At 36.2% G+C, this 121896-nt stretch overlaps 14 protein-coding genes across 18 annotated transcripts in view; 7 read left to right on the plus strand and 7 right to left on the minus strand.

The window, feature by feature from the left end:
* The window catches only part of LOC140037531 (uncharacterized), a 2834-nt gene extending 501 nt beyond the window's left edge, over window positions 1-2333 (minus strand). Inside the window, exons 1-2 of the mRNA XM_072081878.1 lie at window positions 698-2333; window positions 1-321 (exon numbers count right to left, since the gene is read on the minus strand). The exon at window positions 1-321 is cut by the window's left edge and continues 501 nt beyond it. Coding sequence (XP_071937979.1) covers window positions 1-321; window positions 698-2155 — 1779 coding nt within the window. The 5' untranslated portion in view covers window positions 2156-2333. The remainder of the gene's footprint in view (window positions 322-697) is intronic.
* Window positions 2334-11588: 9255 nt separating this feature from the next.
* On the plus strand, window positions 11589-13915 carry LOC140038170 (uncharacterized). Its single transcript, XM_072083267.1, has 2 exons — window positions 11589-11805; window positions 11979-13915. The coding sequence occupies exons 1-2, from the start codon at window positions 11589-11591 to the stop codon at window positions 13796-13798; spliced, it is 2037 nt and encodes a 678-aa protein (XP_071939368.1). The 3' UTR covers window positions 13799-13915.
* A 3214-nt stretch (window positions 13916-17129) lies between these two features.
* LOC113734338 (calmodulin-like protein 11) lies at window positions 17130-19248 on the minus strand. Its single transcript, XM_027260844.2, has 4 exons — window positions 19011-19248; window positions 18616-18773; window positions 18400-18480; window positions 17130-17484 (listed from the first exon to the last, which is right to left on the minus strand). The coding sequence occupies exons 1-4, from the start codon at window positions 19084-19086 to the stop codon at window positions 17347-17349; spliced, it is 453 nt and encodes a 150-aa protein (XP_027116645.2). The 5' UTR covers window positions 19087-19248; the 3' UTR covers window positions 17130-17346.
* Window positions 19249-22800: 3552 nt separating this feature from the next.
* LOC140003802 (2-methyl-6-phytyl-1,4-hydroquinone methyltransferase, chloroplastic-like) lies at window positions 22801-26582 on the minus strand. Its single transcript, XM_072081879.1, has 3 exons — window positions 25790-26582; window positions 24929-25235; window positions 22801-23260 (listed from the first exon to the last, which is right to left on the minus strand). The coding sequence occupies exons 1-3, from the start codon at window positions 26323-26325 to the stop codon at window positions 23105-23107; spliced, it is 999 nt and encodes a 332-aa protein (XP_071937980.1). The 5' UTR covers window positions 26326-26582; the 3' UTR covers window positions 22801-23104.
* Window positions 26583-27647: 1065 nt separating this feature from the next.
* Window positions 27648-31887, minus strand: LOC140037532 (protein LIKE EARLY STARVATION, chloroplastic-like). Its single transcript, XM_072081880.1, has 4 exons — window positions 31243-31887; window positions 29300-29949; window positions 28745-28935; window positions 27648-28263 (listed from the first exon to the last, which is right to left on the minus strand). Exons 1-4 carry the CDS (start codon window positions 31781-31783, stop codon window positions 27888-27890), a joined length of 1758 nt encoding a protein of 585 aa, XP_071937981.1. The 5' UTR covers window positions 31784-31887; the 3' UTR covers window positions 27648-27887.
* Window positions 31888-33099: 1212 nt separating this feature from the next.
* On the minus strand, window positions 33100-34879 carry LOC140037533 (major allergen Pru ar 1-like). The gene is made up of 2 exons (XM_072081881.1): window positions 33773-34879; window positions 33100-33648 (listed from the first exon to the last, which is right to left on the minus strand). The coding sequence occupies exons 1-2, from the start codon at window positions 33954-33956 to the stop codon at window positions 33350-33352; spliced, it is 483 nt and encodes a 160-aa protein (XP_071937982.1). The 5' UTR covers window positions 33957-34879; the 3' UTR covers window positions 33100-33349.
* A 3318-nt stretch (window positions 34880-38197) lies between these two features.
* LOC113734191 (guanine nucleotide-binding protein subunit gamma 2) lies at window positions 38198-41937 on the plus strand. The gene is made up of 4 exons (XM_027260580.2): window positions 38198-38996; window positions 41278-41330; window positions 41431-41475; window positions 41567-41937. Exons 1-4 carry the CDS (start codon window positions 38889-38891, stop codon window positions 41649-41651), a joined length of 291 nt encoding a protein of 96 aa, XP_027116381.2. The 5' UTR covers window positions 38198-38888; the 3' UTR covers window positions 41652-41937.
* A 655-nt stretch (window positions 41938-42592) lies between these two features.
* On the minus strand, window positions 42593-44677 carry LOC113734192 (uncharacterized). Of its 2 annotated transcripts, none has more exons than XM_027260582.2 (3): window positions 44542-44677; window positions 44167-44365; window positions 42593-43179 (listed from the first exon to the last, which is right to left on the minus strand). In XM_027260582.2, the coding sequence occupies exons 2-3, from the start codon at window positions 44356-44358 to the stop codon at window positions 42811-42813; spliced, it is 561 nt and encodes a 186-aa protein (XP_027116383.2). In that variant the 5' UTR covers window positions 44359-44365; window positions 44542-44677; the 3' UTR covers window positions 42593-42810. The 2 variants fall into 2 exon arrangements, with proteins under 2 accessions (XP_027116383.2, XP_027116382.2); XM_027260581.2 differs by having other exon boundaries at window positions 44510-44647.
* A 1666-nt stretch (window positions 44678-46343) lies between these two features.
* LOC113734193 (pyruvate kinase isozyme A, chloroplastic) lies at window positions 46344-53580 on the plus strand. Its single transcript, XM_027260583.2, has 6 exons — window positions 46344-47384; window positions 49043-49133; window positions 49271-49464; window positions 50720-50841; window positions 51210-51688; window positions 52967-53580. Exons 1-6 carry the CDS (start codon window positions 46773-46775, stop codon window positions 53266-53268), a joined length of 1800 nt encoding a protein of 599 aa, XP_027116384.2. The 5' UTR covers window positions 46344-46772; the 3' UTR covers window positions 53269-53580.
* Window positions 53581-69181: 15601 nt separating this feature from the next.
* Window positions 69182-71978, plus strand: LOC140037534 (uncharacterized). The gene is made up of 3 exons (XM_072081882.1): window positions 69182-70129; window positions 70240-70429; window positions 70941-71978. The coding sequence occupies exons 1-3, from the start codon at window positions 69683-69685 to the stop codon at window positions 71651-71653; spliced, it is 1350 nt and encodes a 449-aa protein (XP_071937983.1). The 5' UTR covers window positions 69182-69682; the 3' UTR covers window positions 71654-71978.
* Window positions 71979-83725: 11747 nt separating this feature from the next.
* On the minus strand, window positions 83726-87651 carry LOC113734195 (GDP-mannose 3,5-epimerase). Of its 3 annotated transcripts, none has more exons than XM_072081888.1 (7): window positions 87419-87650; window positions 86076-86486; window positions 85475-85568; window positions 85257-85386; window positions 85028-85160; window positions 84240-84447; window positions 83726-84147 (listed from the first exon to the last, which is right to left on the minus strand). In XM_072081888.1, exons 2-7 carry the CDS (start codon window positions 86483-86485, stop codon window positions 83992-83994), a joined length of 1131 nt encoding a protein of 376 aa, XP_071937989.1. In that variant the 5' UTR covers window position 86486; window positions 87419-87650; the 3' UTR covers window positions 83726-83991. The 3 variants fall into 3 exon arrangements, with proteins under 3 accessions (XP_071937989.1, XP_027116387.2, XP_027116389.2); XM_027260586.2 differs by having other exon boundaries at window positions 87462-87649; XM_027260588.2 differs by having other exon boundaries at window positions 83990-84165; window positions 87462-87651.
* Window positions 87652-91816: 4165 nt separating this feature from the next.
* LOC140037537 (armadillo repeat-containing protein LFR-like) lies at window positions 91817-94894 on the plus strand. Of its 2 annotated transcripts, none has more exons than XM_072081887.1 (8): window positions 91817-92103; window positions 92871-93014; window positions 93121-93253; window positions 93354-93610; window positions 93765-93870; window positions 93946-94084; window positions 94168-94295; window positions 94404-94894. In XM_072081887.1, the coding sequence occupies exons 1-8, from the start codon at window positions 91911-91913 to the stop codon at window positions 94657-94659; spliced, it is 1356 nt and encodes a 451-aa protein (XP_071937988.1). In that variant the 5' UTR covers window positions 91817-91910; the 3' UTR covers window positions 94660-94894. The 2 variants fall into 2 exon arrangements, with proteins under 2 accessions (XP_071937988.1, XP_071937987.1); XM_072081886.1 differs by having other exon boundaries at window positions 91825-92103; window positions 92871-93040; window positions 93117-93253.
* A 1106-nt stretch (window positions 94895-96000) lies between these two features.
* Window positions 96001-98080, plus strand: LOC140037536 (3-ketoacyl-CoA synthase 20-like). The gene is made up of 2 exons (XM_072081885.1): window positions 96001-96920; window positions 97024-98080. Exons 1-2 carry the CDS (start codon window positions 96156-96158, stop codon window positions 97774-97776), a joined length of 1518 nt encoding a protein of 505 aa, XP_071937986.1. The 5' UTR covers window positions 96001-96155; the 3' UTR covers window positions 97777-98080.
* A 6205-nt stretch (window positions 98081-104285) lies between these two features.
* On the plus strand, window positions 104286-106380 carry LOC140037535 (3-ketoacyl-CoA synthase 20-like). Its single transcript, XM_072081884.1, has 2 exons — window positions 104286-105181; window positions 105520-106380. Exons 1-2 carry the CDS (start codon window positions 104405-104407, stop codon window positions 106303-106305), a joined length of 1563 nt encoding a protein of 520 aa, XP_071937985.1. The 5' UTR covers window positions 104286-104404; the 3' UTR covers window positions 106306-106380.
* Window positions 106381-121896: the final 15516 nt, after the last annotated feature.

Below are 121896 nucleotides of genomic sequence, written 5' to 3' on the forward strand. Positions count from 1 at the left end.
TCCAATGATTGATACTGCCATGTCAAGATTAAAGGAATGAGGATTGTAGGTGAGAATTGGTGGCATTTGTTTCCCTTTCTCCACTCCATCCACAGGATCTATGCCTATTAATGCTGAAAACTTCAGTGAAGTCACCGCTTTTCCTAGAGCTACCCCAAAAGCTACTTTTCCTCCGCGGCTATGCCCTGCAAGTGCTAGCTTACTCAAGTTTGCCTGAACCTTGGGTGGTAGCAATTTCTGTAGTCCCTCTGATAACCAATTGGCTATTTCAGCTGTGGCATTAATTTCTTCTGTTGTATCTGGTCCTGCCATGCTGTATAACTGATGTAACGCAATTGGAATATATTTGTGAGCCAAGGGATGAAAGATCAACTTTCAATTGTTATAGACAAATGCAGTTTTTTCAATTGTTCTATAAAATGTTTTCCAAAATTTTACCTGAAAGAAACTTAAAGATGGAACCAGCAGTAGCCTATACCAAGCTCAGATGATAATCACATTCCAATTGTAACAATAAAGCTATTGTTGTCCATTCTCATATGTAGGTCAGAGATGTATGAATGTGATCAGTTGTTATTTTGTGTGTTGGGGAGGGGTGGGGGGGGGGTTGGAGGAGGAGGTGACAACTGACAAGTGAGATGCATTAGTTTGTGGTATCAACTATAGCACCAAAAATTTCAGAGTAAAAGATGTAGACCTGTGGAGCAATGACGATAAAGCCATGAGAAGCTATATGTTGCACAAGCTGAGAATAGAAAGAGTTGTAGAGAAGATAGCCATGAATGAACAACAGCACTGGGAAAACTCCAGCTTCTGATGGTATGCCAATTAAGAGTGGCTTTGGAGGACGAGCAATGCCAAGTAAAGCATTACCGATGCTAGTCTGCTGTTCAACTTTTAGCAGCTTAGATATGTACTTTCCAACGCCAAAAACATTCCTGGAGATGGAGGAAGCAACGGCCGAGGATGCAGTGAAGACCATGGCAAGTTCTTTGAGCTTCTTCTTTCTTCTCTCGAGATTATAGTTTCTTTTTGTCTGGATTAAGTTCAGAACAAAAGCTACGACTGCAGCTCCTGAACCAACTTCACCTATTGATGATATTAGCCTGCTGATTTGAGATTTCAAAGGCGTATGCTCAATTGACTCACTGCTCATTGAACTTAGCATCTTTCCTCGAGTTGTATTCATCCCAACAGATGTAACAAGCATTCGAGCGCATCCGACTGTCACCTTGGTGCCAGAAAACAGGAACGGATTCTGGTCATGATGCTTAATTTCATGATCATGAAAACTTCCAGTCGTAGTCATGCTGGATTCATCAACACGTAAAGCTGGCCCTTCAATGAGCAGTCCATCAGCAGGTACTTGGTCCCCAATCTTCAAGCATATAACATCTCCAACAGCAACTTCTGATGTTGAAATATGCTTTAGCTTGCCATTTCTCATGACTTCAACAGGACTACTGTCACTAACCATGAAGTTCTCGCTGTAGTTTCTGTTTTTCCTGAAATCAGTACTGGCCACGATGGATAGGACAACAAGAACAGCAGAAAATATGCTTCCACCACCATACAGCCCTTCCATTAGTCCATTGCTCTTAATGTCAAAACTAAGAGCCATCATAGCAAAACCTAGGAGAATATTGAGTTTCGAATCATCAAAAGCTTCCCAAACAAGATGGAACAAATTCTTTCCAGCAGCCTCGCTGTATGTGTTAGTACCAAAGGCTTCATGCCTACGTGAAATACCTGCATTGTCATCGCTATCTATTCCACGATGCACATCACTATTAAGAGAATTAGCTATCCCATGAACGCCTCCAAATTTATGGAGCTGATCAAGGCTTCTCATCTCAACAATGTGCATCAGGCTTGACTGATCAATAGTGAAGCAGGGCAGATCCTGAACAATGTCCATAACGACTCTATCATCAGTTGCAACTGCTGAATTTTCTTTCCAATTTTTGGCTGTTGATTGAGACGGAATGAGACAAGTTATGCTCTTAATGCTGGTATGAACTCCTTTGAAGCCCCTTGAGAAGTGGACTGATACAAGACAAGAATCCCGTATCTTTATATTGTATCCACCAAGATTGGGTGGAAGGTGTACAGAAAAGATTCTGCAGCCCAACTTCGCTCGAGTCATTGCTGACATTTTGTCAAATCCCAGGAAGATGAAGCATAATATTTCACGATTACCAACTAAATTGACCGTCACTTGACAAACAAAATGGACTCTGAATACACAGAAGAGAAATTCATCCAAAGAATGGAACAAAAGCAATAACAGCTGAGAGGATCATAGTAAGGTAAAGGACAAGAATAGATTTCAAAATGTCAGCTGTTAAATTTCTCGAATTCATTAAAATTCCTCTTGATGCTTCGAAAAGAACAAAAAAAAAAATCTAGGAGAAAAGTATTTGCAGTTGGAGTTATGAAATGGAATGACTTTGGTTTTGAATTGAATCGGCATGACTGATATGTCAATATATAGTGCTCCCTCCCCTGCCACCTCTCCTCTGGCTGGCACTTAGATATTATCCATGCACTTTCTTGGGCTGAGCTGTACTTGGTGGTGGAACCCAATTTTTATTCATATGTGGAAGAATCAAGATTCCGTGGAAGAGCTGAGAATCAGAGACTCGATTAATACTGATAGGTTCCGGGATTTTGAACCAGGAATCAAATCAGTCAAAGGTCGAAAGTGGAGAACACAACCATCTCCAATTAACACAATTTGATCATGCCACACATTTTAGCTAAAAGCTTTACAATGGAGAATCGAATGCTTATGTGCATGAAATTATTACCATTTTATGCTTTTAGTCTTCAAATTTATGCTACCGGGCTATATGCTGCACAGCCCTCGTCCAAAATATACCACCATCTTTAATGGTGTTTGACTTTTTAACGCACACTTCCGTCAACCCTTACCAAAAAAATACCTCAGAAATTTGTTCCTGTTAATTTATCACCGTATTGGTGGACTTGGTCTATTGTCTATACCGGGTCACATAATTGTTTTGTTTCGCAGGCTGTGTTTGAGTAAACATGCCTGGACCCTATGACTATCCTCCGAGACACTTTGATGGGAAACATTCAGTGGACTGACCAGATCATTTAGGATATGGATTTACGCTGTAACATCATATTTAATGAAGTACTAGTTGTCTCAAAGATAGCTTGCTTCCTTGAATTGGTAATTCTCTTCTCATCCAAAAAGGAGAACTTTTCTTTCTTTCTTTCTTTTTTAAGAATAAGAGAGGTGGGATTTAAGAAGTAGGAAGAAAAAAAAAAAAAAGAAGTCGAATAGAGGATCTTAAATTCCTGGGTATCAACTCTAACTAGGGGTGGGCAAAAAAACCCACCGATCCGAAAACCTGATGAACCCGATCCGATCCGATCCGAAAAATAGGATACCCGATCCAATTTTTCTTAGCGGGGTAGATGAGGGTCGGGTACCCGAAAAATCGGGTACGGATACGGATCAGAAAAATAAAAACCCGCGGGTACCCGACCCGCAGGGTATATTTTATAAATATTAAAAAAGTAGAGATCATTTTATAATTTTGTAATTTTTAATTCTAAGTGCAAGTGAAGTGGCTCGCAGCCTCATATTCTAATCCTATATGATCTACTCTTCTCATTTTTTTTTTTTGAAGAAAGCGAATATTCTCGGTGAAACATGAACAAAATGAAAAAAAAAATTTGTGAAACTCTGTTATAAAAATTGTTCATCCCTTTCATCTTTTTTATTTTTATTCTACCTCCATCGATCTTTCCTGCAAATCTTGCATCAATTCAATCAAAGATTTTTGTTTGGAGTTTCAATTTTCTGTTAGCTAGATAATTAAAATATTTGTGTCATTCATTTGCAATTATATCTCTTTAATTTGTCTCTTTTATTTAGTGTAAGAAATTTATTTTTCTTTTTCATCACCTTAATACCATAAGGTCTATTCCAAAGATGTAAAGAAGTTGGGGAAGATTTTTAACATTATTTTGGTTATATTTTTTTCAAAAATAATTAGTTCTATTCAATTCTTTTCCGAACTTGATTTCACAATTGACTTATTTGAGATGCGGTCTTGTACCATAATATCCTTGGGAAAGTTACCAAATACTTATTATCCTTGTGTTTGTTGTGTTGTAGAAGTATGAAATGTGTGAAAATGGTGATGTACTCAAAATTATTATGAAACTTCGTTTTGTCTATTAGATATTCTAATATGTACTAAATGTATGAGATCGATTTGATTATTGGATGAAATGTATGAGAATGGTGATGTATGGACTTTAATTACAATATCTCTACCAATATTAATTGGAAAAGCATGTTTTTTTTTATTGAAAAACATGTTGATATTAAGTAGAAAATAAATTTTTTTTATTGAAAAATAGTTTTTTTTAGGGGCGGGTACCCTATGACCCGCCCCTTTTTTTCGGGTACCCGCTATTCGGGTACCCGAAAATATTAGGAGCGGGTTAGGGTCGTAAAATGACTGATCCGATATATTAGGGTCGGGTCAACCAAATCATGTTAGGGGCGGGTACCCGACCCGTGCCCACCCTTAACTCTAACCACTAGATCAAGATCTCTTCGATTCAAAAAAAAAAAATTTTTTTTTTGAGCGAGAGAACTTGCGGAGTTTCTATTATGTTATTAGTACTAGCTTTCACCCCAACTGGATGGATAATCACAGGGGGGCCATAAGCTGATGTATCCACGAAGTTGAAGAAAATGTTCAAGAAAACTCAGCAACAAAAGTAGATTACATTTTTTGTTCTTCAAATTTCTTCTTGAAGCTCAGTTTTCTGCAAGTACTGGTGCTAGTGTTCAATCCAAATTGGAACTTGTAAATTATTAGGGTCTTGACCCAAAGAGAACGGCATGCGTATTCATCAGCTGAAAACCATTCTTAATGGCGTAACGACTTTTATCAAGGTAATGGGTCGGAACAAGTTGAAAGATGACCAATGACCAGCGAGCTAAATTTGGGTAGGAAAATATTTAGTCTTTCTTTTTTGCCCCTCAAGAAGAAGACTCATAAAATACGACCAAGCTAGTCCAACAGCACAAAGCTTAAGTATGGATCATATTATAAAATCAATAGCGTTCTACTGCAAAATTTTTTTTTTCTTTTTTCTGAAATCAAAATCCTAATAAGTTTAATGGTTTGGTGCTATACATTTTATTAAACTTACGTTTTCCCCGTTTTGGAAACACAAATATCAGGAAGTCATTCATTTTCAAAACGTTGAATTTGATGTTTGACATCTTCGACTTACTTCACGAGCTCTATACTGAAACTCTTTCTGTCTCATTTTGACAGTTTTGATTTTTTTTCACATTATTTCAAAAAATTAGTTAACTTTATTAAAAAAATAGATGTGACGTACTATTATTCTAAAATACTCGTATGTTAAAACTGGTGTATGACTAATTATTATAACTTTACATTATTAACAACAATAATATTGATGGAAAGTTCAAAATAATTATTGATGAAAAATTTAATCGTATTAAATAAGGTGGGTTATGCTCCCTGGCAACAAAATACATTAAATAAGGATATTTTAAAGAAGTTATAATTTCTCGATTGAAAAGTCAACTATAATTTAGAACATATGGAAAAAAAAATTAGACTATTAAAGCGGGACGAGGAAATACTAGTACTTCGTTCTCCACTATCGAAATATCATGCAGTACGTATGGTTGATCAAAGATAGTCCCGATACAGATAGACATCATTATTGTTCTTTTAATTATTTTTATCTGATATGCGAGATATGATTATAGCTAATCTAATCTAGTGGAAAAACTGACCAATAATAGCAGTTGGAAGACATTAAACACGGGGCAAAATGTACTTTGAGACGAGTTCAATTCAATGTTACGAAATGCACTTTTATGCCAGAGTCAATTAAATTGTTTGAACACCAAAATTTCAACAATTGCACTCATGTTACCCCACTTCAATTTTTTCTCTTCAAAAAGTGCAGCCCCATTTCATTTTAATGCGTTTGTACAGCTATGAAAACGATAATGGGTTTTATTTATATTGCCTGAGGCTTTGAATTCTCATCTATTCTGTCCATAGTAATGATGCCATTATCAAACAAACAGGACTCTGGATCAACTGTATTACAAATTAACATGAGAAATGGTTGATGAGTCCTTGGTATGGTGAATAAAACTGAGAACTCAGGATTTAGATGTTGTAAGTTCAAATCCCTCATTTTGTCTCTCTCAACTTTTTAAATTCCACCCTTTTCTCCATTAAAAAAAAAAAGTTAAAAAAGAAAACCATGAGAAATGAAGCACGGATATGAGTCAAATTAAAGGGAAAAAAGTGCCTTCAAACTGGTGTCTTTTCCATTACAAATGGAAATGGATAGAATAGAGCAGTCATGTTAAAAGGAAAAAAAAGTGCACTGAAACTAGGCGTCATGGAAATTATATTAACAAGACAGTCTACGTGACAAGCAATATCTAGAATCTGTCCCATCTTTTGGAATTGCATGGCTTCTTGTTTTCTTAGTGATTTCTTTCAGTCTTCACCCCACTTACGACGGTTATGGATCGTCCAAGATTACGGCTCCATCCAGCCGATGAATGAAAATTTTGGGAGACAAGGAAGGAAAGGGGGGTAATGGTTGGGTAGTTAAGTTTCCAGATTTGCCTAAAAAATTGTCGATTTTTGAGGTTAAATTTAGAATTAGCTTTAATTAATCGATTTCTTACGTTTATAAGAAAAGGAAAAAGGAAGGAAGGGGGGGTCAGGTTTCTCAAAGGAAACTCGAGGGATCAGAGTCAAGTCACATGCACAGTGCAAATTCTTTCTTCTTCTTCTTCCTTTTTTTTTTTTTTGGTTTGCAGTATTTCTTGGTCCAACAATTAATGTTATTGGTGGTTGCATAATGGCTATATATACTAGCATACAAACATGACTTACATTGGCACCATGCTGCATTTTTTTTGTTTTTTTTTTTTGTTTTTATGGGTAGAAGAGTGGAAGAAAATAAATGTGAAGAAAAAAAAAGAATTCAGTCAATAGTATTGAAAGTGCTTTGGAAAGTATGTAGTAATCAAAGACCATTTCCATTGAGAGCACAAAAGTATAGAATGTGCTTTTGACCCATAATGGTGTTGCATGTAACACATTTTGACTTAGAAGGTCCATTTTCCTATTCTTCTCTAATTTTTTTTTTTTTTACATAAATTTTTCCATGTCTCCAACTGCATTATTTTCCAAGTACACGTTATTGAGGATGCATGTTGGACGTTGGGCGATGGCATTAAATTGGTAGTGAAAGAGATGTAGGGTACCCTTGTGTTCATTTGTCCAATTTTCCTTCTTCTTTCTTCTGTACTTTTTTTTCTATTTTCTCACGACGAAACACTTTCTTGGTCAAAATGGTGTGGTTACGATAAAGACTGAAGAGGAGGGTAGAAGGGAATGTGGTTGTTTGTGATTTATTTCTCCAATTTGTTCTCCCTTCTTCCCCACGAATTAAAGTGGTAATTGTTATGGCAATTACCTAATTTTTTTCAAAAAAAAAAATTAAGTGATAATTGTTCTGACATTTACCAGTTCACTGGTTGATGGGTCCAGTAGATTAAGTGTATAGGCCGCTTCAACAAAACGATACATTGGTAATCTAAGGGATGTGGAGAAGCTCAGTAGCCCAATTAATTGTTGGAAGCTTGGGCCCAACAAAATGGTCAGCCATGAGAGGGACTTTTGGTTTTTTTTTTGGGGGGGGGGGGGGGGGGGGGGGGGAGGAAATTAGTCAATAGTATGTAGCAAGACCAGTCTCCGTTACCGTGCTTGGCAGAAAAAAAAAAAAAGTAGTAAGACCAGCCCCGCGAGTAGTCCGACTGGTTGCCTTGCTGTGTATCTTGAGGTAAGGCTCTATACATAGGGATGGCAATGGGGCGGGGGTTCCTTCCCCCATCCTCCGCCCCATTGTCAAATAACTCCCCCGTCCCCCGCCCCCGTCCCATTTTCCCCGCGGTTCCCCGCGATTTCCCGTGAGAAAAGAAATCAGCTTATCATAAAATGTTCATTTACAATAATTCACTGAATTTTTTATTAGGTTGCACTTGATTGCCCCCTCTATGTATATCTGATTTTTCAGTTACCAGCCCATCTCCTGACCAAAATATATCATTTGGAGTTATTTCAGAATTATACATATATCCATGACTATCTTTTTTTTTATAATACTAAAATCTTAAACCATTTAATTGCCGTAAAACGAGTATTAGTACATAAGATGCCAGAGATTCATATCCAAAGCCACAGCATAGCTTTACAACAACATAGAGTTTTTCTTATTAAGTAATAGCATTCACAGGTCTCCTTAACTAATTAGCTAAAGATGACCCCCACCATAATAAGTTATATCCATGGCTATCTAAAAGGATTGAACAACTCAGAAATAAAACTACAAATGTCATTTAATTTTGCTCAATTTATGTGTCCTTGAAGAAAATTGATCACAGAAATTCACCAGCTCAAACTACATTTAGTCTTAGAAAACTTGAAGAATTCATGTCTACACGCACTCATTCTTGGAATTTGGTAATTGTAAGTCATGAGTGCACAAGATCCTAAGCTGTGAAGCATCGTGGATCCACTTATTTAGTAGTAAAATCGAATCAATTATCCCAGCCTGAAGTATCCTTTCATATCCTAGTGTACTGAGGCTCCTAAAAGAGGAGAGGACTAGTTATTGTGAGCAACTACTGCCACGACTTGAAGCTGCAAAAACTGGACGTAGTTGTTACTTTTGTGTATTTATATATATATATATATATATATATATTTTATGCGGGGGGCGAGGCGGGGGATGGGGCAGGTGTATGTTGCCCCATCCCCCGCCCCGTTTTAAGGCGGGGGTAAATATTTTGCCCTCGCCCCGCCCCATCCCTCGCCCCATTTGTACTTCAGCGCAGGCACTCGCCCCCATTGCCATCCCTATCTATACATTTTTGGGAAGTTAGTCTGACCTAAAGATTGGAATACCTCTTAGTTAAAAAAAAAGTAACAAGACTAATTTCTCTTGTCACAAGAAAACTTTTTTTTTGGGGGTACTACTTGTTGAGCATACACCAGAACTAGGGGATTATATTATTGGGCACCCGTTAAGAGTGTTTATTTTTTGCGAGAGGGTAGTCAATTTGGGAAACTATCTAAATATAAAGATGGAATAGATGTGAATTTAGGTGTAATTTAGATGTGTTGACGGGTGTTTATTAGTCATTCCTTAAAAAAAAAAATTTGTACATTGTTTGAAGTGTTGGTTAATGAGTGCTCAATGAGCGCTCTTAATGAGAGGTTTCAAGTGTTAATTTTTTAGAGAAAAAATTAAAATTAATTTGAGAAAATATTGAAATACAAATGGGCCAGTAAATGTAAGTATGTGTATTCCCATTATAAATTAAGGGTAATTTAGATATAGTACAAGTAACCAGAGGTCAAGATACCCAACTGGAAAAATCTTTAATTAAATTCAAGGACGTCAATATATTCGAGTGCTTCAAGCAATATTTTCTCATCATATCCACTATCACCAAATAATAATAATAATAATAAGGTTCTGATCTGTGTCAAGTAGAAAGAAAAGCTTTAACAAACTTCTCCAAAATCAAGATGAATGGGATTTGCTATGATGATTTATAATAAAGCATGGTAGAGTGGATTTTTTTTTCTTTTTTTTTTCTGACGGAGTGGGTGTCCGAGTCAATCCTTATAAGGTCCGACTAATCCCATTCCAGCCCGGGAGGAGAGGCCCCATCTCCCCGAATACGATAACCACAGGACTCGGACCCTTGTGGACACTGGACACCAGCTCCTAAGGAAGCTTGCTGAGACCAACCAAGTTGCCCATGAGAGGCAGACAATTTGGTGACCTCCCACTCTACCAGGAGAGGTGGTTGGTAGAGTGGATTCTTGCCAACAACTTTACTACAGCTCTAATTGATCAAAAGAATTAAGAGGGTCCATCTATTTAACTTTCAAGTTTAGAATGTGCATAAAGAAAGAGGGCTCTGATTAATGAAAATGCAAAGCTAATGATGAGATTAGCAGTGAGAGTATAGGCATTAGTAGCAATCTTAATTGCAGTTAGCCTTTAACACCAAGAGATGCAAAAATTGAGACCCACCATATCACAATCCCTCTATTGGAATCATAATTCCCCATTCACGAGGCAGGGCCATGGATCAATACCAAATATATTTTGTGAGACCAAATAGTTCTCGAGCCAAATTCCACCCTTGCATGATTTCTGGTCCAATCATGTATTAATTCAAGTCATAGTATGTGAGTTACACATGTGAATAAAGGGCATCAAGCTTCCTATTTCTTTTCCTTGATGGAGTTTGAAGTCCTGGAAAGTTTGCATAAAATAAGAAAAATATGTGCATTGTAGAGTAAATTAGTTCTACAAGAAAGGTAGAAGTGGATCTAAGACGTTCCTTTTACAGTTTTTCTTTCTTTGTGCTCGCAAGCTAAGATATGTTCCTAAAAAACACAACAGCAAGCCGCATAATGCACCTTTTGCTAGGTTTCTTGTTTTAAATAGCACCAAGCTACTAAACTATCAGTATGTTGGCCTGGAAAAAGTGGTGCCATTCTGGCAATGGATATTCTTCCCAACCAAGAGATTTAGGCTTATCAATAAACTATGTAAAGGCAGAAGAATATAAAGGCTAAAGAAAAAAACCTGTCCAACAGCAAAGTGATCTTTAGTTAAACTACAATTTTCTCATCAAGCCACGAACAAGAAAACAGGAACAGCAATGCAGGTTGTACTAGGCCCTTTTTTGTGGTTCATCTGATTCCTGATTAATCAAAGAAACAAGACTTGAGCTTAAAGTAATGCAAGTGAAGTGGCCGTGCCAATTTAGTATTCACACATTGGACGTCTCAGTAAGAGTTCAAAAATGTGTTGTTCTCCAAAGCTTCTAGCGATTAGCATGTGCAGTTCATCATGATCATCATCATAATGATGGTATGGTTTTATTCAACTTTGTGATTTGGAATCGTTATGATTAATGAACCGGCGTTGGAAAGACTTGCTACCAAAATGCATAATTGGCTATCAAGTACCTATTTGAGAGTACTGTTCTATTGCAGGAATCAAGCAGTTGAACATGAAAAGAGAGATGGGGAACCAAAATGCATCAGGAATAAAAGGCATGTTTGTATCAGATGCTCAAGTCTTTAGTTTCTTATGTTTGAACTTATATGTGTAGTTGATGACCATGTCTAATTTATATCCATCTGCTGTAGAAGAGGAGAAAGCAACAGTTAAAGTTCCGCAAGAACCCCAGGAAGCAGCTCGCGAAGACGAAATGAAAGGAGAGAACCACATAATTCCTGAAGTTGAGACTAAGGATTTCCAGGAGAAAACAGAATCTTGTGATGATTTCTCGGTTACTACAGATTCTAATGCTGAACAGCATGAGTCAGATGAAAAAGGTTAATACTTCCTCTTATTACTCTAAACATATAATTTTTATCTAGTACTTAAGCTTCCCGGATTCAACTACAGTAAGTTAAAAACATGTAGTTTTCATGTCAGAGCAAGGAAACAAAAAGTCTGATCAGCCTCCTCCTCCATATCCTGAAGCTGCAAAAGAATCAGATCATTTAGTCAGTCAGGAGAATTATGTCGATGAAGCTGATTCAGCCTATGAGGCAAACCATGAGAAACCACTAGAGTCAAACCTGGGCGAGATTATGCCCATAACTGGCAAGATTGAGAGTCATGAAAACGGCATCATTCCAAGAGGTCAGTTCCTAATACTTCTCTTATAAGAAGGCACATCATTTATGAAGTTAGATTACAATCTCATCAAGATCATCTTGTGTAGTATTATTAACAGCTTAATATACAAATATAGAAGAGTTTCAGAGAGACGAGATGTTTTCCATCTTAAAATTTATTCTTCATTTGCATGCCAGAAACCGATGCACAGAAGGTTGAGATCACTAACTCAAATTCCAACATAGAGAACACTTTTCAAGATTCAAAAACTGTTAATGATACCACCACACCGCTAGAAGAGCATCAGAGTTCGTCATCCCAAGAGATTGAGGAAGTCATAAAACTGAGTGTCACATGTCACGTAGAGGAGAAAAAACATGATTGTAGTGAGATCCATGGGGAAGGAAATAGGGACGATTTGATGCTAGAGGAGTCTCGTGATATAGAAGATAAATCATTGGAAATGAACATTTGCATAGAAGAAAGTGTCAGCAAGGCTATAGAGGAAAAGGTTCAGCATGGTCATAGAAATAATGGTGATATTCAATTACCCCTGAAAGATAATTTGAACGACGTTTTAAGCTCACCGACTGAAACAGTTCCAGAAGTCAGTCGAATAGGTCCTTCATCTGAAACTCCTGATCCAAAAAAGAAGCACATTGTCCTTGCTGAAGAGATCAATTTGACCAGTGATGGATCAGAAAATCCAGAGAAAGAGCCTGACTCTGGTCGTGCTCATTTTTCCGATCAGATGGCCTTCATGGATGATGCCACTCCAGGAATGATTGAGCAAGAAGCTTGTAGCAAGGAGAATGGAGAGGAAAATACAGTTAAAATGGGTTCTAGCCCTGATTTGGATATGGTTAATCAGAATAAGGAGACCAAAGTGATTTACACTGCTGCAGAACAAGAACCAGAAGAATGCAGGGATAAAAAGGTGGTCGTTGTGGTGCCTAAAACGATTTCAGTGTCAAATGGGTTGAGGTCTGCGGATAAGTATGATGAAGGAGAGAAGGTAACAGAGAATCTGTTAGTTGAAGAAACAGAAAAAAGAAACGATGACTCGACTTCAACAGGAAATGGCAGACATAATGCAGGGAAAGCAGAGGAGTCTTTGTCCAGCTTCGAGTCATCTGAAGGGGAAAACATTCAAGTTTCTCTAACGTCGCCATTCAACTTGGAAAATGGTCTGCCTGCAGATTCTCCCACTTCATCATTTAATCAACAATGGGACAATGGATTATGCTCCAAGGCTGCAGAAGATTGGAACAAATGCACTGTCAACTTGAAACAATGCAGCAGCTTTGATGTCTTTATTGCTGAAGTATCTACTTCCAATGCACAAAAAGCATCCATCCAAGCTCTTAATCCCCGCAGTGCACTAGAAAAGGTAAACCATGTCCAAGAACTTGAACAGAATGTTCAAGCAAACTCAGTGACAGAAGGAGATTACAAGCAACACTTGATAAGCGAAACATCTTCACTGCCAAGTTCAAAACCACAAGAAAATGATGCAAGGGTAAGCATTGAATCAAATCCAGATCATCCAGTTACCCGAGTTAAGCAGAGAAAGTCCCCCAGCTTTGAATTTGGCATCCCAATTGATGCAAGATCCGAAGAATCTGATCAAACTCCTCTACTGGTTCGCGACAAGTCTCTAGCCAGAAGCTTCTCAGGCCATGCTAACGTAAGATTCCAAAATTCAATGGTCCCAACTGATTATGGTCGAAAGTCATTAGACTATGAGCCAGTAGCAGTGGAAGAAAAGACCATTAGAATGGAAAGAAACGATTCAGACATCTCGAGAGATTCATTCACCAGCTTATTGAGGAAGGACGGAAAGCCAACTGTTGAGCTTGCACCAGAGAAAAAAGAGAGCCATATTGCTGATGACAAGGCATTGGAATCGCCATCATCTGAGGAACTTGCATTGACTTCAATCAAAACAAGTGGAAAACGCAGGCCAAGATCTTCCCTTTTGAGTGCCTGCATATGCTGTACAGCAGCTAACAACTGAGGGCCAAGAAGAAACATGCATTCCCCTGCTACCTTTCTATTTTTTCATCGTTGTTTTCTTGTTTAATCTTATCATTTTTCCTTTTTTCATTTAATTTTTTTGCAAAACACTGTGACATTGATTCTATAGATTGTTTTGTACCATTTAAAAGATGATTTTGAGAGATTGAAAGAAGTGAGAAAGGAATATGCCTTTGAGGAAGAAAGAGCGAAATTGTGGGAAAAAAGAAAATTTGAAAGAAGTTCTTAGCGCTATGGCTATCAATCTTCGTTTTGTTCTTTTTTTTTTTTTTATATATAGCTTTTGAATCAGTTTATTATTCGTGTTGATTGTATTTCTGGATTCCAATTTCACATGTAAACTTCAAGAATCTGAGGATAAGAGTACTATTATTGTTTGGATTTGTTGCCATTGCTTTTTCAGATCGTGAATTCTATTTGCTCCTTTGGAGATAATCGCATTTTTCGTGTCAAAAGCCTCAACCTCCAAATGTAAACTGTTCACGCCTTTGAAGAACTGGCTAGTGTTGGATTTTGGAGAAGGTGGTGCAGCAGCCCCTAAATTATGAAAAAAATATATCATGTCTATTTTAGATCCTTTAGAAACTGCAGAAAATTATTACTTCCTCATGTGCAACTCACCCCCACACCCAAAAAAAAAAAAAAAATCATTTTTAGTATTAGAAACTATACCTTGTACAATCAACGATTGGCCTATAATTTTTGTTTTTCGCCCTAACTTTAGGACTTTTTCTCGGTTGATTATTTTAACTGATTATAGATTTTGATTTTCGATAATTAGATTTGTGATATTCTCAGTTACTTTTATATTCTGATTATAGATTTGTTAATGATAAAAAATAAAATCTATGATCAATTTCTATAATCAGATTTTTCGACTCCTGTAACTCATCCACGATGATCAGTATGCTTACGTAAAACCCACGCCAGAGTCGGTGATCACCTACCTTGTGATTTGTGGACTGATTCAGCATTTTGAATATCTTTTGCCCCTCAAATGCAATATATAATTTATGACCTTGAAATATTGACAAGGAAATTCGGGTTCCCCCAGGTCATCGCTTAACTGTACCTGATGAAGACTCCTTAATTTAGCTATTTAATCCTTTTAAAAATACAATATTCTAGAAGCATGATCAAATTAAAGTCTAGGTAATTGTAATTGACCAAATTTAAGGCACAGAGTGGTTTTTTTTTTTGTTTGTTTTTTCATTTTCTTGTCTTTGTTTTAACTGCTACTGTAATATATGGTACGTGGGAATTGAATTATTAAAATTCTTTTTCTCTACTGACGCCCTTAATGGCTTGAGTTGATGCTTTGACCTCTCAGTTAAGAACCTATAGACTATGTTTGGTAATTGAAATTATTGCTGCCACATTTTGCACTTCTCAAATAGAGATGTCTCCTTTGGACTTTTGGGTACTAATATTTTTTTCCCTTTCTTCCCTGGCCATCAATGAAATACCTTACAATCTTTGGCCATGACACACTTACTAACTTAGAGCTAATTTAGGGAGTTATATCCATTATTGATTCCATTGTTTTTTGAAAACTTAGATAGCCAATAGCCAATCATAAAATCTTCAGACGTCTAGATAAATCTTATCATCCAACTACTTTGATCATTTCTTTTAGAATTAATCTTTCTTACACCGACAATCTATACACTATCACTGTTGAATTCATGACAGTGAAATTTAATTTTTACACATATGTCATGAATTCAACAGTAATAGTATATATACTGTCAGTGTATATAAGATTTGCTTTTTTTTTATAAATAAAAAAATATGGATGAATTCAACACCGATCACCATTTATAGCGAGGGCATTACTTTGATCATAGCTTTGCTTGTTCTCTAGTAAGTGAGGCGACAAAATTTCATTTGCATTTTAATCTGGAAAAGACCTTCGAGTAGAAGGTCCAACCCATATTAGGCTTCACTTGAGAAGTTAAATAAACTATAAACTACTAAGAAATGAGGCAGTTACATATGCAGCTTTTGGATAGGGAAGAATAGGGGTTAGATTCTCAGTCAATGCCTCCAGAAGAGGTCAACTGAAATTTCAAAGCAACAAACCTTCAACAACCAGTATTTGGTGATGAAAATAACAGGTATGACTAAAGCAAAAAATTATAGGTCAATAAGCACGCAAAGAATACGTATCATTTTTTCAAAGAGTTTGCGGTGTAAGAGAAATTTTTATTCTTCAGCTCTAATTATTACACAATGATATAGTTTATGAAACAAAAGTATTCCCTCCCTCGCATTGTTAATGTTATATTTGCACTTTATTGATATTTCAAAATAAGAGTCACCATTTCAAATTTAACACATACTTTTTAATCTTGCCATTTGAAAAAAACAACTTTTTAAAATCTCAATGCACATTAAACAAGAATATATTTTGAATCTAAAGGATATATATATATATATATATGTAAATTCATCAGTATCACCTCATCTAAACATAATGATTACTATATTTTCATAAAAAGTTGTTAGATTCCTAAAAAAAAACGACTCTAATATTGGGATGGAGTGGAAGGAGTATATATACTAATCATGAATGATAAAACAAAAAAGGCTATTCTTGTTTTTATAGTTAAATTAGTGATTTATGCTCCTTTATTTCCCTGTCAATATTGGGTAGTATCATCCAAGTCTTCAACGACCAAGAACAAAAACGCGTATGACTGTACTACTACACATCGGTCCATGAACTGCAAAATGTTCGGGAGTCGAGGGAGAAAACCAACAATTAATACAGTGATACTTTTCTTCTTAATAGTTAAGGAGCCTAAATCTACCACAAAATAGTCAACTTTGTTGGGGGTTAGTAGTGAACCATACAAGAAATTGCAATATGAATTAACGACAATGGTAGTGGTTCCAAAAATAAGAGATGACTTGTTATATTTTCCATTTCATTTTTTATATATAGCAGAAAGCTTTAATTCATCAAGAAAATAGTAGTCAATAAAATCGATGTTTTGTCTGTAATTCAAATGACTTACTACTAATTCAGAAACAAGTTATGGTGTAATGGAACCATTAGGGTCCGTCCACTGATCAAACAAGGGTTCTTAGAGTTCTTTCCACTATCAGATTTAGGGTTTGAGTGCTAGTTGAAGGTTGAAAGAGCTTGAAAAGGAGTGGGAGAATAAAAAATATTATGATGTAATGGAACGAAATGTGTCTTTTTTTTTTTCAAGTTTTGACTGTGATATAAAGACTGCCTGGAATAGAGTAGTATTTGAACATTGGAGCCTGAATTGGAAGGAGAAAAGTACTCGTGAAGAATTGGCTTGGATCACAAATGAAAGAATACAATAAATACTTTTTTGTTTCCTTCAAGAAGATGAAAGAATCCAATACATAGTTAATTAAATTGGATTACAATCACCCTATACTACTAAGTTAACAATTGACCAAACCATTGAAAGAAATAGATTTTAAGAATACAAATTAGTAAAAGAGATTAATCTGAATGGATCACAATGAATGAAAATCGAGTCCTAGCAATTATCCAATGGTCGTCATCATCTTGACAAATTCATCATAATTGACTTGACCATCACCATCCAAATCAGCCTCTCTGATCATCTGCTCCACCTCTTCATCAGTCAGTTTCTCCCCTAGATTGATCATCACGTGCCTCAGCTGCATGGGATCAAAGGGTTTTCTTTCAGACTCCACAATAATCACTAAACTATTGGGCATGAAAAAGAAAGTCAAAAAGGTGTATTCCTTCTTGGGTGAAGTTCATTGCATAAGACATTTCTTGGTATATATTATAACTGAGATGCCCCAGTAAGCTAGATGAAACAACTGTAAAAACACGCTAATTTATTAACTAATTTGAAACTTTGACAGATCAATTTCCATGTGAACTACTCGCTGTACCATTGTAGCGCTCGCATGGAACCACATTCGTTTTATACACAGCAAGAATGATTCGGAAGTTTCAAAAAAAAAAAAAAAGAATGATTCAAAAAGGGAACATTTCCCAACAAATTTTTACGTTTTTGGTTGGTGAGTATATGATTCTATCAATTTTTTATCTCGTATACATTGAATTGAATTGTTGCAGTAATTTTTTTCTATAGAAACTTCAAAAACTAATAAATGTCCAAACGGGTTCTTTAAGGCAGTATGCCAGACTTTTCTATCTTTTGGAAAGTCACCGTATTTTGATTTACTTGACCATTCATACTAGCCACGACTTATTTACTTTGTCTTTTCAACATTTGAAGTGAAACAGTTATCATGGCCTGCAACACTCCTAAAAGTATTCCTGCCTTATCAAGAACAGAGCAAAGTACCAAAACTCATTAATATGTATTATATTCATGGATGTGTAAATTCCTCCCCCCCCCCCCCCCCCCCCAAAAACAAACCACCAAAAAAACCCAAAAAAAAAGAACTTGATAATAAAAGAATGCACCAAATAAGGGTTTACATGTCAGTTCGATTCAAAAGGAGTATGAAACAACGTTTTTTTTTTATTTATTTATGTTACTTTCTGCAATTTCAAGACAAAAGCAATTGGTGTGGGGACTATCGGCCAGCTCTTACCTCACTGGCTGAAATGTAACCATTTTGGTCTTTGTCAAACACTTTAAAAGCCTCTTTAAGCTCCTCCTCTGCATCGGTTTCCTGTTTCAGCACCCAGAAAAAAAAAATGATAAGAATACCATCGTGAGTGATCATACTGATCATTGTTATTAGTATATATACTATTGTGACCATGTTATGTGTGTATATAGTATATACGGACATCAACTTTTGTACCTGAATCTTTTTGGCCATGAGGTTCAAGAATTCCGCAAACTCAATGGTTCCATTTCCATCAGCATCAACTTCACTAATCATGTCATGCAGTTCTTCCTCACTTGGATTTTGATCCAGTGACCTTATTACAGTGGCCAATTCTTCAATGGTGATGCAACCTGTTGTGATATTAGTCATCAAAATCAGATCGTCAGTACAAAATGATCAATTCCTTTTGTCATTCATTTGCTATACAAAAATGTTCCCGACCAGACGTGCCCTCGTGCAGATACCCATATAGTATGTGTTTTTTGCAGAAGAGTAGTGTTATAATGAGATTGAGCAAAAGAAGAAATGAGAAAGATGAAGATATATATATATTGTTGTATTTAAAGAAAGAATGGAGTAAAACGAACCATCTCCATCCTTATCAAACAGACTAAAGGCTTCCTTGAACTCGACAATCTGTTCTTGATTGAGCACTTCTCCCATGGTTCTCCTCCTATTGTTTGAGTTTGGAACTTGAAAAAGCGTGTGAAGGAGAAGAGGTCAGGTCTACCAAACGAAAAAAAGCGAGAAAGAGAGGGGGCAAAGACTAAAGAGACAAATTGTGTGTGAAACGAGAGAGAGGGAGAGAGGGAGCGAGATGAGTATAGCTCAAGCTTAGCTGGGCTGGGGTTTATGTAGGAAGAATTCTAATGTGACAACACACCACTACAATATCCTTGCATTGAAATTTGCCAGAAAATTCAAAAGTGAAATAGTAGTAGTATATTAAACAAGTAGTAGTAGTGATAATTAGTCAAATATCACAGTAATTAGACAAATGTAAACTAGCTTTTCCCTGAGTATTGTGTTTGGATTGCTAAATTATCTCAAATGTTATTTTACTTACATCATAAACACATTTTTTAATTTATTTTTTTATATTTTTAATTACTTTTTATTTCATATACCTCATCTCATAAAAAGTGCTATAGTAATTATTTCAAATAATACTCTGTTAAAACACGCTTGTTTGTCATGGACGGGTAATGTATGCGAGTAGAGGAAGAGCTAGGACTCGATGAAAAAGACTTTCGATAGCTGGAAAGTAAATGATGATATCAATCAATTCAAAAAGTTCTTTGCACACCAAAGAACAGACTACGGTTCAAAATGAGAATATGACTTTGAATAATTTGGTGCCATATTCCTGGATGAGATTTTGTCTCGGAAACCCATTTGACAAATAAGGTTTTTTTTTTTTTATGTTTATCTAAAATTTTAGTATAATTTATTATAAAATTTGTAAAAACAATTTTTTGAGACGAGTAAAAACTTTTCTTCAAGAAAAAAAAACTTACCTTTTTTCCTTTTTTTCTTTCTTTTTCTTTTTCCCTTTCTTTCCTCTTCTCGTCTTCTCCCCTGCCCCACTACTCTCCTTCTCCCTCCCTCCCCATTGGCCAACCATCGTCACCAACACCTCCACAGGCAATCAGCGCCCGCGATCCTTTTTTCTGTTTCTCTCTCTCCCCAAATCTGATCGTGACGGCGGAGATGGTGGAGGATTGAGGAGGAGGGAAGGAATAAGAATAAAGGAAGGAAGATAATTTGTTTGTGTGTTTTTTAGTATTTTAAAGTGTATATTTTAAAATTTTTAAGAAATTTTTTTAGATTACTACAGTTAAGTTGTTAAAAATTTGTAGAAAAAAATTTGATAAAAAAAATTCCCTTGCCAAACCGGCCTACAAATACACAAACAAAAAAAAAAAGAAAAAATCTGGTTATGAAAAAAATTATTAAAAGAACTTTTCTTGAACATTTTCTAACAAATTTTTTTATTATTTTAATTCATATATATACATCACGTCACAAAATTATTACAGTAAACTAGTTATATACATATATATATATATATATATATATATATATTCCAAACTACATGTAACAAAAATAGTTAATCAGCTCGACTGACCCTGGTTGACCCTTCAAATCTTAGTCGATTTGGTTCGATGTAATGTATCTGTTCACATTGTGTACTAATTCCATGTATGGATAAAATTCGTATCTTAGGTTAATCTTGTGAGAAATGGGAATTTTGCATAAGATAATTTTGGCCAGCTGTTTTGGTTCAATACTGAGGGGACAAAGAGCATTCAAAGAGCAGACCAGTGGGAGTATGGCCGCATTGGGAAGTGTGTACTCTGCACTGTGCTAAGCATTGAAAAATTTTCACCCACAGGTCGAGCTGCATTACTTTCACCAGGCTTACACTACTGATTCAACTCCCTCTTGAGCTTAAGGTGAGGTTCAAACTTCACCTGTAGCGAAAAAAATTTAAGAATTGTGTCATAATATTTTCTTAATTTAGTTGGATCTGTATATTCACTAGCTCCTACCACAGCCTCTTTAGACTCCCCCTCCCCTCTAGATTAGAATAAAGTAAGTTATACAAATGTATATTCACTAATGATATTGTTTAAAATCACTATATATATTATTGTTTGGTAGATGATTACGATATTTAATAGGAATAAAAGTGTAGATCATGTAATATATCATTTTTCGTTTATGAGTTGGGTTTTAAATTGATCTAAGTTTTTAATAGAATGAAATCCACACCACTTCCAAACCAAATATGTGGGACCTTTTTTGTTTGAGGCTGCGGTGGCTTATCAAAAACCACTTAATTAATAGCGTTTTTTGATCAAAGTACTTCTTCGTAAGTGGTTAATCACATTGTTTGTATACATACTTGTACACGTACTTCTTCTATTTGACCATGTGTAATTTTGAATTCTAATGCATATTTATCCCTCCATTCAATTCAAACACTTATAATACAATTATTAAAGTTATTTTTATTTTTTAGAATAGAAAAGTTGTTTTGAAAGTATCAAATTTGAACTTATACTAAAAGAACTTTACTGGGCAAAAACTTTACTACCCATTTCAAGAAATGATGTTCACCAATCGCGTTAAAAATACACTTATTTTATAAAAGCACCTTTTTTAAAGTAAAAGCACAGCAATTTTAAATAGGACCTAAGAAAGTTATTTGGTGCTTACCATTAATTTATGGATTAAGCTTTCTTACACTGTCAGCGTTGGATGAATAACAACTAAACAAAATTTGAATTTGAAATTCAACTTTTACACACATGTCATGAATCCAACGGTGACAGTATATACACCGTCAATATATATAAGATTTACTCTTAATTTATTAGTAATTGTGTACAACTTCGAGCGCTGCGCTCTAACCACTTATGTTACTATTACCAATTAAACCTTTAGGATTTGTAACATAAATCGATGAATAATTTAATCGGATGACATAAATGTTGCATGGCTGGCAACGCGGTTTTACTTGCCATTGGCTCACCCGCCGAGGTGCATTTCCTTTTCCAATCATTATTTCCAGAAATATTTATTTTCAATAAACCCCCTGATTTAACGTAATTTCAGAAAAAGACCAGTCACACAATCCAGTCCTAGATAAAAAAAATAATAATAAATAAATAGATTAACGCGTTCAAAATACAAAAATATTTCATGTATCTATCTACTTGCAAATGTATAAACAGATATGCATCAAAGAATAACATGGCATGGTACAGTACGAACTACTTTTTTTTGTCAAAAGACGAAGACAAATGAACTGCTGAATTCGAAAATCTGCAATGTTGAAGGGGTGAATAGAATTATTCAACCAAGAAAATGACAATGCCTTGGGATTAAGGCTCTTGAGGAGGCTACAGTTGGGTAGAAAGAACTGGAAAAAAGAAAAGTGCCTGGTGATGGTCTAACTATTGGACTCACTCTGTCCATTTGAAGGAGTCAGAGAACTAGATGTTATTGACTGGTTTGATCCCTTCTTGCAGCAAATTTCAACTCCAAGATTGTTCTTCTAAGTTCTCAATGGCATCCCTATATTGCTACATTAATTGTGGCTTCATGAATTAGGGTCAAATTTTATGCCAAACTTCAGACTCTCACTATTAGACTCGTATCAGTGCCATTGAAATTTTTTCCAGAATGATTTTTCATGTTCCCCGAGATCAATCCACATTATCAGGGATTCCAAAACCAAAACAATATTTTAAAATACGATAACAAAACAGCCCACTAGAATTCCCAAGTATAGAATTCTTTCGCTCTATACAGGGCTTAAATTTTAATCGTTGCAGCAGCAAAATGTAGAGAAAATTAGAACATGAGGCAGACCATCAGAAACTTCAAACATTTCTACTAAAGATACAGAATTGTGACACCAGTAGCTCACAAAATTCATAGCAGGGTTTCGCAGTTCCACTAACAAGGTACTTTCCCCACCCCCAAGGGGCAAAAAAAAAATCTTAAACTACTTGTTAAAGCCTAGGCAACACAAAATGTCTTCCAGTAAGTCATCTTATTTAACATGTACTTAAAAATGCTATTTCTGCATAGTCGTGATACTGCTGCTGCTATCCCGCAAAAACGTCTAAGCATCTAGTTTGTTTCTCCGTCTCTCTCTTCTTCTATACCCTCAAATAGGCATACCTTTGGGTACAATTTTATCCTTAATCCACATGTATATTGGAACAAGCACATAATAAGTTGCTGCCAATGCTCCAAGAATGAAACGTGTGAGAAACACAAATGGATTCACAGGCTTCTTCACATCCTCCACCTTAGGACCAAGCTGCAGCAGGGAATTATTCTCAAGAAACCAGAAAGAAACCGCGAAAGATGAAAATGTGCTGAATCTAAAGCTGATCACAGGCAATATATTCTCTAAAGCTAAACATTTGCCGAATTTACAGTGCTCAGCATAGCAACATCTCAAACAATCTAACTGTGTTAGACCATCCTCGTGCCTCTCTAATGTGACGTGAAGAAATTTAGAGCTCAATTTTCTAAATTCTGAAAGATATCATATGAGAAATTAATTTCGTAGAATTTTGCTTCACAACTTCTGCAACAAGAAAGGCATGCCGGAATGGCCAGAAGTACAAGAGAGAAGTCCCTCAGATTTGGTAACTTTTTAATAGCTGTTACAATCTAACTGAAAATTGTCTTGTCCCATGCCCAAAGAACATCTGATGCCAAAAACTAGTTATGCAAGATACTGACAACATTAAGTTACAACCTTACTTGCACAGGGAGAATAAAACCTATCAAAGTATACATCAGAAGACCAAAAGTGAAGTGAATCATTCAAATGTCCAATATGTTGCATACAAATCAGCTAATCACGAAGCAGGACTCTTGAAATATTACTTAAAAAGGCAAATGATTATAGGCTAAGTTTATCATTAAAATGGTTATAACTGATTAGAATAGATAATTGGTGGAGAAATATAATAACTTTATATCAAAAGTCTATAGGATGTTAATTTTTCAAATACTTGTACAGGGACTCTTTAAAGCATAGGATGTTCTGCTCTATAGCATGTCCACACTGCTGTTTATTAAAGAAACTCGCATACAGTTATAAGTTAACATCCGAAACTCATATGCTGAGCCTGCTAGTTGATGTTCAAAAGCATCAAGCCATTCTACACTAAATCATGGGAACAAGAGATTCAAATGCAAAACTCCATCCCAACCATAATATGTTGAGATAGAGGGTTGTCATACAAAACTCTATCTTTTTCACATTAAGGACCCGAAGAATATTGTGGTCGTTCACAAGTTTTCTACACTCAGGTAGCCTAGTACGTAGTGTTCTCAAGTCAAAAGCTATTACACGTTGAGCATAATTAGGATTATATAAGTACTCAAAGTGAATTTACAATGAAATTTGACGTCCGTGGTTTAGACTATTGAAAGTAGCTCATAAATATCTTCTACATTCAGTAGTTCAAATGAGTAAGAGATATGCATATAAAGATGTGACAACTCGGATAACCTCAAGAAAATAGCAATTTAAACTCCTCCATATCTGTAATCTTTTTTGTATTCAACTAGTTCTCCTTTAAATCTTTTAGTTAAACCTACCATCTTTTGTTAAAAACTAAGCAAGTTCACAAGCACATCCTGGAAAAGAGGCTACAGTAACTGCTCAAGGCACAGATGCAGCATAAACAAACCTACTTAATTCTTTTCTTGTCCAGACCCAGGTTTTTTCAAGCGGCGTTTCTTTCAGATTGTTAATCCTCTATATTCCTCTCCATACATTCAGAGGTCTAACAAATTCAATTACTCTTTCTGATTAATGCTCCACTTAAACCAAAAACATCCTTCCTCCCATAAAAAACAACAAATGTCTCTTATGGTTTTCATTTTAGGACATGAGATGTGCAAGGAAACAAATGCAAAGAAGCAAAAAGAAAGATAACATTTTTAATGAAAAAAAAAAAATTGCTACCTGCAGTGGAGAATCTCCGGACATAGGTTTAACACCAGTAACAGAGCAACCCATGATCAAGCCATGACGGCGGACACCACGATACCATTTTGGACCAATTCTCTTTAACTTGACGTCTTTGAAACCAGCCTTTTGAAACCACTCAATGTACTCTTCTTCCTTGGGAAATAGCATCCACACATCCGCAAAAAATCGAGACAGCCAAAATGTTGGATAGACAGGTCCTATTATGCAGGCTTTGCCTCCTATCTTGAGTACCCTATATGCTTCCCTAATACCATGCTGTGGATCTGGCCAATACTCGATACTGGGCGAGAAGATAAAATATTGAATCAGATACATCATAATTAGAAGGCTAATATGGTTTTGTGTGTGACTGCATTCACATACAAGATGCTTCGGTCCAAAAGAAGAAAAATCGAGAATGAGTGTAACATTTGAAGGTAGACTTCAACATTTGATGCACTCATAGAAATCAACAAAGACAAACTCATAAAAGTATCATTGATAACATGGTATCCTAATTTTGCAATGGCAAAAGCTCAGTATGACAGGATCCCCAAGCTTAGCAGCCCCTACAGCCACATCACTAACATCTTTCAGCAGATTATTCATTTTACTCTTTTAGCTATCGAAGAACTATATATTTCTGATAAAAAGCATTACCATCACACTGTTATGGCCCAAAACAGAGTTACTGCAAAAGCTGTAAGTATACAAGAAGCACAAATTTTGTTCCAAAATAAGCTTTCAAGGAAATAGGGAATTTCAGGAAAATCGACCAGAACTGATGAGTAAACAATATAAACCTTATCTAACCCAAATTAAGTGGAAATCGCAACCGAAAAGAATAGAAAATACCTTCCAGCAGAGATGTATCTATCAGCATAATCAGTAGGAAAAGGGAGATCTTCAGCATCACCTTCAATAATCTTGCAGTCTTTCAAAGGTTCCTTCTCCTTAGCCTTAGCAAGTTGATGCGGTGACTGATCAAGAATGGTCACATTTTTAGCATCAACATGTTTAACAATCCCAAGAGTAGTAAACCCTGTACCGCCCCCAACATCAACCACAGTCAAATGTCTACTAAACAAATCAGCAGGCTCAAGTGCTTCGTCCCTCATGTCCTCAGTCCAATGCCCTGGATTTATAATATGATCGTAAACAATTGACAAGAATCTATAGAACCAAAAAGCCTCTTGCTTGTGTTGAATAAACCTGGGTTGAGAAACTGGCCTTGATGAAGATAAACTGCATTTTGGTGCCAAAGTTGAAATATACCATCTTTTTGGATAATAAGCAAGACCCTTTTTGGGCAACGGCCTAAACTGGAGTTCCGACCCAAAACCTGTAACAAGTTTGCATTCAGCTCCACTCAGCAGTGAAGAAGCCATCATATGAGAAACCAAGGAAAACCCACCAGGAAAAACTGGCTCTTCCACGATGTAAGCTATCGAAGATCTTGAAAATTATCAGCTATATAGTGGTTCACGTGGGACGTTTTTGAAACGATTATATTAGATAGGGACGAACCCATATAAGTAATGAGAGAAAGTTCATTAAGAAATTTGAGTAAATATATGAAGGAGATTACGAAAAAAAAATTCCCAATAAAATTGAAGAGGTTGGAGTGGCAGAAACTCAACCACAAGTTAGGATTTCCAAAGAGATTAGGGACGCTCTCTGAAAGGGACAGGAGGCGCAAGGATTGAAGCTATGTCGTTTTGTGCATGCTGCTAATTGATTCTAAACTGCGTCGTTTTGGGCTTCTCTTGAAACCAGGAACTTTATAAATACACTATTAGAGGATTTTTTTTTTTTTTTGGCTACATTTTATATGTACTATCGATGTCCATTGTTCATTATTATAGTTAGATGGATGATACATGAGTAAATTTTAAATTTCAAATTCAAATTTTACATATGTATAATATATCTAATAATGGAGTAATAGTATACATAAGATTAATTCTTTTTTTATTTGAAATTTTGGTTTCCTTTAATAGTAGTAGGTGTCTTTTCGTCTTCTTTGTAACTAAAACAAGGTCACTACTTCAGATTTCATGTAATAACCTAGTAAATATGTTTGATTAGCCTTTCTTGCTTAATTAATGTTTACCCATCGATAATGTATATTAGTATATAGTAGTGGAAATAACCGTTTGATCTACATGCAAATTTTCAATGGAGGTACAAGTTAGCTTTTGGCTATGTAAATGAAGCATGAAGTAGACAGTTTTTTGTGACGAATTAATGGCAAATTTTTTATTATCCTTTAAATACGTTTTTTAACCATCTTTTCTGTCGCATAGTTTATATCATAGGAAGTGTTATAATTTATAATACAAAAAAATAAATTTGTAAATAGGATTTAATCCAAACACACATCTGCATTAATATATGTACAACTCATTGAAGTATGAATTTTGTGTATTTAAAATTTTTTATTGGACTAAGCTTCTTAAAACATTGATTATTATTAAAGTGATGCAATATGTCTTAATTTGTTTGCGAAATCAGATAAAAACACTGGTATGATTATTGGACTAAGCTTCTTAAAACACTGGTAGAGTTAAAAGTAAAATCAGACGGAATGACCTTAAATTTACATATTTGACAGTACAGTGGATAAAAACATACTATTAATAGTTAAGCGATTGAATCTTAACTGTTTAAAAAATTCAGTGACTACCCGAATAATTTGCTCAACAGATAAATATAAAGGAATGCACTCAGTTTCTTTTATTTCTGTTGCTGTATCAGAGGTTTACAAGGGTTACGTAAAATGTTGTGAAAATCCATGCAAGTTCAATCTATTAACAAAGGTATATGTGGTTCGCAGCTAAAAATTGTTGAATACGTGTAGTGGCCCGCATAGCTAAATAGATCAAACAGTTGTTTAACAGAAACTGCGGATGCAGGTCGTTCAGCAGTGAATGTTGACCCAAATCCTTTTCCTTCATGACCATTCAGATGGTTTCTTAACGTCACGGAGCTGGACTGAGTTCTCAAAACAATGGTAGAAACCATAATGTGGGAATCTCTCGTACCAGGTGTCTTGCTGTACATGAGTGTCCCAATGCTCCCCGCTGCTGCTTTTGCCATACTTGTGCACCCAGCCAGAATTGTTATGATGCTCACCCCAAGTGCGATTCCAACGGTCTCCATGTTTGCCTTGCCACCATGTCTCCCCTTGTTTTACACCATTCCCATTTAGATCAAAGTTCTCATCCCATTTATCGCCCCATTTATCCCAGCCACCACCCTGGAAACACTCAGCCCACTTGTCTGTGTACTTGGCACTCCCACCTTGCCCATCATACGTCTCACCCCACCTGCCAAGAAATGAATAGCATTGCTTTACCATTATCTTTGGAAGCAGCACCCACTATTCACAGTTTTTTATATAGAAGGAAATGCTTAATCAACTAATGTCATTTGTTTGTGAAAACCATAAGAGTAAGAAATAAAGGAGGCGAAGGTGTGTAACATGAGATAAAACAATAGCCCCCTCTCCTGTTAAACATCTGATTCTACAATTTCAGCTTGCTCAATTCTCATTCCAGCGTCATTGTTTAAATTTGAACTTCTGCTGTCTTAAAAATGGTAAACCCGTTTATTAACATCCAAAAAGAATTTGAGAAAAGAAAAGAAACTCCTAAAGGTACGGGAGGTTCAACAGTTGAAGAAAGGAACATAGTTTGAACTAACTCCATTTTGCAATGAGAAAAGTGCTGAAAAGACTACACACTTGAGATCACACCTCAAATGGTAGTGTGAGCACAAAAAGCACTGCAAAGAACAAATTTAGAGTACCTTTCATGCCAAACATGAGCATGACCAGCTTCTAGAGGTGTGTTGGGATCAATGCTGCACCACTTATGAGCCCACTTTTCTGCTTTGCCAGAGGCACCATAATGTTCCCACCATTGTTCCTGCCACTCATCGCCTTTCCCATTCTTTCCCCATTTATCTGCAGTTTTTTCTAGTTGGACAAGCCCACCATTCTGCACAGAAACACAGTCAGGACATGTTACAGTGAGTACACGGAGATCTTGGTTTTAGTTTTTAACTCAAAGAACTTGTGCCCTCTATAATGCATCAAATTTCTTATGCTCCTTTTGTGCCCTCTATAATGGTGGCATAAATACTTTTCTTAGCTTCTAATCATGAAGCATGTATATTAAAGGAAAGATCTCAGAATCCAATTTTGTCTCCCATACATAACTCCAAGTAAAGAAAAATATATGCTAAATCATCATCTGCTTTTGTAGAACCAATTGATTAAATTATTATTATTAACTGCAAGGAACTGATTTTAACTTAATGAAACATTCATGTGAGATAAAATTCACATGCCCCGTGCCTGACCTGACTCATGGATTCTCTCCAATATTCATGCCAAACATTTCCTGTAGCATCACGTCCTGATTTCTCTGAACCAAGTTCCTTGTAGCCAAACTCATCAGCCGCCTCCCAATATTTCTCTTCCCACTCTACAACTTTGTCAGAACTCACACCCCTGGTTAGAGTCCACTTGCAAACCACTCCATCAGGCCGTCTTTCCAGTCCTGTATCCTTCCACCATCTAGATCCATCTGGATAAAAGCCCTGGGATGATACTTCTTTTGCCTCATAAAGAGCCTGCACAGCTTCAGCTGCATTAGCTGAAAAGGCAATACCAAGTTCATGTTCCTCCTCCAGGTGAGGTGTTTCTTCAGCAGAGCTTGAAACTCCCAGTTCCTCAACTTCCACAAGTGATTGCAAAGGAGGAAGTGGAGCTTTACTTGGGAAACTTTTACTCTCAAATGGAAGTAAGAGAAAGTCTGCAGATTGTTCTTTCTCCATCACAGGGCTGATATTGGTAGGATCTAAAAAAGCCTTCATGTCCAACTTTGCCTTTATCCCATCTATAGCGTCATCAGTTTCTGAGGGAGGCGTCCACGACCAAAAATTTGGACCTGGTGTTCCAGTGCTAGTGCCTCCAGTTAGAGACAGCAAAGAGTTGCCATTTTGTTCTCCTGGTCAATTTTGAAACTAATGAATTTGCACCAAGGTAATTAATTGAGAAAAATGCCGTGACATTTGAATGGTGAAAATTTGCTATCGCAGACATTGCACAGAGAGGCAAAGCACTCAAAGTTAAAGATAACCAACACCACTGAAGTACAGGAAAAATGGAATAAGCAAAATGACTTGCATCGAAGTTCCAAATCACCGCTGTTAAAAATAAAATCTATGAATCAGAAAGGGTTTATCATCTTATCCTGGAGGTATATCAACAAACAAGTACCAGTCGGCAACGCACATATGAGATTTGAAGTTTCCCTGAACCAAAAAAATCACTAAGGACCTTGATTGAGGTTTGAGGTAAAGTTGCAAAACTAAGAATGCTCAAAGATCTACCCAGGTTCATGTTGTGTGCATACCAGAATAACAAGTGGACTGCTTTTAGTCTACTAAAGACTGTCTCCGAAGAAAGAAGAGAACGGAAACATCCAGTCAAGGAGCAATATAGTGATAAAACATTTGCTGCACAAGAATGTTGACAACGTCCTTTCACATTGACGGAAGCAAATATGAGTATCTCATGCGCTTGGGTTTAAGCTACTAAGCCTTGTTAATGTTTGACAGGATTCTTCACAAACTTGAATAAAACACTCGTGTAATCAACCTCTTCTGAAATACATAAAAAAAAAAAAAAAAGGCAAAGGTTACAGGAACTTACACAAAAATAAATTAATTAATTAAAAAAAAACTTATTGAACAGGAGAAATTTAAAATTTATTAACGATTCATCCTAGACGAATTTCAACCACTAGGATTCCCATTTTAAGCATCACTCTAATCTTCATTCTAGAATCTTAGTTGAGATCAAGAGGAAGAAGCCTTCTACGTAATTTGACAAACATCAAACTAGACAGTTCCGCATGACAATTTTTTGCTCATATACAACTAGAAATTGACACAGAAAGGGACAAATTTAATGCACTATTTATGCTTCAGTTGGTCAATAGTCTGATGACGTCAAGCAAACAAGTTCGTCTTCCCAAAATCTCATCTATAAACAAGAATGCACTTCCAAAATAATCTGCAGGTACTGCGTGAATGGCTTCCTAATCTCAAGTTCCCAAATTATGCAACTAAAACTAGCCCAAAAAGCATATACATTTCCACTTCATCAAGTCCATTAAAATTGTTAAGTTGACATCCCATAAATGTATAGCAGCATAATACCTCTCAACCATTGACAACAACCATGAAACAGAAACAAAAAGAACAATTTTTTCCTTCCAAAATAAGAGTCAAATTACCTCTGTGATCATCCTCCACATCTTCACCAGCCTCAACCTTCACTTCACTGGATTCCTGCATCTTTGGCGGCTTATTCTCCTTAAGAAGTGCTCTTGCTGCAGCGATTGCGGCCGCAGCCCGATCAACAACCTGCATTCTCTGGATTCTGTCTCTTTCTTCAGTAGAAACATCAAGAATCTTCTGAAACTCGCTGCTTTTTCTCTCCAACTCTTCTTGACTAACTTTTTCTTCTTCCTCTGCCTCTCCAACATCATCATCACTGTCTCTAGCCAAGTTTTCCGCAATCCTCTCAAATTCTTTGGACTTCCTGTCACTATCCACAGCCTTCTTCCACATGTCCAAGTACGAGTCTCCGCCACTTGAGACATGGATTCTTGTACTTCTTAGAATTCTGGGCTTGTTTTTTTTAGTCAGTTTGATGAGGTCTGGAGGTTCTTTGATGAGAATAAAATGTGGGTTTTGGAGTTTGGGGATGCGGGGTTCTGAGAGGGCGGCGCGTGTGCTTGCGCGTAGGCAGTTATAGCTAAATTGGCTAGCCATATTTTAGTTAGTGTTCTGGGAGTGTTCTGGGAGAGAAAACAAGGGAGAGAGGATTTCGGTGGATTTGATTACGCGAAGGGTGTGCTTATTGGAGTAGTTTATTCATTTATTTTAACTTTATATATATGTGGGCAAAGATTAAAGATTTTCTTGAAATTGAAGGAAGGTTGTGATGCTGTCTGCTTCTAGAGTTTTGCATTGGAGAGGAAACCAGGGAAGGCGCCAGGTTTAACGGATTTAGCTGTTTCTGTACCTTTTTAAGCTTTATTGAAAAGGGTAAATTATATTTTATCCCCTGTAATTTTCACAAAAACCACATAACCCTCTCATGATTCTAAAAGCTATACATAAACCCCTTGTGATTTAGGTTAGAATGCCAAACAAATGAAAAGCATCCATCGTGACGATTTGTAGGCCAAATGTCCAAATTATCCTAATATAAATACAAAAAAAGGGAGCAAATGAAGTCAGATTTTCCTTTACTCTAGTCTTTGTCGTGAGAAAAAAAGAGAAAAAGAAGGAGAGAAAATTTTAACCCACAAAATTAAAACTCTAGATCTACCATTGAAGATAAAAAAGTAGCTGTGAAAGAGTATCATGAAAGTTATTGCTATGTCTGGTAAGTTTTTCGACATCAGTTTAGCATATAGGATGCTTTTCGTCTGTTTGACACTTTAACCCAAATCACAAGGGGTTTATGTATAGTTTTTAGAATCATTGGAGGTTATGTGATTTTTGCGAAAATCAAAGAAAATAAAATGTAATTTGCCCTATTGAAAATGATTGGCAATTGGGAGGGATTGGGATTTGACACCTGGCAGGCTTAAAATGTAAGGCTAGCAAATTTTTGAGTAGGGAATCCTTATTTATAACCATTTTCTTCAGGGCAAAGTTCTGCTTTTGATCATCTGTATTTGCTTTATCTTGAAACTTGTTGATTGAAGATGTTTTCTTCTTGAGGCAACCATGCAAGCTCTGACCTTTAAATCCACCATGGAATTTGCTGTAAAGGTTCTTTGTTATATTTTGCGTTCTATAATTATCTGAATTGATGAGATTTCACTAATATAGTATTATATTGTACAACTTCTCAATCGCGGAGAGATATTGGTAAAACTAAAATTGTCACTCCTAAGTTGTTCAAGATAATTCACAGCTTTTGAATCTCCAATTTGCACCCCTCTTAGAATAATGGTGACATCCTCAAGAGGTTACTGCTTTGTGAGGTTTGGACACGCAGCGAAGTTGTATTGGTCTGACTGATGTCCATCAAAACTCCATATCAAAGTCACGAATCAGGATTTTGGAGAAAGGAATGAAATCTGAACTCAAGCGTGAGATTTTATAGAAATCACTAGTTAATCCCATGAGGCAAACAACAAACACAAATTTTAGAGCAGAAGATCCATAATCAACCCACAACAGTAAAAGTAAGTAAGATCATTATTGATTAGCCAGGCGAGCGACTATGCCGATTATAGGTGGCAAAAGCCAGACAGAAGACAGTAAGAGCACCAAGACTTCTGAGCATGATCAGGAAGAGCATATAATTTGGGAGATGCTCATTTACGCATAGGCCTCAGGATTCTGGAGGAGATAGGCCTCAACTGCTTTGTACATGCCCAAGACCTTTTCTTTGCCGGCCTTGACTTCATCCTCATCCAGCTTGAAATCCCCCTGAGTGTAGTATTTGCTCGTCACCTTAGAAATGGAACCACCATCAGGTCCCTTCTCAAACTTGATCTCATATGTTATTTTCTCAAGCTTGTCAATCAATGCATCCCCTTCGACCAATGTGTAGCTGTATGTTAAGGCATCTTCATTCAGTTCATCGATGCGATACTTGATAGATTTGAAGTTGCTACCTGCACAGGAAGAACTATTAGCCTATTCTTTCCTTCTTCATGATTCAACATGTTTTCTCTTTTTGAACATTTGGTTGAATGAATCTAAACTGTTGATGTCTTTGCAAAAAGTTGATGACCTTACCTTCTGCAAAAGCGATTTGCTTTATGCTCCCAGCACCTCCATCACCCTCAATGATATCCATGCTTTTGATTACTTGTGGTAGGAGCTTTGGAATCAAGGTATGGGAGTCAACAATTGAAGCCCTGAAAATTCTTGATGGGGCAACAGGCGAAGTGTGTTCATCGGTGTAAGATGTCACCCCCATGATATTTGCCTAGGGATATCAGAAAATATTAAGGCCAAAGATTGGCCAAGAGGAAAGTTCAGTATTGCAAGACTATGGCAAAGGAATGATATTTAATAATTTATAGGTAGGAGCAATTGGGAACTTTGTAATCATCTAATCGCTAACACTTGCTTTTGTACGTCTGAGACGGCCATGTTCCACTATTTGTCCAATTTTGCCTGTTTTCGATGTTTTCAATCTAAATTCCAACTCCAAATAGTTATCCAGGCATTGCAAAAGGATAAACTAGGTTCCCTGAGTTTGTGGGACTGCTCCAAGGAGAATCACTCTATTTTATTCTTCCCCTTGTCACCAAATTCTTGAGTGAAAGAGGCAGACTGCCGTGTGACGAGTACTTCAACAAATAGACCGAAATGCAAGAGTTAAAAAAGTGCAAATCATCGAGCAGGAACCAGAATTATGCCTTTCGGAAGAAAACAAAAAAAAGACTCTACTTTGAGGAATTCAAGTACTACTTGCTAAGAAATAATCCTTAATAGCCCACGTATGCTCCATAACACTCTTGTGGTATTGACGGCCCAGGGCACATTGGTGGTGGACCAGCCGGCTCTTCCGGTGGTACTGCAGCAAAAATCAGGGACATTGGGCCTCCGTGGCACCTCTGGTGGGATACCCGGCTTGTGAAATGGTGGCGCTGTTGGGACCTCCGGTGGAGATTTTGCCGGTAGATCATCTGGGCCGGTGAAACTCAAATTTAGCTGAAGCATGCACAAAATTTTGGTTGTCACGGGCCCGATCAACTTTCTGGAGTGATGATACAGAGTTGGAAGCTTGCAACAGCGATGAAGGTCTTATACTCCCCGTTGTTGAGGATAATGCACGAAGGAAGATAGTTTTCTTGACCATTTTTTTTCAACTCCAGTAATAGACTTTTGTTAAATAAATTAACCCTAATCCCAGATTGAACTTAAAAAGCCGGCAACTCTTGAAACCAATCCAGGGACTTAACTACCCAATCCAAACCCCTCCGAGAATCGATATGAAAAACTACTATGTAGAGCACCTGCTACTAAATGATAACCACCAACCCAATATCCCAGAGAGCTAGTTGTCTTTTTTCAACTTCAGTAATAGACTTTTATTGAATAAATTAATCCTAATCCTAAATTAAATTCTAAAAACTGGCAACTCTCGAAGATAATCCAGGAATTTAATTACCCAATTCAAACCCCTCCCCGAGATAGTTTTCTTGATGAAGCTTTGATGAAATTGCATAAACTACAATTATAAGAAAGAGAGAAATTTCGGTGGGACGTTTGCTGATTTGTGGTCAATGGTTGAAAGAACAAGACGGTGACACTTGGATTTGGTGCCGCGACACTTGGACACAATTGCCACGACGATGACACTTGGATTACATGCAAGGGATCCCTTGTTTTTGTCATAAGCTTGTGGGCTCTTTTTCGAGAAATTAATATGTCATTGTCAATTTTTTTTTTAACAAGAGAACTTTAATTTAAAATTTTTTATTTATCGTCATTTTTATATTACCATCCAATTCAACCCTCTCGATTTTTACCTACTGTAGGTGCAGTTCCAATCAAATTGCTTTCCTTTCTATACTTATCGAACACAAGATCAAAAGGAAAGTTTTCCCTTCAATTATTAGAGAAGGAACCATAGCCCTTAATCAAATCCAATCGAACCCAGTTGTCTTTAGCAAAGTTGATTTGCTGCACGTCCGACCATGTTTCTTTAGTCCATCATTGTGCCACCATACAGGCGGTTGAAAATTGAAACCTAAATTATTATTTTTGAGAAATAGTGATTTGTTTGGATTGAGCATTATTTACCCAATTTTATTTGCTTATATCATCATTACAATTTTTAATACACCTTTTTGTCTTTTCAATTACCTTTTTATCTCACATACATCACATCACAAAAAACGCTACAGTAAAAATATTCCAAATAATCCCAAATAACGCTACAGTAGTGCTTTAATTACTTAATCTAATCAACCCTCGTACTCAAATGAGCTTTCGTTTGAAAAAATTTTGGGACATGTTAAAAGTATTTTTTTTCTTTTAAGATTTGAAAAGCACAAATAAGAAAGGGAAATTGAATCCAAAATCTTCAATTTTTAAAATTTCAACTTTAATCATTACACTAAGGCATAGTCCCATGTTAAAAGCATCTTTCAAGACCTTTCTTAAACAAAATTTTTGGCATGAATTTCCACACATTTCATGACTAAAAGGGTGCCAAATAAAGGAGTTGTTTGTTCTTGTACCCTATCACACAGGGAGTGAGCAAAAGGTCTATATTGCCCCTGAAAAGCATGCAGGGGTTATGTTGAATGTGTAGAAAGAACCACGCCTTGAGGGTCTCACTTCCCATGCACTCATAAAAGCGTGGTCACAATGGAACAGTAAGAAACCACGTCCTCAACCGGCAAATACTGTCAGTTAATTGGTCGAAGGCAGCTCGTGCCTGTCTGCCGGGAGAGGACTACGGTTTTGTATTGTGTTCCCTTAGACCTTAGTCAAGTGACAAACAGAAAGTGGGCAAATCTAGCACGCGCTCCCACTTCACGGGCTCGGCGTGTACTCTCACTGCCACTGTTCCTCTCATTCTATGCGTGACATGATTCGCCTCCGTCAACTGGATTCCCACTGTGGCGGTATCTCTAAGCATGCCCACGCGCACTCCTTGGGGTGGAGCTTCACAATTTATTTTCTTTTCACTTTTTTATTTATTTATTTTTTCATACATTCAACCTAGGACTGCTGTTGAGTTGAGTCGAACTCGAGTAGACAAATATAACTAAGTTCGAGCTCGTCAAACTTTTAAAATTCGAGCTCGAGTTCGAGCTCAACATCAATTTATAGAACTCGAGCTCGAGTGTAATTAAATATAATCAATTCAAATCAAGCTCAATCGAACTTATTCGAGCTCAATCAAGCCTAATCAATATCAAGTAATAAAAATTAATATTTTATATATAATTTTAAATAAAGGGTATTATTGACATTTCATAATAATAAAAATTAAAATATATATTATAAAAAGCTCGATAGAGCTTGTCGAACTCTCGAATATCATATTTCCAAAATTGAACTCGACTCAATAGCTCTAACGAGCAGCTCCAACTCGAGATCGAACTTGGTCAACCGAGCTCGAGCTCGAGCTGCTGACCAAGTAGCTCGCGAGCTTGAGTTGAGCTACTTGGTTCAGCTCCACCCTTAATTCAGCCAATTTGGAAAAAAAGCTTAGGAATCTGCATGTTGTTCAATGTGAATGGAAGAAAATTCCGAAGCGGTCAATTTCTTGAAGACAACAGAATACTTAACTTTAGCGGTGCTAGTGGCATCACACATGAATAAAGGCCGGATTCACTTGCTCACACGTTCACGGATCATACGGTTGAAAGTGAAGTTGGATTCAATTTCTTTTTTTTTTCTTTAGTAAATAAAAGTCTGAGAGAATTTTGTTTCAGACAGCCAAAGATGTACTCCCGAAACCATTACTTTTAAGAGTTAAGAACGTTTACATTTAGTGGTTTTCACGTGTTCGTGAATCTTATCGTTTCGAAAACGTATGGTTAAATTTTGAACCCTAATCAGTGATCACTGAATTAGTAGTGTTTACAAATCCATACCGCTAGATTATTCATGATTTGCAGATAGTTTTAGGTGCTTGTGAATCTTGACGTTGATCAAATTGAGAGCATGGAGATTCAATTTGAAATGAAAAGTAATGTTGTAACACAAATCTAAACGTGTTTACAAGATCGCGAGCTAATCTTTTTTTTTTTTTTTCGATAACGATAATAAATTGTACAACTTATTCTATCATTATCTATAGGGAATGGGAAACTTAAGGAGGCTCGTATGTTAGGTATGCAGACCTATTAGACAAAGGGAATGTTACGACATCATTCTTGAATTTTTTTTACAGCAAGTTTACATTCCAAGGAAGGATTTAAGTTCCTCCAGATGGCCACTAAGCCACGCTCAGTGATTTATTCAAAGGTAAAAAATCTCTTAATGTTGCCAAAATGTTTAGAGCGAGGTAGTCAGTGTTATCATTCCTAAACCTATAAATGTGAATTTGTTAGCACTTATATGACCGTTTTAACACTAAACAAATTGCGATGAAATGTTTTAAAGATAAGACAATAATGTGAATAACCGAAAACAAAAGGCCAGGAGAATTTCACCTGCACTTTTTGTAGAGGGAAAATCGTAAACTCACATGAGGCCATGAAAGGAGGGCGGATAAACACAAGGTGACAAGAAGTACGCAAATTTTTGCTGTTGTCTCTTACCCCATTAACTGGACTTTAGACTAGACTTGGAAGCCAAACCGAATGGGGGATCCAGACTCAAAAAGGAGAAGATAACCAGAGAAGAGAGAGAGACAGAAAAGACACGAAAATGATCATAATATTTTTATTAAAAGGAAAAAAAAAAGTGGAAAAAGCAAGACGAAAGACGACAACCTTTTTCTCTTCCTCCACATTGTGACAAAATGCGCCTCCCAACAAAAAGAAAATAAAGAAAGCAGCCTTTTTCCCCTTTCTTTTCTTTATTATTCTTCTAACCTGCCTTGCCTTTTGTTCGTTTCTTCATACGCCTATCCCATTTGTATAGATACGTGTTACTAGTTACTACTGCTTCCCTACTTATTATCCAATTTGTTGTGCCCCAGTTCCCTTCCTTTGTCTAAAAATTGCAGCAATTTGTCCTCGAAATCAGCACACAAGATACAAATTTTCTTGTAATGGCCTTCTCAAATTGATCATCGATCCGGGTTTTTGAGTTTTTCAGCTGGGAATCCATTTTTATTCTCTGGGTTTTAGCTGCTATGCACATCTCCATATTCAACCGACAAGAAAATTTGGTTTTTTTTTGGGGGTGTCTTTTCTGGTTTTAAGCCAAGTGAGAGATGCAATCAGTGAGCTCGGAGCAGGGGAGATCGGCGGCAGATACGAGAGGGAAGCATAGGATTTCTGCTGAATTGAAAAGACTTGAGCAAGAAGCTCGCTTTTTGGAGGTCACTCTCTTTGCTTGACTTCTTAACTCCTTTTCACCTCTTCAAGTATACATTCAAGCTTTTCTTTTTCTTTTCTATTTTTTCTTTTTCCCTTCTCTTGTGGCAATTGATTGGCGATTTTCGTTTTGATTTTGAGTTCAAGTGGGTCGAATTCTGTTTTCTTGCATTGTTATTGTTCAATAAGAAAATGATGTCACACATCGTTTTTCTTCTTTTTATCTTTCTATATCAGGTAAAAGTGTGGTATTTTTCAATGAAATTTTGTACCTTTTTTTTTCTGCTGAGGAATGCAAGGGTTTAAAAGCGGGATAAACTTTGTGTTAGTCATCTGTATTGTCTCTAATTTGGTTTTTGCGTTTGCAAATTCTCGCCTTTGCCGATTGCTGCTGTAAATTGGAACTTTGAGGTGGGTTTGTGCGTTTTGCAATTGCAGTTTTCGTGAATAAAGTGTTGAAGTTGATTGCAGTTTTGAGTTTGTGTTCAAATATAAGCCTCTTGCTTCAAAATAGAAAGTTCCAGTTTTTTCCCACTATGGACCCGTGACTATCTAGTCTCTGTCATGTGGACGAACTTCTGATGTTGATCAGTGTAGTTTTGAGTAATAATTTGCCCCGGCAAATTGTTAAGGCTCTGGGTTGAGGTTCTCTGCTGGTTATTAGTGTTTGCAAAGGCTTGGTGGGCTAAGTTGTGTTGAATCTTTTATGCTTTCAAAGCATAATTTAGTTCATAATACACTGTTTTATCCAGAGAAAATCCAACGTATCACTTGTCCCTCTTTTTTTTTTTGTTGTGGTAGCCGTTTATTCTGCTCCAAACGAACACTTGATATGTAAGATCCTAGCCGATAGGAACTTGACACATTGTATATAGGGCATTAGAATTTGTACTTACAAGGGTCAATTAAAAGGAAGCCACATTGCTATCTGAAATGGCACCGTGCCATGACCTGCAGCATCACCAAAATTTTGAATCAACTCTGCTAAGATAATGAGGTTTTTGATTGACTCCATTATGAAGCACTCAAAAGGCTGACCAGTTGTAAGCCAGTGATTACACCTCAGTAATCACCTTCCAAGGTGAAGGCAAAAATATGTATATGCAGTTATAAGCCAGTCAATAGACCATGAAGCACGTGAATGCTAACCTCAAGAAGTGGTTTTCATCTAAACCCTGTTATATGTAACTCCTCTCACTTCACATATAGAGTAAACCTTGTCTTTTCTTTGAGATTCTCCTTCTCTTTCCTTGCTTAACAGCTGAAGTTAATACAATCCAGTCTATTTGTTTTTGAGTTTTATAATCAGTGGATTTTCTGAGGATTTGTCTTATAAGTTTGGTGGCAAGTAAGCTACTCTTCTTGGTTTTTAGTTGGAATATAGTATGGAGACGCTGAATGTTGCACCGGTTGGTTTCTTTCGAAAATGACATGATATTTCTCTATTTCCCAGTTGTTAGACATTTTTACTGAACTAAGAAGTACACTGTTACTACTTTTTAGTGGCCCTGTTCATTCCTTTGCATGAAGTTTAGAAGAAGACACTAGATGATGCTACTTGGAAGAGGAGGTTTGCAGTTTAACAAACTGCTCATGTTTGATGGTTGTTTGGATTTTCTAGTCCTAAGAAGGTGAAGGGTGTGGCTGGTGTTTATAGTTGGGTGGTTTTGTTGATTAATAGGTTGCAAAAGGGTGCCAGTTTCGTGGTGACTGTTATAAAATGCGTCTGTCTGAGATCCTTATCCCTTCCTCCTTATATTCAACCTGTTCATCTTATCCAGAAGAAACCAGCACATTTCACCATTCTTTGTACCTGATTAGTTTAATTTTTGGTGTAGCTCAAAAGAATTTAGCAAGGATCTTGCTCTGGTGCCAATATAAATGATGGCAAGGGCAAGGGTTCCTCATCCTCTCGTGAATTATGCAAGCAAATGCATCTGCAAAATGAATTTGTGCTTTACATTTGGATTAAGCTTATTCAATGTCGATTTTATAATCATGATTTTGGGGATCAGGACAGGAACTGGTGATGTTAGACTATTAATGTGGTTTGTAGTGCTAAGCTTAGACTGAGACCAAGTAGTAGTTAGGACTGCTTCCCCATTATCTTTAGATAGATATTGGGTGGTCATGTTTATTAACTCTCACTAGTTCGTTAACCTTTTGATCCTTTCTTGTGAGACTGCTTGAGATGTCACCTGACGTAATGACTGATTCGGGTTGTCTGCAGCGATAGTGTTTCATGAATAATATTTCATTCCCTAAAGATGATGTTTTTCTGTGTAGGAAGAACTAGAACAGCTTGAGAAGATGGAGAAGGCCTCAGCTTCTTGCAAGGAGTAAGTAAATAATAATATTTACCTGACCCAATAATTGTATGAACAATCCTTTCTACATTTATGGTAATGGCTCAAATGAATTTTCTGTAATGCAATCTAGGATGCTGAGTAAGGTGGAGACAAGACCGGATCCGCTACTTCCGACGTAGTACACCTCCTTGTATTTTTTTCAATGCTTTGAAAGTCTGCCGTTCCTTTCAAACCTCATTCTAAAAGAACTCATTTCTTTCTTCCAGGACGAATGGCCCGCTCACTCCATCCTGGGATCGATGGTTTGAGGGGCCTCAAGAGAAATCAGGATGCAGGTGCTGGATTCTGTGATTGTTGGTGCTAGAGCAGTTTGCTAAATTGATGGTTGAGCTTGTTACAGAGTACAGATAGGAATATCCTGTCAGGTTATCAAATGATCCATTGTGCAGAGATTCACAATTTTTCCTTACTCTAGATTATTCTATATCAAAAAATTCTATGTTTTCTCCCCTTTCAGTTACCCCTAGAAATGGAATGGAATACAGCATCGTGTACAAATGCCCATTTATGTTCTTGTAAACATGATTAAGAAATTTCACCTTATAACCAAGAGATAATTTTCTGTTTTGTATCCTCATATATTTCTTTATTGCCCTTCCTTCGGTTTGTTGTTTTTTCCTTTCTGATGTGGGCAAACAGGAGGAACGGGACTTGGCCCTGTTATCAACCCCACCCCATATTATGTGTCCTTTGTGATTTTGGCAGTTTAATTGCTGCAGCGCCGCGCCCATTTCTTGGTTATGACTGTACGTGTCCAGTGTGCATCTAGAAAAATTTACACATGCATTTTAAAGTAATTTGACACTAACAGTTATTAACAAAGAAGAGGCATAATTTATCATTTTAGTGATTATTACAAGTCTAATGCCAAATTTACATTTATCGAATATTTTGTTGTTCGTCTTTATTATCAGGTTTCAACTTTTGATAATTTGTTATAATTTGCTCGTCCCTACGTTGTCGACGATGCATGAGTTTTAGTTCATGTGTGGTCTTCAATCAATTATTTGTAATCATTTCTGCGGGTTGTGATTGACATTTAAAAGGCTAGCTCGCAGAGGATATATTCCATTAGCGGTTGAAGCCCATCCAAAAGCTCCTTATTAACGTAAGCAAATCTCACTCACACGAAGCAAAATCTGGTTGAAGAACCGTATAGTCTTCCGCCAAGCGAAAAAGCAAAGCGACCACTAAAAATCACCGACCGACAGATCAACAGGAGCACAGAGGACTAGGATTAAAACATATTTTTTAGCAATCAAACTTGCCAAATATTCACTCAGCTCAGGAGAAAATGAAATGAAAGGTACAACATACAGCACTGGGTTTTCCCTTTCCTTTTTCCACGCAGAGGAGAACTCAATCTGCAAGTGCAAGGAAACCAATAAAAACAACGTATTCCAACCACAGGAGCGAGGACTTCTACACATGAACCTTAATATTCTTTATATCAACTCTCCAAGCTTGGAGCCTTTCCACTAACCCGTTGTGCTACCCAACCCAAACCATCATACAAACCTTCACCAGTAAGGGCAGAGCAGGCTTGGATGTGCCAATCATGATCTTTTATGCTATGAAGGGAAAGCGCATCAGTTATCTCAGCAGGACTCATGGCATCCTTGAGGTCCTGTTTATTTGCAAAGACGAGGATAACTGCACTTTGTAAATCCTCATGCGGGAGCAGCCTGAAGAGTTCATCCTTCATTATGGAAATCCTGGCTCTATCAGTGCTATCAATTACTACAATCACAGCGTGAGTTCCACGGTAGTAGGTAGCCCATGACGTCCTAAGCCGATCTTGACCGCCTAGATCCCAAACCTGATTGAGTAGCATCAGCAAATAAATTAGATCAGATTAGCTGAAATAAGACATCAGAATGCACGAGCTTTGCTTTGTTGACTAGGATGAAACCAATGCTAGATTCAGGTGAGGTTTCTGGAAATGCAAATATGAAGTGCCCTAGAAAATATAGGATCTATATGTACTGTACAGTCAAGCTCCTCAAATTTGTATTTGTGTGTAATATTTCCCTCCAAGAGCTAGTACAACCACAGGGGCTTACACTTCGTTTTGCACCATCCAAGAGACACAAGAGACCAATGATGTCAGTCAACCTTTTGCCAATACAAACTAAAACCTACTTCAGTTTTTCAACTATTACATCTTCTTTTCCTCATGACTGAAGGAAGAATCTGTACAGGTGATCTGCCTACATACTGATGACAGTTCGTAATAACCACCTTGTTCCCATCCATCATGGTGAAATAACCAATATACAGAGGACAAGTATATCTAGCACAAAATTTGACTATCTGTAATTGATGCTGGCTGGAATTTTATCTGAAAAACCAATAAATATAAATATATATTTACTAATTCCCTGTTAAATCAAACTACCAGTTCTCCAGCTGAAAAAGATTCCTGAGTGCCATAAATTGCTACAAAGATCCACCTTTCTAATTCACACGGAGTCCAAAATCTCACATAGAACCCACAAACTCTTTAAGACCTAATTTTACATTTCCTGAAGTAACAATTTGACAAACAATAACATCTACAATGAGCATATATCAATCAGTTAGTAATTCGAAATTCCTACATCTTATTGTCAATTAACTAAGTCGAACACACTTAAAAATGCATTTGTAAGTATAAAACATCAGCTACGTCAACCATGTCCAGAACCAGCCACGTATCAAGAAATTCTCCAAGACAAAACCTGAAATTGATCAAGACCTAGCTTCCCGCAGAATTCAAATTAAGAAATAAACACATTCCAAGGCATAAATCGAAAAAGCAACCGACCTCAAATCTTATATTTTTATAAACAAGTTCTTCGACGTTGCTGCCGACTGTAGGATGAGTAGTAACCACCTCCCCCAAATGCAACTTGTAAAGCGTTGTCGTTTTGCCGGCGTTATCCAATCCAACCACCACAATCTTGTACTCCTTCGCCGGAAACAGCATAAACCAAAACCTAGACAAAAATGCTCCCATCCTTCACCTGCACAATTAATTCCCAAATCACTATCAATGAAACAATTCGAAAAAGAAAATTCTCCGATTGAGCAACTAAGTGCCAACAAATAATTCAGCTCAAAATTTTTAATAAAAAGAACATAATATAGCCAAATTGCTTTCTTTTAACCTTTCCAATTGAGAAATTTAACTGAAAGAGACCCTAAATCGGAGCCGGGGAAATCGAAAGAGGTTCTCTGGGGAATTATCTCGAGATCGGGTAGGATCGTTGTTCCTTCAACGTCTAATCAAAGTTTGCAACTTGGGAACTTTTATAGGAGCTAATTTACAGTTTACTCCCTCAACTATCATTTACTTGTAAGTAACCCCCTAACTTTTCAACTCCCTCAACCAAAAAAGCGTTTGGACTTTTGCCTAGTGGAATGGAGTAGGGAAGTTTTGATGTAATATCAAATTTGGAGTCTCTTTCTTGTACAAACGATATTGCTCTTGTTAATAAAATTGCTCTCTCACTTCGGAAGAGTTAAAGACATAAAACGTCCAAAAATAGAACCCTTTGGATTGGCCATTTTTCAAAAATAAGTTTTTCAAGTAGAAAACTACAATAATACATAAATAAAAATAATTCAAAAAATATCTCATCCATATAATATATCAAATATTTCAAAAAATATTTATAGTAAAAATTTTTTATATACACTGTTATAATAAAATTTTTCAAAAACACTCCCAAAAACAGTTAATCCAAACGGAGGAGCACGGGAGGAGCAATTAAATATAACTAGACTGGACCTGGCAAGGATGTTTTCATTTGGATATCTTTGGCTACTATGCAAAATTTGGGGGCAAAACATTGATCAATCTCCTGGTGGAGGGTTGAGTAGTGAAAAAATTTTAGAGAAAGCAATTCAAGTTAGGCTTGGGTCCATCTTAGACCAATTGAAGAAAGGGTCGGACTTGGGCTATGCAAGGCTTAACCCATAATAAATTCAGGCAACCGTGAGAATAAGAGGAGCAAACTAGTAAATGGCACCAGCCTCGCATTATTGATGTCTTTCGAAGGATACCCTTCAATCGCGTGCAAAATTGGGGGCAAAAACATTCGTCAGTCTCCCCTGGAGGGTCAATTGACCTCTTAAATAAGAGTTGATTATTGAGGTAAATCATTCATCCATCAATTGGGAGCTTAGAACGTTTATTTGTTAAGATGGCTAGATATATATTTAGGATAGTAGATTATTTGGGATGGTACACGTAAATTTGTTTCAAAGACCTTAAATTGTTGGTAGGTTTCAATTTATCAACGCTCTTTGATCAACAATTTTTTTTTGGGTCCTTTTTTTTTGTGACAATGCTTGAGAATTTGGGCACCGTTTGGATTAAAGAAAAGGGAAAGAAAAAAAAAAGCCAGGACTCCAGCGGAAAAGAGAAAAAAGGAGAGTAAGATGGTCGGAATCCATCCATTTTGTTTGGATTACGGAAAAAAAACGTATCGTGCATTAGTTACGTTTTTATCCATAATTTAAAAGTCCAATTCATAATCACAAAATAGGTTTCTTAGAAAAATTTAATAATCAATCTCGGTATCGTTTTCCTCCGTGTTTTGCACGCTTTTGGATGAAAAGTAGGCTGATAAAAAATAATCAGAACTTATTCCTCATCATACTTTCTTTTCACTCCTTAAAAATCAATCCAAACATAAAAAAAAAAAAAAAAAAAAACTTTTTCCTCCCTTTCCTTTCCTTCCCGATCCCTCAAAACAAACATTTCCTGGGTGAATTGATAGACGGACAGAAGGCCTCATATCGAACAGGACGAGGGGCTGAATAGTCATCAAGAAAAGCTATTTGGAACGATTTTGTATAAAATGACAGCTTTATATGAACACGATATAATTTATTTTTAATAATATATAATTATAGAATAAATTTTTATAATTCCTGCACGTGATGTAAAATATATACCTTATATATATATATATTTTTTTTGACCAAATCTTGGCCATAAGCTTTGGGGAAGGTTTTGGACAACATTCCCAGTTTTGCCAAGGACTCCAAGCACTTTTGGGCCTGAAATGAAAAGGCACTTTTACTTCTCACTTTGGAGGGGTTGCTGATTCTGTCCGTCTCTCTTTCCATTGTATTTGTGTCTCCATCACTTTCAAGTTTCCGAGTTTCCACCCAAATTCCAGACTGAAACTTCAAAGCTTCCTACCTCCCTCCCTCGCCTCGTTTTCTCCGCCCTCCAAATTTGAAGCAAACACACACTCAGACACTCGCACACTCCCCTATTTTCTTTGGTACGATTCCACCCTAACTCTCTTCATCCTTGTCTCTCCCATTTTTAGCTATTACGCCACGCACCCGCAATCTCCGGGCGTAATCTTAACTCCGTCAGCGGCCACCTTAAAATAGTGAAACTCCCACCGGAAAATGTCTCAGTCTCTCAATTTATCCATTTCCACCTCCTCACCAACTTCCCCCAATTTCGCATCCCTTTCAAGAGCCTCAACTTCGTTCCTCACCGGAAGTTTCCGGTTCCCCGTCAAATTCAGACCCTCCGGCCTACGTACACCAGCACCACCGGAGCTTCTCATTACCAAAGCCTCCTCCGATCCGGAGGCGCCTTCAGCTTCAGCTTCTGCTTCTGCTTCCGCTGCAGCTGCGACTCTAGGTTCGGATAATGGTGTGGGAGGGGTGTTATCGGCTGTGCCGCCAGCGGACACGGGCTCGATTGAGGTGGATGCGGTGACGGAGGCCGAGTTGAAGGAGAATGGGTTTCGGAGCACACGGAGGACTAAGCTGATTTGCACGATCGGCCCCGCGACGTGCGGGTCGGAACAGCTGGAGGCGCTGGCTGTTGGGGGAATGAATGTGGCTAGGATTAATATGTGTCACGGGACGAGGGAGTGGCACCGGAGAGTGATCGAGCGGGTTCGGAGGTTGAATGAGGAGAAAGGCTACGCGGTAGCTATTATGATGGATACTGAAGGCAGTGAAATTCACATGGGGGAACTTGGTGGTGCCTCTTCCGAGAAAGCTGAGGTAAAGAATTGGAAAAAAAGATTGCCTTTTTGAATGATTTACTAATTTGATTTCGGATATGAATGTCAGGTTAATTTTATCGATTGTGCTTATTAGTGGATAATGAGCTAAAAGTTAGGTGCTTTATAGGGGTATTGGAGTTGAATATGGTTAATTTCTTAGAAATAGTGAAATGCTTTCTGGGTGGTTTTGCTGAGTTTACTTAAGAACTGACAGGAGAGAACTATGGGGTTGTGTTTCTCATGGACAAGGATTGAATTCAATATTTGTCTTTCTGTGAGTATGAATTTGAGTTTATTCAGCTATTTGTTTTAGGTTTTTTTAGCTACAAGAGAGAGGGGGGGTGGGATTCGGAATGGGAATTGTTACCGTGTCAAATGTACTTGAGTTATCAAGGTCTATTCTAGTGACTTCTTTTGATTAAGGCTGCAATTACTTCATTGGTAAGAAGAAGATTAAGAAAAGTTTCAGACCTCTGTCATGATAGGAATTTGCTTCATTCAGCTCTCAATTTGTATCGCAATATATCTATACAAGTTTTGGTCTATCATGAGTTGAACTGCTTGTTTTTCTTGAATCAGGTGCTGGGGAGAGCGACAATTTAATCCTTCTTTATTTGAGCTGAATTACTTTCTATGAAATTGATATTAAAAAAAAAAAAAGGCTTTTCAGTCTTGTGGTACTTGATTGAATTTGTCCATTTGCAATTGGTTATAAGTTTCTGGGTTTTGAAGAGGGAATATTTTTCCTCCATCTTTTCTGAAGCTTGTGGGTTTTCAGAAGTTTATGGTTTCCCAGTTTAGATATGTACTCTCAAGCTCTTCTTAGAAGTTTTCGTCTTAAATTTGTGAAAACAATTGAGGCATTGTTTTCTATTGGCCACTTCAGTTGGTGGGACTTTTGAAGCCTGAACACTTGCTCTCTTCCCCACACCTGTTGGGTGTTAGAAACAAAATGAGATGCAGCAACTGCAGTGAAATAATGGCTGATGAGATGGTGTTTAAATGAGCTTTGCCTGCTTATGCAATTGGCATAGGATAGTGATGCTGTCTTGCTTAATTGCTTGTTCTATCGATGATGTACTTTTTGGGAATGAACTGTTGTCAAATATGCAAGATGGTATAGAACTCAGTGCCCACATCCGTTTGCATTATTAGCAATTTCAGACTTTGGAAAGGTACACACACACACACTCCAAAAGAGTTGGTGTATCAAAGCTAGTATTATCTGACTTTTTTATATTCATGATAGAGGTAATTTTGGATCTTTACATAATTGACGGGTAAAAAAGGTAATTTTGTTAGTCTCATTCATCATACTTGCTTCACTTGGTTGAGAAAATTGTGATTCTTTCTCATGAATGTCTGATAATTGGCTGCTTGAAATGGAAAAAGGGAAGTTGTCTTTTCCATTCCAGACAGTAGAAGAACCTCATGTCCGGATAGGTTTCTTCTGATTTCAATCTGAATTGAGTTCTTTCTAACTTTACACATGGTTTCCTTCTCTGCCATCTGTCTATCTGAGATCATATGGAACCATTGGAGTTGAATTGGTTTGGTCTGTTGTAGTTGACAAAAAAGGACTGAATTGTACATTGTATATTTTGTTATTAATGAATTGAAAAAAGTGTGCTTAATTGGGGATGGTTTATTGTGCAGGATGGGGAAGTTTGGATTTTCAGTGTTAGAGCTTTTGAGTCACCTCTTCCAGAACGCACTATACATGTGAACTATGACGGCTTTGCTGAAGGTCAGAAATTTGTGACCCACACTCTGATCTTACTCTTGCAGAGAGTAGTGCTTCAAAGAAGATAACATTATCGATGTCCTCTAATTTTTTCATTTACTTTATTGACTGGAAAAAGTTGTGTATCCATATCATGACAGATGTGAAAGTTGGGGATGATCTCCTAGTAGATGGTGGAATGGTGAGGTTTGAGGTGATTGAGAAAATTGGTCCTGATGTCAAGTGCAGATGCACAGATCCTGGACTCTTACTACCTCGGGCTAATCTTACCTTCTGGCGACATGGGAGCTTAGTACGGGAACGTAATGCCATGTTACCGACAATATCCTCAAAGGTAAATACTTCTCTTTATTGTTCTTGTTGCCTTTTAAGAATGAATCTCTTATCCTGAAATTGCTGCATTCATCCATTGAGACAGATTTGCCTTTTGGGAAACAGTTGTATGTATTAATCAATGTGACGACTGGTCATAAGATAGGTTTATGCACAGTGCCTGCAGATAATTTTGACTTGACCAGGAATGGATATCATATTCTCAACCTGATGCTAGGAATAGGATTCCTGTTACTAAGTATTAGTCTGTTGAACTTTGGTGTCTGGACAAGGAGGAATTTTTTTGCCTGGAAAATATTTTATTCTTTATTTGACAAAATAAACATGTAACACCTGATTTAGTGTGATTTTTCATATGTATTCTAAATGAGCATAGTCATTGTCATCTGCACTTATTTAAGATTGAGGTCTAAGAGTTATTTTAAGTTCCAAGAATTCAGAGAAGAGCTGTTAAGTCATTTCCCTTGGACAGGACTCATGGTTTGGAGCTTTTTCAGCTGTATTTTCGTTTGGTGGGAGATGGACTATTCTTTTCTATATACTTTAGGTAAAATTTAACATAAATAGGAAGAAATGTGTAGGAGTCTACTGGTATTGAGGGCTCAGAAAGTTGTGTACTTGAAAAGTAGATCCTATGGTTATGGCGACGATGAGGTGATTCTCTTGGAAAACGAAAGCGTTGATTTTATTAGACTATGAACTGCCATGTTTGTCCCCTACACATGAAACTTATGCATGCGATGAAACAAAGGACACAAGTTTTTATCAACAACTTAACTGAACTCTTCAAATGTGTCTTAATGAGAATTAAATGCTCTTTCAGGTTTTTAGTCCTTGGTAAAATTTCAGATCTTGTTTCTCTTGACTTTATATGTACTAATTTTAGTCTGTTAATTACTTGATTCCTTGAAACATTTCAAACTCTCCGGAAGTATGAACTGTGATTTGGATCAGTTGTAAATGCTGAAGTCAGTTCTATGGAACAGTTATTTTTCCTTAAGGGAATTAAACAAAATGTTGGTTACATGTGCATAGGGGTAGCAGGAACTGTGTGCTGCGTCTTTGAAGTTTCTTAATCCAGATGTGAACTAACTTATAATAACTTGTGCAAATGTATTTTTGCCTGTAACGCATTTTGCCTTTTATGTATATGAAGATGCATAAATCATGCCTTTATGATGTTGCTAGGCTTCTTGTTCTTTTTATAAATGTGAATGTTGATTATAAATCTTAATGTCAGCATCTCATTTCCTCAGGATTGGTTAGACATTGATTTTGGGATTGCTGAAGGTGTTGATTTCATTGCGATATCCTTTGTCAAGTCTGCTGAAGTCATTACTCACCTTAGAAGCTATATAAAAGCAAGGGCTCGTGATAGGTATAATTTATTGACATTTTCTTTTTTCGTTTATACGAGGCACATAGATGTTCATATGCCTTTTTGGGGGATGGAAAAAGCTTAAGCCTTCCCTTATCGAAGATAAATACTCAATATTTTGTGAGAGACTGGAACTATTCTTTTACGCATTAAGTCTGTCTTTTCCTCTTTGCAAAACCTTTTCCAGTTACCCATGCTATTTGCTTAAATTTTCTTTTCTTTTGTCTGTCTTCCCTTATATTAATTTTTCCTTTATTCTTGTGGGTGGGATGCAGGAATACCCGTTTGTAAAAAGTGGTCTTGATTACTTTTTTCTTGCCTTTGTTAATTGTGTTTATTTTTATGTGCATATTTGTCTGATGGTGCAGTGATATTTCCGTCATTGCGAAGATAGAAAGTGTTGACTCTTTGAGGAACTTAGAGGAGATCATTCTAGCGTCCGATGGGGCTATGGTTGCAAGAGGAGATCTGGGTGCACAGATCCCCTTGGAACAGGTCCCTTCAGAGCAGCAAAAGATTGTTCAGCTTTGTAGACAGTTGAATAAGCCTGTTATTGTAGCTTCTCAGTTGCTTGAGTCTATGATTGAGTACCCTACACCCACAAGAGCTGAAGTGGCTGATGTTTCTGAAGCAGTAAGGCAACGAGCAGATGCTTTGATGCTCTCAGGTGAGTCAGCTATGGGTCAGTACCCTGAGAAAGCACTGACCGTTCTCAGAAATGTTAGTCTGAGAATAGAGAGGTGGTGGAGAGAAGAGAAACATCATGAAGTTATGGAACTCCCTGACATAGCTTCTTCATTTGCCGACAGCATCTCGGAAGAGATCTGCAACTCTGCAGCTAAGATGGGTATGATGTTTGCATTTATATTATGTGTCTTGATTAGTAGGGCAACCAAGTCCATCTCTCCAAAGGTTATTAAAACAGATCTTACTTAAATCTGTTAGGCACATGAGTTAATGGTTGGTTAGACAAGTGCATGGTAAACTGGATTGTTTTAGCTCTGTTGTCATTTTGGCGCACAGCTTGAGATTGAATCTACTGTGAATTCCTATTTATATTGTTGAAGGCAAAGTGACCAGAGGCCAGAATATTTAAAAGAGAGATGTAGTGAGTATTTGCGGCCATAGGAGCTTTTTTTCCTCTTGGTAGGAGTGGCAACTGTTTATGAATAGTGATGTCCCTGTTTTTTGTTAAATCTATTATTGGACAATGATGACACTGAGTTATTGAGGTGAGGCCACTTAAAATGGCTGAAGCAAGAAGGATATAAAAAAGTACTTAGAAAAACAAGAGATGAAAAAAAAAAAAATTGCTTCCAGCTTTTTATTTTACTCAGACCTTTCTTGTATGAATAGAGGAACAAGGTGGGGAAAAAAAGAGAAGAAAGAAAAGACAGAGGACTGAATAAGCCTAATATGACTTACTCTTTATCTTGAACTTATTCATGCCTAAGATTCTACTGGAAAGATGTTGCTGTTAAATATTAAAGTGTTATTTTCCATCTTAAAATCTTATTGGAATTTGCTGGTGTCATAACATGTGTACTATTTTCTTGAGACATTATTGGTATGGTGTTCCTTTCCTTTCTCAATACTACTAGTAGCAATTGCGGTTACTGCCCATCTTAGTTCTTTTAATCTCTTTTCTGAATGACCTTTAGGTTTGTTAGGAAATTCATTGCATTTTGTTGTCATATTCCCGGCTTACTTTTCTTCCTCATTTTTTCTCAAGTGATTTGTCTTTAACATTGTCCATTTAAGTCATTGTTAGACACAGATTTTCTTTGAATTTAACATGGCTGTACATTTCTGTGGTTCTTCTATATTAAGGAATCCTCTTACAGGGACCAGTGGACATTTCTCTTTCTGGTGTTCTGTTGGGAACCGAGCTGTATCTTCTAGTATTTCTTTTTGCTTATATGTTTTCCTCCTTTTTTCTGGTCTTTTCCTTTTCCTTTGGTTGTATCATTGCTCATGCTCCAGATTCTGCCCTCTGGCTGACTCGTATAGTCTAAAACATACATGAAAATTTGTTTTAATGTTTTCTTTTGCCTGCCTAATTCAGTGTCCTTGTAGTTCTGATTAATTTTTTTTTTAAAAAAACTTTTCTACAATTAAATTTCAGCAAACAACTTAGAGGTGGATGCACTTTTTGTTTACACAAAGGATGGACACATGGCATCTCTCCTGTCGCGTTGCCGACCCGACTGCCCAATTTTTGCATTTACAACCACAACATCCGTCCGCAGACGGTTGAATCTACAGTGGGGTCTAATACCTTTTCGCTTGAGCTTCTCTGATGATATGGAAAGTAACCTCAACAAAACCTTCTCCTTGCTCAAGGCTCGGGGAATGATCAAATCAGGTGATCTGGTAATTGCTGTTTCTGATATGTTACAATCCATACAAGTCATGAATGTTCCTTGAGAATCTAGCACCACTTTCTGCAAGAGCATCATATTTACTGTCTCATCGGGTGCAAAGGTTTGTTTTAAGCTAGTGAAGCAAAAAAGGAGGGATGGCAGTTTCAGTCCGCTCTTTACCCCATCGTACCATCTGGTTCGCAAGCATTATCTACTAGTGTATTGAATTGAAACCTGTAGCGAAGTGTACCCAGAAGTTTCGAGATGTACTTGGGTTTATTGTCATAGCGAGGCTTGCTTCGGTTGAGTCGTTCTGTTGTAGAATTATGGGCACAAAGGACAATAATAGAACCTTCACGAGTAACCTTCAATCTTACTCATCAGTCCTTTCTTGTCTGTTGAAATTATTCCCCAATTTTCGCATCCGCTAGAAGTCTCTTGGGGACCTCGGCGACATTTATTTCCGGCAGCATTCTTGTAGCTAGTCAGATAAAACCAACAATTTCTTGGAAGTAATTGGCATCTAATAATGCATTAATTGTCTCTGTGGAAGATCAAGACAGCCTTGGAAAAGGCAGAATAATTTCACAGCCTCGGGAGGTATTTCAGTTGTACCTACCCTACCATCACTCTTTGCTGTAGGTGTAGGGTGTGGACCTTGTCGGATGCACTCCAATTCGGGTACAGTGTTCAAGCTGGGCACCAAAAATCTGCGGGCCAATCTAATCTACCAATGAATTAGGGATAATGTCAAAAACCTCCCTTGAGGTTTCTGACAATTTTACTACGCTCTTCTAAGGTTTTAACAATTTCACTTGTCTCTTCTCCTCTCAGTCATTTGGGACTCCACTCAATGTTTCATATGTGAAGGAGAGAGAGAGTTAAATGTTTGCTAAAATATATTAACCATAATTTGGATTGCAAAAGGTTAATTAAGTTGCCATTTAAAAATAGAGTTAAAATATTGGGTGCATCTTTATAAATTTTTTATATGCGTGACAAATAAAAGAAATCCGACGTAATGTAATTGATAAATTAAAGGATTTAGACATGAGAAACAATTAAGCCATTTACAAATGAAGTTAACCATAATTTGAAATGTAAAAAAAAAAAAAATCTAATTTGGCATCTAAAAAGGTTCCGATTTATGTACTTGATAAATAAAAGAATCAAATATAAAGAGATTTCAACTGGGCTAATTTTTCTTATAATTGAGCAGGAAACATAGAGGTGATTGTACCCGTTCAGATCCTGGAATTGTTTCAAAGTACAAGTTTGCAAATACAAACATTTTACTTTATGTCTCTGCTAGGTATTTTACATCTTACCTTCCTTCCTTATAAAGGATGACAATTCTTGAAAAATTTTCCTCACTAAAATCCGAATTCTGGGGAGTGTAAGGTTCCTTCGTGAAACATTTACTGCAATCTAGTAGTACAAAGCCAGCAGCACGGGTTACCTACACCGAACCTTCAAATGAATACTACGTAGTACCATTGGCATCAGAGAGTAGGCTCATCTGGAGAAATTCCTTCCGCAGCTAAAAGCCTAATTACTGAACGGTGAATTTCAAACAAAAAAGAACTGTAGCTTTCTGAGAGATTAATTATTAGCCGCCGCTCTTTGGTTGCTTAAAAGATGAATGGAAAATGTAATAGCAGAAACCCGTGATAGATTGATTGTTGTGAAGGAAAATCAATGACTAAACCATTAACTTATCCTAATGTAACCATCCGTTCTGTCCACTAAGCTTATTTATTGAATGTAATTACGTACATGAGATTGTAAACTGTTAAATATATATATGGATGGGAACTCAGAAAATATAGAAGCTAAATACAAAGTTTATGTTGTCACAGGGGCCACAGATTTTTCTCGATTTTGTTGGAACATGCTCTGAACTTAGTTGGATGGCCCCGAAGCAAAATGTCAGCATTGATGTGGAGTTTGAATCAGTAAAAACTGTTTGAGTGCTCGAATAATGTCAAAATCCTATTGGGCCAAAAATATAATTTTGTTATCTATTTTACGTTTCTTGGGTAATGCTGGTGTGGATTTTGTAGTTACCTGTCTAAAACAAGGGATTTACTCTTTGTATGATTAGAGTAGATGGGGTGGACCGATTGAGAAGGATGTAGAACGGTATGCAAAAGGGACCATGAAACTCAAACATCACCTTTGATTGTGGTTGCCAGTTACTTCGATTGGCATCTCCCAAGAAAGAAAACCCCATTGCAAAAAAAAAAAGAAAAAGAAAGGGGCCAAGCTCTAGGTCCTTATCAGCTCTGAGATAAAAATTGAACTAAAAATCATCATGATTATTACTGATATAATAATATATCAGTAATGATATATAAACAAAAGAACAACGTAGGGAGCAGAAGCGATATAATCTGCATTCTCGAGCTGCTGCTCACGAACGGCTCTTTCAAGCCAAAAGAAAAGAACTAAAAGAACGAAGTACTCCTATGATGAATCAACTGGTAAACTTAGTTGAGGATTCATCTAACTTTCAGTAAATTTGTAGTAGATCATTTTTTGGTGCAGGTACAAATGAAAAAGTGCTTTTCAGAACTTCGCCACTTGGAAGTATATTCCTGAAAAAATTGCAGTACATCTTGACTGGGGCAATGCATTAGGCTTGAAGGGGCCATTGATTCATAACCACATGCTTCCTTCTCACAGGTCACAACAACAACAGCAGCAGCAGCAGCAGCAATAGCCACGATAAAGGCTATAACATCAACCTTCATTATTCATTGGGCCCTTTCCTTGCTTTTTCACAAAAAAACTATCTCAAAAACAAAAAAGTTTTGGAGCTGATTTGATTTCATAAAGCGTATCCTATTCTACCTGCTTCACTGCTTCTCCACATTAATCTTGATCACATCTCAAGAGTTGAGTAAACACATATACTATTAGTTCATCCTACTTTTTTCTAGGACTTTGATCTAATCAGGAAAGCATAAAATTGCTAAAAAGATAAATGACATGAAAGGTACAAATGCTTTTTATCTCTCGAACGAGTAATCATTTCGGTAGACTTGTTCAACCTCATATTGCTAGCTAATGGACCAAGTGTTGGATTTTATCAACAGCAAGGGCAGTTCTTCATGTCAGCAAACAACTAAAGCAAATCTTCATGTCAGCAAAATAAGTCTTCATTCGGCTCCCGCCGGAAAATCTAAAAACAAGAATCCAGTTTAGGATCACCCAACGGCTAATGGAAGGGTTTGGGTTTTTGTGGGATGATCAAAAAACAAAGACATCGTCTAATGTAGCTTTCCTTGTCAAACCCCTTTGTGTCTTCATCAGTCCTAATCTGATATTAAACAAATCATAAATTTTTCAAAGGCTGTGACGCCTACTTTGTTACCATCGATGCAAACAAACAGCCCAATTTTTCTTAATTACGAACGTAAGCAACAGATAATTACTAAATTATCAAGCAAACGTTAGACTACAGGTTTCCATCTTCGCGTCACAAACATTGGTATAAAACTAATCAAGAAGTGCAATTGCTCTGTGATAGTGTATTAGTTTGATTACTTAGTGAAGGTTGAATAAGTAAGTTAAACCCAATCTTGGTAGTTTCAACCAAGATGATGCAGAAATAGCACCAAGGTTGTTTTGTAGGAAAATGAATTTCATCAACATTGATGGTCCCTTTCTCCTGTCATCTGGATTTCCATCTTAATTAAGTGTTCATGTTGCTAAAATTTATTAGTAAATAGTGGCAGCAAATAGTCTTAGAGCATATAGTAAGGAACACGAATTGAAAACATTATCTTGAAAATCTTCTTACGTGCCCAAAGAACAATGATAATCACAAGGCAAAGCAAAGTACCAATTTTAAGGAAGTAAACTTGCTCTATTTTGTGTGGGACGGAGACTATATTCTGGAGATTATATGTCACAGCATAAAAATTTTTAAATTCCTCTGGAAGTACCTACTACAAGTACAGGAGAGTGGTATAAAAGATTATGGCGAACAAATTGGGCAACTTTTCAAATGAGGCTTTGGTTGAAGGAAAAGGATTTACAATTAAGTGATGTAAATTGGGCAACTCTTCGAATCTTGGATTTGATAGTTGAAGATGAAAAGTTTGTGAGGTGTGTGGGAGGTAAAAAAAAAAAAAAAAAAGTCTCACTTCATAACCACTCCCTATCTTTCCTCTTTTTCGCCGATTAAAATTTAATCATAGAGCCCATATTATTCGTGATTTTTTTTAACACAATTAGGTCTGCATAATGCCACATAAATAAATTCAAATCATGCATATATAGTATACATTCAAGATTGCGAGTGTAGAAAACTCACTACTACATGATCAGTGCATAAAAAATTATTCCCTCTCATTATTTGTATCTAAATCCTTTATAGGTCACTTACCACGCCAAGAATAATTTTTCTCCAGCGTAGCTTCGTGGTTTGGTCACCGAAGTGGCAAAGTCTATCCTTGTGTGAAGCCGTGAAGGTCATGACGGTGTTAAGAGTTTCATCATTTGCTGGTATGTCATAAAAATATAACGGGGAAGTAAATATTCTTTTAAATATATGAGAAACAAGAAGTGGAAAATTATTTTTAAAAAGGAAAAAATTATAAATTGAATACAAGAGATTTATTAGAGTGAAAAGAATATTTTCAAAGGAAGTACCTGTCCCCTGTTTGCTGAATCTGGCACTAATATTAGAGATATCTGCATATTAAACACGTCAATGTTGGATTTTTATCAGCAAAAATAATTATTATTTCTGCTAGCTATTCACCATTTATGAAACCAAATTTCAAACTATCAATCATCTGCCAGGAAAGGGCTGCATAGTAAAATTCTACTTTATATATATATATATATATATATATATATATATTCTTACTCAATAACTGAAATTATGAATGTTATATTTAATAAAGGAAGGAGAGAAACCCCCTTTTGCATATGATATTCAGCATTAACAATTTCCACAGCTACCCTTCTTTTCATTATTTTCATTGGTAGAACTTTTTTTAGTAATGCCAAATTTTTTGGTCTTATGTAAATTAATGGACTATTGATGCAAATTTGCATATATATGCTTTAAAAAGTTCAAGCCGAAAAAGTTTTATTTGGCATGATAATGTTTATGCTCGAGCATAACCACTTACTGAAAATTGATCATGGCCTTTTTCAAGTGCTTATTCGAAATCATTTGACGGAATACCAGATGCCATCTAGAAATATTGGAAAATTGGCTAAAGATGGACAAGGAGAATTGTAAATGTGTACAAAGTAGGAGCCCTTCATCCATATGGATTCAGCACTAAAATGGGTATTAGGATGTTTCAAGGTAAATTAAAATCTGTCAAGAACCAAAATTCATCTACCGTGTGATCTGACAAGAACTAGGATTGATCTTAGAATGTTTACAAACTTTTATCTCTGAACTTTTTCTTTTTAACATGAGAGAGGGAGCAGAATTTAAGAAGCAAAAAGGGGTGAGAGGATTAGAATCCAGAATCTGCATATCAAAACAACATGTAATTTAAAAATAAAATTAAGAAAAAATGATCGGTTTCATCCTTCACATTTTACAAAAATATTCTTTTCATCCCTCACTTTTAAAACGAAGTAATTTCGTTCTTGACATTTAAAATTGAAGTTCTTACATCCTTGAACCCAAATTTCAATCTGAATCAAACCACCAATCAACCTGATTAGAAATTTTGGAGGTGTAATTGGTAAATCATTTGGTTAACTCAACTTAATATTCATGTAAAATTTAATGAACCCAAAAAGAAAAAATAAAAATTATAACATAAAAAAGAAAGATTAATCTTTCCTACATTATCATTGTATACACTGACTTTTATGTACCGCTATATCATTTCAATTTAAATTTAAACATCAAATTTTATATTTACGATATACATCTAGATTCGCAAGCGGATATACTAACGATGTATGAAAAGATTTACCAAAAAAAAACTCTACTATTTCAAGACAAAGAATGGCCTTTTATGTTATAATTTTTATTTTTTTGGTTTAATAAATATCATGTGAATATGATGAAATTGACCGAGTGATCTATCAATTCTATTTTCGAAATTTATTACTAGGTTATTGAATGGTTTGATTCAGATTGAAAATTAGATCCAGGGATGTAATAAATTTAATTTTTAAATGTCATGGATGAATTTGCTTTATTTTAAAAGTGAGGGACTAAAAAAATAATTTTACAAAATGTGAAGGATGAAACAAGTCATTTTCCCTAAAATTTAAAAAAAGAAGCCCTTGATTTGATCCTATATCTCATTTGATAAGATAATACTTGGTCTATAAGCCTGGTGTGATATTTGATATGATATAATTAAGATGCACAATAATTCATGACCCCATGTTTTATCATTTTGGTTGAATGTATTACAAGAAGTACCATCATAATTCTCAACTTGGACTATGATGCCTCATCTACCTGTAAAATATAAGCAAAGAGGACCCACTTCATCACTCCCTTATAAACCTCCATCAACAGCTTTAACTTGATCGAAAATGACACTGATTTTTAGGTCCAATTGCCACCATTCCTTGCCCTCTCCCCCCTTTTGGTCAGGCAGATCACAGTTTCAGCAAGAAAAAACTTGCTGAATTTTACACAATCAACCAAGAATGGAGAACCAACTCCCAATATTGGAGTTGGCCACTACTGTATATAGTGAGGTGGGAGGTCAAGGGTTCAAACCTCGCCTCCCATCAATGTGCCTCAATATGAGGAGTGTTCTAAATTCATGCGGGTGACTGGTGTATCGGTCTGGTCCGATGGTAGTTAAGTCCCCCCCTCAGGTGGAGGAGCTCCACAAATTTCAAAATATCTCAATTTTCAGCTTCTTTGCATTATATATATTTTTTTCCCTAGCAACTTCCTCCTTGACGCCTTCATCTGGGAAACAAGTCAATTTTGTCTTGGTCGAGTGATGAGATCCCAGAAATTGAAAACACAACAAAATCTTTAATTAGGCTTTATTGCCGGTCTCCCAAAAAAATGAAACAATTACTCCCTCCTTTTTTTTTTATAACTGACGTTTAAGAAATTTGCTTCAATGTACTTTTATCTGTCGTTTTACTTTCCCCATGCAGTATTAATTATTTTTTCACAATTTTACCCTTTTATCTCTCTTTTCCAGTACATGGTTCTTAATTACTACTCCTAGTAATTATTGCTTCTCTCCTAGTAATTGGACAATTAATGAGGGTATAAAAGGAAAATAGTGTACAGATTTAAGCAATGAAAAACTTTTCTTAATTGGTGTGCAAAATCTTAAACGTCAGTTATAAAAAAAGGGAGGGAGTACATTGGTACGGTTACATCTCTTCAAATTAATTGCTCATCATTGAAGTTTGCATGAGAATTTCACTACAATCAAACTTCCCTGTTCAGAATTAGTCATTAAATGGATCTATATGCCAAGTTATGCCACGGTTTTCTTGCATTTAAATTAAAAAGAAAGAAAGAAATCTTCGTTTCTTTTTTCTTAAAGAAGCCACCGGAATGAGACGACACATTTCTGTTGCTATCATCCCGGCATATGAGCTATGGCAGTGCAGTGCCGTTTGATAGATTGAGTAATTAGCTACGAAGGACAGCCACAACCAAAGACTTCCCACCTGGCCCCTGACTGGCATTAAATAAAAATCTAGTGTCTGGACTGCAGTTTTCTATTTAACAATTCTTACATTTTTTTATAAACACATTTTCAATGACCTTTCTACTCGTATAAACCAAATTGTTATAGTATGCTTTTTTACAAAAGCTTCAAAAAATAACAATCCAAACGGAATTAACTTCATATCTCTAGCTTCAATTGGCTAAAATAACACTTGTGAATAATGGGAAATACAGTTATGAAAAATCTCTACGTTTTCCATTAACACAATTTTCAATCACTTTTTTTGCTTCACATATATCAAATGGCTACATTATATTTTCTACAAAAACTCCAGAAAATTGCAATCCAAACATAACTTAATTTTTTTTTTTTTTTAAAAAAAGGTCCTCAGTTCTCACTTCAACGTTAATCACTTGCGTCGTGCTCATACGGCTAAAGTTAAAGATCATTCATGATTAAGCATAGAAGTATCAAGATTAAGGTTTCGAGGAAATATCAAATCTTAAGAAAATTATGAACTTTGGGCCCTCAAAAGCAAAATTTCCTTGAAATTTGAAACTTTTCTCTCTGTCACGGAAAGGTGAAAGAAACAACAGCAATGGAGTCTCCAAAGCTAATGACAGGCCCATGTTCCTAAGAGTCATTAAAGAAAGATGTAATGAGGATTAAAGTGTTTCAATTATTTCAAGGGACACCATAAAAGAAATTGTCATCAATACTCTTGTCTAGCTAAAGTGACAACACAGAGATCAAACCGAGTAGATTAGTGACTAACTCATAATGGAGGTAGGAAAGCAAATAAAGGAGGAAAAAAGTTTGGACGCCTTTGTTTCATTTTATGTTGCAGAAAAAGGGTAGCATTTCTATTAGACTATAGTACATTACATTATACTTCACCGAATCTGTGTTGAAAATTCTTGATGTCCTCACCATTGGTTTTTTTTTTTTTTTGGATTCAAACATCATTATTATCTATATTCATTGTGTTCCCACGAATTGTTTTCTTTTGTGTTCATGTGAGGCACCTTACAAAAGGAAGAAATGCAATTTTAATTACCTAGGCTTAGCATATCTCATAAAGTATATAATTAAAGAAATGCCAACAATTCTAATTCTTTTGCTTTCTATGTTTTTGGAAATTTTTAGATGGGGAAAGAACGAATAGGGAGAAAGAATACCGAGAAAATTTTGGATTCCAGCGTTTTTACGAAAAATTTTAACGTCTTTCATGAATATATTTATTAATCATTTTTTTTTCACACATATATTTAAATTGCTACCATGCATTTTTTTTAAAAAAAAAAAATAGCAATCCAAACGGCCTCAAGTAATTAGGCTTTCGCTACCGTTGTGAATGCAATGATGTAGTTCAATAAAACCCAAGAAAAAAAAATACTTCATGCCATTAGAATATGTCCATCAAACCAATTAATTTCTCGTCTCCTTGACTGGCTGTTTGGAATTCACGGTTTCTTGACATTTCTTTAATAAACTCGGACAGTGTAGACCCCTTATTTCCTCCAACAGTTCAACTGATATGTTAAGTTTTATATGCACATTTTTTAAAATAATTTTTTACAAGTCAAATCAGCATAATTGTCAAATCAGCATAATTGAAGGCCCACCCATTGAATTCTACAAATTTACTACAAACAAATAAGCTTTTGTTTCTTTCCTTTTCTCAAACAATAATAATTAGAGCAAGCTGTGAATCACCCGTTGGAATCGACAACGCCATTAAGAAAATTGAGGTACAAGCAGGTATTATCTGCTTTTTGGATAAAAACATCTTTCAGAGTCAAATCCGGGCTGTTGTAGAGTAAATTTTACTCTAACAAGACACTTTAAGTTTATTAACTCTCGATTTTTCTTTTATTAATTTGGACAATACATTGAAGGAAATAATTTCCAAGCAAAGTATTGACTACTATTCTTTTTTTTTAGTTTAATTTTCTTTTTAGTTGAAAAGGGATAAAATTTAAGAAGCGAAGAGGACAGATAAGCGGTTTGAATCTGGACCAAGGCCTTCTCGACTAAATACAGACTCCTAGTTAAATATTCTTGCTTTTCATCTTGTCTTTTATCAAGAATTCTTCTTATTTCAATTTCATTTTTTAGTTGAAAAGGGATGAGATTTAAGAACCTGAAAAAGGAAGAATAAGCGGATTGAACCTAGACCAAGGCCTTCATGACTAAATGCAGACTACTAGTTAACTATTCTTTTTTCTTTTCCCCCTTCTGTCATGAACTCTGCAAATGCATTCCACTATTATGGTACAAGACACTGGACTAAACTAGATCAATTACAGAAAAGTATCTTACCTATGAACCTTGCGGTCTACCCAAACGATTTTAGCAATTGAATGTTGGTTTCGTCCTTATCCTCTTGGCTTTTGGGGTGGGATTGGTCCTCTAGTGCCGGTTTCTTTGGCTGACAATCTTGCTTTAGGATAAGACCAAAGAAAAGGTCCGTACGGTACGGACCAAGTCTAGGCGACTACTTAAGCCAACATTACTGTTTCTTGCACGCATTTTCAACAATCGTCTTAAAGCTTTAAATTCGCATGAAAAAAACAGCCCAGAAATCTTGTACCATTACCCAGAGCTAGCATTACCATTACGTGTGGGTTTAAACTTTAAAATACAACACCTAGGCTACACGTGTGTTTGGCCCACCATAATTCCAATGCATGCAGTTTTCAACTTCGTGATAGCGCTTCGTACGTCCGCTCATCTCAAACCAAACACACCCGTCCGTGCGTACCGTAAGTGGTAACTGGTAACCTAAAATGGGGGGAAAATGGTGAGCGTGTGTGTGTGTGTGTGTTTTGGCTGTAAGAAAAAATTATTGACAGACGATTTGTGAGAATTACATTATTTACTGTGATAGTAATACGTTTCATGTCTCGATTTTACATCGGTTAATGTGTCTGTAACATGTCTTGATCTTGAAATGACGTGAACCTCCTCTTCTTTTAAACTTTTTTTCATTGAAGAAAAAACGAACAATAGTGCAAATATGACCATTTGGCTAGTCTTTTTCTGTTACTCATGATTTTTTTTTTTTTTTTTGGTGAAAAGAATGATAGTGAAAGTTCAAGTTCGTATCTCAAAGGTTCCGGAAACCTCATTTAAGTCTCTTATCATTTGAGAGTTACCAGCTGGGGAACGAACGCCATTCATTGATTCGGTCCTCATGTAATGCATCAAGGAGAAAGAAAAGGGAAGAAAAGTATGTGATAGCATTCCTGCGGTGAGTAATTTTGTCCAATTAAACCGACACATTTGATATATAGAGATGGAGTCATGTTGATGACATGATGTGTTTACTCGTAGAAGAAGAGGATATTTAGGCATAGACTTTGAATAGTATACTAGGAATAAAAGTGGGAGATAAATTACTTGGACCTCCTACTCTCGTTTTATTGTGACAAATTGTCACGGCAATCTTGTAGTGTTTCACATTATTTTTGTGCTCTAAGACTTTAACCAGAATATGTTGTCAGGTCAAACTAAAGTTGTTGATTTGAAAGAAAGATAAATTAATTTGAAAGCGAAATTTGTTGTGTATGGACTTTAAACTGGTAGTCTCAACTTCCATATTCCACTCGCTCTCTAGGGCAGAAGCTACCCGTGCAATGCTAACACAAATTGATTTAATTGGCAAGAACGGGCCAGTTTCTAACAAAAAGACCGTGTGTTCGAATTCTGTTACGAGATATAAGGACTGTGTTGATAGGTAATCTATAAGAATTTCTGACCTATGGTGATGATCGGAACCAAGTCCAGCCAATTTCTTTTTTAATCAAAAAGAAAAAGAAAAGAAGCTCCTTGTGCAATAAATCAAATCCTAAACTTATTGCCTCATTCTCATAGTGAACTTTAACACAGAATTCTTTAAAGTCTAATATGACTTAATGTAAAATATCTACGAAAATTATTATTCATTAAAGAGTTATAGGCATTTCAACTAATTAGTTCGGGATTGAGGGAATATAATGTCCATTTTCAACAGTAGTTAGTAACCAAACATTACTAACCTCACATGGTTGCCGTATGAACTTCTTGTATTCAGGGTCTTTTTTCCTTTTCCCCCTTCTTTTTTTTTGACAAATAAAACCTTAAGCACAATTTTCAAGTCTTCATCCCACCAGTGATCTACATTGGCCTAGCATCCAATACAGGCACTTAATTTGTGTGAGCATAATGCACTCTGTGTGAACCATTATAAAAGAGAAAAGGAAATTCCACCATCGTTTACCAAAACTTGAAAAGCAAAACTCAAATTATTACAAAAGACACGTCCACAAAATTCAAATGCTTCAAGATGTATGGAGTACTATTCTTTATCAAGATAAGTTACTTTAAAACAAATTGACCCAATTTATTTATGTGATCAGGATAGCAAACCGACTCTTGAATCTTAACGAGTCCATGTACACCATGTAAATTGACCAAATTCTTGTCCTTATCAGTCTCCCCATCCCACCTTGCAATTTACCTTTATAGCCTAGCTAGACCGTTTCCAAGAATTGATAGCACCCTTTAAATTCCTACCAAGACTTCTATATCGTTCATTTGTGGCGAACTCGAATCGCGATTGGCCATTTACGCGACGGGCACAACCGCACCAAACCGAAAGAAATCATCTTCACTAAAATAATTCTGCTGTTGAAAGTGAAATCAAGAAAGAGAATCTAGTAAAAAAAAAAAAAGAGTGGGGTGGTGATAACGTTGCAATTATTGACTCTTGTATTTGTTTCAAAATTGGACATCTGGAAGGCGAGAAATTTTAGCCCATTTGTATTGTTTTTTTTTTTTTTAAGTTTTCGTAAAAATATATACTGTACTGATTCGATGTATATGAAATAAAAAAAATATTAAAAAATTGTCGCTTATTTCAACGGAGTGGGAGAGTTTTGGAGTTTGGAGGGTACTTGTGGTAAAGCAAAGGCAAATAGAAAGGCAGAAAGCTCCAAACTTCAAATGGTCATTGTGTGGCATACTTGTCAAGAAGGCACCGTCACATTATTACCTTTCTCATCAACACTTGTCCATTGTCTCAATATTTATAGACTCTAGAGGTGGTGGTTGTCCTTTTGTATGTATGGTATGATATGGTATGGTATGGAATGGTTAGGGTTTTGGAAGTAGCATCAAGCAAAGAGAACATTTTTACAGTCAAGAAAGAAAGTGCTGTGCTTGTGGACCATCTCATTTCCCACGACCTAATTATGAAAAAAGTGGCATGCAGAATTTTTTTTCCGCCCAAGGTTTGGGCATTCCTCCTTGTATTTGAATGTAGTATCCAACGGCTAGCGTGGGTTGGTTGTTGGAATCTTTTCAGCATTTTTTTTTGGCAAGACATGTTGTACAGAAGCCTTAAAACCAAAAAACAAATGATGGGATAATTGTAGTACATGAGATGCCAATTAAGAAGAACTCATACAGATAATTAATAAATTAAACGATGGAATAATTGTGTGAAGTTTGCTCTTTGGAGTTTTCTTTTATTCTCTTTGTTTTTCCAAACTTCAAAATTTGACTTGTTCATGCATATTGGTGCATTTATGCTAGTGCTCTTCTATCATTTATGATTTATCTTATCTGAGGGTAAATGTGAAGAGCAAGCATACACTTACTCTTCAAGAATAAAGTGCACTTTTGGTGTAGTTTCCTTTTGATTTTAGCCTTGACGCATGGCTTAAGGCAATGAGGATCAAATCTCAAGCCAAAGCTTGCACATACTTTGAAAATTATCAATATGAATTGCTATTTTTAAGAGTTTTTGTAATATATATACACACACACACGTTGCAGAGGTTTGATGTATATGATATAAAAAAATGATTGAGAATGTGTTTACGAAAAATGTAAAATTTTTTCAAAAAAATATTGGAGAATAAAAGGGAAGTACAACTCAAATTCTTTAACACAAAATAATTTTAAACCTAGGTAAAAATGAACTGAAACGCTTCGAAACAAATTTTATTTTACTAAAGAAAAGAATTAAGAAAAACTGAATTTCTATTTTAAGTAAAAGGAGAAGTATCCGCAACTCAAAGGTCATACATGTCATGACTCAGCTACTGGGCTATGTATATACATCATGCCAATTGATTTCTTGGTTCCATTATCATCATGCTTTAGCTGTACTGATGCTGAAATTCATCACTTGATGCAAGAATCCCCATTAAAAATTTGTTCATAAATTGATTGCAATATTGAAGTTGGACTGTTGGAGGACCACTGGCACCATGCATGCATGCATGCATGAAACTTCGTAATCCAAAAATGTATAGAAGAGAAATGCATCTAATGCTACTCTCTCTGAGTCTGATCAGCTGGATGATATTGATGTTGTTATTGCAATCAGAAACTGTAGCATAGTTACAGGTGTAGACGTAAAATATATAGAGACTAATACTACCCTCGTAGATGTTGTAATCAGAACGTAGAATACGCATTCAAGTGGTGATAAGGAAACCAAAGGGTGACTTATATGTCTAAAATACTCAATCAATGATTGTAGTACACGAACACACAACAATATACAACACTTCATTAACACTATTGCTCCCTGGATAGGTGAGGGATATTTCAATTTTTAAAATATTGTTAATATCTAGAAGGATGAAAGCAGTTTAAAAGATTATATATATATATATATATATATATATATATATATATATATTCTTCTCTATTTTCCTAATGACATAGAAGAATGAAAGCAGAGTTCCTTATTTGGATTATGATCTCTTGCAGAAAAATGTTTACGTTTTTCGTGAACAGATTTTTCAATTGTTTTTTTATCTCGTATACATCAAAGTTGTACAGTATATTTTTCTACAAAAACTTCTAAAATAACAATTCAAACGGAAGACAAAAATGTTATAAACATTGACTTTGAAACTTACAGATTGAGTTACTTACTAATTTTTCTGTATCTCTCGGTATTCTATCTCCTTATATCTACAATTTATAGGTACTTTTACCCCTGATTTGTAAATCCCTTTACAAACTTTTATAAATCCAAACAACACAAAATCACGATTCAGAGAGTTTTATATATGTCCAGTCTGTGATGCTATCGGAATCTAACTTTCCAAATGGCACACTTTGGATTATTTAAACATGAAATTTAAGGACTCCAGTTTTTTTGATCATGAAAGAAAAAAAAAAAAAAACCGCGCATGATAAGATAGAGCACCCTAAAAGTTCTGAAATTGTTTAAACTGAAATTTGTGGTTTCTTTGATCGTAGAAGAAGACACAAAGATTTTATCTACAACAAACTATGAAAATGGTAATAGAACAACGAAAAAAACATCTCTGTGCTAATTACAATTACACGTTAGATTATAATGATACATTAATATGATAAGAAATGTCTTAATTACTATTCGCCTCTCAAATGCTCATTTAACCATGTCTTGGAAGGCAACGCCTAAATTTACTTTGTCATCGTGTATAATGTTAAAATAAAATAAAAATAGTTTTTACAGCAAAAAACCTCAATGGCTACTAAACTATTAGTCGGATCATATTTTGGCCATTAAACTATTTTTCGTCAGTAATTGACCACTGAACAACTTAATCAGTAAACTCGTGATCATTTAGTCGATAATTGCTCTTAATCTTTGCCAAGGGGTTTCATTCATACAGGAACACTGCACCTGTCAAGGTTAAGGTACTCATGTTTTTGTGGTAGTGTACTACAATAGCAATGTACAAAATGGAGTTCGATAGTTGTACTGCAAGCACATTGCATCACCAAAACAAATGTACTTCCATTGATCTGTGAGAAAACTCTTTTGCTTTGCTTTGAGAAAAACAGTTGACAAAGAAAACTAATCAGCAGCAATTAGGTTAATTAATCAGCCCCACCATCCCCATATCCCTTATTAGGTGTGACCACTAACCCCAAACAATGAACCCATTTCACCCAATCACTCTTAAAAAAGGGCCAAAACTTCGCACCTAATCAAATTCTTTTTTCTATAAAATTCTCAAAATTAATCCATTCGACCTCACACGATAACCTTGGGGTTCACAAAATATGTCATCAACACTACACCGGGCAGTGAGGGGCATCCAGCAGGTCATAAAAAGTAATTTCACCCAGTCTCATCCACTGCTTTGTCTCCACGTTTCATCTTGATCACACGTGTCGCCAAAACAATTTCTCAAATAACGACAAATCTAATCAACTCCTGTCACGTGAGCAAACCAATCCTCTCTGCCACGTCGGATTTTACGTGTCAGGGAAAATCCTAGTCAGCTACTTGATCTCTTCCTATATAAATACCCCCACCTCCGCTACTCTATCAGTCTATCCATTGTTTCCTAGTTTTTACATCTCCGAAGAAAAAGAGAAAAAAAAAAAAAAAAAGGAAAAAACTTGAATTCAAAGAAAGAAAAAAAGGCAGAAACAGGAGTACCCCACCGGCGGTCGAAATCTAGCCGGAAAATGAATATTCCGGCGAACTATTCCTTTCTCCATCAACGAAATGCCCGTGTTTCAGTCCACCACCGTCATGTCTTCCGTGAAAAGCCCTAGTACAGATACAAATTGTCCACCCCATTAAAGGAAAAAAAATCTTTCTTTCTTTTCCAATTTGCCTGCCCAAGAAGAGATGTTTGTGTATATGCAGTAGATGATCGCAGAACGCTAACTTTTGGCCGCAAAAGCATTAATTTTCCTGGTTCTTATCGATGAGTAGCTCAGATTTTTAGTTTTTTTTTTTTTTTTGGCTGTGAAAAAAGTGAGCTTCAGTTGAGGGAACGATTTTTCAATTACTTGAGAATTTTGAGTAGAGGAATTTTTAAAAAAATGCCTTTTCAGATGAAGGTTCAGCCGATTGATTCCGACCAAGTCTACCTGGAATCATCGAAGCCCCCGCCGGTGCTTAAATCGCGGCTCAAACGGCTTTTTGATCGGCCATTCAACAGTGTTTTGAGGATATCATCGGCCACAACAGAAAAGCAAGCGTCTTTTCCCGGCGAAGTTAAAGATTTTGCAGCACCATCCCCACCGGCGGCAGGAGTGCCGGAGTTTGAGCTCAGCTCAGTTTGTCTAGATAATATGGTGCAGAATTTCATTGAGGAGAATGCTTTTGAGAAGCAGCCTCAGACAGCTCAGAAATGTGGGAGAAATAGATGCAACTGCTTCAATGGAAATAGCAATGATAGTTCTGATGATGAATTTGATTTTGGATTTGGGGATGTTGTCACTAACTCAAACTCTTATTCTTTTGGCGATTCCGTTGATTTTCTCAAGGTAATAATCAAAATGCCCCCTTTCCCTTAAAAATTGAAGTTTCTTGAGAAATTCTTGAAATTATTTTTGCTGATTTTGGGATTAATTCTTGGCTTATTTGTTGTCTGTAGAGCTTGATTCCTTGTTCTACAACTGTGGAGAGGAATCTGTTGGCTGATACTTCAAAAATGGTGGAAAAGAATAAAACTTGCAAAAGGAAAGATGATTTGAGGAAAATTGTGACTGATGGTCTATTAGCACTTGGCTACGATGCTTCCATTTGCAAATCTAAATGGGACAAATCTGCCTCCATTCCAGCCGGTAGACCCCTATTCTCTTTCTCCTAATTTATGCTCTATCCTAATCTATTTGTATTCTGGAGTTTGATAGTTTCTTGCATTATTTTCCTAACCTTCCATATTTACGCTGATATTTCTTGTTCGTTTATGGGTTTTATTTCGCCTCCAAACATGAGTATAAATTATGATTCTTTTTTTTTTTTTTGGGTTTGAAATTGAAAAGGATTGCAGTTTTACCTGATAATTTCTTGCATATTTGTCGTGGGTTTTGACTTGTATCCCCTTCCTTTGACACAATTAGCACTACTATTTTCTCTTTATATAAATTTTCATAAATAAATTAAGTAGCACTATTATTGGTGCCTGGAAATATATATATATATATATATATATTTTTTAAATTTTGTGAGGTATTTGCCTAGATCACATCAGGGCCTTACCAGTTTTGGGTTTTGATCCCATTATTTTAGGGGGTTCCGCTTTCCATATCTGAGTATCTGGTCTGATGATGTATTTGGCAAATTAAAATGCAGGCGAATATGATTACATTGATGTGATTACTGAAGGGGAGAGAGTGCTGATCGACATTGACTTCCGATCAGAGTTTGAGATTGCTCGATCAACCGGAAGTTACAAAGCCATCTTGCATTCTCTGCCGTTCATTTTCGTCGGGAACGTGGACAGGTTGCAGCAGATCATCGGAATTGTATCAGAGGCCGCCAGACAAAGCTTGAAGAAGAAAGGAATGCATATTGCGCCGTGGCGTAAAGCTGAGTACATGAAAGCTAAATGGGTCAGCCCGCACGTTAGGACAACCGTTCCTCCTCAAAACGATGTCGTTGCAGTTGAGGGAAAACAAGCTGAGGAGGTTGTTGTTGAAACTGAGGAGAAAGATGAGAGTAAGGAGGTGGTTGTTGAGGAGGCTTCAGAAGAGAGTGAGTGTGGAGAATTGGAGCTGATTTTTGGGGAGATAACGACTCCGTCAGAGGAACCGAAGTCAGGTTTGTCGTCGCCGGCGAGGAGTGAGTGTGGAGAACTGGAGCTGATTTTTGGGGAGCAAACGACACCGTCGGAGAAACCCAAGTCATCTTTGTCGTCGCCGGCGAGGATTTCCGGCGAAGTATCAAAAGGGCCGACGCCGGCGATCGGGACGTGGCAACCGCCGGTGATAAAACCCAAGAGTTGTGAAAGGGGCAACCGGGTTATGGTCACCGGCTTGGCATCTCTTCTAAGGGAGAAGCCGTGAAAATTTTGGATCTTTTTCCTTTTCCTTTTGGGAATTTTCTAACTGTTTTATGAAGTACAAAAAAAGTATAGTATCGGTCGGAGTTTTTATATACTAGATATAACCGGATATTTTCTTTTTTTCTTTTTAAATTTCCTTGTAATTTTGGACTTTTTCCCTTCCTTTTTTCTTAGAAGGGATATGTAAGAAGGAATCAAGTGATGATGAAGTGAATTTTCTAGATCATCATTATTGTACCAATAAATTAGAAAATAGAATGAAAAATGTAAAAAAAAAATCAAAAACAATTTTTAGTAATGAAATCTATCCCGTCTTGCGAGATCCATATCCAGATGTTCCTATCAAGGAAACAGGAGCAGATTTTAATTATTATATATGTGGTTTTATTTAATTTTTCCATTTTTCGAAATATGTAAATATCTTTTGGGAGAAAGTGTGAGGCTAAAATAATGCTAAGCATGGGGAGCTGAAAATGACGAGTTTTTGTTTTTGGGGGAGCGTGGAAGGAAGGGCTGGATGAGATGGAGATGACGGCAGGCTCGTGCTATCTTGGACGGTGTGTATAGGAGGCAGGGGGGTGGATGTAACACTAGAATAACGTGATGTGGTAATATTCTCCTAGTTGTGCTCTAAATTTTAGTACTTTATTTACACTGATTTTCTTAAAAGTCACCATAATTACATTACCTTCTCTTTAGTTTTTGAAATTAGAGTTGACCTCTTTTTAACTTTTTCCTTTTTTTTTTTAACTTGATATCAACTTTTTCTTTTATTTAAATTATAATAAAAGGGTTGGAATTGCAATTCACTTTTAGGTGGTACTAACATGTAAGGAAATTGTCTCTACTATGGATTTTGGATTAGGCGATAAATTCTCCAACGCAATAATAAGTGTGTTTGGAATACATATTATTTACACATATCAATTTACTTGCATCATTAATACATTTTTCAATCAATTTTTTACTCACATACATCACATCAAAAAAAAATGCTATAGTAAATATGATAAAATTATCTCAAAGAGGGTCATTTATAAAATTATCTCAAATAATTTACTATTCAAGGGAGGTCATTTATAAACTTTAAGGACTAGAGAGGAGGTCTAGTAATTATGATAAACTTCATAGGGATCAGTTCAATTTGCCATAAATTTGATTTTTTGTTTCCATTTACAATACTAACATGTTTTTGAAGTTCTAAAACCTTGGTTCTTGAGTAAGAGCCTATTATGCCTATAGGCTAGGTTATTTACTTATTTTACCTTTGTTTTCTTCACCGGAGTTAGCAACCTTGGCTTTTGCTGCCTTTTACTTTTACTTTTTCCAAATTTTCTTTCAATTTCTTTTTTATTTTCTTTCTGTGTGTGCTTTTGAATACAGATCTAGTGGGATGGAGGGGTCTTTATCAATCTTTTCTGAGATAGAGTTTTTTTTTTTCCTTGAAGAGTTTCCATGAACCATTTACACGTGGTAGATTTGCATTGGGGTTGTGATTTTGAAAGTAGTAAGTAGCAAGCGCTCCAAAGCCCAAAGCAAAGAATACTCTGACTTTCTTGGTTTTGCTCCTATTGACCGTTTGCTTCCTGCTTGACACGGTTGGCTTTGATCTTCGAGAATTTAACTGCTGCTATCAGTCCGTTTACATTTACTAGGGCCACTGATTCATTTACCCACCTTGGTTTACTTTAGGGGGATTTATTATCTACTCCTTTCCAAAGATAATCAAGTAATTAACCGGTTGATTAGGCTCAGTTAGTCAATTTAAGTTGATTCCTTTTCTAAAGTTGCTTTTAGTGAGTAATTCTTTTTTTTTTTTTTTTTGTGTGGGTGCTTTATGCCTTTAATCAGTAACTTGGATTAAGAAGACTATTGAGTTATCTTTCGTTCTTTTCTTTACATAATAGCATCAAACATATTATTCTATATCTAGACAATGTGATGTGATGTACTTTTTTCAGGTGCAAATTAGCATATTCCTCAATTATTTTAATCCATAATTTGCCAAATTATTACAACAACAAAATCACACTTTTGGCCTGGTTGAACTCAGCTTGGAGGCAATGTCTACCTTTTAAGTTTTTTTTTTTTTGAAGAAAAAAGGCTTTTATGGCTTAATTTTTCATTAGTAAAAACCTTCTTTTTGACACCAATTAGGTTAAACCACGTTGGTTAATGAGACGTCTTATATATGATCTGGATAAGTGCAATTGGCATTAAGGAGGCACCCGCCCCGCAGGGTCTAACGGGGGGGGATGGCACGGGGCGCGGCGGGGGAAATTTTTTCCCCAGCTTAGAAACGAGGCGGGCCACCCGTTTTAAATATATATATATAATATATAATTTAATTAGTTACAAACTTATGATAATGATATTATTAGTTATATGTATTATATAATGTATATTAGTATATGTAATATAATTGATATTATCAATTATACTAATAATTATATATGTGTACTAATACAAATTATTAATTGGTTATACTAAATTTACTAATATATTTATACTAAATTCCTAATTACACTTAATACAATAACATTTTTTTTTCAAAAAAAACACAAGCATAATAATGAATTAGTGATTATATTTGTGCAAAAAGTGAAAACTTGACTACTTTAATTGTATTTATTTCATCATGTTGGATTGTATTTAAATAACTTTTATTTAATTATTTTTATAAGTTTCAATTGTGAAATTACAATGAATAATAATTTGATAATGTGTTGATATTTTACTACTTGATTATTTGCTAAATTTTAACTATAATAAAATCATATAACAAACTTTTATTTACCCCGCGAGGGAAGTGGGGCCGGGGAAGCGAGAAACGGGGGACGGGGTGGGGGCAGGGGGAATTTGTAGGGGGATCTCCCAATCCCGCCCCGTTGCCATCCCTAATTGGCATTTGTAACTTGCCTCTTAGTCGGTTAATGATATTTTAGCTCCAAGTATTACCTCTTGCACTCCCAACACTATTGGATTGCAATTTACAAGAAATGATTAAGGGGATTGTGGTTAAAAATTCTTCTCTTTTACACTTATCGAAACATGACTTTCTTTTTTTCTCAAGGCCTTGAGGAGGGCCAAACAGCCCATTACAAGGTAATGAGTCTAGAGATTTAGGTAAATTTTCTGTTTTCGGGTAAATTCACTATTTTGGATAAATATACTGCATCTTTTGCCTATTTCCGAAGACATAAACCGTAATAACCATAAAACTTGAACTACAAACTTGAAAGTTTTGTCACCTTACCAGATAAGCTATACTAGTACTTGTAAAAAGAAATGCGGCTTTTCAATGACACTGGAATTTCCTGCAAGTTGAGAGACAATATGGATTGTTTTAAGGGATAATTTCAGAAACCTCCTTTTGAGGTTTTTGATAAATTCACAAAGTTTCGTTTAGATTTTAATAATTACACACACTTCTCTTGAATTTGCCATTTTGGTAACAAAAACTATTTAATGATAAAAAATTTGAATGAATAATCCAAAACGTTTTCATGAAATTATGAAGTTTATTTTACCTTCTCATAAAATTTTTTTAACATGTACAAAATCTCAAAATCACTTGCAACTTTTATCTCTACTATTTTTAGATCTTTCATATTTCCACATTATAAATTAGTGCCATTATTACCATGACCACTGCGGCCACCATCAGTCCCAAACTTCTAAAACCTCAACCAAAGTTAAAAAAGATTTTAAAAAAAATTGATCAGCACTATTAAACTAAAAAAATTTCACCAACTGCATTAATATAATATTCTATTTCTCAAATGTTAAAGTATCAACACCATCCCATCCTTTTGAAATCCTTAACTTACATATTTTTTTATTCATTTCTAAATCCTTTAAGTAAAGCTAAAATTAATTTATAATATATTAAAGGGTTACAAACAAAAAGCCCCATGTGGTATATTTAATACACAGAAAAATCCTCTGTGGTTTCAAAACATTTAAAACGACACCTCATGTTTTGAATTAAATTGTAAATTAACAAAATTCGTTAAATTTAACGGAATCCGATAAATTTAACGGAAAACTTAACTGAATCCGGTAAACTTAACGGGTGAAACCATCATTTTCGTTAAATTTAACAAATTTTGTTAGTTTACAATTTAGTTCAAAATATGAGGTGTCGTTTTGTATGTTTAAAATTATGGGAGACTTTTCTGTGTATTAGATATATCACAGGAATTTTTTTTATTTTTAACCCTATGTTAAAATTATGTCTAGGACATAATTGGTTATTCCATAAGTGAATCTTGTTTTTATTTTCATTAAAAGTCGAATTGTGTGAAATGCATTTATATGCATAAGATTAGCAGTGAATTATTTAATTGTATGAAAATATTAGTATGTTAACGTTATTATGATAATTTTATAAGGTCAGGGAGGTAAATATAATATTAAAAAATAAACTCTCATAATCATTGTGGTGGGGCCTATGTAATCCATTATGCTGTGCATATCATACCTATTATCTCACACACTACACAAAGTGGGTAGGGTCAGTAACAAAGTTCTCTCAGAACTTTTGAGGTTTCTTCTGGGATTAGGTTTATAAAAGCCGAATTTCTAGACTTCAGTTTAGAAAAGGTCAAGAGTAACAAAGTTCTCTCAGAACTAAATTTAGACAGTTGTGGGGTCTCTTTCTTTATCTGTTTAATTTTTTCCCCCTATAAAATTAGTGGCAGTAGGGCCACTTTCTTTGTACAAAGCAAATAATAAAAGCGATTGCCCAAAGTTTGACAATAATAATGCCTTTATGAAAGCAACACCCCACCTACTCTGAGATTGCTTGTGAAGTGTAAATTTGATTTTAACAACATCTTTTGGCTTTGGGCAGGGAGGGCAGGTGGGGGGGGGGGGGGGAGCTGAGGTGCTGGGGTTGCCAAGACCACAAGAAAGAAACCACACATTACTTTCAACTGTTCACTCTCATATCAGTCAGGACATGCTAGCATGGTTGCTGCCACATGTTACAAGGGTTGTGTCTATCTTTGTAGGATGGAAGATTTGATCCATGCCAAAGTCACAAACACCTTAAGGTGTTATCCCTTTTTATTTACACAGTTTCAGATAACTTGAGACCCAAGCAAACTTAATTTTAAAAGGAAAAATGGTTCAAAATGCCTCTCAAATTTCGTTAAATGAATTTTTTCTTTTTTTATTTTTAAAATAATAACTTTATATTCTATACAAAATTAAGTTGATAAAATTTGCTTTCTTATTAGATTTTTGATCACTTTTTATTTTCAATCTATCATGTGACCTATGCATGGTCATTTTTTAAAGGACAAAATGGTTAGATCTCACTTATAGTTAGATCTGACCATATTTATATTTTCGCTAAAAAAGTGAGATCTGACCCAACTTGTATTTATTTTTACCTTTTAAAGAATGATTACATGTGGATCACATAATGATTCAAAATGGAACGTGACTAGAAATTTAGGTTCGGACCAATATTTATTAACTTGAATTTGTAAGGGATGTAAAATTAATATTTTGAAAGTGAAAACTCATTTGACAAAATATGAAGTACGTCTTAAAGGATTTTTTCATTTTGAAAAGCCTATTTGCATATATTTTTCTTTTATTTTTATAGAAAACTTTTATCATAAAATACTTTTAAAAAATTTAGGATTTGCTAAAGAACATTGAAAGAAGGGAGAACATACACTTATACAGAGCACTTTACATATCTTAGCTAGGGTTCTATCCCGTATATCATGGCATTCTTGTGATATTGGCTTTTAATTTATATTCCACCGAATGCACCAAACATTAGAAGGCACATTGGAAAGTTGATAGAAATTTGTGCCAAAAGAAGGGAAAGTTGATGAACACCCACTTGAGTGCTCATAAAACTTTATCCATTCTGGGAGAGAACAGGTTTGCATACTAAAGCATTTTGTATTTATCCGTTACAAAATGTTCTCTGCCGTTGGATGACAAATGTGGTCCAATTTTTAGGTCACCACGCCCCCTTTAGCTCTCCATTTTTTCATCATTTTCCCTATTTCACAATCAATCAGATCATGCAAATTCTTCCTGGTTGGAAATGTTTATGCTGCCAGCTGAATTTATTTAGAAAGTCCCACTAGAAAGCATTTTTAGTCTAAAAGGAAAGCACCAAAAAAAAAAAAAAATGGTTGCCTGTTGTTTGCATATACAAAACTAGGAATTAGGAAGTGAAAAAAAGTTGCAGGTTTTGCACTAGAATCACTTTTCTAATGGCCATACTTGTTAATATATACTTTTTGTATATAGAGCCATGAGAATCAGGTAGTACTAGAACATAATAATATGTTTTGAAATTCGAGAATTCTCTCCAAAGACGATACAGGACTTCCTCTTGATCGATTATTTTAACTGATTATAGATTTTGATTTTAAATAATCAACTTTTGAAATGTTTTCGATCACTTTTATAGTCCGATTATAGATCAGCTAAAATATATAATCCCAAAAGAGTAGTTTTTACTGATTTTGATTTTTTTTCTATATTCAATTTCTATAATCAGATTTTGTAAAGTTTAAAAAACCAACCAAGAACAAGGCAACAATCCCCGTGTAAATAAAGCACGATTAGAAGGCTGGCACCCTAGCTCATATGGGATTACCTTCTTAAATTTTCTTTAATTAATTCGATGGTACTTGCGTAAGATGAAAAATTTGTGTTTGATTAATAGATGGGTTGTCTAACCACATGCACTTAGCCTGATCTGATCGGTTTGGTTATGTTTACATTTCATATAATCAGTCGAGATTCTTGATCCAAATCACCAGTCTTTTATCTTGAAAGCAGCATGACAATACGACGATCCAAATCCTAACTACTGTGCTTTCTAAAACAATTTACACTCTGGTGTTTATTGTGGGCGGCATCAGGTAAGATAAGAATATCATAAGAGACATTGATAGTACTTACAAAAAACAAAGGGCATCCGCTATCTTGTTTTCTTGCCGTTTCAATGGGGATTCTGTAAATCAGGAAAAGATGTGTATGACACTCTGCCAAGAATCTTTTGCACTTGAAAATTTTCATAACCACTAAAAGGGCCATCCAATAATTGTGAAGCCACCAATAAAATGTCGAGAGGCCTCACTGCATGGTAAATGGTGACAAAGTTTAAAGCGAAATTTAGGATTACTTGCAATAGAATTGTAAGATGTGGCGGCATAAAATCTGTTAAGAGTTTGGAATATTTGATACATACTTGCCGTTGAAAATTCCCTCATTTTGTGTAATACTTAGGATCAAGGCCAAAAAATATTCTTTTGCTTGCACTAATGTTTCATTAGAATACTATTAGCTTCTTTGGTTGGTTGCTTATTTTCTTATATGTTGTCAGTGCTGCTGCAAGGAAGGAAGACCGATTCCATATGTATTAAGTTAGAGGCGAAATGCCCTAATAACCCTCAAACTATTATAAAGCTCAACTTTTAACTCTCTTCCTAATTAAAACGTATACTCGTAACCCTTCCCTCAACTTGAGCCAATATATTCAACAGAACAATGGTGGTGGTTCTTGACACTTTTGGTGCCGTTTCTGTTGGACATAACGACTCAAATTAGTGGAAGGATTATGGATGTATATTTTAATTCGTTGAAAGATTAAAACTGTTCATTTAATAGTTGAAAGGCCAAAAGTTAAAATTTATAATAGCTTGAGGACCATTGGAACATTTTGCCCTGAGTTAAAAGCATTTTCAACTTTTTTAAAGTCTGAAGCTAAGCTCAGAGTTCACACGAACTCAGAAAGCAAATAATAACAATTGCAATTGTGGCATCAGCTGGCTCTTACATGTACGCAAAATCAGCGGATTTCAGTGACATAAACAATGAAAAAGGTCAAAGATCAGGTTCTGATTTATATAAGGTTGAGACTTGCCTCTTCTTCCGTGGTCCAACGAGTTAAATGCAGATAATATATATATTACATGAGCTCAACCGTATCCTAACTAAGTCCTAACATTAAAAATTACTATCTAAGTCTCTGCTTAGGATTGCGATGTGTTTATAGAAAAAAATGCTTTTAAACACTAAAATATTTTTAGGGTGTTTGTTAACTAATTGCTAGCCCAATTTTTGGTAATTTAAAAGCATATTTATTAAAGATACTTGTATCAGAAGTATTCTTTTTTATAAGCTACTGCAACCCTAAAAGGGGCTAAATTAAATGATGGATTCAACACACGAATGCCTTACTTGTTAAGTTTTACCACTTAGCTAAGTCAATAAAAAAGTGGTTGACATTATCCAAGTTTTTTTTTTTCTAAAGGTTTGTGGTTTACAAATCCATCAATGTGATTACTGATAAGTTGTTTTGACGAACCTTTAATTTTTTTTTTTTTTTTAAAAAAAAGAAGAAGTAAAAGTAACTTGAGCACCCCATGCGATCCAGAGATTGATGGAAGGATGGTATAAATGATAATGCAGATTAAAGCCAGAAAAATTATACAAATTGAGCATCATTAGTTCACAAAAAAAAAAATTTTTTTTTTTGCCCTTTGATTTGGGGAACCTATCAAAACTGCGTCAAAGTTGGTAATTATTGTCTGCACTATTAGGTATTCTTTCCATTTTTTATGCATCTAGTACAAGTCTTAAATACTGTCTTGTGCTAAGACGACTTGCAGAATATTAATTAGGCAGCAAGAACCCAACCTTCATGTTCTCGAATCCCAATTGAACTGCAATAATTCCTTTTGTGTTTATAAGCTTTTTTGCTTTGATATAAGTTAGGTGGCCTATAATTGCATCCGCCATACATAACCAAAGCAATGGTCTTAATTGTACAATTCTCTTAGCTGATCCAGATTAAGATACAGTAGTGTTGATATGCAAAACTAGTTTATTAGATGCTTAGGATGAATTCAGCCAAACCAGGTCGACCCAGGAATCAAGCATAACAAATAGGCAAGTGGGTAATAAAACCTAAATCTACGTACTCTCCAAGTCAATCAAAAGCAGTGACTGATAATGAACTTCAAACTGCACAATTAATACACCATTGATTAGGTTTACTGAAATAGTAGTGTATCACAAGATTATACAACGTCAAGCAAGCATCTTAGGTACGTAGATTAGGGAATAATTGGTAGGTATTGTGTTAAATTATTGCCTAATCTTTGATGGGTAGTTTTCCTAAGAGAATTTTGTCAAATAATAATCATCAGGAGGACAACGACATTGAATTGAAGTGGTTTAGGCTTGGTGGCCAGTTTTGGTTAATATCTGTATTGGAAATGGTCAAGTTTTATCAGTAACTTTGGCTTAGTTTTGTTGAGTTGTTGAGAAAATAAGTAAAACCAAAGAGTTCTTTGGTCAAAAAAATTCCCAACTACTTCTAGGCAACCCAAAGTTCATGAATACATGATCATTTTACTTGTTGTTCATAGCAATATATAAAAAAAACATATATAAAGATGATTGAAGAATATTTAGCAACAGATGATAGGTATATTGATAAACCAATCCTGTTCCCTTGTTGTTCTGTGGTTCGATAAAATTTGGTTGGCAACAATGATTGAGTAGGTATCAACCAGCGGCTATTTGTTTAATGTGTATAAGTTAATTGAAAATAATGAATTACGCTATAATTACAAAAGGAATTGCTTAGTTTATTACTTTTTTGAGAAGAAAAAAAAAATGATAGTTCAGTGGATGGGCGAGAACGTCGGTTTGGATTGCAGTTTTTTACCAAAAGATTCTTACATTTTACGTGAACACATTTTTTTTTCTTTAATTTTTTATCTCACATATATCAAATCGCTACAGTATATTTTTTTACAAAAATTCCAAACAAATAGCAATCCATACGGAAAAGTTTTGGCCAGGCTATCCTTAGTACCAAGATTCAAACTTTTATGGGTGAGTTCATATATAAAAAAAATTTATACCTAGTGTACGTGATTTATATGTAGGCTACAACATATAAGGGTTTACTGCATGGTAAAATTCTTTACAACAACGATATATATATATAGGTGTCTATGAATTCTTACCGTAAAAAAAAATTAAAAGTAAACCACTATGATTTAATAGATATTCTTGGAGGAATGGTAAAACAGCAATAATGCTAGTAATATCTTTATTCATGCATAAATGTTGCAGTCAACAACTTTTCTGAATTCTGTCTCAGAAAATTTTTTACTGAAGCTTCTGAATATGACATATGCTAGCCTATACGTGCGACCTAGGTTAAGAATCCTCTTGTTCTTACAAGAAAAGTCTCTGCATCTCAGCAGGAAATATCAGATTAATCTTACTTCGAAATAAATATTGTACCATCACATATTTCACCTCGATGTTCAATTCTTCATATTAAGCCCAATTCAGTTTTCTTTTTCTTTTCTTTTCTTTTTTCTTTAGGGTGTAACGGAGGTTCAGGGATGAAGGGACAGTTGACTGGTTGATGAGATTGGAGAGATGTATTAAAAAACAAGGAGGAGGAGGAAGGAATATTTGAACCCAAGGTTTCAATTTTTGGAGTTTCAACTCTAACCACTAAACTAAACCTCTTCAGCACCATTGATTTTGTTTACCAGTAATGACTTGAATAGTTAGAAGGTAGTAAACCATTGGACAAATGAATGTTTTATATACCTTACAATCTCATCTCATGTCCTAAAATCTTCATATTTTTAAGGTCTGATTGATTCTTTCAGTGTCCAGATACTATGGTGGGTGCAATTGCATCATTTATTTTCTGCTGTCAAGGACTTTAATCAGTGGCTAGCTTCCTTTCTTGTTGAACTAAGGTACCCTGGCAAAAGTCTGACTCTGACAAGGATATTTAATTTTCAAGAATCAACTTGCTTTCCCATTGACATGGTGCTATATTTTATGAATCTGCAATTCCAACAATCCGAAAGTGTTGCCCGATCTTGAATAATTGGCAAATGCCTGTAATGTAATCAGTGAGGCTCTTTTGTCCTTTGAATAGGACAAACTCCAGGCAGCTTTTAGCGCCAAGAGATTATTTCGGATAATTTTTTGAAAAATATGCTGTAGGACCTTTTTTGATATGATAGATGTGAGATAAGAAGATGGTTGAAAAATTTACAGATAATACAAACAAATCAGTACGTGTAAATAAGGTGTAAATAATGTACAATCCAAACAAACTATTATTTGTAGCGGATTAAGAACACAAAAGTTAAACAATTGCTCATTTCAGAGATTATCCCGTGTCGGTTTTGGATTAACTACTAGCAAGTAAAGCTATACATCTCCATCACTTAATCGTTGATTGATTTTAATAGGGTGCAATTTTTTTTTTTTTTTTTGGTATACTGACTAAAATTAAACCATATTAATTCAGCTAGTCGGCCCCAGACATTGTCCCACTTTAGTATTTCAAGGGTTTATTTATTTGAGTTAATCTTATATACACCGACGACAATGTATACACAATTACAATTAGATGCATGATACATATAAGATTCGGATTTCAAATTCATATTCAAATTATTAGTAGTGTATAGAAAATTAATTCTCTTTTGCTTTTTGGTTTAAAGTTGACTGTTACTGTGTAACTTTTCTCATCCTTACCAAACCTCATTGTCAGATTTGTTCATCAGTTAAGCAGGAGTCGATGACCTCTAAATGCGGCAGGTAGCAGATGCTGAACTCTTAACTTTCACAATGATTTTCCTCTCCAACCCATACACCATTTTCATTTGTACAATCACTGAAGACAAGCAGGACCTCTCCTGCAAAGTGGAAACCGTCCATAGGCATGTGCAGGACAGGTCTCCTAACAAAACCAGGCCCATGAATTGCTGTAGACACGTTGCTTTTGCGGGCCACTATCCATTTTCTGGGATGGTAATCAACTTCAAATTTGCCCTGCAATGTTGGGAACCTTAAAAATAGCGTGTATAGTCTCGATTTCCAACTTGTGGAATCTGCCTTTCTTCTCGTTATCCTCTTTAGGTCGATCTATGCTATAGATTATCATTTATCAACTCCCCAACCCACATGCGATGAACACCAATCTCACTAGACCTGTCTATCCTTATACATAAAAGACACAGAAAAACTGGTCATTCAGTTTAGTGCACTGGCCTCATTATGATTTCATTTCTTCCTCTGCAGAAGCCCTGGTTACAAAGTGGCTTAAAGATGGAAAAAATGCGGGCATCAACAGTTTGTTCAGGATTAAGTGCCAACAAGATTAAAATGCAAGTAGGGGCTTGAAGATTGAAAATGACACTAGTGTTTAAACAATTCAATCGAGGGAAATATGGTGGCACAATGTCTAAAAGCTGCATCATCGTTAAACTGAAACTGTGAAAAACAAGCTGGTTCTCATTGATTTCATTCTTTGCCATCAGCAGCGCGAAGAGATCCCAGTTCAACGGGAGCTTGTGTTCCCACCACTTTTGATGACCCGTAAATGGCCACATCAGTGCCCTGAGCTTTTTCTTTCTCAATTTGTTCCTTGATCCAGAAATATGTAATTCTGAGCCCATCCTATAGAATTTAGAAGGTCTAGATAGGATCAGTGAGTCATACAGGTGGTGAAAGGAAAGGCATGATAACCAAAGGCTCCAACTTGGTGGTACCTTCAATTTCATAGTAGGGGCCCAACCAAGCTTTTCTTTAATGAGAGTGTTGTCTGAGTTTCGACCACGAACACCCTCCGGCCCAGGAATGTGATAGATGGGAAGCTTCTTTTCCTCAAAACTCAGTACCATCTCAGCCATCTCATTCATGCTCACCATCTCATCACTTCCAATATTTACCGGCTCTCGGAAATCTGATTTCGTCAACCTGAACATAGAGAAGGGTTCATATAAGGATTCCAGAAGCAGCTTATGAAGCAACCACATCAGAATTCATATCATGATTACTCTAAATTCACAAATTTGAACATTGGCAGTGAATAGACTGCACAACTATTCTTCAGTGAATATGCACTAGCATATAGGCTCCTACATGATTTTTCCATTAATGTCTAGGGTAGCATTGCATAAAGACCACAATCATCAACAGGCATTCTAATTAGCCTATGAGCACTTTCTCTATGACCATAAAGGAGTGCACATTTGAAGAACAGGAAGCAGCATATGAAATCACAGTTTTAGAAGATATCAGACTAATCCAGATCTGCCATTTTGAAGTTATGAATTTGACAGTGAGCATGTTCTAGGTTTAGCTTGACATATAGACCTCCTGAATGATTTTGCTATCTTTTAAGAATTAGCACCTTTTGATAATTCACAACTCATGAGAGGAATCTAGAGTTCACCATTTTACCATGCTGCTATCATCAGCAAGCAATTCAATCAGCTAAACCATCATTTCATCACAAGCCCCAAATCATGTATTTGGACAACGGACAGGAGCATACCTCAAAACACCTTCAACACATTCATCAATGAAGGTAAAAGATCGAGTTTGTAGCCCATCTCCCCACATCTCAAACTTGTCAGTGGAGGTAATGGCCTTCCTACAAAATGCAGCTGGTGCTTTTTCCCTCCCACCTACAGGTGTCAATGAAGAAGTTAATAGATATCATGGAAGACTTCTCAGGAGTACAAGATACCAATTATCTGATGCTACCAGAAGTCGAAGCTTACCTTTCCATGTCCCAAATGGACCATAAATGTTATGGAACCTTCCAATCCGGCACTCAATTCCAAAGTCCTTGTTGTAGTGCTTACAAATTTCTTCAGTTGCCAACTTCTCTAAGCCATAAGCGTCTTGGGGCTAAAACACAATTCATACAAAACTAAATCATAATCTAAAAATTGCCCCATTGAATAATATTCATCTTTTACTAGAAACAAGGGAGGACCTCAGCTGGCCAAGCATCAGACTCTTTCAGGCTGACATTAGTGTCCAATTGTTTGAATTCAGGATAGATGCAAGCACTGGATGCATAAAAGAACCTGCAACTCAAATATGAAGAAGTAAACATCATGCATAAGAAAACATTGGCAACTAAAAGGACTAGAGACGTATGACGTGGAAGTGTTGCTACCAAAAGGGAAAACTTTAATTTATAAACACGATGAAAGATGTTAATATTTATCAGATGTAAACTCAAATTTCGTAATATATGTAGTTCTTTTGCCATTTATTAGCATCAAAAAGTAAGACTAACAGCCCTCTGTTTCATATGATCAGACCTCAGATGGACTAGAGTAATTATTAAGCAGGTAGACTCTAAAGCGGTTTGATAGTCATTCAACTTCCGTCAAGATCAACTTTACCATACAATGTCTAAATTAACTTCTCCAAAAGGCAATAAGTTATACATTTGACAGATAACTTAGACTTCGTATCTCATGATAAATCTGTGAAAATTTGAAACGCTAACATGAAGGTATGTCTTTTTTATCTTCTTTGCGAATAATAACACATTGAAGGATATTAAGCAGGTAGAGATGGCAGACCTTCTGACCCCATTGATCCTTGCGGCTTCAATCATATTAAAACTGATCATTGTGTTGTTATACATGATGACTGAGTGGTTGGATTGTATGAAGCCCATGCCTCCCATATCTGCTGCTAGATTGAAGACATGATCAACTCCTTTAGTGACTTTAAGACAGTTGTCCATAACCCTGAGATCAACGAGGTGGAATTCATCACAGAACATGTCTTCTGTCATGTGCTCATTTTTCTTCCAGTCAGAAGCTATGATGTAATGGCCCTCACTCTTCAAACGCCTGGCAATATGTGATGCAATAAATCCACCAGCTCCAGTAATTGAAATTCGGAGGTTCTCCGAAGGCCAGTAGGGCTCCCTCTCAAGATTCTCGTAGGTGTAAGCCGCATATTTTGTTTCACAGTTACTTCCCATTCTAGGCGTATCAATAGGGTGGAAGAAAGAAATTTCTAGATTAGACAACCACGAACAGTTCTTATGATGGAGCACACAAACGTAGGGAACAATATCAGATGAAGAAACGCCCCTAGGAAGTCAAGTGGCCAAATGTGAGAGATGATTGGTCCATTTTCTCCGAAAGCATGCAATAGACAGTTAATGATAGTAGATGAAACAAAATGGAAGGAAAGCAGGAACTAGGAATGAAAGTTAGACAAATGTAACTATCATCATTGCTATAATAACGTGGAGGGAAACAGCCAAAACACTGAAAGATGGAAACTTGCCAGATAACAAGATATGCTAATAATAGAACAATAACTCAGTTTTCATTCAAGGAAAGTAAATGGTCCAGTAACAAAAGTACCTCTTAGCTAGTGAATAGTCAAATTATAAAAACCATGACACAACGAAAGAAGCCTAAAGAACAAAACTTTACAAAATGTTATTAAAAGGTAATGAAACTCATTCTAGCACTACTATGATCTAACAAAGAACATGCAAAACAAACCCTTAAAGAGAAAGATATAAAACCAGCATCCCAGAGAAGGAGAAACAGCAGAGCATCCTAAAAATTCTACAAAAACAGGGGGAAACTTGAAATAACTAAAAACAAACGTTTTCCCGGCTTTCACAAACTAGAGTGGAAAGACTGGGATTAACTACATAAGAAAATAATCCAACAAATCATCCATTCTACATATGCAAAGCATCAAACGCACGGGAAATAAAAAATTAGAGCTTTTGCCTGTAAAGAAACAAAGGATGCAAACTAACAGCCAAAACCATCAAAATCGAACCAAACAAAATCGACCCTTTATCGATCATAGTCAACTTCAAGAAACCCAGAAAAGTTTCAATACAACTCAGAAGCAGAAACTGATTAAATCAAGAACGACTAGCATTTACCTTCAGAGCAAAAAGAGATGATACTGAAATCCTGAATTATTACCTCAATGTCCAAAAGAAAGCTTGCCTTATGGAGTCCACAAATATGCGAATGATATATGGGATAAGACAGACGAAGATTATATGCTATAGAAGTCGTTGTTTCGCTCAAAAACTGGATCTCTGATTATGGCCGTTCACATCTCCTCCCTGCTCTACTATTTGTAGTGCTGCTGCTGACAAAGCGGCGGCTAAGCTTTTAAATGTTTTTTAAATGCACATATCCTTTTTATCTCTTTTCCAATGTGGTGGGAAAGAAAGGATTGAAGTTAAAATTGGGAAAGTCTATACATACATGCATGGTGACCACAATTGTGCTTTTATGCATTTAAATATAAATTACATATTGATTATTGTCCAATGTCCATACATCATTGGTTAGGAAAATGTATTTATTTGTTATTTTTTGACAATTAATAAATTTATTTTCCTCATTTTATTTAGTACAAGTTGCATACCCACCAGCTGTATTACATTTTGATTTTCTGCACCTCTAGCCAACGGAATATTTTTAAGCTTTGTTTTTGTTGTTTCTTTGATGTTTCTCTAGAGTTCTCCACTTGTAAACCAAAATGACATTATTTTGATTCATAATTTAGCTGAATATCTTTCCTCTCTTTTTTTTGGGAAAATATTCAATCATGATAATGTGATGTCATTATGATCTCATTCAATCACTTACCAATTATGTTAGTTGGTTGCTGAAACCTTAAAGAGGTATAATCTTATATTATTAAAAGATGGTTCAACTGATGGATCCGTGGTTAAACTAGTCTGTCGCTAAAAGAATATTCATAAATACATATAATATATTAGTTATTTTTACATATGTATAATTGATAAGTAAAGTGTTTTAAATATCATTTATTATATTAAAATAGATATATTACGAATATGTAAATACTAATAAATCACTCAATTTACTTATATCATACTTAACAAATATAGATGATGTATTCAATGATAAAATAAGATTATTTTATTTATTATACACAATAAATAACAATTTTAGTTTGAAAGTTGAATTAATTGTATAATAAAAATATAATTGAAGAGACATCTTATCAACGAGTGAAAACTTTTGACTAAGAAATCCAAGGTTCAAATCTTGGTAAAAGCATATATTTTGGCACAAAAAAAATCCACTAGGTTATGAAAAAATCGCCAAAATTTCTAGTTGAACCATTAAATCAAGCGGGATATAATGAGTTTGACTCGATCAATTCCTTATTTAGTTGCATTAAGAATTTGAGCCAGTTCATCACAGCGAGCAATTTAATTGCCGGATGGATAGAGTTAGGTTTAATAACTATTTATATTGGTATAACTATTTTTTCCCTTCAATTATTGCAATCATTGGAAACGAATATTTCTTTTTGGTCAAATACTCAAAATGAACGTCCAATTCAACAAAATTGTGGTAAGCATGGCATAAGATCACAAGGACGTCATCTCGTAGCGTCCATAATTGACCTCAATTTGGGACCGGCAAGAAGGTTCTGTGCGTGGGATCGTCACAGTTCAAAAACCAAGAGTCCTAATTAGAAAATTTTCCCTTTTCGTTTTGGGGTTGATTTCAAAGTCTAGTTTTAGAATATAGCTCCTCAAATTTTATAAGTAAATCTAATTTGTTCAACAATACGTCAAGCATCAATTGTAACGTTATTTCAAGAATACATCAAGCATCAATTGTAATGTTATAGAATATAACATTATCTTTTTATTTTACATACATCACATTATAAAAAAATGTTACAAGAATTATTCTAGATAATATTTCAAATGGAACAGAGCTTTTTCGAGATTGCAAGTCTAGCCATCACTGAAGCCGCTGCTTCACTGAAGAATCTTTTATATGTTCTATTATTATGATATGTAGGACTGTACTCCTCGGAGAAAAATAAATTTGTGAAGTCTTCTAAATTCTAAAGTTCATTAATAATGTAATTGGTACACAATTGAGCTATTCGATCTTCTGATTCTTTTCTTTTTCTTTCTCTTTTTTTTTTTTTTTTTCCTTTTTCATGACATAAGCAAGTGAGCTATTCCGGACGAAGGATTTTCTGCATTCGACGCTGTCCATACTATAGTACACTTAAAAGTTGGATTTAATGCTAGTTTTCGAGGGAAGGCAGTTACCATCCTTAATCAGTAATTCTTCCATAAAAATGGCAAAAAGATAAATAAATAAAAGCTGTTGTAATAAATTGGTGCAAACATAAACTGTCGTCTTCCTCGTCAGCACGTGAAGTCAATGCGACATTTGAATAGTTGATGATATATAATAGAACGTGAGGAGTGATTGACTCCCGCAATTTTGTTAGCAAAAACGAAACGGTTGAAAGAGGTCCGTCGAATTCTCATGTGTATGCATTTTAACCCCAAAAAAAAAAAAAGAAAAAGTCAAAGACTCGGTGTCACTTTTGCACAAAAGGTCACGTGTCTGATTTCATTGCCGAGAACTATTTTGATGAATAATTTACGAGCAACTTATAGTTTCTAACATGTAGCGGTAATCGGAGTTAAACGCATTCAAATTTTGGATAACTATAACGAGATGAATAAAGAAGCAGTAAACCACTAAGAAATGAGGATTTCCTTTTTGAAAAAAAAAAAAAAAATTTCTCTCCGTTTTTTCATTGAAAGGAGGTCCGGTTCCATTTATCAATCACTCAATTACTACAAATATTATCCAGATTCTAATTACTTGTCCAATATTTACCATCTGAAATCTTACGAAAGGACTAACTAGCAAGTATGGCAGGCACCACTAGGGCTGCAAACGAGCCGAGTCGAGTCGAGATTTGAGCTAATCGAGCCGAGCCTTAGCTAAATTTTATCAAGCTCGAGTTCGAGCTCGAGCTCGACGAGCTGGCAATTTTCGAGCTCGAGCTCGACTCGAATCAAGTCGAGCCGAGCTCGAGCTCGAAAAAAATAAAAAAAATTATTTTATTTTTTAAAAAAATAAATAAAATAATATTTTTTCTGAATAAATAATAAAATATTAAGGATATATCCGTAATTTCACTATGAAAATAAAAAATAAAAAATATATATATATAATATACGTAATTTTATTATTAAATAAAAATAAAAATAAAAAAATATATATATATTCAAGCTCGCGAGCCGGCTCGCGAGCTAACGAGCTTAATATTTTGAGCTCGAGTTCGAGCTCGAGTTTGACTCGAGCTGGCTCGAGCTCGACTCGAGCTCGATTAATGTCGAGCTCGACTCGAGCTTGACTCGAGCCGCTCGCGAGCGGCTCGCGAGCGGCTCGATTCGTTTGCAGCCCTAGGCACCACCACACACGAGTCCAAGAAACCAAAAAAAATTTTCATGCAAGCAGGTTTTCAATCTATGAGTAATTATTCGGAAGATGTGATAAGGTTTTAATACGTTTGCCACTTAATAAATGTCGTTAAGCTAAGCACAGTGGAAAAGAGTGAGAGGAGGAGGTGTAAATTAACGAAGCTTCTTGGTTGATTCGGATTCGTGAGTAGTTTAGTTGAAAATTCGAGTCAAGTATGAGTAGGAATAATTAGGCTATGCTTGGATTGCTTGTTTCGGTCAAAAAATATTGTCATTTTCCGTGATCACATTTTTCTATCACCTTTTTTCCTCACATATATCAAATCGCTACAGTAATTTTTTCATGAAAAATGACGGAAAATACAATCCAAACACAACCTTAAAGTACTCGTTGAATTTCATTGAATAGTACATTTATAATATAATAATTTTTAATTGTTTATTGTGAAGTTACGTTAACAGAAAAGATGGTTATAGAATTTACCAAAAATTGAACTTGAAAACTCAATTGAATTCGATTAAGTTTGACTAAACTGGATTGAGCTCAATTTGATCAAACTTGAGAAAGGTAGAATAAACTTGAGCTCAATTTTCGAGAAAATCAACAAGTTTAAGTTCGATTATTTTTATTCGAGCAGGACTCGGCTCTAACAGTAGTCGATAGTTCAAGAGTGCATAACAAATTTTGTTCTACGCCAAGTTTAAACAGTCTTAGGATCAACTCAAGTTCACAACTCGAATCCCACCGCAAAGACTAATTCCTCCAAACAAATTTCATTACTCAGCCGTCATTTATGGATGAAATTGGAGTATGAACGTATAATTGAACTATACAGTGTGTATGATGATGGATAACAAAATATTCTGCATTGGGAACATGTTATTTTTATAGGAATAATTTGAATAGATGTAGAGTGGGTGGGTTTTTCAAGGCAATCATCAACGCTTTGTTCAGAGCGAAAATAATTTAGAAGTGAATTAATTCACATGGAAATCCATCCCCAGTCCAGTTTTTCTGTGGCCCACTTTTTTTGCCAAAATTTTTAATTGGGCTCATATTCAGCCGACATCGAAGGGTATTTTCTCCCCCTTCTTTTTCTCAAGTGTAACGCCCAGTCCTGACCGTCACCGAATCGCAGCTATGCAGAAGAGAGACCAAAGCAAAGCAGGTGGAGGAGCAGGAGGCTCCGCCACGCCGGCGGCGAAGAGAGGCCGTCCTTTCGGGAGCGGAAGCGGCAATGCTGCCACAGCTGCTGGCGCAGCTGGCTCAGCTGATTCTGCAGCTCCCTCTACTCTCCTCGGTCCTTCTCTACAAGTACACTCCGCCTTTGCCGGTCAGTCTACACACGGATAGATTAATAAAGTTTTGATCTTTATTTCATTCTGTCCGAGATTATGGTGAAAATTCCCTTAAATTGTTGTGATTTGTCAATTCTTTCGCAGAGGGGTTTAAGTACTTTAAGGGGTTTAGCTTTTCTGGAATTCGCTGAAAAAAGTTAGGTTTAGGAATATCTACAAAAGTTTGCAATCAGTGAAGGATTGTTAGTAAGGTCATTAGGAGAAAAAGATGAACTCCGCTAGCTTGCCTGGAACAGAGCTTTTTCGAGATTGGTTAGTGTGAAGAAGATTGAATATGGGAATATCAGCTCTTTAAGCATGATTTGATCTAAAAAAGGGGAATATCAGCTAAAATTTACGTATTAATAAATCAAGTTACTTGAGTTCAAAGCTAGTTTGAGCTTGGTCGAACAATAATCTAGCCAAGCTCGAAAACAATTTTAAGCCCGTTATTAATATCAAACTAAGCTTGTTTTTTATTGTGTTAGGCTTATTGGGCTCTTTAATATCTTATTTGGTCATAGGTGATGTGATGAAATGCTAATTTATCATAGTATTTAGGAACTGTGCAAGTCACTTTTGTAGGTTCACAGATAACAGGTGCAAAAGAGAGGATACTTTTAATGATTGAATGTGGAATATAGAAATGAAAATTTGTATAGGCTTGCATTATGCCTAATAAAATGGATTTTGGGTGCTTCAGATTTGAGCCCTTACAGATTTGTTGGATTTTCATTCACATTATTTCAATTGTTTTCACCAGAGCAGAATAACAAAAGGATAGTTCTCGCTCTTCAGAGTGGATTGAAGAGTGAGTTGACATGGGCATTGAACACTCTCACATTGCTGTCTTTCAAAGAAAAAGATGAAGTTCGTAAAGATGCAACTCCTCTTGCCAAGATTCCTGGTTTGCTCGATGCTTTATTACAAGTTGTATGTCTCTTGTCATTCAGCAAAACTTATGCATATGAGTAATTTCTGTTGCACTGAATTATCTAAATTCGGGCAGATAGATGACTGGCGTGATATATCCTTGCCAAGGGTGCTAGTTAAAACGCCAAGAGTGAGAATGCTAGGTGCAAATTCTGCTGTTACTGGATTTGGGAATGAATATGAGGCCTTGAGCAAAAATGAAGCTGCTCATAGGTTGTTTGGCTTGAGTATCTTATGCTTGAAATTGAAAGTTTTATGTTCATAATGATCACATGGACTGGACACCTGATTTATACAATTTATTTCGCAACAGCTCTGCGGCTGGTTCCAGCAGTAAAGAGGCTTCTGTACAGAAGAATACTAGTAATCCCCGCCCAGCTGATTGGTGGTTTGAAGAAGATGGCCTGTTTAATATGGATGAGGAAGGGAGGGCTGAAAAGCAGCTGTGTGCTGTTGGTGCTTCAAATATTATACGCAACTTCTCATTCATGCCAGATAATGAGGTCATAATGGCCCAGCATCGTCACTGTTTGGAAACACTATTTCAATGTATAGAAGATTATGTGACAGGTAAAGAAATTAGTAAATTGAGTTGCTAAATGTTTGTCTCTTACATTTCAGGAACTTCACCTTGATGATGTTTTCTCTCATCAAATAAGCACAGTTGTTTTCTGAAAGATATATCCAAATACTTGTCCTGGTCTCATGTTTATTGTTTTGGCAGAGGATGAGGAGCTTGTAACAAATGCCTTGGAGACGGTTGTGAATTTGGCTCATCTGCTGGATCTTCGGATTTTTAGCTCTTCAAAGCCTTCCTACATTAAGATAACGTAAGATTTTGATTTCTGTGTTGTCTATACCACTTCCTGTTGACATGTTATGAATTATGTATAATGATCTACTAGGGAAAAACGAGCAGTCCAGGCCATCATGGGAGTGCTGGGATCTGCTGTAAAAGCCTGGCATTGTGGTGCTGCGGAGTTACTTGGACGTCTGATAATAAATCCTGATAATGAACCTTTCCTTCTTCCTTTTGCTCCACAGGTTTACCTTTTTACTGTATCCCCCATTTAGTCTACAGTTATTTTTACTCAACTTGTTAAGGACCATTTTTTTTGCATCTGCAGGTGCATAAGCGACTAGTTGATATCATGAGCCTGCCAGATACTAATGCCCAAGGGGCTGCTGTTGGTGCGCTATATAACCTTGCAGAAGTCAATATGGACTGCCGATTGAAGCTTGGAAGTGAGAGATGGTTAGATGCTTTGTCTAATATTTTAAGTTTCGGGTTTCAACACAAAATAGAGTTGTTTTGAGAAAAGGAAGTTTTATATTGTTCTAACATTCAGTGAAATCATATCAGGGCAATTGATCGGCTACTAAAAGTGATCAAGGCACCACATCCGGTGCCAGAAGTTTGCCGAAAGGCTGCAATGATTTTGGAGAACCTCGTCTCAGAGCCACAAAACAAGCCTCTGCTGCTAGTATATGAAAATGCATTTGCTGAGATGCTTTTCTCTGATGGGAGATACTCTGATACATTTGCCAGGATATTGTTTGAATTGACATCACGACCAAGTAATAAGGTGGCAACAGCTCGTGGTATTTGGGGAATGTAACTTAGACCCTGCCTATAGCTTCTAGGGATTGGATTCAGCTATCCGGCTTGAAATATATAAAATGGCTGATTGTAGATAGGAGGTCATTAATGTGCTATAATCAAGCTAGCTTGCTTATGCACAAGTTAGAAGATTCTGTATTGGTTTCCTTTCTAGCCGTGTTGTTGGCACTTCACTCTGTTTTGGGCTATCAGATATATTACATGTGCTTGCGTAATGCTATTGCTTGTGCAAATCATCCTGGCATTCACTGAAGATTTTAAATATACTTTTTGCAGTGTATCTGTTTCTACGAAGAGGTTATATTACTTAATATCGAGTATTCAATACAGCTGGTGCCATCTGTTTGTGTCTGAGCACCAAGGAGAAAATTTCTGTGCATTAGTACTCTTTATCTGGTGGCTTTGTTTCATTTAAAGTAAACCTAATTAAAGAGTAATGTGTATTTCTTGCAATTATGTTTGTTGAATGATATTTAAGAATTGGATTGAGTGTTACTTTTGGCTGAAATGCTTGTTGGCAGGCAGTAGAGGCACATGTCGTGTTTGCCATCGTTATCCTCCCCATTCATTGAAAGGAATGGTGTAGTTCTGAACGGAATGTACTGCTAGTAATGTCACATGTTATGGCTGAGGACTGGTCATAGCCCTGAAAATTAGAGGTTGCTATTATTAATCTGAGAGCTCCTTGTGCCAAGCAGCTAGCTGAAAAATGATCTTTGTTGCTCCAAATCTTCCTCCTACAATAACTAAAAGTTGCTTTTGAGCATGTAACGTCCAAGATGTTTGGAAAGCTCAATAGAATGTTGTCTTATGGATCTGTCGTTATGTTGTACCATGTGAATGATCTGTTATCTCACAGGGAGGGTTGAAGTGTCACCTACAGGCAGAGTATAATATTCTGGGATCGTAGCCATAAACTGATTTAAAATTTGCATTTGCCGACCTCATACTGGAGCATAAAATGCATAATCTCCTTGTGACATGGCAAACTAAAGAAATCGATCTCAAAGAAGTATCATGCATGATCGGAACTTTATGCCAATGCTTCCCAGAACGCAAGTTTTCCCCTATGAAAGTTGTGAAAGTGTTCATTTCATTGAGCTAATGTAGCAGGGTGTCGTGAAAGCATTTTGAACAGGAACGTCATTTGTCATTCCTTTGGCACATCTCACAATTTAAGTACGCAAGTAATTCATTCGAAGCTAATCACCGCCAGCGTTTGTTGTACGTAGAATTTTTTTCTTGCCAACAAAGTTAAGCACCTCTAACATTCATGTTACGTAAACATCACCCATAAAAACCAGCACTTACTAGAATTTTGGTGCTATTAAATCCCTTGCGGGCAGCTACCATAATTCACACCAGGCTCTCCTTTTAAGTTCTCACTTCCCGTCCACTTCCAAGACATCGCCTCGCTCACTCTTAGACTATCAGTTGATATATCCACCGGTAATTGCTTTCCTCGAGCAACTTTAATCTGAGTTTGGGGTTGCAATGGGGGATCAGAGGAGGGTTGACTATATGAGAGAAGAAATGCCGTTTACAGCTAGAACTCTAGAGAGGAAGCCTAGTCTTCCCAACTTACTCCTATCTGTTAGGCTCAAGCATGTCAAACTTGGTTACTGTTATCTTATTTCTAACCTTAGGTACCTGATCATAGTTCCCCTCTTGGGGGTTGTTTCGTTTCATCTTTCAACTGTAACCATCAAAGATTTCGACCTATTATGGGGTCCTTTCACGTTCAATTTTGTGGCAACAGTTTTTTGTTCTGCTTTTTTTGTTTTCCTGGGTACATTGTACTGTGTGACTAGGCCCAGGAAAGTTTATCTCGTGAATTTTGCATGCTACAAACCTGGACCCGAGTTTATGTGCTCCAGAGAACATTACATGGAGAAATGTAGACGATCTGGGAAGTTCAATGAACAAAATTTAGCATTTATGGAGAAAATTTTGGAGAGATCAGGACTTGGCCAGAAAACATACGCAGCTGAGCCAAATGCCTGCCTGGCTGAGGCTAGGAAGGAGGCTGAGATGGTTATTTTTGGCGCCATTGATCAACTACTGGCAAAGACTGGTGTTAAAACCAAAGATATAGGGATTCTAGTGGTGAATTGCAGTCTTTTTTGTCCAACACCGTCCCTTTCTGCTACTGTTGTAAACCATTACAAGCTTAGGGGGAATATTTTGAGCTACACCCTTGGCGGTATGGGTTGCAGTGCTGGACTGATTTCGATAGATCTTGCCAAGCAACTTTTACAGGTCGCATAACTCATCTCAACTTCTGAACCTAACTTTGTTCGTTCTATTTAACTATTTGGATAACATTCTTGGAAGGCAACATTCAAATATATTAATGTAACAGGTCCAGGGAAACACGTACGCCCTGGTGGTGAGTATGGAACCCATGACTCCGAATCTGTACTCCGGGAACAATGAGTCAATGCTCATGACGAACTGTCTCTTCCGAATGGGAGGAGCTGCGATTCTACTATCAAACAAAACGTCTGATCATGGTCGTTCAAAATATCAGCTCATTCACTCAGTTCGAACACACAAGGGAGCTGATGACAAAAGTTACGGTTGCATTTTCCAACAGGAGGATGAGGAGAAAAAGGTCGGTGTTGCCTTGTCTAGAGATATAGTGGCTGTAGCTGGAGAGGCTTTGAAAACCAATATAACAACACTTGGGCCATTAGTTCTTCCCGCGTCAGAACAATTCCTGTTTCTTGTTTCTTTGCTGGCGAAGAAGGTATTTGATTTGGAAATCAAGCCATATATTCCGAATTTCAAGCTTGCTTTTGAGCATTTCTGCATTCATGCTGGCGGAAAAGCAGTGCTGAATGCAATGGAGAAGAACCTTGAACTGACTCAATGGCATTTGGAGCCATCAAGAATGACACTCCAGAGGTTTGGCAACACATCTAGCAGTTCATTGTGGTATGAATTGGCTTATTCCGAGGCCAAGGGAAGGATAAGGAAGGGAGATAGGATATTGCAGATAGCGTTTGGCTCAGGCTTCAAATGCAACAGTATTGTATATCGTGCATTGAGGTTCATTGATCCAGCTAAAGAGAAGAATCCTTGGACAGATGAAATTGATGAATTTCCAGTGTAAGTGCCTCCAGTTCCTGAAACATTCTTCTTGTTGAGGTAAAATTGATTCTTGAATTACTTCATTACCGCTGTAAAATAGAGGGTTGTTACAACTTACATCACTATGGCAATATTACTATAATTTAATTTAGGCAAATATCGTTGTCATGTTGTACAAGAAGTAGACTAGAGAATAATGGAGCTTGCGCGGTTGAAGAATAGAGGTAACTAATTTGTTTGCTACTTTGGTATACAAAATCATTCATTTGGTATGTATGTTGATAATGTATTATAAGACAAATTAACTATAAAGTCTATTAAATTTAGTTTTGGGTCTTCTTCCTTTTGGGATGCGCCTATTATGATCCTTACTCTTCTATTTTTTGGTAGTAAGCTCTTGGCTTCTTATTGATTATGTAAGAATTTACACAAATGAAGGGGCATACCCCTTAACCAATTACAGCAAGACTACAACGAATAGATGATCTGTACAGGTGAAAGCTGAATTCTTAGCTCAGAACCAGGTACAATTTCTCTTGTTCCTGTTTCCCGTCAATCAGCTTTCACCTGCTGCAATACCCCGAAAATCCTTTTATGATCAAATGATCAATATGCTGATAAGGAGGATACCAATTTTCATAAAGATCTGCATGTTTCTACTGCACCAGAGGTGATAAACTCTGGCAGCAAAAGCACTTCTGCAAACAGAACTCTTATGGAAGAAATGCTCAATATCCATCCTCTGAAGCTCTCTATCCCTGTCAACCATGGTTCAAAGTCGCGGTCGCGGTCGCGGCTTGGACCGTTCCACATCGGTCTCGGCATATTGTTCGCGGTCTCGACGAGACGCGAATTTTTGAAATATTTAATATTCTAAAAATTGTAGAAAATATGATAAATAAAAATAATTAAAAATTAGTAAAAATAATAAAAATTCAAGTTGACTTGAGATGACTCGGAGTGACTCGGCCGTTTCAACCCTTCACGATGACGTCTCGGTCTGTCACGTATCTCGGAAACATTTCGTCACGGTCTCGTCTCGGGCGAGACGACTCGGCCGAGACGTCTCGATCTCGGCCGAGTCTTCGAACCACGGTCAACACACTTGCTCTTATGAGAATTAACACACTTGCTCTTATGATCACAAGTTAGGAGAACATAAACTTAAGAAAATGGGCAAGTTTGACATATTTTAGTCAATATCTTGCTCCCTGCTAACCATGGTTCAAAGTCGTGATCGCGGCCCAAACCGTTCCACATCGATTTCGGCATATCGATCACAGTCTCGGCGAGACGTAAATTTTTAAAACATTTAATATTCTAAAAATTGTAAAAAAAATGATAAATAAAAATATTTTAAAAATAGCAAAAAATAAAAATAAAAATTCGAGTTGACTCGGGGTGACTCGCCGTTTTTATCTATTTCGGAGACGTCTCGGACGAGTTCTCGGCGATTCATTATCTAGGAGTTATCTCGTCCCAGTATCGGATCAGAAAGCTCCGTTCCAGTGACGATTCGGCCGAGTCATCTTGATCTCGGCCGAGTCTTTGAACTATGCTGCTAACATGATGGTAAGATTGAAATTATATCTCCGTATCGCCTGTGACGCATGCAAATACGCAGTAAGGAGTGGGAAAAACTGTTTAGCCAGAAAGGTTGCTCTTGGTGAATTGTGACAAAGTCGTTGTGCTCTTAAAATTCTTCTGATGCTCAAGGCATTTGAAAACTGACTAGATTCATAGCACATCAATAATTTGGTTGGTTGACCATATAGTAATCGATATGAGCAATGTTTAGTCTCATTCAGTAATTAATATTACTATCGCGTGTGGATTTTTTCTAATAGAATAAAACCAATATGATTAGTGAGATACATCGGAATCGTTCAACACGATTTGCTTGACGAAGTTAGAGACGATCCCAAAGAGATCCAATTAAATTGACTGATTTAGCTAAACTATCTTCTGTAGACTTTAGTGATGGGATAATACTTTGATACCTCTACTTATTCGTTCTTTATTTAAAAGGCACTTTAAGTTCTACTTACGAGCAATATAGGCAGATCAAAATAGGAAAAAACAAGCGTTTATAAATAATTTAAGGGACTTTTGTGAGTCGTTCTACATCATACCTAACCAATTATTAAAAATTAAACACACCTCTGTTCATTTCAAATACATGGCCTAAAAATCATTAGATTGGAGTTGAAGCTTAACTGGAATAGCCTCTAGAGGCCAAGCCTTTTGAACTGTCAGCCCAAAATTTTCTTCCATGTCTGAATATTCTGGATTCATTCCTTATTCAAGTTTCCAGTCATTGTTGTGAATGAAAGAAGCTAGCATCAAATGCACCATCCCATAAGCCAGAGGCAATCCTGGACAAATTCTCCTCCCTGCACTAAAGGGAATGAGTTCGAAATGCTGGCCTCTTACGTCAATCTCAATGTCTAAAAACCGATCAGGCTCAGCAGTATCTGACCCCATTTGCAGGATCTCTGTTCCAAGCCCACATATTGACGAGTACTTTTTGTGTTTTTGGGCACCACGTAACCATTGATTTCTACATCGTCAATTGCTGCGTGAGGAATTAATGGGGCTGGAGGGTGAAGTCGAAAGGTTTCTTTAATCACAGCTAGCAAGTAAGGGAGCCCAGAAATGTCTGATTCTTGGACAATTTCCTTCTGTCCAATGACTTCCTTGAGCTCGGCTCTAGTTTTCGTGATCTTATAGCTCTGTCATTGCCACTCCACAGTGGTTGAAGTAGTGTCAATTCCTCCCACAAATAAATCCTAAAAGGAATCAGAGTTGGATGCTCAGTGACAATTTTCCTACTGAAATGGCATGAAATTTAGTTTAACTGTCATGTAAAAAAAAGTGAAAATTTTCAATATGTGGAAGAGTATTTATATTCCAACTTCCATCTCCTGCAACAACCATGTACAGCTGGAGCCTGGAGGATATCATTTTCAGGCATTTTATGGAATGGTCAGTTTTCATCAATATCAATGTCAAGTTGCCATTTATCTTCCTCAGAAGCACAAGTTAAGCAATCATGTTGAGTAAATTACATTTCAACCATGAATTTATTTACTGATTATACTACTTATAGGTGCAGTTGAAGAGGAGATTTAAATGCGTATATGCTCCTCTTGTATGTGCATCTCGAATTATATTTTGAAATCCAAACTCATTTTTACTATTGACTGTATATTTTGCATTATACTTCGAAACTCATATTCATTTTTGCTATTTAATAGACGTTGATAGTAGCGATCTCAAACATTAATCAATGAAGAAAAAAAAAAAAAAAGCTTAAAGACCTTCTACCATGAGAAGGAGATCCAACAAATGAAAGAAGGAAATGAAATGTCAATCTGCCTTCGGACTTATTTCCTTGCCGCCGACTAATTAGAGATGAGTTTAATGCTCTCAACACGGTTTCTTGCACTTTATAACATCCATTTTGTTTTTCTCTTTTTTGGCTAAATTGGTGAGACATTTTTTGAACCCTTGTTTTGTTTTGTTTTTTTTTTTCTGAGAAAAATACATAAGAGTCGTAGATCAATACGAATTACGCGTTTCATTTTTATACGTGATAGCTGGTACCTAGAAAGTGACGCAAATAAAATTTCTTTTTTTTTTTTCCCATTATAAACCGTGGCAATGATATATATTGAGCTTATCTTTCCCTTTCTTCCTAAATTGATCATAAATTATTGATGACACTCTTACTTGGTGAAGTAGTGAAAGATACGTGGCGAGACTAAACAATAATATTGAGGAATAGTGCAACAAAATCACTATAGCACTTGTTTATGATCATAAGTAATAGAATTCTTTTTTTTTTTTCCTTTTTCTTTTTCATCAAAAGAAGGGCTAAGCGGAAATTACAATGGAATTTTAACCAACGTTGAGCTGCATCCATGAGATCATTTCGCCTTCACCCAAAAATTGCCTCAATTCCTATTCGAAAATATTCCCCATTGTAAGTGAAAAAAAAAAAAAAAAGCATGTTCCCTTTCAGCTTTCTGTACCATTTGCTAATCCAACCCGGCATCTGATCGACTCCGCTGCCTTGAGTCAAGATCCAGTTCAAGTTTTGTAACTAGTGCCAAATAACCCAAAGTTCACATACTTCTCTGAGCCTTCCTCATTAATGTCTAATTAAACTTCCTTAGAATGAGCAAGAAATCTTTCTACCGATTTGCTTTGCATTAGTATAAGCGTAAATTACTCGTAGTAATACCACATGACATTCCCAAAATTTTAAAATATCAACATAACCTCTTTGTAGTTTTATGTAAAGGGAAAGATGGATGGAAAGCATCTTAATTTGGTTACTATGATTGACTGAAAACGAACTCCAAAAGTGCGTGTAATGAAATAATAATATCCACTTAATCCCTTTATCATTTTGCATTAATGTCCACTACAGCCCCTATAACTTTACATCTATCTATGTAATTCTCCTATGGTTTTATCAAATCTAGTGTTTAAGTTTGGGCAATATTAGTATTTCAACTAACGATGTTACGGAGATTATTATTTTTTGTTAAACTTTCATTTTATATAAAATCGCAGTGGGTTGGGTGGAATTTTGAAATCTTGGGGGGTTATGTAGTATCATGTGCAAAAGCACAAAGGGACTTTGAGTAATTTACCCTTAGTATAATTACTAATCACAAAGAACTTAGTAGCTTAATAAATACCGTGAGTGTCTTCTGATTACTTAAACAGACTGAAATTAAATGTGAAAAAGACACATGTATTTGGCTTATTCATATCTGATAATTCCTTGTGCCCCTAAAGGAAAATGATCATGGCCGATTTACAGAGACCAAAAAAAAAAAAAAAAAAAAAAAAATTGCTCAACAACAATTAATCGTTGTTGTTAATTCTCACAGAAATTTAAGAGCTTGTTTTCGACATTTAACTGTTCAAACAAGTCCAAGCCAAAGAAGTCAGATCATCTTTCTCAAGCGCAACTTGTAAGCCAGTCCAGAAATAACCTTACTTTGATTTTGTGATAGTGAGCCTAGACAGCAAATAAGATTTGAAAACACAAAATAATTTAGATGACAAAGTATATTAATTCTAAACTTCTATAAAGCTGACAGTTCTTGATGAAATTTTTGAAAAATAAAGTAAACAAATTTGTATTATGCCGGACAGTTCACCCTACATCTCCTTCACCACCAAGCAAGAAAATTTTTGCTCTTAATTACACTAAAAAAAAAAAATTCTTCGCAGGTTCTCTTTTGGACATTTTGTTATTATGACAGTAGTGACTCATAACTACAACATTGTTGACTAATTATCAGACAAGATTAATATAAGATCATAACCTACAATTTATTCTAGTCACACCACACAGGTAGTCGTTATTTTTCATTTTCCATTTTGGTTTTTATATACTGTAGTTTTTATAACTCATAGTGACTATGAACAACAAATCCAACTAAAGCAAATGTAATATCTCCATCTGTCCAGAGAATTACTAATATTGTTTTTCACTTACCTCTGCTCGGAGATAGATTTTTATAATGCATGCTACATTCTTTTCTCCGGTGATATAGCGTACGTTTTTATGCTTGTCAATCTGAAGGATTAATGTTCATTCTGTCATACATTTTTCAGTCTTATTTTTTTTTTGTTTATATTTTGTGTGGTATTGTATGATATTCTTCTACCACTATATATGCACAGTATGAGTACAAATTGCAGCAGATCTCCATCAACAATTAAGAGCGATGTTGGAACTTAAAAAACATGCACATCAAGGAGAAGAGGCTCTCCGAGGAAAAAATGTCTTTGTTCCTACATTTACTGTTCAAAAAGTGACAGAATATTGCTTTGAAAGACTATGAAAACAGTACACCAGATGAGGAAAGATGTACTGGGGAATTGAAGATATATTTCACCGTCAGTCACAAAAAAATAATGGGCAAAGGTAAACGAAAACAACCTACAGACAAATACCTCCCATGTAAGTACGCGTTGAGCCTAATGGTAATAGAACCTGGACAGTGACTCAAAATGCAAATTCTTTTCTTTCTTTTAAAATATGACTATGATGTTGAACTTATCTATTTTGTTTTCTGGACAGATCATTAAACTAGTCGCGGTGCTTTTACTTGATGGAGTGGTGAAAGAAATGTGGCATGACTTAGACTGTTGAGTAAAAGAGTAACAAAATTTAGTATGCCAGCCCTGATTCATGACCAGTAGTACTCAGTCCTCAAAGTCAAATATTAAAAGCTTAAACTTCTGTATCTTCTACTGCTAGAGGTTTGAAAATTTTGTCTTTATGCATATGTGTGTGTCTTTTATCCTTCAGTTTCATCTTACAGAGATTTGAAGTTTGGTTGAATAGAAAAGGAGAACTTGTCCATGCACAAACTTGTAGCAAAAGTCCCATCTCACCTATATATCCCAAATATTAAAATAAAAAATTAAGTCCCCTTTGACCGCCTCAAATTTTCCATTCACACTAGCCCGTCCCTTTAAATTCGGACTTCCACTAGACATTTGCAAGACATATCATTTTCTGTCACTCTTGTATTTCTTGGTGACCTTCTTAGATCGTCTAGCTCTTCATTCGAGATCCATCATCATCTTCTTCAATTTCATTTATTTTCTCTATTCACATCATGGGGGATGAGAAGGCTAATAATCTCCCTAATTCCTCTATTCACACCATGGGGGATGAGAAGACTAATAATCTCCCTAACACTCTCTTATCTCGTGGACTTAATGGTGTGAAGCATGGCTACCACTATCTAATCTCCCATGCAACTCTCCTATTATTAGTTCTTCTTTCAGGGGTCGTTTCAGTTCATCTTTCCACTCTAAAATCGGAAGATTTGGTGCTATTATGGGATCAGTTGAGATTGAATTTTTTTACAATAATTTTGTGTTTTGGTCTTAAGGTTTTACTAGGTTTTTTCTATTTGATGACTAGGCCTAGGAAAGTTTATATGGTTGATTTTGCATGTTACAAACCTGGACCTCAACTTTTGTGTACCAGAAAGCGGGCTGCTGAGATAACTAGAAAAACAGGGGTATTCAATGAAGAAAATCTAGACTTCATGAAGAGAATCCTGGAGAGGGCAGGATTGGGGGAGAAGACGTATTTCCCAGAAGCTTTTTTCAATTATCCACCAGATCCCGGCATGGCTGAGGCAAGAAAGGAGGCAGAAATGGTTATGTTTGGTGCCATTGATGAGCTGTTGGAAAAGACTGGAGTGAGGGCCAAAGATATTGGGATTCTTGTGGTGAACTGTGGTTGTTTTTGTCCAACTCCATCTCTGTCTTCTATGATTGTCAACCATTACAAGCTTAGGACCAATATTCTGAGCTACAACCTTGGTGGTATGGGTTGCAGTGCTGGAGTTATCTCAATTGATCTTGCCAAGTACCATCTACAGGTCAGCTCTAAAACATTCTCGCGTGAATATCAAGATTTATTAGTTAATTAATACTCATGATGATGCCAAAAATTTAAATTAGTCTGTCAAAATCATCAGTTTCCGCTAATCTGGTCTCTTTCTCATTTAATAGATTCCCACTCCGCATGTTCAGCATTTATTTTTGGATGCTCTTACAATCCTTAATCTGTCTCAAATCACTCCAACTGCTTACACATAAATTTGTGAAAGGTAGCTAATTAACTTGAAAAGAGTTGGGATAACTCATAGTACAAACTGTCCGGAATGAAAGCTCCAACATTTTCTTTAGGCTGAATTTCAGTACATCAATGCAACAGGTGCTTCGAAACTCCTATGCCCTTGTGGTGAGTACGGAAAACCTGACCCTCAATGCATACAGAGGAAACAATCCCTCCATGCTCGTCGCCAATGTCCTCTTTCGCGTCGGGGGGACTGCAATTTTGCTATCAAACAAGCCATCCGAGCGTCCTCGTTCAAAATATCAGCTCAGCCACATTGTACGTACTCACAAAGGTGCCCAAGACAAATTTTACAATTGTGCTGTCCAGCAAGAGGATGAGGATAATAAAGTTGGAATAGCCTTGTCTAAAGATCTTATGATTATAGCTGGAGAGGCTTTAAAATCGAATATTATAGCACTCGCGCCGCTGATTCTGCCCGCCTCTAAAAAACTCCTATACGTAATTAATTTGTTCGCGAGGAAGTATTTAAACAAGAAGATCAAGCCATATGTTCCCGATTTCAAGCTCGCATTGGAGCATTTTTGCATTCACGCCGGAGGAAGAGCCGTGTTAGATGCCGTGCAAAAGGGCCTTGACCTAAGTGAGTGGCAATTGGAGCCTTCAAGAATGACGCTGTATAGATTTGGCAACACTTCCACCAGCTCTACGTGGTATGAATTGGCTTATTTGGAGGCCAAGGGGAGGGTGAAAAAGGGTGACCGAGCATGGCAGATTTCCTTCGGTGCAGGATTCAAATGCAATAGTGCTGTGTGGCGGGCATTGAAGGACATTGATCCATCTAAGGAGAAGAATTGTTGGACGGATGAAATCGATGAATTTCCTGTTCAGGTACCTAAATGTCAACCGTTGGTTCTTGATTGAAACAATTATTTGTCATCTTTCTTGTAATTTGAGACAAGTAAAATTACTGTGTAATGTAAGCCCCCCCCCCCCCCCCCCCCCAACCACCAACACCACCACACAAAAAAAAAAAAAAAAAGAAAAGAAAGTGGTGCTTACAAGATTACTTGTATTAATTAGAAATGTCGTCGTCATTCTTGTGTAGTCCAGTGAACAAAATGGTTCATTAGATCTGTTGTCCCAAGTTTAATTTCACCAAAGTATTGATAAAGTTATTTTGTGTCGTTTTGTGTCCACTATTAATTGTCACTTGTCAGTTTATGGCACTTGACCAAGCTGATATCAATACCAAAGTAGATAAATAAAGAAACCCTTCATTAGGGAGAGACCGTACACGTAAATGCATGGACCAAAACCTTTGGATGCATTGCTAATTGGTACCTTTTACACCATAGCAGGAGAATAGGGCGTACACACAGTACAGTGTTCTCCCTTATTCTTTTTTGAATTTCAAAGAAAATTATGTTCTCTTTATTGGTTTGTTAATGAGAAATTAATTGTCAAAAAGATTCATAAAAGAAATAATTTTTTGATGGAAATATTTGGAAGGTTTATACTACTATATACAAGTAAATACATCCACCCATAGAATGTAGAATATTAGCATCAGTACGTGTACGTTATATATAACTCATGACATCAAATTGCTTTTTGTTAACTATGATTAATAAGTGTAGAGTTTGCTCGCCAAATTCATAAATGAAAAAATCAACTGAAATTTAGAGAATATTCCTGAACATATATCAGAATTGCTGTAATTTCGGTTGCGCATTCAAATCTGTCACTGTTGTACGTCCTGCCCTCGACCAACTGTAACCTGCCTAAGAACAGTTTCTGCAGAAAACTTTCATGTTCACATAAGCCCACCTAATATATAGACGTGCAATTAAATCTGTCTGTTTCCATCTCAACGAATTTATACGAACTCATAAATGGGGAATGCACAGATGAGGCTTTGCTTTAGCCGTCAAAGTTTTGAGTTCAAGTCTCACAATATATATTTGAGCCATTTCTCTCGTTATTTGTGATTTAGTTTGTAATATTATTGTGGTGTAATTTCCATCATTTATGAGTTACTTTGATAAATTGTATATATTACTCCCACTATTATGAGTTCCTTGAAATCCTATCAAGAAATCATAAAAGGAAAAGAGTTCATTAGTAAGGAATATGAAGGATAACAATGCTATGATTTTGAATATTGCATACCACTCTTAATCATGAGTTATATTTTAATACAACTAAACTAGTCATTTAATTTTTTTCCTATCCCTATTTTTTTTTTAAGCATGTCTTTCTAAAATCGACGGCTCTGTAAATTACCGTGTTCGTGATGCTACTATAACACGTATTGAAAATAAAAAAAATGCAAATTGCAAAAAAAAAAAAACATATATAGTTTCGTTTTCAGGATAAATATAGTGTGACCACATAATTATTACAGCCGTATATGAAGTGTACGTTAAGCAGAAACTGAAAGCGAAAAGGAAGCCAACAATGGATATAAATCAATACAATAAGAAGACTTGTGAATTTTCTATGAAAATTAACTCTTATTTCTTCCATCCAAGAAAACAAAAGGGTCAAAATGATGTATGAATATAATCAATATGGGGTCATAACATCGCCGGTAAATCTACGAGCTTTGACGGAAAATTCATAATTAATTGTTTGGAAGCTCGACAAAGTTTGCCAAAGGAGGAGTTTACGGTTGACTTAATTCGAACAGGAAAATGGCGTAAAGCAATTAGTTACGAAAGCTTTAAAATATGAAGATGATACCTGTAGACATAGCCCGACTTGTTTGAATATAAAACACCTACCTTTTCATTAACTTCAAACCTTTTACCCACATGTTTACGTGTGTGAACTTCGTTCAAGTCAGCAAAATATATATGTGCGTGTGTCTATATATATAAATATATATATATATATATATTTATTTAGTAATAAAAGTTTAGACCTCAAAAATTAACAATATTGGGTTTAAATTCCATTTCTTTCCTTTCCATTGCTTAAATCTCACCCTACTAAAAAAATTTTAAAAAATAAATAATTTTCTCAAAAGAATGTTATAATATATATATATATATATATATATATATATATATATATGTTGACTGCAAGATATTTGTGTCAATTATATATCACTATCTTTATTGGTGATTGCTTTTTGCCAACTATCTTCTTTGATGATGGCAAAGTGTTGTTGTTATTGGTTACTATCAGTCAAATTCGACTCGAAGGTCTGAATTAACTCGACTTAAAAGAACAAAAGTGTTCAATGCCCACTTGTTTTTTCATAGTACTTTATTCGCATATGGTATTTATTGAGAAGCAAAATGGCAGAATTCTCTTAACATTGGAAATTTTTGGGTTGATTTTATGGTTCCTTTTTTTTTAACGCAAGTTGATTTTATAGTGCAATTAATTTGAAGTTTTGTTCTAGATTTCAAAATAAGCTTTCTTTAGTAACAAATATATAAACTAATTTTCATTTTATTCTGACCTTATTTCATTATATATATATATATATATATATATATATATATATATATATTTTTTTTTTTTTTTTGTAAGTGGAAGGTTTTGAATTCATGACCTCCTTCTTTTAATCCCTCCTTACAGATTATGCTTCTTTTGTACTTAATCTATATTCTATGTAATTTAGTAGATAAATTTGAAAACTTCATATTATATAATATCGCGCAATCACTTTATATGTTTTACTTTGGGAAAGCATTTTCACTTGTATAAGAAAATATTATAAGTGTCACAACTAAAAACAAGTAGAATAATATAATCGAGAATTAAGTAAAAAACTTTCCAATAAGTCCATGTGCAAAACCATGGTTTAGTGTTAAATATTTCTTTTGAATATACACCCTTGATTTCAATTTTAATATGCTCGACGCATTGCACTTAACCAGCGCTGGAATGCATGTGAATAATCCGATTCTCTGATGCAGATTCTTTCACTCGCATCTAAATCTAAATATAGACCTTTTTTAAATCTAAATATAGACTTTAGAAAATTGCAGATCTATTTTTGTACGATCTAAAACATCAAGAAAAAAAAAGCCATTTTTCATGAATTACAGCCAATGTATTTCCGTTAAACTATTTACCAAAAAAGAAAATGTTAAACGTTCTATTTTGGCGCAAGGCCTCGAGCTACGTCTTCCTTTTTTTTTTTCCGACTCTTTTCCAATCTTTTTTTTTCCTGCTCCTTTTGCATCTTCTAAGATACCTGATCTGACCCTAGTTAATCGTGATCCTTATCTAATTGGTTCCAAAGCTGAATTTGAGAATCCATTGGGTCACTTGATCCACAAAAAAAAAAAAAGGGTCTGCCACTATAATAATATACGCCACTGTCTTGCTATTATGTACATATAAAAAATGCCAGACATATCTAAACAAAACTTATTTGCAATAATGGTTAGGCTAGACAAAAGTTCTCCACACACAAAAAAAAAAAAAAAAAAAAAAACGAAGAAGGGAAATCCCAAATCTTTGTCGGACTGATTTTATCATCTTTCAGATATTTCTTAAAGAATTTGTTTGTTTTATACTACAATTGATAGAATTCACCTTAGAGAAAGGAGATCAGATCAGATAGATCTTGAGGACCGATTTTAAATAATCACAAATTCAGAATAGACCGATATAATACCTCCGCCAGTTTTTATATTCATCCACTGTTACAATAGCACATGTTTCTTCAATTTTTTGATATTTAATAGTTTGTTTTATAAAACAAGGAAATCTGCACGCATCTTAAGAGCTGATTTTCTTGTATTAAGAAAACGTTCCAGTTCAACAATTAATCGCGGTTTTTACCGTTTATAGCTTTCTTTATCCATTATGTTCATGAAGAATCTTTGCCAACGGGATCAGTGTCTGGTATCCCAGTTGCAATACAGAAGCCAGATAGATATAAATTTTTATCATCTTCATTTTAATCTCTCATTTGAATTGTTTTGGCATTAGCTTCTCGGCTAGACGGTATAAATACTCTAACTTGCCTTCATTTTGGAAGACATCACTCTCCAGTTTCACATCGTACTAAGTCAATTTTTCATTTTCTCTTAATTCTTGTTAGTTTAATTTTACCATTTAATTTCCCTTTTCTGCAAGTTTAAAGAACTCTAAGTGTCACGCCCCGAGCCCGCACGTACCCGTCACATGACATCCGCCGTACTCCCAAGTCCCACTCAAAAATACAAGGCTACATTAACTAATTTAACTTTAATATTACTAAACAAAGTGCGGTACGAATTACATATAAAAGAAAGTCTACGAATATTCAAGACATTCATACATTTATTTTTTAACTGAAATAGCAGCGGAAACAAAAGTAAATAAGACTAACAACTAGAAGTAGCTAGCCTGCCAACTTCTGTTCATCCAAAACTAATAAAAGTCATCCTCAGGGTCTTCTATGTAAACTAATTCATACTCCTCAGAATCTGCAAAATGGTATGAAGTGGGTTGAGCGACACATCGCTCAGTAGGTAATATCTACCCCTCTGTTGGACCATGTACTCGTAATTTTTACAGTTACATGTATATAGATAGAAATCAAATCCTTTGCGTGTCGATCACATCCATAATTTTGAAAGTAACATCGTTTATAAAATGATCAGTAGTAACAAGTGGCAAGCAATTTAAAAACATTTTATTGATAAATGAACGTGGAAAATCATAAATTCATAAATTCATAAATCATTTCGTTTCAATTCACAAGTCTCTTCATATCCATTCATAAGTCATTCCATATCAGTTCATATTAGCTCATAAATATTTCCGTATTAGCTCATAACAAGTACATGTAATGATCGAGTACTGAGTACTCAGCTTAGGTTAAACCCCTTCTAGTTGGGCGACCAATAGATTTCGCGACTATCAATTGATCTTATTTCATTTTTGGGTTAATCGGCCGGACTTTATACCAGATTACCATGGCTTGTCAATCGGCCGGACTCTATACCAGGCTACCATGACCTTACCAATCGACCGGACTTTATACCAAACTACCATGGCGATTAGACAGGACTATAGCCCCTACCATATATTCCATCACTGCTTTGAGCATTACTTGTCAAAATTCATTTCATATATCTTATACATAAATCTTTGCTTTTATAAAGGATTCAGCTCATTTTGTATATAAGAACATATCAAAACATTTCAAATAAGTCACATGGTCCATTTTTGTATAGTAGAATATAACTTTCATAAATATTCGAGAAAAGTATTTAATCAAACACATTTCGAGTCAACACAACCAAATAGGATTGAAAACAAGAATTTCATTTGCACATTTGAAATCTCAGAAGGGTAAGTACCACCTACCTTTGTTTAGCTGGTTAAGTGGAATTATTTTAGATCCTTGTACCGTACCTATCAAATGCATGAGTTCCCTAATTAGTTGTTATTTCCTATAGATACATAAATATACAAACTCTGAGTAAGTCGAGGATTCGTGTCTAACCCATTATATGAACCCTAATAACCTCTTCCTTAAATTGATGATTTCTATTTTTGGAAAGTTTTCTAATTTGGAAAGTTTCTATTTTTAGAAAGTTTCTTAGTTGGAACAGCTCTCCTTTTAGTAAGGTTTCCTAATTTAAAAGAGAATAATTACTCATAGGCATGCATGTTATCTTGACTACTATCTTACTATATCAATTTATAATTTATAAGTATTCCTTATTATTATTATCATTATTATTAGTGTTATCATCAACATTATTATTTACCGCTATGGTTATTATCATTAGTGTTAGGAAAAATGGCCAATTTAGTCCCTATACTTTTTTTTACTGTCAATTTACTCCATACATAATTTTTTTGGCCAATTTAATCCCTGTACTTATTATCAGTTCCAATTGAGGAACTCTGCGGCGGCGCCACCTTATAATTTTGATCAAACGTCTAATTGAGCACTTAAGTAGGGGTATTTCGGGTACTCCACTACTGGGCTCCTTTTCAGAAGTAAAAATTAAAACCCAAAGTTACCGGCACACCACCACTGAAAAAAACCCAACCTGAAACCTCAACCTTTTCTTGCAAAAACCAACTGAAATCTTGCAAGAAATTTTCTATTGGTTACTGACATGTATCTATTTTGCAATATTGCATTAATAATGCAGTGTTCAACTTTACAACTGGAGCTCATGATGTTGCTGTGGTGACATCAAAGTCAGCCTATGATTCCTGCAACACCTCTGCCACCGGAACCACAATGAACACCCGTCCAACTAGAATTATCCTGACCAACCCAGGTCAACATTTCTACATATGCACCTTTCCTCGACACTGCTCGCTCGGCCAAAAGCTAGCCATCAACGTCACTGGAACTGCTGCCACTCCATCACCAACTCCGGCCCCCACCAGGCCTCCATCCGGCCCTGCCTCTGAGGCTATGGGCAATAAGAAATTTTCGGTGCTTTGCTACATAGCAAACAAAAACTGGATGACCAGTGGAAGGAAGCAACAACTTTAAGATGATTGGTATCAAATGATTTCGGCATTGAGCCCACTAGAACATGCAATGTTCACATTCCATAAATATTAAGAAAGCAAAAGACTATTTAACAAAAAAAAGAAAAAAGAGAATTATTTCTAAAGGAGACAACACGTTATAAATGTCCGCAACGGTAGCAGAGCCCACATTTCGCATCATTTAATTCGAAGTACGAAATTTCTTGAGTATATTACTCAGTCAATGAGAATTGAGGGGATTCTTAAACTACTGCAGAAGTAGGGAGGGATGCTCATCTTGAGACATTTTCACTGTCCACCGGCGCTCCTGCTCCTTCATCGACCGACGCAACTCCGCCTTCCAGCTCTTCCACCCCACTACCCTCTAGCTCTCCTAACCTGTGTTTTCAAACTCGGACCGGACCGGCCGGTTCGACCGGTTGAACCGGGAACCGGCCAAGTGTCCGGTCTGAGTTGATCATTAGAACCGGGAGATTCAAAACCCGGTCAACTCCGGTCAAAAACCGGGTTTGACCGGTACAAAACCGGAAAAACCGGTCCAACAGGAGAATTTGTAAAAAAAGTTCAAATTTTTTTAATATTATGTTTTGACCCCCTAATTTGTGAAAACTTATTAATATACCTCAAATATTTCATATTTTATAAATATTGTCCTAAAATTTGATGTTATTTTTCAATTAAATCCATAATTTTAATTCTAAACTTGTTAATGTTTATTAAATAATATAAATTGTTATTTGATTGTTCTAATTTCTTTGTATTTTCTTGTTAAATATATTTGAAACATCAAATATATATGAATATATCTTTATTAATATCAATATGTTATTTGATATTTTATATACAATAATTTAATTTTTAAATAATTTTCATTTATGACGTCATCCGGTTCGACCCCTATCGACCCCCGGTCGAACCCATTGACCCCTGACCCCTGACCTCGGTCGAGTCGATATCCGGTCCGGTTCTGAAAACATAGCTCCTAGCACGTCACCTTCTGACTCTACCACTCCATCTCCGTCTGGTTCTCCAGCTAGTGTCTCAGATCCTCCTCCACCAAACTTTGCTCCATCTTTTGCAGTAGCAGCGTTGCCATTCACTATCTTGTCGATTGCCTTGGCTTTCTTGTATTAGATTTAGCTAGCGACCACTGACGACTTTTTGACAGGTTGTCGAAACCTGTGCAATAATAAAAAATTGCTCAACTAAAGTAAATTTCTGTAGATAGTGGTAAGCAGGGTCGAATCCACAGGAACTGGGAGTACTTGCTCCTTTCCAAATTCACAGTGACAAGGGGTGTTTTTGTGCAGAAAGTGACAATCAAATAAATTCAAATAAAATCTAAGAAACTACTAAAAATTAAATAACAAATTACTAAAATCAAATGAGTGATAATTAAGGATCTAGCAAATAAATAACTTCAGCAATGGTTCACCTAATTGATCATCGATACACAAACAATTCCAATTATTTATTGATAAATAGGTTATAACTGCCAAACAAGCGATGACAGTCAACCCCTCCTTACTGTGTCGGTGATTAAGTTATGCCCGTTAATCACTACTCTAATTGAGAAACAATTCTAGGTACGTCCATAGAATTTAATTTGCCAATTGCCTTACGTATTAGAGTAGGCCTATTCTAACCAAATAACGCACTATCAGGGTTATTTCAGATTAGCCTGCGTATCCCCCTGACACGAGTCTAATCGTGCCAGTTGTCACTATTTCAAGACAATTAAACAATTACGGATTTAATGCCCCAATTAACAATAGATTACCAAATTAACTAATTATCCGAATTTAAGACAATCAATTAATTAAATAACCATAAGCATAGCAATCAGGGAATATGCGAATACCAATAATTAGAAGAAAAAGATTAAAATTAAATCGATCTCACAATTTTATGCGAGCAAAAGCATCCATTGTTCCTCTGCTAGAGTGAAGAAACTAGTTCATATTTGATGCGAAGAAACCATACAAAATTGGTAAGAGAGCTGCGGCCATCGTCTGCGTTTGGGAAAACCCAATTCGGCCGAGCGAATGAAAGGTTAACGAAAGTTACAAATAATGATGGAATATTCCTAATTGCTCCTGTGACATCCGAGGAGAAAAGCTACAAAGAACCTAAGGAAAAGTCAAAGCTAAGGACTAAAGTAGTGCTCATAGTGCTCATCCTCTGCAATTCAAATTCTAATTCCCATCTATTGCCCCCTTGTCCCAATTGCGGCGGCACAGCAGGAGAAAGAAGCCCTCCATCCTTCCTTGCTTTGCAAAAATTACCAAAATGGGCATGCCTTCTTTTTCCAAAAATGCCCCTGGGACAAAGTCTATCATTTGGACTCCTTTTCTGTTAAATTGGCACATATTATTATATTTTCGTTCTACTCCCTGAAATATATGTCAAATACTAAAAGTGAGTAGAATCCAAATATTAATCCACATCGGGTAGGTAAGAGGGGAAATTAATAATAAAATAAATGATAAAATTGCACCCTATCAATTCCCCCCCCCACACCTAAATCATGCTTGTCCTCAAGCATAAGCAGCAAACAAACACCAAAATCTAACAATGGTCATCGATCCATCCACTATATTGCCAAGATATCAAGGAAAACCATATATCAAGCATTAGTGGTTAAAATCCAAGAAACATCACCTCCGTTAGCCTCTAAACTATACACTCTTCCAATTTCAGGTTAATTAATCTAAGAAAAGGGAATGGCGCACAACATTTAACATCAAATGGTTCAACTATTAACCAAAATCTCAACATTAAATTCATAAATCGGCAAGTTGACTTTTATTATACACTAACACAACTGTCGCTTTTTTATTACATTTTTCTACTTTTCTCTTTTTTTTTTTTTGCTTTTCTCAATAGTGACAAAAGATTTAGCCGCTAGCCATTGGAGCCTTTTGACGCGAACTCTGACATTTGTTAGATGAAAGAGCCCGGTTACTCAGCTTTTATCACCACGTGACCACGTACTCATAGCAATTACTATTTTTTGACGCGAGAATCAACACTTTTGATGAATATCCCCGGTTACTCGGTAGTAAAGACTAGCGAAGTACAGTCAACTCTTATTCACAGCTAAATAACATCAGAAACTCAAAATAAAACAAAAAATCAAAAGAAAATTTGCATCAGCTAGCCTCATTTTTCAAACATGGAGAACTAAAATTAATCATTGGACCAATTCACATGAAAATGCCAACAATCATTCCCTATGCCTAGAGAAGTTAACCAAAAATTAGAAGAGCTACATAATCACTGATATTCACCAAAGGAATGCTCTTGGATTCAACCACATTAACTCGATACATTTTTATTATTAAAACTAGACAAAAGTAGAAATAGGGGCAACAAACCAACATCAAACCTTGGCATGCACATGTGAACTAATCACTAAAAAGAAAGAAATGAAATGCACGAAAGATGGCCAAATAACAAACTAAAAAGAAAGAAAGGAAAAAAAAAGAATATGATAAAAAAATAAATAAATAAAAGAAAAACACCAAAAAACTAGAAATGCTAGCACCCCCCATTTGCTCCCCCCACACCTAAATCACACATTGCCCTCAATGTGATAAACTAACAGCAAAAGGAAGGAGAAGGGCAACGATATTTCCCTGGAGTCGTCAAAACAGTGGAGGGTTAGGCAGAAATTAAGGAGGAATTCCGGTGTGCTGCATAAATGCTGCCAAATTTCTGCATAAAAGCTGACAAAACTTGCCCATCCCAAAATCTCAATAAATGTCTCCAATTAGACAGTTAATTTCTCAACTCAAAATCGGCAATTCCAGCAAAAGCAATTTAGAAATTTGATAATAACCACACAATGACAAGCACTTAGTTCCCAATCAGGCAGCCAACCAAATAGAAATAACAAATGCTAGCCAAAATATCCCAAACAATGACACTGATGCACACACAGGTAAGAAACAATGCACACAAGCAACCCAAACCACTGACAATGCCCCTTCATATCAATAATAGAAACCAACAGCTAGAGTGCCCCAACAACTCAACTGAAAACTACCAATCTCAACAAGTAAATCAAGCAACTAGGTTTTCGAAATCAACAGGCAGTATCAGAACCAAATCACCCAAATATCAATAGACAATTGCAGTATGTAGGTCCACCCAAAATCTCAACAGATGGCTCCAGTTGGCCAGGCAATGTCATAAGTCAAAACCAGCAAATGCAACTACAACAGCTTAGAAATTTGTCAATACGAACTCAGCCAACCAATTAGAGGTAACAGATTCAATTTAAAATAATCCCACCAGTACCACTGAGGATAAACTCTAGTAAATGAAAAAATCTCAACTAGCCAACCGAATCAGCAAAAATTTCAACAAAAACACAAGTGAAACAGCGCTTAGTGGATGTCCATAGTTGTCCAACAATTCACTTCAATTTACGCAATAACTGAAGCGGCAAATAAATCCCAAATGACTCCAAAATTGCCCTATGCATTTGAAATTGAAAAATTACCAACACAAGTTGCCGAACATGTTAAAGAACAGGAGTTAGACGAATACCTCCACTTCGATGACTACATGGAGCGAAGGTGCGGCAAGGGACTCAGTAGCTTGCGACGCTCAGGTGGAAAGCGGTAGCGTTTGGAGAGTCGCGGCTTCTCGAGTGGCGTGGGCTGAGAGAGAGAGAGAGAGATCGGCGGACAGCAGTGGAGCGCTGCCGCTGCTGGTGCCGTTGGCGCGCGGTGGAGGTGGAGAGAGGTGGAGTGGGGTGAATTGGAGCTAAAGTTGCGCATGAGGGAAGCCAAGTGGAGAGGCTGTGGAGGGCAATCACGGCGTGGTGAGGCTTGGAGGCGGCGGGAGAGCGGGAGGCACGGCTGTGGCTGTGGATGGCCTGGGCAGCGCCGTCCGGTAGTTTGCGACGGCGAGCTACGTGGGGAGAAGTCGGTGCACGGCAGCGCTGGGTAGCTCGCGACGCTGGACACGGCAAGGCAGAGGAGAGAGGGAAAGCTGGTGGAGGTTGCGCGAGTTGGTGGAGGCGCGCGGCCGTGGGCTGTTGCGAGCTTTGGGCGGCAGCGGCGAGCTGGGCTGCCTTTCGATGGTCGCGCGATGGTCGTGTGCGAGGGTGAGAGTGAGGAAGGTAGCGAACGCGATGTGGGTTGCAGCGGATGGAGGTTCAGCCGAAAGAATAAATAAAAGAAAAGAGAAGCAGGGCAGCGGGGAAAAAAAAGGGAAAGAAAGGAGGAAGAAAGAAAAAGAAATAAAGAAAAAAAGAAAGAAAAGAAGAAAGAAAAGAAAAAGGAAAAGGAAATAGTTTTTTTTTCATTTAATTTTTTTTCTCCTTTTAGAATTTTTTTTACGGGAAGACTCTCCCCTTTTTTTTAGTTAATTACTAAAAAAGGTTTTTTTTTTTGGAAAAAAAATTTTTTTTTTGAAGATTTTTTTTTATATATATAACTTCCCTGTTTTTTTTATTGACAAATTTTATTTTTAAAATTCAAAAGTAGAGATTAACCGAAAATTAATAATCGTTTTTGAGTATTTTTGAATACTTACCGCTCCCATGAACATGACGCGGGCACGTCATGAAGGTACGGAATCTGGAGCTCTCCAGATTACTTGATGCGAGCACGTCATGAGGGCAAGAACCCTTTCTGACGATTCTGACCATGAGCTCTCCATACATCATGACGCGGGCACGTCATGAGGGTAAGAACCCCTTCTGACGATTCTGACCATGAGCTCTTCATACGTCATGACAGAAGGATACCTACAAATCATCAAAAATGAAAATTGAATCTACAAATCAGTCAAATCCAAGGAAAAACATATTTAAACTAACAAACGAAATCAAAACAAATAATTAAGAGAAACAATTGGGTTGCTTCCCAATAAGCACCTTTCTTTAATGTTTTTGGCTAGACATTGAACACCACTCTTCAATTTGGGTGTAACTCAATTTTCCTGAAAATCGGTGGCCCTCATCCAGAATCCATATAACCTTTAAGTGTAGCTTTCTTTCTTAATTTTCTACTCCTTTTCACCTCATACAGTGCTTTCATCCCCTTATACTTGTTCTCAGTAAATTTGAATTTATCCCTACAAGCAAACTCAGAAAATTCTTGCACAGAGGGATTAATAGCATGAATAGCAAATATAGGGTGAGAATTAACAGGATGTTCCATTGTATCAAAAATATTAAAGTGGACTAGTTCTCCACTAAATTCCATGGACAATGTACCCTTATTAACGTCAATTTTTGTCTGTGCTGTGCTAAAAAAGGGTATGTATTTGTTCGGTCAGCTAATTGAATTATTATCTCGATTTCTTTTAATGGACCGAAATTTAGAGAAACATACATAGATTTAGGCATTACGTTGATCGATGCTCCTAAGTCCAACAGGGATTCCTAATTAAAGTGTTACCTATCTTACATTGGACAGTAAACCTACTTGGATCCCCGCACTTTGGTGGAAGCTGCCTTTGGAGAACTGCTGATACATTCTCCTCAACAATGACCCTTTCGTCTCCCCTCAGTCGCTTTCGGTTGACACATAGGTCCCTCAAAAATTTTGCATACTTCAGCACTTGTTTGATGGCATCTAATAAGGGGATATTGATCTCTACCTTGCGGAATACCTTTAGGATCTCCTTCTCTTTGTCCTGCTTCTTCGGTTTCTCCAACCTGCAAGGAAATGGAGGGGGATCCGTTTTAATGTCTATGATCGGGTCAGGGAGTACCACTGGATTTTTGGTGCTTGTATTCTCTGCCTGAAGTTCTTTCTCAATCTTCTCTTCGTCCTTATCCTTTGGAGTCATGAGTTCGGACCCTTGAATTTCCTTCCCGTTCCTTAAAGTCATTGCACTTACGTTCTTCAGGTTTAGTTCAGGTTGGGATGACAATCTTCCATTTATTTGGGACTTCAAAGGGTTGATTTTTGTGGCCATTTGACTTATCTGATTTCTTATGTCCTGCATTTCGGAATCCGTCCTTTGCTGATTTTGCGTAATGGTTGCCATCAGTTATTTCATCGTCTCCTCCAAATATGGACCGGAGCTTGGGGGTGGAGGTGGTCGGGGTTGGTATTGCTGCTGGTACCCTGGTTGCTTATTTGACACGAAATTAGACTGCCTGTTCGGTCCATAGCTGAGGTTAAGGTGGTCCCTCCAACCAGGGTTGTAGGTACTTGAATAGGTGTCATAGGGCCTTCTTGGCGCGGGCACGTGACCTGCCATGTTCACTTGCTCTGCACCATTCTCTTGCATCGTTGGACACATGTCTGTAGAATGACCCATACTAGTGCAAATCCCACACACCTTGGCTTGATATGCGTTCCCTACAGCCAGTTGTCCAACAAACGAGGTTAACTCTGTCAGCTGCTACTGGATAGAGGATGTCTCTATCTCATTCACCTTGCATATCGGGATATCTTCTCTCATACCAAATTATTGCGAATTCTCTGTCATTCCCTCTATTAACTCCCGTGCTTCCCGAGGGGTTTTGTTCACCAGTGCCCCTCCGCTTGCAGCATCAACTATGCTCCTATCTTTGAAAAGAAGCCCCTCATAAAAATACTGTATGAGCAACTGCTCACTTATCTGGTGCTGGGGGCACTTGTTGCACAACTTCTTGAACCGCTCCCAATACTCATAGAGTGACTCCCCTAGGTGTTGCTTGATCCCGCAAATTTCATTCCTTAGACTTGCAGTTCTGGACGCAGGAAAATATTTATCCAAAAATTTTTTCTTTAATTGATCCCACGTGGTGATGCTATCTGGTGGCAGGTAGTACAGCCAGTTCTTTGCAGAATCCTTCAAGGAAAAGGGGAATGTCCTCATTTTTATTTACTCTTCTGTAATGCCCGGAGGCTTCATACTATTGCACACGACATCAAACTCCTGCAGATGCTTATACGGCTCTTCACCTGGTAAACCATGAAAAGAGGGTAAAAGATGAATCAGATCAGATTTTAGTTCAAATGGAGTGTTATCATTTACGGTGGGGAAGGTAATGCATAGAGGCTGCTGATTTAAATCAGGGACAGTCAATTCCCTTAATGTTTGTGCATTAGCCATGGTTCCTTCCTCTTGGTTAGAGTCACTTGAAGTGTCACCAAACGAATCTGTTGGTTCAACTCCTGACTCAGGTCTCTGAGATGCAATACTGGACTGCTCCTCTCTAAGCTGTCTGATTTTCTTTCTCGTTCTACGCGCGGTCTTCTCTACTTTAAGGTCAAAAATCAAATCACTTGTATGAGAAGACCGAGGCATACATTAGAAAAAAATACCAGAAAATTAGAATAAAAATGAATTTAAAAAGAAACAAATAATAACGCCAGTCCCCGGCAACGGGGCCAAAAATTGACAGGTTGTCGAAACCTGTGCAATAATAAAAACCTGCTCAACTAAAGTAAATTTCTGTAGATAGTGATAAGCAGGGTCGAATCCACAGGGATTGGGAGTACTTGTTCCTTTCCAAATTCACAGTGACAATGGGTGTTTTTGTGCAGAAAGTGACAATCAAATAAATTCAAATAAAATCTAAGAAACTACTAAAAATTAAATAACAAATTACTAAAATCAAATGAGTGATAATTAAGGATCTAGCCAAGAAATAATTTCAGCAATGGTTCACCTAATTGATCATCGATGCACAAACAATTCCAATTATTTATTGATAAATAGATTATAATTGCCAAACAAGCGATGATAGTCAACCTCTCCTTACTGTGTCGGTGATTAAGGTACGTCCGTTAATCACTGCTCTAATTGAGAAACAATTTTAGGTACGTCCATAGAATTTAATTTGCCAATTGCCTTACGTATTAGAGTAGGCCTATTCTAACCAAATAACGCACTACTAAGATTATTTCAGATTAGCCTGCGTATCCCCCTGACACGAGTCTAATCGTGTCAGTTGTCACTATTTCAAGACAATTAAACAATTACGGATTTAATGCCCCAATTAACAATAGATTACCAAATTAACTAATTATCCGGATCCAAGACAATCAATTAATTAAATAACCATAAGCATAACAATCAAAGAAT

This window comes from Coffea arabica, chromosome 3c (assembly GCF_036785885.1).
Source record: "Coffea arabica cultivar ET-39 chromosome 3c, Coffea Arabica ET-39 HiFi, whole genome shotgun sequence".
Lineage (NCBI taxonomy): Eukaryota > Viridiplantae > Streptophyta > Magnoliopsida > Gentianales > Rubiaceae > Coffea > Coffea arabica.

What these genes read in the sequence shown, in the direction of transcription:
- LOC140038170 (XM_072083267.1), top strand. Translation starts at nt 11,589, where the DNA reads ATGTCAGAGCAAGGAAACAAAAAGTCTGATCAGCCTCCTCCTCCATAT. An exon ending in AAACGGCATCATTCCAAGAG is followed by an intron (nt 11,806 to 11,978) that starts GTCAGTTCCTAA and finishes TTTGCATGCCAG; the next exon opens with AAACCGATGCACAGAAGGTT.
- LOC140037535 (XM_072081884.1), top strand. Translation starts at nt 104,405, where the DNA reads ATGGGGGATGAGAAGGCTAATAATCTCCCTAATTCCTCTATTCACACC. An exon ending in TTGCCAAGTACCATCTACAG is followed by an intron (nt 105,182 to 105,519) that starts GTCAGCTCTAAA and finishes TCAATGCAACAG; the next exon opens with GTGCTTCGAAACTCCTATGC.
- LOC140003802 (XM_072081879.1), bottom strand. Translation starts at nt 26,325, where the DNA reads ATGATGGCTTCTTCACTGCTGAGTGGAGCTGAATGCAAACTTGTTACA. An exon ending in AGATACATCTCTGCTGGAAG is followed by an intron (nt 25,236 to 25,789) that starts GTATTTTCTATT and finishes CTTCTCGCCCAG; the next exon opens with TATCGAGTATTGGCCAGATC. An exon ending in CCGGAGATTCTCCACTGCAG is followed by an intron (nt 23,261 to 24,928) that starts GTAGCAATTTTT and finishes TCCCTGCTGCAG; the next exon opens with CTTGGTCCTAAGGTGGAGGA.
- LOC140037537 (XM_072081886.1), top strand. Translation starts at nt 91,911, where the DNA reads ATGCAGAAGAGAGACCAAAGCAAAGCAGGTGGAGGAGCAGGAGGCTCC. An exon ending in AGTACACTCCGCCTTTGCCG is followed by an intron (nt 92,104 to 92,870) that starts GTCAGTCTACAC and finishes TGTTTTCACCAG; the next exon opens with AGCAGAATAACAAAAGGATA. An exon ending in TTCTTCCTTTTGCTCCACAG is followed by an intron (nt 94,085 to 94,167) that starts GTTTACCTTTTT and finishes TTGCATCTGCAG; the next exon opens with GTGCATAAGCGACTAGTTGA.
- LOC140037532 (XM_072081880.1), bottom strand. Translation starts at nt 31,783, where the DNA reads ATGGCTAGCCAATTTAGCTATAACTGCCTACGCGCAAGCACACGCGCC. An exon ending in TGTGGAGGATGATCACAGAG is followed by an intron (nt 29,950 to 31,242) that starts GTAATTTGACTC and finishes AAAATTGACCAG; the next exon opens with GAGAACAAAATGGCAACTCT. An exon ending in GGAGAGAATCCATGAGTCAG is followed by an intron (nt 28,936 to 29,299) that starts GTCAGGCACGGG and finishes GTTTCTGTGCAG; the next exon opens with AATGGTGGGCTTGTCCAACT.
- LOC140037533 (XM_072081881.1), bottom strand. Translation starts at nt 33,956, where the DNA reads ATGGGGGTGACATCTTACACCGATGAACACACTTCGCCTGTTGCCCCA. An exon ending in GCAAATCGCTTTTGCAGAAG is followed by an intron (nt 33,649 to 33,772) that starts GTAAGGTCATCA and finishes CTTCCTGTGCAG; the next exon opens with GTAGCAACTTCAAATCTATC.
- LOC113734193 (XM_027260583.2), top strand. Translation starts at nt 46,773, where the DNA reads ATGTCTCAGTCTCTCAATTTATCCATTTCCACCTCCTCACCAACTTCC. An exon ending in CTATGACGGCTTTGCTGAAG is followed by an intron (nt 49,134 to 49,270) that starts GTCAGAAATTTG and finishes ATATCATGACAG; the next exon opens with ATGTGAAAGTTGGGGATGAT. An exon ending in AAAGCAAGGGCTCGTGATAG is followed by an intron (nt 50,842 to 51,209) that starts GTATAATTTATT and finishes CTGATGGTGCAG; the next exon opens with TGATATTTCCGTCATTGCGA.
- LOC113734195 (XM_072081888.1), bottom strand. Translation starts at nt 86,485, where the DNA reads ATGGGAAGTAACTGTGAAACAAAATATGCGGCTTACACCTACGAGAAT. An exon ending in AGGATCAATGGGGTCAGAAG is followed by an intron (nt 85,569 to 86,075) that starts GTCTGCCATCTC and finishes TTTGAGTTGCAG; the next exon opens with GTTCTTTTATGCATCCAGTG. An exon ending in TGTGTTGAAGGTGTTTTGAG is followed by an intron (nt 84,448 to 85,027) that starts GTATGCTCCTGT and finishes CTCTATGTTCAG; the next exon opens with GTTGACGAAATCAGATTTCC.
- LOC113734192 (XM_027260582.2), bottom strand. Translation starts at nt 44,358, where the DNA reads ATGGGAGCATTTTTGTCTAGGTTTTGGTTTATGCTGTTTCCGGCGAAG. An exon ending in ATAAAAATATAAGATTTGAG is followed by an intron (nt 43,180 to 44,166) that starts GTCGGTTGCTTT and finishes CTACTCAATCAG; the next exon opens with GTTTGGGATCTAGGCGGTCA.
- LOC113734338 (XM_027260844.2), bottom strand. Translation starts at nt 19,086, where the DNA reads ATGGGAGAAGTGCTCAATCAAGAACAGATTGTCGAGTTCAAGGAAGCC. An exon ending in GTTTGATAAGGATGGAGATG is followed by an intron (nt 18,774 to 19,010) that starts GTTCGTTTTACT and finishes ATATCACAACAG; the next exon opens with GTTGCATCACCATTGAAGAA. An exon ending in TCATGGCCAAAAAGATTCAG is followed by an intron (nt 18,481 to 18,615) that starts GTACAAAAGTTG and finishes GTGCTGAAACAG; the next exon opens with GAAACCGATGCAGAGGAGGA.
- LOC140037534 (XM_072081882.1), top strand. Translation starts at nt 69,683, where the DNA reads ATGCCTTTTCAGATGAAGGTTCAGCCGATTGATTCCGACCAAGTCTAC. An exon ending in ATTCCGTTGATTTTCTCAAG is followed by an intron (nt 70,130 to 70,239) that starts GTAATAATCAAA and finishes TGTTGTCTGTAG; the next exon opens with AGCTTGATTCCTTGTTCTAC. An exon ending in ATCTGCCTCCATTCCAGCCG is followed by an intron (nt 70,430 to 70,940) that starts GTAGACCCCTAT and finishes ATTAAAATGCAG; the next exon opens with GCGAATATGATTACATTGAT.
- LOC140037536 (XM_072081885.1), top strand. Translation starts at nt 96,156, where the DNA reads ATGGGGGATCAGAGGAGGGTTGACTATATGAGAGAAGAAATGCCGTTT. An exon ending in TTGCCAAGCAACTTTTACAG is followed by an intron (nt 96,921 to 97,023) that starts GTCGCATAACTC and finishes TTAATGTAACAG; the next exon opens with GTCCAGGGAAACACGTACGC.
- LOC113734191 (XM_027260580.2), top strand. Translation starts at nt 38,889, where the DNA reads ATGCAATCAGTGAGCTCGGAGCAGGGGAGATCGGCGGCAGATACGAGA. An exon ending in GCCTCAGCTTCTTGCAAGGA is followed by an intron (nt 41,331 to 41,430) that starts GTAAGTAAATAA and finishes AATGCAATCTAG; the next exon opens with GATGCTGAGTAAGGTGGAGA. An exon ending in CCGGATCCGCTACTTCCGAC is followed by an intron (nt 41,476 to 41,566) that starts GTAGTACACCTC and finishes TCTTTCTTCCAG; the next exon opens with GACGAATGGCCCGCTCACTC.